The 127347-nt window shown below is 44.7% G+C and overlaps 1 protein-coding gene and 1 long non-coding RNA gene across 2 annotated transcripts; both read right to left on the reverse strand.

Moving 5' to 3' along the window:
• Nucleotides 1-860: 860 nt before the first annotated feature.
• LOC141167301 (uncharacterized) lies at nucleotides 861-75025 on the reverse strand. The gene is made up of 4 exons (XR_012251413.1): nucleotides 74653-75025; nucleotides 69514-69634; nucleotides 55006-55352; nucleotides 861-1685 (listed from the first exon to the last, which is right to left on the reverse strand). It is a non-coding gene; the product is annotated as an uncharacterized lncRNA (long non-coding RNA).
• Nucleotides 75026-79088: 4063 nt separating this feature from the next.
• LOC141262742 (aldehyde dehydrogenase, mitochondrial-like) lies at nucleotides 79089-120868 on the reverse strand. The gene is made up of 13 exons (XM_073676317.1): nucleotides 120625-120868; nucleotides 109447-109551; nucleotides 100539-100679; nucleotides 98750-98829; nucleotides 97045-97156; nucleotides 96737-96865; nucleotides 91034-91147; nucleotides 88825-88927; nucleotides 87804-87988; nucleotides 86214-86378; nucleotides 85524-85681; nucleotides 79663-79777; nucleotides 79089-79496 (listed from the first exon to the last, which is right to left on the reverse strand). The coding sequence occupies exons 1-13, from the start codon at nucleotides 120751-120753 to the stop codon at nucleotides 79464-79466; spliced, it is 1569 nt and encodes a 522-aa protein (XP_073532418.1). The 5' UTR covers nucleotides 120754-120868; the 3' UTR covers nucleotides 79089-79463.
• Between the last annotated feature and the right edge of the window lie 6479 nt (nucleotides 120869-127347).

Below are 127347 nucleotides of genomic sequence, written 5' to 3' on the forward strand. Positions count from 1 at the left end.
GACGTCAGCGTCGCTCTCTCTCCCTTCCAGGACCTTGCGCAGAGTCGGTGCATGGGGCGGAGCTTCGGGTCTCGCGCGGTTTGGACGTCCACGCCCCTCTTCTTCCCGCGCGGCGTCCTGAAGATGGCGTCCAATGGCGGGAAAACGGCTGAATATGGCGGGAACCGACAGAAGATGGCGGGAGATGGCTGAAAATGGCGGGAAACGGCTCCGGATGGCGGGAAACCTCTTTTCAGGTAGGTGCACAGTCTCTTTCAGGCACGCAATACCCGTTTGTGGCGGGTTGGTTACTATCCTGCCGACTACGCCAAAGCTGACTCGCCCCCTGGGCCGTGGGGCACTCGGATCCGGGCAATAGGGGAATGATGGGGGTAGTAGTGGCGATCCGGTCCGTGGCTCAGGGTGGTCAGACCAGTGGTAGTCCCTTTATAAGTTCTAAGTGATGTCCGACTACGCCACCCGTGGATTGCGGTTATTAGGAACCGCCGCTGCAAGGCAGACCGCTGGGGCTGATGATGTATGCAGCTGGGATAGTGTGACTCCCCACGGGAAGAGTGCGGCCCCAGGGCAGTATAATGGAAGATGGGGGTGATGGTGTAGGGCGTCCCAGTACCGTTAGTGCTGGAGGAGCAAGGAGCACGCAGACAACAGGTTGCAGTCCAGGGTCTTTACTAGAACAGGTGAACTGACCCACAAACAGTCCCGGCTAGGAGGGGACCTGGATGTCTGAGAGCAATTGGGAAATTGGCCCTGGTCAGGGTGAGGGTGTAGGCCTACCGTGCTCTCTGCGCTCCTTCTGGCTATCTCCTCCTGATAGGGTAGCAGCCCACGGTCCGAGCTCACCGTGTATTCTCGCCTGTATGGCCTGCAACGTGGGTCCCTTTCTACTCCCGGCCTGGTACGGCTTTGCTGGTCCCTTCTGTTGTGGCAGAGCCTCCGGGCTTCTCAGGCCAAGGAACATACAGTCCCCTGCGGACTGGCTATCTGCTGCAGGACGTGGAATGCTCACAGCCTCAGACACCAAAGTCTGGTAAATTGAGTTCTTTGTCTGCCAAGACAGGCTCACTTCGCCTCTTGTCTCTGGCTTGTGGCTCTTCTACTGCCACACTTCCTCTTAGGGTGCAATACAACTGTCCCTCACTGCTCTGGGACACTTCTCTATCCAGAGACAGGTCGTCCAGTTCTCTCTAACCCTGCCCCCAGTTCCAGCTTTTATAGGGGCAGCCTGCTCCCCCTACTGGCCTGAGACAGGAGGTATTGCATGCTAATGTTCCCCTGACCAGAGAACCTCCCCCTTGCTCTCAGACACAGCTTTATTATATTTGTGGCATCCAGGCCAGAGTGACACAATCACTTTATTTTTATTTTAACATTTTTTAACATTCCTTCTTCTTGTACTGCGACACCAATCGCCATTTTGTAATCCATCTCAGGCGCCATCTTTCTATACAATTCAGACACCATTTTTCCTGCTTCACGAGTCTTTCTTACATTCCTCTTCTTCTGCGAAACTCGATCCTGGCAAGTACGCCAAATGTAACAGGCGGGGCTGCGGTGGCTGAGGTTCACATCCACGCCCCGCTACGCTACAGGAAAATGGCGATCCTGGATGGGTATGAGTGCTGTTACCTTGTCAATACTTCATTGCAGACCGCATATTGCCGCTTGACATGGCAGGTCAGGACCTGATGAGGTAGATGCGAATGAGAGAGACCAGAGTCCAAAAATACATTTTTAACTTTTCTTCACTGAACAACTTGAAAAGAAGTACCGTATTTTTCGGATTATAAGACACACTTTTTTCCTTCAAAATTTTGGAGGAAAGTGGGGGTGCGTCTTATAGTCCGATGTACATAAATTTTGTGGCTGTTGGTGGTGGGGGATGTGGGGGAAGCGACAGCGGCTGAGTAGCAGTGCACATGTGGCGCCCCTGCGGGTTCAGTCGCCACAGAGGTACTGCATCTCACCCAGAGGTGTGGTACCCCTCTCTCAGGTAAGGATGGAGTACTACCCAGGACCCACACACCCGCATCCAACACACTCCACCACAGTGGGGAAGGGCGAGATTGCTCCTAAGGGAGAGCACAGTCCCTGGTCCCTAGCTGGAGGGTGGAACCATGTAGTGGGTGTGGGTGTGGGTGGAGAAAGCAGATCAGGGGAGCACCGTCAGGGAGAGTATAAAAGAGGGAACCATCTAGAAGCAGTCAGACAGTTAAGGAGTCCAGTACAGAGGAGAGAGAGTTAGGAGCAGGAGCTAAGGAGGAGCTCTGCTCAGGAGGAGTGGCGATATGAGCAGGGCCCAGTCTGAGAGGCCCAGGAAGAAAGACTGAGAGAGAGGACGGAAGCAGAGGGAAGGCTCCAGAATCAGAGGGGATCCCAGGGGCATGGTGAGTGCAGGCAGCCACCCGTGTGCCCGAATCTACACAGATGTGGAGGGATCAGGCCGCAGAGGGGACCGGCCCCTAAACTAGTGGAGAATAATTAGGCTCAGCTAGATAACGGGAGGCTGCTGTATTTGCAAGGTGCGGTAGCCAACCACCACGATTATATCGCCGAAAAGGTGGCCGCATAGGGTCCAGGGGACTGCACGTCGCCCGACAAGACCCGAGCCTACCGGATTGGGACACTGATCGTGAGGCTCAGGGCAGAGGGCGAGAGTCAGCGCAGGGAAGACGACCGTGAAAGGAACATAAAGCGGGGTCCCGTTTAAGTACTCCTGAAAGACTTGAGAGTTGCTGAACCCCTTCCCTGGTGAACACAGGATGATGTGGGAGGTTACACACTGGCCCTGGTAACCTGGAATCTTGAACAAACTGTGAGTAAACTTTAAAGACTGCACCCCACTGTGTCCTGGAATTATTTCTGCGCCATCACTAGCCCTGCACTACACAGCACCAGCAACATCTACCTCACAAAATCATCATACGCTGCCCTGGAGCTAAGCTCTGCCTGTGGAGAGCTGAACTAACTCTGCTGCATCACCATCAGCTCCAGAGGATCTGCACCGCAGCGGCGGCTCCATATAGCCGCATACCACAGGTGGCGTCACGAACATTATCTCTATAAAAACTTTATTCCCCTTTACTTTTCCCCTTTAATTGACCTCCCTGGGTCACAGACCGGGTCACCGCCACAGTGACATCCCCCAGCATCGACCGGCCCGGCTACCGAGTACCACATGGCCCAGGGGGCGCGTCACGCAGGAGGCAGCAGCTGCCTGCTGCAGCCTACACTGTGCCCGTTACTAAAGAAACGCCCATGGGTGAATATTAATTTTCCTTAATAACCAGCACAGTGTGCCCGGGCTCCTGGTATGTACGGCACCCTTCATCCCTGTATGTGTGGCCTTCCTCATCCCTCATCCCGCTATGTATGGCACCCTTCATCCCTGTAAGTATGGAGCCCCTCATCCTTGTATGCATGGCCCTCTTCATCCCTGTACGTATTGGCCCCTCATCCAGGTATGCTTGGCACCCCCTGATCCCCTTCACACTGCACAGAAAAAAAATGAACTTTCATACTCACCTCCTCTCTCCTCCAGTGCTGTGTCCAGCTCTGTGCCGGAATAGTCACTGCTCCCCCCACCGGCACTGCGTGCGTGGGGAGCAGTGACCATTCATTCTCCCTAATAGCGCGCACACTTTAGCTGCAGCGCAGCTCCTGCTGCGCTCGGCTGTCAGTGTTCCCGCTATTAAAGGCCATGAATATTCACCATTCCCATTGGTGTAGTGAATATTCATGGCCTTTAATAGCGGGCACGCTGACCGCGAGCGCAGCAGGAGCTGCGCTGCGGCTACAGTGTGCACGCTGTTAGGGAGAATGAATGGTCACTGCTCCTCACGCACGCAGTCTCGGCGTGGGGAGAAGTGACTATTCCGGCACACAGCGGAAGATAGCGCTGGAGGAGAGAGGAGGCGAGTATGATTGTTTATTTTTTTTCTGACGGGGATCAGTGGGTGCCAAGCATACCAAGATGAGGGGGCCATACATACAGAGATGAAGGGGGCCATACATACAGGAATGAAGGGGGCCATACATAGAGGGATGAAGGGGGCCATACATACCAGGATGAGGGGGGCCATGCATACAGGGATGAAGGATGAGGAGGCTATACATACACGGATGAAGGGGGCCATACATACCAGGATTAAGGGGCCATACATACAGGGATGAAGAGTGCCATACTTACCAGGAAGAGGAATGAAGGTGCCATACATACCAGGATGGGTGTGAGGGGGGCCATACATAACAGGATAAAGGGTGCCATACATACCAGGAAGAGAGATGAGGGTGCCATGCATACCAGGATGGGGGATTTGGGTGCCATGCATACCAGGATGGTGGATTGGGGTGCCATGCATATCAGGATGGGGATGAAGGCCACGTATAACAGGAAGGAGGGGGCATATTTACCAGGATGGGGGATATTAACAGAATTGGGGAACATTACCCCTATAACAGTGTCAGCAGCAGACCCCCTCCCCCTTAACAGGGCATCATGACCACATTTTTTGCTTACAATTTTTTCTATTTACCTCCTCTAAAACTTAGGTGCGTCTTATGGTCCGGTGCTTCTTATAGTCCGAAAAATAAGGTACATACATCAAATAGCTGGTAAAACACTTTAAGAATACGTCTTCTGCATAATCCAGAGGCAGGAAATTCACAGTTTCACGTGACGCTACATTACTTCCATTACATGTTACATTAGTCCAGCAAACCATTATGGGAAGCTCCATCTTCTCCTGTGAGGACCGCACGGGTCAAGGTGCATGTATATGGAACTGAGCCTGCAAAATACACAGTGAGTGCTGGCTGTGTTGTACAGTGTGCACCTGCCTTTAAAAGCATAGCTCAGAGCTAGCTTTGATTGTTGCAGCTTAAAGACAGCACGTCAGGTCCCCTAACTGCAGTATGAATATGGATTTAATCTAATAAGGTGTTTGATATGTATTACTTTGAAGACTGTTCTTGTATCCTGCAGCTTCACATGTGTTAATGAGGTGACTTGTCACCCAGACTAGTGTTGCCTCAAATCTTCTGAGCGTGATTGACAGCCTTCATACAAAACATTTGATAGGACCGTTATGCAGGCTTTAATTCACCATTATACGGCTATGTCAGCAAAAAATGTAAAAATAATTATGGCTCTTGGAAGGAGGGGTTAAACACAAAAGTGTAAAAACAAAAATTATATGCAGTGAGGAGTTAAAAACATTTAAATTCTTCCAGAATTTATGCTGCAGTTGTTCCCATTGAGTTAATTAGCAGGAAGAGAGCGGCCAGCCTCAGCTCTAGCTTCCTCTTGATTACTTATTATACGTCTGAAGGCGGGGACAGTGATTGGGTGCAGGGCTCGCGTGCAGGGCCAAACATGGTGAATGAGAAGAGGTTGACCAAGTAGTGGACAACCCTTTTAATGAAGCTTAGTGTATCACCCAGGGGGATATAGGGGACTCGGTACCCGGGCCTTTTACCTTGCTTAGGATGTCACAGCAGTTGGCTCCCGGGCCCGTACTCTGGGGTCTCTCTTGAAAAAGGGGTTTTTAGTGTATAGTTTGTTTCGTGATGCCACCTGTGGTTTCCGGTAATGGTTACCGGCGCTGCTGCAGACCTCCGGGGGTGATGAAATGGCAGCTGGGATGTTTCTGCTCCCCACAAGTGGAGCGGAACCCCGGGGCAGAGTTGATGGAAGGGGTGCAGGTGAGAGATGGCCAAGTCAGGGGGAATGACGGACACTCACTCAGGGGATTCGCTTCAGTACCTTTACTGGTGTAACGGCAGGTATGGTCCAGGGTACTTGCCAAGAAGGGTTCACTTCAGGACTTCTCCCCAGTGAGTGGGTATAAGGCCTCCTGATCCGTGTCTCCCTCCCTCTAAGCTTCTAGCCAGCCTGAAACTTGGCCTAGCTTCTGTGTTGTGTTGCTCTCTCACCTGACCGCATGGTAGTAGGACCTTTCTTTGGCAACCACTATCCCTGGACGCTGGGGCCTTCTTGGTTCCTAGTCCGGTTATTGCTGGTAGCTTCAGGATGATCAGGGGTCTGGAAGCCTCCTGGTAAGCCGGTAGTCCCTACTGGGTATAGAGGACCCTGTAGGCGCGGACCCGGTGTCCGGTTTGTGTCTTGGGGTGAGCCTATGATGCTCCTCTGCCCCCTCAACTCCTCTCTCCTCTCCTTACTGCCTCCAGCCACACTGGGGGGCCCTCAGAACACAGAAACAGACGAGCTGCTCCTTCACTGGTCTCAGCGCCAGCACGCTCTCTGACTTACTGACTGACTCCACCCTCCATATATATATATATCCCTAACAGGGCTCCCTCTGGTGGTATGAGGTGGAAGGGTGGAGGTGTCTGCATGTAATGAGGGCCTCCTGTGGAGAAGTCCATCCATGCACCCTTTTGGGTCCTGTGGTACCTGTGAACAGCAGGGTGCCACATTAGCAGCAAAAAAATTCAATAATGGACAAAAAAATACATATCAAATGCAGTTTTCTTTCCATTGTGCTATGATTGAACATACAGTCATAGCCAAAAGTTTCAAGACTAACACAAATTTTCTTTTTCACAAATTTTGGGGCATTTTGCATTAACTCTAGATTGTTATGAAGAGTGATCAGATGAACTGCAAAAAAAAATGCCAGTGTGTTTTAATGATAAATACAACCTTCTTTCTAATCACCTTGCGCTGCTGATACTGCCTGTGAGTGGCGCTATTGCTGGCCGCTCACAGGCAGCACGTGGGGTCCCTCTTCCCCGTTCCACCGGTGGCTGCTGGGTTGTGGGCGGGGTTATTCCCTTGCGTCACACCCGGCATCCACCGCGTGCTCTCCCTGTCCTCATTCACTGGGAAAGCGCGCGAATGCTGGGTGTGACACAGGAGAATAACCTCGCCCACAACCCAGCAGCCTCACTTGTCGTGACGTCAGCGTGGGGTCACGTGCTGCCTGTGAGTGGCCACCGATAGCGCCGCTCACAGGCAGTATCAGCAGTGCAAGGTAATTAAGGTAATTAGAAAGAAGCTTGTATGTTTCATTAAAACACACTGGCATTTTTTTAAAAGTACCGGACAACCCCTTTAATCACAAAAAGCCTATTTCCTCTCAGTTGCACCGCAGCCATAAAATGACCTGCTTATATCATGTCAGTGATCTTCGCTTTAGCCCAGGAGAATGTTCATGAGGACAAGGCATCTGATATCACTCTGTCATGCTGATTGAAATATGAGAACAGACTGGTTGCTTTAAAATTGGGCTGGTGCTTGAAATCATTGTTTTCTTCTGTTAATCATGGTTGCATCCAAGTAAACACGTTCAGTCATCATTGTTTTGCACCAAAAAGGGCTTTACAGACATTCACATTACTGCATATAAGACTGCCCCCAAATCAACCTTATATTGGTTCATCTAGAACTACAAAGAGAAAGGTTCAGTTTCTGGGAAATGGGCTCAGGGCACCCAAGAAAGGTCAGCAGGTGCCAGGACCATTTTCTAACGAGGATTCAGCTTCTGGATCAGTTCAATACCAGTGCAGAGCTTGCTCATGAATAGCAGCAGACAGATGTCAGTACATCTGCATGCACAGTGAGGCAAAGGTTTTTAGCCTGGTGTTAAGAAGAACAACAAAGAAGTCACTTCTCTCCACCAAAAACATCATGGATAGACTGACATTTAGCAGGAAGACAGGAATTGGACTGCAGAGAGCTAGGTTCAAGTTATTTTCTCTGATGAAGCTCCCTTCAGACTGTTTGGGACATATGGAAGAATGATTGTCTAGAGACGAAAAGGTGAGCGTTACGATAAGCCCTGTGTCATGCCAACAGTAAAGCATCTTGAAACTATTCATGTGTGGGATTGCTTTTCATCTAAAGTAGTGGGATCACTCACAATTTTGCCTAAGAACACTGCCTTGAATTAAATATATCTAAACTTCCTCCACGAGCATCTTCTCCGAACAATCAAGGAGCAATTTGGTGCTGAACAATCCTTCTTCCAGTATAACGGATCACCATGTCACAAGGCAAAAGTGATAACTAACAGGCTTGGTGAACACAACATTGAAATTTTGGTTCCATGTCAGGAAACTTCCCAGATCTCTATCTCATTTAAAACCTGTGGTCAATCCTCAAAAAAGCGGCTGGACAAACAAAAGCACAGAGATTGGGATAAACTCCAAGCACTGATAAGGCAAGAATGGGTTGTCATCAGTCAGGATTTCGTCCAGTAACTGATACCCAGCATGTCAGGGCAAATTTCAGAAGTCTAGTTATGTAGTTATTACTACATAAAAATGTATATGGAAAGCGAGTTGATGAATGTGTCCATTCTTAGTAGTGAATGGTATTGGCAATTAAATTGATCTGCACCACATGCACCTGACTTTGTAAAGGATGATGAGTTATGAACACTGGAAGCCTGCATATATTTGCTATATAGACTTGTAGTGCACACAGACTTTGAATTTGAGGGTGGTACTGTAATATGATGCCACCATTGTAACAAGTTTGTGAAATTTCTTCCCCTCCCTCTTAATTATTCCTCAATCATCTGTGTGTGGTATTATTATAAAAGTGGAAGTGTTTAGGAACCAGAGAAGCTCAGCCACAACGAGTCAGATCATATAAAGTTACAGAATGAGGTCGCCGAATGCTTAGGAGCATAAAAGACACTCTGTTGACTCAATAACTGCACAACTGCAATCCTCCTCTGCCACTAACAGCACAAACACTGTGCATCAGAAGCTTCATGACATGAGTGTCCACTGCTGAGCCGCTGCATACTAGCCTTACATCACTAAGCACAATGCCAAGGGTACTAAGCACAATGCCAAGGGTCAGATTTGGATTTCCACTGGCCTCTAGATCAGTGGAAACGTGTTAACACCTTTATATCTGGGAGTCTGATGGACGAGTCTGGATTTGGTGAATACAAGTAGAAAGTTTATTGCCTGACTGCATTGTGCCTGTCCCCCGTAGTAGTGTCAGTGATGGGAAATCTTACGAAAACATTATGGACAATTATATGCCATAAAGTGTTTGGGAACAATTTAGGAAAGGTCCTTTTCTGTTTCAGCATGACTGTCCTAAGTGCATAAAGCTAAATCCATATAGACTTGGTTTGGTGAGTGTGGTGTAGGAGAATTTGACAGTTCCTCATTGAGCCCTGACCTCAACCCTTTCGAACACTGTTGGGATGAATGAGAACGAAGCCTATTGTCCAACATCAGTGTCTGACTTCACAAATGCTCTTCTGGATATATGAGCAAAAATTCCCAAACACACACAAAATCTTATAGAAAGCCTTTTTAGACTCTTAAACAATAAATGTATTAAAATACTTTTTTACATGTGTGCTGAAAGGCAGGTACAGGCGGCAGCAGGTTGTTATTGTGAGATTGAAGTGTACACATAATTACTGTGTTATTTAAACAGCAAGAACATTTACAGTACACACTGAGGTTGATGCTGATCATTACAACATAGTTTTGCAGGCGTGGTATCCTACAGATAGAAATCATGTGATTTATTTTTTAATAAGTTAAATTATTTACAAATAATAGCAGTCACCACCATAAGTAACTGTCAGTGGTTAGTGACAATATTTAGGAAAAATAGTGTCAGAAGTCAAAGTTTAAAAGGCATCACCATGCATATTACAGGGTATTAATTGGATGTAGTTTACAGTTTATGGAATCAGATACAAATCTATAAGAGATTAGCCAGATAACCTTTATTAAGATAATTATCCTGGACTATACAAAAGCATACAAAATAATCTTAAAAAATGTGATCTTCCATATTTATTTTGCATTGGCAGCATAAATACAAACAAAATGGTGATCCTCCATTTACTATACCTTAAAAAAACAACAACCTCCAAGTCAAATAGTATAGAATTTGCAGAATTTAACAACTTATGTTAGTTAATTCCACGACTATCTACCCTCCTTACTCCATATCACTATACATGTGGTGTCACGCAGGGTGTGGGAAAGACTTAGTGCAACACAGAGGGAAAGGGACCCCAGACACTAGGGAAAGGGAGAAGTGGAGACCTCCTAGTCTGGTCTGGTGTCACCCTGTCTCAACTACGGTCCCTATATTGGCTCTTCACCAATCGCTGCACGCCTGCCTCGCCCTGACTTTCCCTGGTGTATGGCTAAGGCTGGGGAAGGGAGGAGATGAGCACTAGTCGATCTCCACTAAACTCTATAGACAACAAGGGTAGACAAACAGGGGGGGTTGCTTTGCTTTAGTCGACTCCAGACAAATGCACACACGGCCTCAAGCTCCAGAGAGGATGAAGTACTGCTCTTGCTAAAGCCTCACAAGTAGTAATGAATATCACCGGCACCTCCCTCTCAGACACACCAGGAATTTATACACTCAGGCCAGGGAGCTAATTAGCCAGACGGAGGTAGCCGCTGGGCCCTAGAGACAGCCAGCCTCTAAGAAGATGTCTGTAATGCCAAACATAGAGATCTCCTGCAACCAACTGCAGGACGACTGTCTGTCACCTCTGACACACCCGTGACATGTGTTCTAAAGTAGTAATTCTGAAATTACTCCTGCCCTTCTGCACAGGTCACCCTGACCTCTCTAAAGCTCTGGAAGGTAGCTGTATTCAAGTATAACTTAGTCACCAGTTTGCCCCTCCACCCCAATATTTTCAAATTTATTATCCCCCCACAGGTCTTCCCTTGCAGGACTTCTCATGATGGCGAACTGCAGGTTTCTCAAGTCTTCTTCATTTTTATTTCATGGAAATCCCAGGTTCATGTGGGAAAACAATCATAGCACGCGGTAGTTTGGTCTGGTTACTGACGAGACTAGTGCATGTAAATAGCAGGCAGCTTTTGTACCACCCGCTATGGGGATGAGCACACATGGCTGCACATGGAGCCATATTGAAGACATTCTTACTCTGCAAAGTTCAGCGCTCGTTTAAATTTTATCTAATGCCGCATACATACATCTATGTGTCATGGTCTCAGTAGGGACCATGATGTACAGGTCTCCTGATCCCAACTTGACAGGCTCATTGTGACACCAAGTCACTTCTCATGGACAACCCGTGAGGTGGGGAAGTCAAGGAGTTTGAGGTCTAAGGACAGGAGGGTACTTCAAAGTCAAATGGATAAGACAAACGGATAGTGAGAGGCAAAGACCGGGGTCAGGTAACTAAAGTCAGAGTGTGTCAAGCGCAAAATGGGTAATATAAAACGAGCAGTCAAAAGGCAAATCCTAAGTCTGGCAATGAAGATCAAAGTATCAGAACACAGAGCACAGAGCTAACATACCACTGGCAGTGGTCTAACTATTGGCAGCCAGCTAAATAGCAAGGTAATCACCCTGAACAGGTGACACCCGGAGGAAACCCCACAGGCCTGGCCAGATTGGACAGCCGAGCTGTCATTCACAGGACTGAGAGCCCAGCATGCCGCTGCCTCAGATGGGATGACTGGGCTATCACTCACAATATTTAACAACCCAGCATGCCTTTGATCCCATAGGTCGGCTCAGCTGTCACTAATAGCTTCCTTAGGACACCCGTGAGGGGTGGAATCGTGACCCTCATATATGACTATGAGGCTGTCAAGCTCGAATCAGGAAACCTGCAGCCAGTTGATGCATTACAGTTCGTACTCAGACTGTGACACCTGGATGTGTGTGTTCACCACACTGGCGTATAACACAGCCGAGTGCTATGTCATGTTTTATCGGATAGCACTCACCCTTATATTTTACTATGGGGCAGTGCTGATCTGCGATTATTTTCTCATGCTGCAAGTGCATGAGAATTGGTTCACACGCACCCATACAAGTCTGTGGGTGCATGTGAAACATCGGACTGCACTCAGATGTCATCCAAGCGCAGTGCGATTACCACGGATACTGGCAATGGAGGAGATGAAAAAAATCTTTCTCCGTCTCCTCCGCACCTGTGCTGTGATATTCTCATGCGAGTGGATCGGAGCACAGAGCACTAACACTCGGCTCAAACTCTGGCAGAATTTGAGTCGACTGTCATTTGCATAATTGGCCCCAATTCTTTCACATCAGAGAGTCTACAGTCTTGTGACCCAGCCTAAGGATTGTTCTATTCCCATCAGTTCTCATGAACTTGTGTAATCAGATCAGTAATGGAGTGCCGAATGACTTAAATAGATGGACGGCGCTCATTAATGGGCTGAGTTTGTCCTGTCTGGCACTTTGAGAGTAGAGATATTTATATACCCTTAAGAATAAGTTTGTTATCTATGTTACATAGAACCATAAATCAACCACATCCAGATAAGAAGTTACCATTCATGCTACAATGGGAAGACAATATCCACTGTACACTGACTCCACAAAAGTGGCATATATGGTGTAAAACTTTAATGAAAGGGGTTTTCAACTTACAGAAAAGTGGACCCCAAATGCTGTAAAATAACAAAAAGACATTTGCTCCCTGTAGCTGTGCTTTCAGTGCAGTGGCCGGCAGATTTAGAGCTCTATTAATCTGCAGATTAACCCCATATCTACATGTTTGGGGACACAGCAGGTTTTCTTTATAGTACTTCATAGAGAAGTTTTAGAGGCTGTTGGGTAAAAGGTTCTATACACCAACGTTGAGTGCCCGGCTCACAGGTGTCAAATTTTTGGTCACAGATTGTTAACATGATTGAAAATGTTCAAGGCCACTCACGTCCAAAACAGCAAGCTGTGTGTCCACTCGGAGAAAAACTTATAAATATGGCAATTCAATTTTTCGATTGTCCCAATTGTTTACCTTGTTAATGACTAAGATCCATGTTGTGACTAAATATAAGATTCTATTTTGCAGTAGTTAATGGTGATTTCATGAATAAATGAGATTGTGCTTTGTGAAAATGTTTGTTTGGCCTTGGTGGTTTTCCTCTTGCTATGCTTACAGTATTATGACACTTTAATCTCTTAGTAGAGGAGCAAATTTAGGTTGATATGTTTTACGTTTTTATTGAAAATATCTTAAATTTGACGTGAATTGAGAAAAATTATCAGTTTTCATACTTTGAATGCTAAAACCAGAGAGTCATACTATACAAAATAGTTAATTAACATTTCCCATATCCTTTTATTTTGTCAGGATGGTAGAAGGTCTAAAATTTTGCTGCAATTTTTCATTTTTTCAAAGAAATTTACAAATCCTATTTTTTACGTAACAATTCGGTTTATGAAGTGACTTTGAGTGGCCTATATATTGAAAAACACCCAAAAGTAATACAATTTTCAACACGGCTGTCAAGAAATTGGTTAACCCTTCAGAGAAATTAACATAAAATAGAATGAAAAACAAAATGGAAAAATTCATTTTTTTTCTTCTAAAAGATTGCTTTAATGACAAATTTTCATTTTTACAAGCGATAATAGGAGTAAATGGATGCCACAATTCATTAGACAATCTCTCCCAAACACGGTAATATACCATATGTGGTGCAAACTACTGTTTGGGCTCATGGCAGAGCGCAGAAGGGAAGAAGCCTTATTTGATATTTGGACTGCAAATTTGGCTGGAGTAGATTTGTACACAATATTACATTTGCAGAGTCCCTTAGGTGCCAAAACAGTAAAAATTCCCCAGAAGTGACCCTTTTTTGGACACTAGAAACCTCAAGGAATTCACCTAGGGGTGTATAATGCATTTTGAACCCACAGTTGGTTCACAGAACTTTATAACATCAGAACGTAAAAATGAAAAATTTAATTTTTCTCAAGTAAATTGTTGTTTTATTCCCATATTTGTCATTTTCACAATGAGTCATAGGAGGAAAAGGACCCCACAGATTCTTTTGGAATTTCTTCAGAATGTAGTTATATCCCATTTGTGATAGAAAACTGCTGTTTGGGCTTTTGGCAGGGCTAGGAAAGGAAAGAGCCCTATTTGATTTTTGGAGCGCAGATTTGACTGCAATATACTGCGTACGTCATGTTGTACAACCCCTGGCAAAAATTATGGAGTCACCGGGCTTGGAGGATGTTCATTCAGTTGTTTAATGTTGTTGAAAAAAAAGTGGATCACAGACATGGCACAAAACTAAAGTCATTTCAAATGGCAACTTTAGGGCTTTAAGAAACACTAAAAGAAATCAAGATAAAAAAATGTGGTACTCAGTAAGGGTAATTTATTTCAGACCAAGCAGAGGGAAATAATAATGGAATCACTCAATTCTGAGGAAAAAATTATGGAATCATGAAAAACAAACACACAAAAGAACACTCCAATACATCACTAGTATTTTGTTGCACCACCTCTGGCTTTAATAACAGCTTGCAGTCTCTGATGCATGGACTTAATGAGTGACAAACAGCACTCTTCATCAATCTGGCTCCAACTTTCTCTGATTGCTGTTGCCAGATCAGCTTTGCAGGTTGGAGCCTTGCCATGGACCATTTTCTTCAACTTCCACCAAAGATTTTCAATTGGATTGAGATCCGGACTATTTGCAGGCCATGACATTGACCTTATGTGTCTTCTTTCAAGGAATGTTTTCACAGTTTTTGCTCTATGGCAGGATGCATTATCATCTTGAAAATGATGTCATCATCCCCAAACATCCTTTCAATTGATGGGATAAGAAAACTGTCCAAAATATCAATGTAAACTTGGGTATTTATTGAAGATGTAATGACAGCCATCTCCCCAGTGCCTTTACCTGACATGCAGCCCCATATCATCAATGACTGTGGAAATTTGCATGTTCTCTTCATGCAGTCATCTTTATAAATCTCATTGGAACGGCACCAAACAAAAGTTCCAGCATCATCACCTTGCCCAGTGCAGATTTGCGATTCATCACTGAATATGACTTTCATCCAATCATCCACAGTCCATGATTGCTTTTCCTTAGCCCATTGTAACCTTGTTTTTTTCTGTTTAGGTGTTAATGATGGCTTATGTTTAGCTTTTCTGTATGTAAATTCCATTTCCTTTAGGCGGTTTCTAACAGTTCGGTCACAGACATTGACTCCAGTTTCCTTCCATTCGTTCCTCATTTGTTTTGTTGTGCATTTCCGGTTTTAGAGACATATTGCTTTAAGTTTCCGGTCTTGACGCTTTGATGTCTTCCTTGGTCTACCAGTATGTTTGCCTTTAACAACCTTCCCATGTTGTTTGTATTTGGTGCAGATTTTAGACACAGCTGACTGTGAACAACCAACATCTTTTGCAACATTGCGTAATGATTTACCTTCTTTTAAGAGTTTGATAATCCTCTCTTTTGTTTCAACTGACATCTCTCGTGTTGGAGCCATGATTCATGTCAGTCCACTTGGTGCAACAGCTCTCCAAGGTGTGATCACTCCTTTTTAGATGCAGACTAACGAGCAGATCTAATTTGATGCAGGTGTTAGTTTTGGAAATGAAAATTTACAGGGTGATTCCATAATTTTTTCCTCAGAATTGAGTGATTCCATAATTTTTTCCCTCCGCTTGGTCTGAAAAAAAAATACCCTCACTAAGTACCACATTTTTTATCTTGACTTCTTTTAGTGTTTCTTAAAGCCCTAAAGTTGCCATTTAAAATGACTTTAGTTTTGTGCCATGTCTGTGATCTGATTTTTTTCAACAACATTAAACAACTGAATGAACATCCTCCGAGCCCGGTGATTCCATAATTTTTTGCCAGGGGTTGTAATTGCAGATCCTTTGAGATATCAAAACAGCAGAAATCCCCCACAAATGATGAGCATTTTTATTTTATTTTATAAGATTGGGCTGTGAAAATGAAAAATTAGGAATCCACTCCAAAATATAATTTTATCGTCAAATTTTTCATTATCAGAAGGGGTAATAGGTTAATAGGAGTAATTGGACCTCACAGTTTGTTATGCAATTTTGGCTGAACACAGCAATATCCCAAATGTGGTTGGATCTCCCGGATCCGCACATTCCCCAACCACGAATCTGCAAAAACACTAGTGCACGCCCTCATCATCTCCCGCTTCGAATACTGCAACCTCTTGCTCTGTGGCCTCCCCTCTAACACTCTCGCACCCCTCCAATCTATCCTAAACTCTGCTGCCCGATTAATCCACCTGTCCCCCTGCTATTCTCCGGCCTCTCTTCACTGTCAATCCCTTCACTGGCTCCCCATTACCCAGAGACTCCAGTTCAAAACCCTAACCATGGCATACAAAGCCATCCACAACCTGTCTCCTCCATACATCAGTAACCTAGTCTCCCAGTACGTACCTGCAGGCAACCTCTGATCCTCACAAGATCTCCTCCTCTGCTCCCCTCTTATCTCCTCTTCCAACAATCGCATACAAGATTTGTCCCGTGCATCCCCCCTACTCTGGAGCTCTCTACCCCAACACATCAGACTCTTGCCTACCGTGGAAACCTTCAAAAGGAACCTGAAGACCCCCCTCTTCCGACAAGCCTACAACCTGCAGTAACCCTCGCTCCACCATACCACTGCACGACCAGCTCTACCCTCTCCTACTGTATCCTCACCCATCCCTTGTAGACTGTGAGCCCTCGCGGGCAGGGTCCTCTCTCCTCCAGTACCAGTTGCCGACTTGTATTGTTCAAAATTATTGTAATTGTTTGTGCAATGTAAACCCCTTTCACATGTAAAGCACCATGGAATAAATGGCACTATAATAATAAATGATAATAATAATACTGTTTGAACACACAGAATGGCTCGGAAGGGAAGGGGCACCATTTCGCTTTTGAAACGTAGATTTTGTCTGAATAGATTTTGTGGGTGCCATTAGCAAAGCCCTTGAGATTACAGAACAGCAACCCTCCCTTCTCCCTACAAGTGACGTCATTTTGGAAACAGCACTTCTCACGAATTCTATCTAGGGGTGTAGTGAGTATTTTTAACCCATAAATGCCTCACAGAATTTTATAGCAATGGGCTGTGGAAATAAGAAAAAAATTGTCACTAAAATGTTATATTGAATGCAAATTTTTCATTTTTAGGAGGGGTAACAAGTGAAAATGGACCCCTCAATTTGTTAAGTATCTACTGTTTGGCCACATGGCATGGCTTAGAAGGAAGCGCTATTCGACTTTTCTAACAGAGATTTTGTTGAAATAGTTTGCAGGGTTTGTAAACAGAGCACCTAATGTGCTAGAACAGCGGAAAACCTCAAAAGTGACCCCATTTTGGAAATTACACCATTGTGCTAATTCATCTTTGGGGGCACTGACTTTTTCGGTGCCAAAAGTATTTTCCAGAAAAATATAATGAGGCAGATGAAGTCACTTTGGACTCCATCTGGCCTCTGTGTCCCATCTTTTAGGCCAGCACACAACTGTGGTCGAACACACTTTTGTGTGCTAAAAAGACGCCTACATTTTATTTACTTATTTTTTACAACATTCACCAGGCAGCATAAGTTGATGTTTTTCCATTCAGTACGATTACAGTGATACTAAATATATAAAGCTTTTTTATATTTTGGTACTTTTGCACACTGAAAATATTTTTTTTTATAAAAAATAGGGACTTGTTTGTCTTTTTTAGTTTTTGAGAGCTATAACTTTTTTTAATTCAACCTGATGTAGCTGTGTGGGGGCTTGTGTTTTACAGGAGAATTGAAGATTTTATTTATTTTGGTTGCACAACTTTTTTTTCAACTTACTACTGCAGAATGAACAAAATCCAGCAATTTAGGAATTACTTTTTTAATTTTTTTACACCATTCACTGTGCAGTAAAAGGAATAAGACAGTGATGTTCTTCGGAGCAGTATAATTACAGTGATTCCAGCTTTATACAGGTGTTTCATGCTTTGGTAAATTCTCACACTAAAATTAAAAAATAATTAATTTTTCCATCACCATATTCTGAGTGCTGTAACTTTTTTATTTTTCTCCCATCAAAGCCATGTAAGCACTTGTATGTTTCTACAACTTCTTGATTGCTTTTTATTCCATTTATTTGTTTGTCAGCATGATAAAAAAGCAAAATTGTTGTCGAGAATTGTAATTTTTTTTTCACCATACAGGATAAATAAAGTGTCAGTTTTATATTTTGTCTTGTTCTAGTCTCTGGGAAACCAATTATATATACAATTTCTGTTTTTAGGGAAAAGCTGTGTTTTTACTGGCAAAATATATTTTTTTATCTTCTTACTTTTATCATGCTTTCTAGTGTTTTTCTTCTTACAGATTTTATTTAACATTTTTTTTACATTTTTACTTAGTTCCACTATGGGACTTTAACTTTAACAATTTTCACTTTGGTTATCGTTGGTCTTCAATTTTACATTGACACAGCCTGTTAGGCCCTAATATAAGCTGGGTCTAACAGGCCACGGTACCGCCAGTCCATTACGTGGCCTTGGATTGCCATGGCAACTATCAGGAACTCTGATAACAGGTTGCCAATCGGATTAATGAGAGAGAGATCTCTTCCTCTAAACTACATGTGGCATCTGGGGGTTTAAACAGCCATGATTGGTGCTAAAACCAATTATGACCAATGCAGTTTCACTGGTCAGGGGGTGCTATTTACTTATGCCATCTTTTACAGTGTTGATGAATAGGGTTCTTTATTGACCATAGGTATATGGGCTGTTGTTAAGGGGTTAAGGAGTCAGACAATTCAGAATATGTTTTCAAACCAAGTACGGGTGCTAAGTACACCCTTGGAGTCGCTAATAGTTTGCACTATTCCCACTTAATTGTTTTGCTTCTGTCTCTGCCCCACTCTTCCTTTATTGACCCAATAACTTTCAAGAGCCATAGGAGGGCAGAAATAGATGTAAAACAAGTATGGGAAGGTGTACCAAATTGTTTGCCCACACCAAGGGTGCACCGAGCGCCTGTCTAAGGCTAAGTACCCACGATACAGAAATGCTGCATATTTTTTCCGCTTCTCCCTGGCAGGAAAAACGCATGCGGATTTTACATGCGTTTTTCCCACCAGGCGTTTTTGCATGCATTTCTGCATGCGGGTTATCAAGCGCTTTTCCAAGCGATTTTAGCATCACTTGGAAAAGTGCTTGGCAACTTGGTCACACTATATAAATCCACGCAACCGGCATGGATTTATATAGTGTGACCAAGTAATAGTTAAAAAAAAAAGAATAAAAATGGTAAAAAATAAAAAATAAAGATTATACTCACCTTCCGATGGCTTCCGGTGTTTTCTCCGCTCCGTCTGGTCTGTTGTATGGGTCGCGGTGGTGTGAAAGGATCTGCGACGACGTCATGAGTCATGTGACAGGTCACGCGACCGCCGACGTCAGCGGTCGCATGACCTGTCACATGACTAAATCACGCCATGGCAGGTCCTCACACCACCGCGACCCATACAACAGACCGAACGCATCGCTAACGAGACCGGGGGCCATTGGAAGGTAAGTATAATCTTTATTTTTTATTTTAAATTCTTTTTTTTAACAGGTTCTATGGTACCTGGGTCTGGAGGAGAGTCTCCTCTTCTCCAAACCCGGGTACCATCCGCACATAGAAACGCATATTATCCTTGTGTGCAAATGTGCTGACACGGATAATATGCGTCAATTATGCTGCGTGTCCGCAAAATTAATGGATATGCTGCAGATTTTTCCGCAATGATAATCCGCAGCGGAAATTTCCGCAGCATGTGCACAGCTCATGCGGATTATCATTGGGGACCATGGGGCACGTATTACCAAGTGTTTTTTAAGCGTTTTGGCTGCGGAAGTTCCGAGGCAAAAACGCTTGAAAAACGCATAGTGGGCACGCAGCCTGAGGTTTGAACAGTCATTTTGTGTTGATAGACTCCTATTAAATTGGTTGCTTTTTTTATTCAATGCGACTACTACATTCTAGAAAGCTTTATGAATGTTACTACTCTATTTTTCACATTTTTGTACACTACACCCTTGTTATGTCTGAACAGTTAAGTGAAAATTACACCTGTGAGCTCTTATTTTTATGCTGTGTAGACAAATATTTGCTACATGCTTTGTACTATATCTTTATATGTAAATATATTTTATAAGCTTGACACTAAGTTAATACCTGTTTTATTTGTTAATTGTCTTTGCAAATACATTAAAGTTCAATTACTGTAATGCTGACAACTCCCTGCAAACGGGAAGACAATCAAGGAAGTGGTTACAGATCTGAAACAATTAGGAAGTGACACCACCACAAATTAGTGCTGGGTACAATGATAGTTTGCATACTTCATGCCTTCTTTTCTGTTTGCCTTCTTTTATATAAGTTCTTAATACTTTTTCATTTATCTCAAAGTGTGGGATAACTTATTTACCTTAAACCCTTGGTATAGACAAGTTTATCTATTTATCAGACTTTAGCCATGGGTGCAGTGAAACCTACTCATTTGCAAACAAAATAAATAGTTTTTTTAATCTAGACCACTGATTTTTTTTAATAGGAGCCAAGTCCCCTGCTTACTTGCATAAGTGGTTTAAACAGTATTTTGGGGATGAGAGTCTCCATTTAAAACACCACTCCAGCATTTTTTTTTAATTCTACCACTGGAACAACATCACTAATGTAAGTTCTCTGCCCCTAGTGTTATACTTACCAGCCACTGTCTTCTGTTATTGGAGCCGCTCCGGTCGTCTTCTGCAGTTTGTGACTTGCCGGATCACTCCACTGTTTGCTGGGCGAGCTGGAGGTCACTACAAAAGTCACTCAAAGTCACTTTCTCAAGGCATATAATACAAAATACATGGGTTGACTTTGTCCTTGGCGTTTCACACAACTATACATATTGATGCAAAATTACAGTCACACAAAGAACTGAACTAGCTTACATTGGTTTGACTAAAATCAAATACTTAAAGAAAATATTGGGACAGAACTCTCCATATTAGAGCATATATTTTCTAAATAAAACAAGCCACTGGGCCCTATTATATCCTTTGATCTACCATTTAACCCCCTACTATAATATTTATTTATAATACAAAACAGTAGCAGTTTAATGGGAAATCCTATGTGTTAACTATACAAAATGACAAAGCGTCAGGATAAAAAAAATTTTAAATCACTAACTGGGATTTTTTTTGTTGGTGATTCTAGAATTTTGTTACTTTTACTTTATTTGGAAAAATATATGAATTTAATTAAAATAATATCATATATGTTTGAGGAATCTTTTTCAAAGCCAGAATGTCCAGGTGAACAATCCCCTACTAAGCACATGGCTTCTATAATTTTTTTCCAATTGTTGTAAGGAATCACTGATGTTTAAATGGAGATGCATTGGCTATTTATATAATTCCCTAAGAGTTAAAATCCTTCTCACATCGACCATTTGGAAGAGGAGGAACACATGGACTTGTGAATCTCATTCTAGTGATTATCGGGGTCCCAGGGGTTGTGCCACTAGTGATCAACCATTTATTACATATTCTGTGGAAAGGTGATATTTTTGTGGTGGAAGGACGATGCCATCACTCATTTAAAATGTCTTCTTGCCCATCCATTTCTAAAAAATAAAATCTTACTTTTGCCTCAATTCTTTTCCCACAGAATACAATTCAATCTGTGCAAACTTAGAATAGAATTATCCCTTCTTCATATTCATAGCAACAGCCTGTAAAAGAGATGTTCCAAGATGCAAAATCATTCTGTAATTGATTGATATAAGCTGTTTTTCCATAATTACTGATGACCGAGATCCACAACAACAGCAGAGCAGAGAAACCATTGATGCCCCTGAGAATACCATGGATGGTAGAGTATACGAAAGAGTACATCTTTGACAAAATCAGGTATAAACTTCAACCTGAAGAACAGACAACCAGACAAAAGTTATGGGATGTTGGCCACATTATGACAGAATTCAATAGGAATGACTATTATGTTTGAAAAGCTTAGCGGAAAATGGTTATTGCCAAACTGGACAGCCATATGCCATAAGAAGGTTGAAGACCCTGACAGAACAGGTCATTTTGGGCATGCATCCACGACACTAGTCATCACTTAATTTACTACACATAATAATAATAATAATAATAATAATAATTACTTTAATCTAATTATTAATCTAGTTTTTATTCAAATATTAAAGTGAAAATTTGGGTTCCGGAATGTTACGACATTTCAGTGAGGTGTCACTAAACCACTCTGCCTTGGCCAGGGAATCTAGAATCAGTGCTAGAGCATGTAGCCGAATTTTGTTCCCAGATGAAAGAAAGTCTTTGGTTGATGATACTAAAATTAAGAAACATTTTAATTCGACAGTGTAGGCGCTGACTAAAATTATAGTGTGCATGACAGCTCTTTGCAGGATCCTTTGGCAGGGAAGGTGTTAATGAAATGCTGGCTTGTCCTTTTCATGCTGTCAGAGGGGTGGGTAGGAGGGAAGGGCAGCTATAGCTTGTGGGTGACTGTGTGCTGCTTTCTAGAGACATCGCTGCACAGAAAGATGCGCCCACTCAATTTAACTGTGAGCCAATAACATGACTCACATCGAATGTGAGAACTATTTTGGGGACCTGTTTTAAAGAGAGAATTACCCACACTTGAGGAGCTAAACATTTGCTAATTTTCTGAGCTGATCTGTTTAAATTTACATTTATTTATCTGGAACCAACTGATGGATTAGATTTATTAAATTGCAATGGCAATCATTAAAGAAACAAAGAGGAGAGGAGGCATGCTAGCTCACACATTTTACATATCTGATACATTGTCTGTGAATGTAATAGGAGACTTTTGGTGACTATTTCAATGTTTTCTTATATGCTAATTAACTTTCACATTGGAACATGATTTTTTCTGTCCACTTTTTTCAGGTGTCCCCATAATTGTGATTACAGTCACAAGTAAATATTTAATGCACTTACTTCCACAGCCATGTCTTCTTCTTACAGGATCATGCTACACCTTCCTCTTGTATTGCTCTTTCCGGCAGTGATATCATACACAATCATCTAATATATATGATTGTCTTATCCCGTCTGTCTGTCTGTCTGTCCAGGAAATCCCACGTCGCTCATTGGTCCGGCCGCGGCCAATCAGCGACACGCGATTTCAGAAAAAAAATGGCGGCCGTTAGCGGCTCATCTGCCGGACGGAGGTCAGCGGCGATGTAGCCAGGACATGAGCGGCGCTAGCAGCAGAACTACCCCGACCGGCAGCGCCGCTGACCTCCATGTGGCTAACGTCGGGAGATCAGCGGCTAGGACCGCTGATCTCCCGACGGCAAGTGTGAATGGAGGACCGGGGAGCGGCGGCGCCGGTCGGGATGCTTCTGCTGCGAGCAGCTGCTCATCTCCCAGCTGCTCGCAGCGGAAGTACCCGCACTGGCAGCGCCGCTCCCCGGTCCTCACTAATACGACGCTGATTGGTCGCAGCCGCCGACCGCAACCAATCAGCGATATGGGCGGCAAATTTAAACGCCGCTCTGCTGATTGGTCGCGGCCGCCGCCCGCGACCTATCAGCTATTTGGGCACCAAATTTAAACTCGCTCTCCAGTACTCAGTAACACGGTTCGCTGATTGGTCGTGGCCGCCGACCGCAACCAATCAGCGATATGGGCGGCAAATTTAAACGCCGCTCTGCTGATTGGTCGCGGCCGCCGCCCGCGACCTATCAGCTATTTGGGCACCAAATTTAAACTCGCTCTCCAGTACTCAGTAACACGGTTCGCTGATTGGTCGTGGCCGCCGGCCACGACCATCACCGATGTTGCTGCGAAATTTAAAACCCGCTTCTGTGATTGGTCGCGCCTAGCCGGCCGCGATCAATCAGCAACTGCCGCAGCACGTCCACTAATTGGCGGCGGATTTTAAACACGCAGGCCACCGTCGGGAGATCAGCGGCGACGTAGCCGAGAGATGAGCGGTGCCAACTGCTCATCTCCCGGCTGCTCGCAGCACAAGTACCCCGTCCGGCGGCCTCGCTCCCCGGTCCTCCCTTCACACTTGCCGTCGGGAGATCAGCGGCACTAGCCGCTGATCTCCCGACGGTAGCCGCATGGAAGTCAGCGGCGATGCAGCCGGAAGTACCCGCACATCAACGCCACTCCCCATTCTCAGTAACACCGGTCGCTGATTGGTCGCGATTTTGGTGCCAAATTTAAACACCACTCTGCTGATTGGTGGCGGTCGCCGGCCGCGACCAATCAGCATTATTGGCGCCAAATTTAAGCCCCGCTCTGCTGATTGGTCGCGGTTGTCGGGCGCAACTAATCAGCATTATTGGCGCCAAATTTAAACACTGCTCTGCTGATTGGTCGCGGTTGCCAGTCGCGACTAATCAGCATTATTGGTGCCAAATTTTAACACCGCTCTGCTGATTGGTCGTGGCCGTGACCAATCACCATTATTGGCGCCAAATTTAAACACCGCTCTGCTGATTGGTCGCGACCGCCGGCCGCAACCAACAGCATTATTGGCGCCAAATTTAAACCCCGCTCTGCTGATTAGTCGCTACCGCCGGCCGTGACCAATCAGCGATATAGGCGCCAAATTTAAACACCGCTTTGCTGATTGGTTGCGGTTGCCGGCCGCAACCAATCAGCGATTTTGGCGCCAAATTTAAACACGCTCTCCAGTCCTCACTAACACGGTTTGCTGATTGGTCGCGGCCGCCGCCTGCGACCAATCACCGATATTGCCGACAAATTTAAACACCGCTTTGCTGATTGGTCGCGGTTGCCCAGTAAATGGAAGGGGGACTTTGGTAGAGCCCTTCCCAGACCCGTTATCGCCGGACAGTTGGCGTCTGGTGATGCGTCTGGTGCCTAGTCGAGGACCAGGTGAGTACTTCTGCAAGAACCCCAGGAAGTGAAACCAGAAGAGTAAATGAGAAAACCTCTAAAAAGATAGCAAAACCTAATGCTACCACCACTCACCACCAAGCACAGAGTGAACTGCAAACTGCAATAAACAGCAAAGGACTGAGCAGGGAGCAGGTTTAAATAGCCCGCCTAATTGATTACCTCACCCCCAGACAGCCAACTCCTGCTAGCTTCAGCAGTAGACTGAACATAATCCCACCACTGTGCAATATCAGACACAACAACGCCCTCACATATCCCTCAACACCAGAACGCAACACTCCACAAGATTGGGACTGTATCCCTGCTCCGCTTCCACGGTCAGGACAATGGCGGCGCTTACGACCGGAGTAGTGTAGCACCAGACCTGCTCCATTCCCAGGTGGGAGCACAGAACCACAATTTGTAACAGGCGGGTCTTTAACCTGTTCTGCATTATTACCGTGTGACCAACGCCTCCTTGATAAATTACCATAATAATTAGTACTAATAAAAAGGCCCATATCATTGGATGGATTTAAAAAAGAAAAAAAAAACACGAATATTTAAGGGAGCAGCAGGAATAAAACAAAAATGAAAACTGGGCACTTTTGACCTTTAACTAGAGACTCTTGAGAACACTTTTGGCGAACCTGTTCTGTTTTTTTACTTCTATTGTTTGGCTCAGCATTTGTTTTGCATCTGATGTATTTTTCTTTCTCTTATGTTTCAAACATACAATGAAAAAAGGCCTGTAAAAATCATGGCTAGAGTTTTCATAGAAGTGTCATGCAAAAGCAGTCTTTTATTAACATATCGTATGATTGTGCAGTTTTTCTAAAATGTACACATAGTATTACTGTTTGAGTCATAATTAACACACTCTCATATATTTTGCATTTATTAAATGTAATTAAATATTATAATCTTTTAAAATAATTACATAATATACTTTATTAAAGAACATACGTAACAAGCTGGTTTTGAGCCTCGTGATGAGCTTGCCCATTGTGCTGCTTACTGTTTGCCTAAGAAGGAATTTCATTTTATTTAATTTGCAATCTAATAACAAAAGAAAACACATTTGGGCTCGGGATATAAAATGAATTTGGCCCAATCTTCGCTCAAAGCCATTGCTGCATCGCTGAAATGGATTGGATTTCACATGAGGCCAACCTAGGCCATGGCCTAGGGCGCAGCAGTCAGGGGGGCATATATATAGAAGAAATAAAAAACAAATATTTACACATTTTTCAGTATTATTTTGAAAAGGCCATATAAAATGCTGTTTTTTAAATTTACATCCATATATATTAAACAAATTGAGTGGTACATTTACGTTTACGTTGCCCAGCTTACGCTATCTTGCTCAATCACAGGCAAAAAGCATTTGCCATTTCTCTCTCACAAACTCAGCATAAACCACGTGTTAAAGGAATATTCCAGATTTGGTGTTAAAATAGTGATCCAAGTGATTCGTTACACTCATACCGCTTGACTTCTACATATGCGTGACGCTAGTCACTATTCATGAACAAGCCGTGAGGCAGGGTAGTCAAGAGGTCTGAGGTCAGAAGCCAAGAGGGTATGTTATAGACAGAGGGGTGAGACAAAGACATAGTCAGGAAACAGTCAGAATTCAAAGAAGGTAGCAGATCACGACAAACGGGCTAGGCAAACAGATGGTCAGGACAAATCCAAGGTCGAGCAGCAAATATCAGAATTCCAGACTAGAAACACAGAGCAAACACACCCCTGCTATCTATAGGGAGGCTGAGCTGTCACTCACAACTCTGATAGCCCAACACGCCTGTGTTACCCACAGGGTAACGGAGTTGTCACTCACAGCATCCCTAGGACAAAGCGAGTGGTGGGATCGAGACAATATGTACTGCCATCATAGATGTTCTATAATACCTCGAAAGTGCCAAAACCCAAAAATCAGGAAGTCGAGCAGAAGCTAGAGAAACTCATCAAGCTGTGAAGACTTGAAACAGTGTTCATGGCACAGTTTGGGGAAACGTTGCTGCTCAGATTACACCAAGTGAACAAGCATGTGCAAAACATGGAAATTGATACTTTAGAAGTTGTCGAAGATCTCCAATCACTAGTAGAGTTCTTGATAGAACAGTTTGATTTATATGAGGAAAAAGCTCTCAACATTTCTGTAAAGAAAGTATATGAGCGTGATGAAAGGCATTCGATTCTCAGGAGACTTCAATCTGATGAGACACGTGATGGTGAAGTTCGTTTAAGTGGGTGTGACAACTTTTGAATCAATACATTTCTTATCAATTGTGCAGAATTATGTGGTTTGTCCTAGGGAGTAGAAATGTGTAAATCCGGTCCTGATCGCAGCACTGTTCAAGTGAATGGTGTTGCAGTGCAACACTTACACTACTATGACTGAATGGAATTTTTGTGACTTGCCCGACGCAGTAGTATAGGTGTCACAATGAGACCCCATTCACTTGTATAGCGTTGTGATGTAGCAGCAGCACCAAGAGTACTTTGGTTGCACAATGGCTCTCTGGGTCAAATTGTCAAATTAGCCTGTAGCCCTAGCCTTACTCTTATAACCAAGTGTAGGAAGAAGTGAAAGATTGTCCATTACAGTGAACCTGACAGCTGACAGTAACTGACAGGTACACACACACATGTAGACAGAGACCTGTTAATCCAGGGCAGCGGGTGAGGAGAAGCCGCCTGGTACCCGCCAGTCCAACAAATCTACAGCGTGGCTCAGTCCCCAGCAGCTTTCAAACTATATGTTTTTCTGAAACGCCACAGTGTTTCAGAGTCAAACATACCTGGCTGAGATCATACAGATGGTGCCTGATACATGCTGCCCGTGGATCAGGCAGAAGGTATTAGCTGTCAGCACTGTGTGCTGCGGGGATTCACTGGTTTCAGACCTGGGACCAGAGGGTATGAATGAGTATATATACCCCCCGGCCAGTATAGAGTGAGGCCAAGCCCCGTCTAGTGATGCGGACGAGCAGTGGGTGTGTCTGACTAGAAGGTGCGGCCTATCTCAATACAAGTATATGGAGAGTGAGGCCTCGTCCACTGGCCGGGGGTATGTATAACACATAAATACCCTCCATTACTGGGTCTGAAACCGGTGAATCCCCTCAGCGCACAGTGCGTGCGCTGGGGGGATACATAAGTCTGCAGTCACTCAGAGTGACTGCAGACTTATCACTTTTGACCGGACAACCCCTTTGTATTTGTATTATCTAGCATCATCCATTATGATGACAGATGTTTGCTATGGCATAAAAAAGGTCTTTCACTTACTGTATATTAAACTTCATGATATCGCTGCATCTGATTTTTTCAAGTTGTTGGTCCAAAAAGTACATGATGAAAGATAGCAGCAACTCATGACAGTGGATATATTTTTTTTACAATGGAAACAAATGCATTGATAAACCAAAGCAGGACACCATCTTTGGGGACTAGAACAGGGGAAGGTGGATGTAAGCAAGCTGCGATACCACTTTAATTGACTAGCACAGAAGAAGGAATAGAGAGCCATCTGTGATTATTTTGCCTCACCCACCCTTTTGGCTGAGTTCATCCTGCGTGTTGCCATGATATACGCATTTGCATGTTACCATCCATGGTCCTGCACATGGGCTGCAAAAGCATCCAGGCAGCTTATTAATAGGCTGTAGGATGAGAAAGAACAGAAGAATTAAATCATTATTTTGTCCTGTAGACTTCAGTTATTTAAATTCTGCTTCCTTGTTCCTAGGTTTAAATAGGTTGCGACTATACTGAATGACGAAGACACAATATATTACTGTATCCATGATTCTGTAGCTACCACTGATGTCTAGCAGAGCCTTCTGACTACAGGGACCCTTCGTGTTCCTATTATTTTGACTAGAAGGATAGCGCTCAAGTTCCACAAAGGTTATTACTGGAACCTCCTGTGCAAAAGTGAACACAAGCAAAACCTCTTAGGATAAGTGCAATATGTAGGTATACATATAGTGCCTTAAAGTTGTATGTGTATGCCCCTTTAAGATGTAGCAGAGCCAGCAGTTATCTCATTATGTCTGCACAATGTTCATATTCCCTTTACAGATAATGTACATGAGGATCCAGTATACTTTATATATACAGAGAGTGATGTACTTAGCAGAACACAATAACAGATTACCAAGAGTTAATGATTTAGCCCTGCTTTCCATATATGGCAATAAGGTCACATGGTTAGACATGCCAAACTCCTGAGCTTAGTGCAGTGTGTGCTCAGAGAGGAGAGAGGAGGAGACATCTTGTGATGTCTGGTTTTGCCTAGAAGCTGAAGGAGCAGGTAGGAAGTTCAGACAGAGCTCCTGTACATGAGAGACCACAGCTTCAGCTGCAATCAGCTGTGTGATAGACTGTGCACATAAGCAGAAGATAGGACTCAGGAATTGCTGCACTATTTATGTACCTGCATTGCTGTACTGAAAATAACTGAGCTTGGAATTGAAACTCTGCTGGATCATCTGTCTGGATTTATCTGTAGTTGTTTGCAAAAAGTAAAGTTTACCAATAGCCTATCCGTCTGTTTTTCTGTATTATCGGGTGCACAACATGCCATCACACCAGGAAACAGAAGTTAACACAGTGCACCCTGGCGTCACAAACTACGTTCTCTTTTACTTTTCTTCCTCCTTAGTGAAGTGATAATACTAGCACACCACCTGTGTGTGATCTATGGCAGAGTAGAGCATCACTGGCATTACATACATACACACTGTGGCCATTAACAGACAAATCACCCACCACGACAAGGACAAGGTGTACCCAATGAGGATGGTCTCCACTCTGGTAACTCCCCTTGCTATGTGCCTGCAGACCTCAAAATAGATGCCGGCAGAGTCAGGCCTGTGTTTTATTCCTGCATTTGGAAAGCTGAATATATAATGGTGCACAGACCAAGGAGTCAGCCACCCCCAAAATACACTCAGTAGAAGAAACTGAAGCAAAACCAAAAATATGGGCCAGCACTCCTGCTAGTATAAAAACAATGCATGGAAACCCTAGCGTAAAAAAAAAATTTCTAAAAAAAAAAGCATAAAGGCCATATCTCCCTGACAAGGTACATACATATTGCACTTATACTGTCAGGTGTGCTGGCCCATGTGTTTGGTGTGGCTTCAGTTTATTGTACTGAGTACATTTGGTGGTGTGGTCGTCCCCTTTGTCTGTCCACCATATATATTCAGTATTCCATAGGCAGGTGTAAAACACAGTCAGGCCCAGGTTCGGCTCTGCCATCGTGTAATTTGAAGCCTGCTGGCACATAGCAAGACTATAGAATAGGGATCATTCTGATCGGGTGCACCTTGTCGCAGTTTAATTAATTAATTATTTAATCATATAAGAGTTTATAAAAGCATCACCTAGCAGAATAAAAAGAGAATATAACACAGTTATTCTTGCCTAATTGACTATAATAGCTGGTAGTACAAGTGGCCACAGATGAGTATTTAGTCCTAATATGAATAGTAGGTTAAAAATTTGTTTGGGCAGGGCTGTATTACCCCATGGCTGGGCTACTAGACTTCACCGCATCAGCTGACAGCCTGACTCTGGTCCGGTAGACAGTAGACTACAGTACAGGAAATGTCTAAATTTTACCTGTTTTCGCCGGTTCCAACAGCCCATGTAAGTATTTAAGCACACTCGATCAAGGTCACATCTAGAATATATTGCTTTGCTCCTGGAGGTCTAATGAAGGAGGAGGCTCATGTCGTCACAACCCCCTTACATTATTGGTCTTCCATAATAAATATATATCTACATGTATTGCTATAGCACATAATGCAGTGCTTTTAACTGTTGGAGCCCCAGAGCGCAGCTAACAGTGTCTCAGCAAAAAAAAAAAAAAATGACAGTGCCCCAGACCCTGTTGGGCCTTTAGGCTTTAGGCTAATCAGCCTTATCAATAATTCAACCCCGAGTATGTGGTCTAATAGACTTCTGATGTTTTCAGTTTTAATTACTAAGGAAAATACCCAGGGGCTTAACTACAATGGGTGCAGAGGTTGCAATCGCACTCCGGCCCTGGAGCCTAGGGGGCCCAAAAGGTTCCTTTGGCCCATATGAAAAAGACCATTACCTTGCAATAATTGGGGGCTCTGTTGGAGCTTTTGTATTGGAGCCCACGAGCTTCAAGTTACGCCACTGAAAAGAACTGATTAGTAGAACAAGACTTCCACCTTGTGGTATACTCTGGTAATGCGTGTGCAGATTTTCTAATTTTTGCAAATACTGATCAAACTTAGTATGTAAATTTTTCTGTTTTTATTTTTTTATGATTGAAGATAGTTGTTTTGCTTGCATGATAAAAGGTGAGGAACTAGGAGATTAATCCTGTTGTTTTTACTTTATGCCTGTGGGGTGAAGTATGCATCCAGAAGCCTTGGTACAAAGCAGAAATTCCAAGTGTAATATTTTTTTAAAGGGAATCTATCAGAGGAATCAACCATTCTAAACCTTCTACCAGTGGCATGCAGGTAATAGAAAGTTGAATAAAATGATACCTTCATATCTGCGATCCGATGTCTTATTCCAGAGAAATTCAGATATTTGTTAATATGTAAATGAGCTGCTAAGATCTATGGGCCAGACACTGATCTCACTGAGTATCTGAATCTAAAGCTTATTTAAAATGAAAGGGGGTATTATCAGTGGGAGACATGTAATGACTGACAGTCTGCTCTCCTGATCTCATTACAGAACTGTGTGTGATTATAAAGTGCTGGCTGGTCTGAGCAGAATACAGATAAGTACGATTACATACTCTTTTTTAGATTCCAGCTCACACAACCCATGTGACAAGAGGGCAAAACAGAAGCACTGTGTGGAGAGCTGCCAGATTTGCTTGTAATGAGACAAAACTCAGTAAGGAGAGCATTATATGTCTCACATAGGAGAGTCTGTTCTCCTGATTTCACTGCAGAGCCGTGTGTAATTACAAATAACATTTTTTCAGTTTTCATCTCACAGGCATCCAGTGTGGAGAGAGGAACAGTACAGCAGAGCTGAGCTTTGTCTCATTACAAATACATCGGCAGTTGTAGCTCTCCTCTCATAGCAATGTCAGATCTGCTTTAGAGCTGTACCTGATTGCAACTAACACTTCTTCAGCTTTCTTTTGATAGTCACTGTGGGAGGTATGGTAATGCACCTGAGCTGACAGCACTATAAGAAGAGAAGTACAACTTCAAATGTGTTGGTAATGAAACAAAGTTCAGCCCTGCTGTAATGTTAGTTATAATCCCGAACAGCTCAGCAATGAGATCAGTGGAGCAGACTTTCAGTCATTAGATGTCTCACACAGGCTAGTGTCATATGATCATATATTCTCTTATCCAAGAGAATAGGGTTAATTATGCAAATCGCACTCTGATCAAACTCTGATCAGAGTGTGATCATAGTGTGATGCAAATCTCTTGGATGAAAAGAAAATGGAGAAAAACATTCTCCAATTTCTACACTCTGTCAGTCCATGGAAATCGGATTGCACTCAGATGTTGTCACATCTCCACCAGGACCTGCTCGTGCGACATCTGCTTCTGTCACTAAGTGCTACCATATTTATTCTGCTGTCCAGCCACTTAAATTGTGTGGCTTGGAGCAATAGTGCCATCCAATCTGGCAGTATGGGTGTGCTGTAGCTCAAGTTGTCAGCTCTGTGCTCCAGCCAATTGGAAACTACCACATCCTACTTTAGCTTCCAGCTTCTTGTTGGAAGCTGCCAGATATATTCTTGTGCTTCTCTGGTTTAGTCCTGTCTGTTTAGCGCTTTGTTGTTTCATTGCCCCTTATTTTGACCTCAGCTTATCTTTTCCAACTATTCTTACAGATCTTGATTTTGTCTTTTATGTGGCTTCTCGGCTTTGACCGTGTTGGCAACAATTCCTGCTTCTGGTTCGCACCTTCAGATGGCAGCCCTTCCATAGGTAGTAATACACTGGGTGCCGTTGTAAGTCCAGATCCCTGTATAGGAATTAAAGGGTGTCAGGATTTCTCTGGAATCTGCCAGTCGGAGTTGCTTGTGCCATGTCTGTCCATGGTACCCTTATTGAGCCTATGGCCTTAGACAAACGTTAAAAATGTTGACGCGCCCAGGGGATGGGGACGACTGTCTGGTGAGGATCACCAGCGCTGCGACAGTCCTCTGAGGCCGGTGTTCAGGCAGCTTAGTTGGTGCGGCTCCCCACAGGTGGAGTGGGGCCTCAGGGCAGCGTAGGAGAAGGGATGCAGAATAGAGCGTTGGCGGGTGCAGAGCCGCGGAGGAAAGAACAGACAGAGGCAGTGTTTGAAGTCATCCAAGCCTTTACTCATGGTAGTGCCTTCTCAGCTCAGAGCTTCTCTCTGCTGTCACACGGCGAGCTGCGGCCGCCAGGGTGGGGTTCGGCACACTCCAGGTAGTTCAGGAGCGCTTGACAGGACCTCCGCTCTAAAGTGTTCCTCTCCTGGTGAACTTCTCTCGCCTTGTGTCCCCCACTGTGTCCCGTACAGGTACTGCGATGTCCTTGATGGGTAGCGTGTAGCTCCTGGACCGACTGGATGCCCTTCTTGGTGACTAGTGGTGAGAACGTGGCGTAAGGACGGGTCCCTCTGGATAAACTCAGATTAGGGCATACAGGTGGCGACTCCGCTCCGTCCGTATCCCCCTGGGATCCACATAAGCCTCCGGACTTTTCCGACAGAGACGTGAAGTGCAAAGTCAGATAATCGGGGACCGGTACCCCCTCTTGCGGCAGGGTCTCTCTGGCAGGGCAAGAATAAGGTATGCAGGTGGCGACTCTGCTCCGTCCGCACCCCCTGAGATCCTTTCGCCTGTGGAGCCTAACTCCTCTGCTCCCCTCCTGGGCCTTCTTGGTTGGACTCTGACTGGGGACAGAGCCAGTTATAACTCTGCCCCAATCCCCCGTCTCGAGGCCAGAGATCGGGAACCGTGGACCCTCCAGCCAGCAGCAGCTTTGTACTGACTTGCCGTCCCAAAGACCCACGACTAAAGACACGGTTATTAAAATGGCCTCCAGTTATATATGATTCTATTAAGTGCTAAAGTAAAGTTTGGTTCCCCCCAACTCCTCCATTCAGGCCCGGGGCAGCACTATGGTGCTTTAGGCCCCCTTCAGAACTGGAGTGGTGTAGTGTTGAGTGTGTGGTTGGGGTCCTGTGTGGTGCTCCATCCTTACCTTGGAGAGGAGATACCACACCTCATTCTGAGGTGCAGTACCCCTGTGGCGACTGAACCCTCAGGGGCGCCACAATGTCATCCAAGTGCAGTCTAATGTTTTCCATGAACTCATTGCCTTGTATGACTGACTGCGATCTGAATATTGGATCAAACTCGGGCATGCTGTGATTTTTACCATGACCGGCTCTGTCCAAGGAAAAAATTGGCATGTGCATGGCCCCATAGAATGAAATTAGTCCGAATGGAATCTGATGTTTTGCTGGATCCCACTCGAACCAAAAATACGGTCATGTGCCCAAGCTCTTATAATGCCCTCTTTCATTTAAAATAACAAAATAAGCTTTATATGTAGATTCTCTGGGAGATCTATGTCTTGGTCATTGTAGAGGAAACATAACCCTTTTTGCACAGCTGCCGAGTGTCCAGTCTGGCCGAGACCGCCGCTGCTCCCAGGAAAGGACTGGTTAGTTTGCCCACTCATGCTCGGCGCTGTTACCCTCAGCCATAAGGCAATATCCTTGTGATACTAGATCGTACCGTTTTCCTCTGACGAAATTGTTCATCATAATGTAACCACCCCTGTCCCCCATACATCCTATATGCCTCCCCAATTGCATCCATGTAACAAAAAAGCCCGGAACAATTTTCTGGAGCTTTCTCGCCTATCACACTGGCTAGTATTGCAAAGGCCTGTAACCAGTTCGTAAAGGTCCGTGGTATCAGCCGGTACCTTCTTTTCTCTTCATCCTCTTTTTTGGAATCATCCTTTCTAGCCCTGTCTAGGTTAAAAACTTCCAATGGAAGTAACGAGAATATTTCTACATATTCTCTTTTCCATATTTTTTCCCTCACCTCGGTCTTTAAATGAGACCCCAAGGCCCTTCAAAACAAACATATACTTCCCCTCTTGCCATATCGTCTAGCCTTACATTGTCATCTTTGTACTTCTCGCCTTCGCCCCCCCAGCCTGTGTTGTTCCTGATAACCCATGCTAGATTCACTCATTGACGGATTTCCCCCCCCTGCGCCCGCTGTATTAGAACCCCTCAAGAACTCAGCGTTATTACAACCCATCCCGCTATGTCCCGACTGGGCCGACTGAAAATTACCCAGCCACGCAGGGGTAGGCGACACTATGCCCTGTGACGTATTCGTCCCCATCCCCAATAGTGAAGCTAAATCCCTTAAACCCTGCATCAGCATACCAATACCCCCTCTAACACCCCCAGAAATGTCCTGACGGTTAAACGCCAAAGAAGGTAACAGGGGCCTAAAAGGAAAAATTAGCGACGACTCACCTGGCTGCCTAGGTGCTGTGAACCCATCAGCCGCTGATCCTGAATCCTGTTGCTGACAACCTCCATCCGATCCTTGCTGACCACCATATCTTGTAAAAGGGAGACCTGAAGGGCCAGCTGCCTGCTGCCCCGTTAAGCGCTCTGATCCCGACCCCACATCTTGTGGGGAGTGAGCTGACCAATGGCTGCAGCCAGCCTGGCTAATGCCATGTGTGGCGCCCCTGAGGGTTCGACCGCCACAGGAATGCTGCACTTCTTCAATGGAGTGTGGTGTTCCTCCTCTGAGGTAAGGCCAGTGTGATGGTAGTGATCTAGCCTTTTGCATCCAACACCACATTTCCACCAGAGGGAGCTAGTATGCACTAGATGCTGCTCCCCTGGTTACAGGGAGACTGGGGAACACAAAGTGGTAGGAACCAGTTAGTGGGTGTGGGTGGAGGAACAGTTAGTAGGTTACACTTCAAATCTAGTACTTGAATACAATAGAATGCCATCTTTGATCTTGGTTCTTTTTGATCCTTCAGTCTTCTGTTGGGTCTTCTGTGGTCCATAAGTCTAGCCTTTGCTAGTCTGTCGGCTGTCACTGTGCTGTCAAAATACTGTGTGTAATGTGACTTCCCTCTGGGAGCGCAGATCCTGTGTGGGCATGCACCGGCATGGGACACAGCCCTCGTACCCTGTCCTCGCCTACCTGATCTATTCAGAGGGATTCCGGCTGCAAGAGGGGTACCGGCCCCCGACACCCGACCTTGTACTCTACGTCCAGGACGGGAAGGCCTGGTTAGGCCCTGAGGATCCCACCGGGCGTCGGATGGAGAGGAATTGCCACCCGACCCCTACACCTGAGAGGAGCTCAGAGGGAGACCCGGCCTATCTACACACGCACAGACGGGAAAGGGTGAAGTCTGTAGTGCAGGAACACTCTGGTGTAGGGTCGCTACCGAACACTGGACTTCCTCGGAGGTAGTCGGACCCCCTTCCCTGGTGGCCGCAGGACTCCGCGAGGAGCAGGGAGTCGCCTTCCCGCTAACATCTCTGAGTGAGTAAAGCCTTGGAAGTTCACCCCTATGGCCTCCGGACTGTTCATTACGCGCCATACCACGCGACACGGTGCCCGTACTCCCCGCACTGCTACCCCCCCTTCATCCTGTCTTGCCTGCCCTGAGGCCTTGCTCCGCCTGTGGGGAGCAGTGAGAACTTTAGCCGCCATGACACCAGGCCTCAGCGGACTGTAGCGGCGCTGGTGGCCCTTCACCAGACACCACAGGTGGCGTAGTCGTTAATCAGTCACTCAACCCGGAATAGCCCACACCATCTCTTTCTAATGTGACGGCCCTGAGCACGAGTCGGGCCCGGGCCACGGCTGCATCCCATCTCTTAATCGCAGGGCCCGACACCGAGTCCCCCATCACCCAGGGTAAAACACGGGCTTTCTGAGTAGAGGCGTCACACATGCACTGCTGATATATCTGATAAGGGGGCTGGGCCAGCACTGTGCTGCCCGTGTGTCGATCCCACATCTGCATGTGTGCAGCTGCCTACCCCCCCATCCGCAGAGCCAGCCGCCTGCTGACCGCAACCAAGAGCCAGATTGACAGCTGCCGCGGCCGCGCTGTGGGCGGAGCCTACATTGTGGGCGGAGCCGGCCAGATCCTGACCGCCCGCTGCTGATTCCACTCTCCCTGCAGCCCGGACCGCCGGACGATGGGCTGAGCCAGCCGCGAGATCTATGCTGCTCCCACACTGAGGGGCCCCCAGGTTAGGCCCCCCGTCCTCGCGTCCTCCTCACCTCACTGCGCCAGGCAGGTCCCCGCCGCGGCCTGGGGTCTGCCGCACCAGGTCCAGATTTCATGCCGCTCCGCACTGTAGAGGAGGAGGCCGACACCTCCTCCTGATGCAGGTCCCAGCGTGAAGGTGGATTCCTCCTGGAGCGGGAAGTACGGGCCACAGCAGTGGGGGGCCCTACACCCTACCGGAAAGTCCCTAGAGGGGCTCCTAACTCGCTGCCGGACCCTGGGGGTTTCCTCGGGACTAAGGTGCGCCGGAGGCCTAGTCCTCCGCGGCCGACGTGGCTCAGGAGCTGGTGAAGCATTACCAGCTCCAATACCCCCAAGCAGGCTTTGGACCGATGCCTGCAACCAATCCGCCCCATTCAGACCAGCAGCGTCCCACAGCTGCTTCAGCATCACATCAATGGCCTCCATCCTAGCACAGATGATATGCATGGGATGATGGCAACCTAAAATGGCTGCCAAATCCCAAATGGCCGTCCCTTATATACCCCACTCCTCCCCTACAAGTGCCCCTGCCCCTTAAATACCCTCCCCTACAATCCTCACCAACCAAATCCAACATAAGTACCTTGCTCGAACCCTATTCACACCCCACTTCACTAAGCCCTCCCCCCCTTTATCCTGCATTAACCCTGTCATGCCGGCCTCCCTCTGAAGCCAGGGGCTGAGTACGGCCTTTCTGTAGTTTGACAATAAATGGCTTCACCCAACCAATAACCATGAGTGTAGAAAAAGTTTTTTTTATTATCATTCATATTCTCTGAAACAAGGCCCAGAAAGGAAAAATTCTGCTGGGTATGTAAACTTTTGAGCACAATTGTATATATGTACACTCATGAGAACAAATTAAGTACATCCTCAATAAATTCTAGTTTTACATATCAGGACATAATAAAATGTGGTCCTTAAAACATCTTAAAATTAGGTACCTGCAACTTGATGACAAATTACACCATGTCTCATTTATTTAACAAAAAATAGGCCAAAATGTAGACCCAGGGTGTGAAAAATTAAATACACCCTTACTGGTTATATTGGAATTATGATGGTAAGTAGCAGCCAGGTGCTGTTTATCAAATGATTAATTGTGCATCTGCAAGTGTGACCACCTGTATAAAAGCAAATGTTTTGGCAGTTTGCTGGTCTGAAGAATTTATGCCTATGCTAATACAATGCCAAGGAGGAAATACATCATCAATGATCTTAGAGAAGCCATTTCCAAACAATTTGGAGTCTTTCATTCTAAGGTAAGAAAGATTAACAAGTGGAAAAGATTCATGTCAGATGACAATCTTCAAAGGAGCGGATGTCCCAGAAAATGCACCCCAAAGTTAGATTGTGCAATGTTTAAAGAAAAACCCAAGAGCTACAGCTCAGACTCTAAAGGCCTCACATAGTAGGTTTAATGTTCAAGTTCATGACAGTACAATTAGAAAAAGACTGAACAAGTATGGCTTGTTTGGAAGGAGCACCAGGAGAAAGCCTCTTTCTAAAATGAACATGAAAATACGGATAAATTTTGCAAAGTTGCATCTGTACAGGCTTCAAGACTTCTGGAACAATGTCCTTTACACAGATGAGACCAAAGGAAGATGTTTGGCCTTAATGACCTGAGTTATGTTTGGCAAAAACTTAACAGAAGAAAAGACACGCACATTGAGCTAGGGCTTGAGTTGGTATACATGCAGCATATAAACTCATGTTCACATTGGCCAGGAAACAGACAAAACCTACAAGAAACAAAATGAGTATAAACCCTGCTGTAACTAACTAAGTAAAAAAGCAAAAGTGCAGTTAAATAACATAAGGTTCTTAGTAACACTATTTTTGATCAAAATAGCATAAAAGCCATCCCAACAACGGCAAGGTGATCCTATTCGGGTTGGTCCTACACTGTCTAATATTCAAAACGTTACCATGTGTCAGACATGACCTGTGTGAATAAGGGCAGACAAAGGACTGGTCTCGAACCGTGGATACCTAAGCCTTGGGAAGCCTTTTAAATGTAAACCTAACCTAAGTTACATTTGGCAAAAACTTAACACATCATATCAGCCAAAATACCTCATATCAATTATCAAACAAAGTGGTAAAGGGGTGATGATTTGGGAATGTTTTGCAGTCACAGGACCTAAGCACCTTGCAGTCAATGAATCAACCACACAGAACTCCTCTGCATACCTTAAATTCTAGTGTAAAATATGAGGCCATCTATCAAAAACCTAAAACTTGACCAAAATGGGTCATGCAACATGACAATAATCCAAAGCACACCAGCAAATCTGCATCAGAATATCTGAAAAAGTAAAGAATCAAGGTGTTACAATGACCCAAAGTCCAGACCTCAACCCAATTGAAATGCTGTGGCAGGACCTTAAGGTTATGTGTGATCGTTCAGGATTTGCTTGCAGAAATTTCTGCAGCTTTTCTGCAAGGTTCTGCATTGCTTGGCAGCAAAAGCGCCGTGGAAATTCCGCTCGGTTTTGATGCATTTCTTTGCATTCTCATGCGTTTTTTGTGCGTTATTGTCTGCGGATTTACCGTACCATGTGTTTTTTCCAATGCATTGTATAGGAAAAATGCAGGCAAAAACGCACAAAGAATGGACATGCTGTTTCTTTTTCCGCACATGAAATTTTGTAAGGAACAATCCTGATCATGTGCACTGATCTTGCAAAATCTCATAGGAAATGCTGGGATAAGGTTTGCAATGTGTTTTTGTGACCAATTCCGCGCGGATTTACCGCATCAAAAACGCACAAAAAAACACTCCATGTGCACATACTCTTAGTGATCTGAACTTAATCAACGATGTAAAGAAAAGTAGGACAAATTATTTTCAGAAAAATTTGAGAGACTGGTAAAGCCATACAAAAAATGATTACTTCAAATTATTGCTGCTAAAGATGATTCTGCATGCTATTGATTTATGGAGTGCCCTTTAATTTTTTTCACACAATGCTTCTGCATTTTATCTTATTGTTAAATAAATGACATGGTCTAAATTTGTCAAGTGCTTTTGTTTAACTGAGATTTACCAAACTTTAACACCTAAGGACAAGATTTTTTAAATTATGTACGGATATGTGAAACCAAACGATTCAAAGAGGGTGTACTTAGTTTTTCTCATGACTATATACTGTATGTATACATACACCTGCATGGTTATGAATACATGTAAAGCCCCTATGAGGCTAATGTAAAAAGCAATGTTATCAGACCAAAAAGACAAGAAGTTACAGCATAGAAATACTCAGCAAAACCAAACAGCTGCTAAATAGGGGCCCGATCTCCTTGTTATTAGGCTATTTAACAGGAAAAAAAACATACTTAAAATAAATAAAGGGCTTGTTTTTTTGCAAGTTGTTGTACTTTCGAATGATATTTACTTTATATATTGTATAATGTACTGAAAAACATGAGCAAAAATCTAAGTGGTGTAATGCAGCGGCTTGCTGCATTGCTAGAATGTCCAGGGGGTGTGCTCTAGCTGACCATTTACCTCCCCCTCAGGTGACTGATCACGTGACCGTGACATTATCACAGGTCTGTGTGCACAAAAGGATATATAAACCCTGGTAGTTTTGAAACAGGTAGAGAAAGAGTGGCCTGGTGAGGCCTAGAGAGAGAGGCCTGGTGAAGCCTGGAAGGCAGAGGCTTGATCCCCGGTGTTGGAGATACCAGTAGCCTTGGAGGGCAAGAGGCCCCATCTGAGAAGCCTTTGAAGGTACGTGGCCTGGAGGCCCCATCTGAGAAGCCTTAAACTGTGGCAGAACCGAGCTGACTGAAGCAGCTACGACCCGGCAAAGGTAAAAACGCTGCTTGATGTGGACATTGGTATTGTTACCTTGCTGAAGGCTGTATCTGGAGCCAGGTGGGCATGTGTGTCACTAGAAAGGCTCTGGGATATTATGTGTAACATGTCGGCGAGCCACTGAGATGGACTATGTTATGAGCGGTTTATGAGAGGGAATAAACTGCTGTACTGTGAATTACCGGAAAAATGTTGCATGTGTGCTTTGACTGACCCGGTGAAGCGAGTACCCCCAGCGTGATGAATAGCGCTACCTTAAATGTGGTTGGAGAATGCAGGCAACTGCAGCCTGGTTGCTAGGGGTAACGGCACAGGACGACGATTGTGGATGCAAGCATCTTGCTGTGACTCGGCGGGGTCACGAAGATTAAAGCATCTGGCTGTAACTCGGCAGGGTTACGAAAATTGTCGTCGCACTCAAACCTGGTTTTCTGTGGCACGGCGGGGTCACGAAGATTAAAGTATCTTGCTGTAACTTGGTGGGGTTACGAAACTTGTCGTCGCACTCAAACCTGGTTTGCTGTGGCTTGGTGGGGCCACGAAAATTTTCCGGGGAGAGCGGTGTGAAGTGTCTAGTGTGAACAGTGTACCGCGATGGCTATGAATGGAGCAGTATCCCCAGACGGAATGGAGAAGTGGTTAGATGACCGGCTGCAAACGCTATTCAGCAAAATGGAGTTTTCTTAAGAAATGCAGGAGCAGATAAAGATGGCTGTGAAGGGAGCAGCAGATGAGACTGAAGCTGCTGAGCGGTTAAGGTACCTGTTAAAATTGCAGCAACAGGACATGGTGCAGGAACAGCAGGAGCTGTTGGCACCATATAGAATGGCGGCAGAGGACCATTCTGTGAGTTCTCCGGGGGCGCCAGTATTGTCCCAGAGTGCCCGGGGAGGTGGTAAGAGATGTTGTGAACTGGGTCCTTAGACTATAGAGTGTTTTTTTTTTAAAAAAAAAACCTCTACAGGTGTGGATGTCCAAAAGGGGGAGGATCTTCAAAAGAGCGTGGAGTATAGGAAACCAAAATTGGTTACTGGTTGTGGGTTGGTACCGCCTAAAAATGACAATTTGACCGTTGATAACGGGGTAGCTCCAGTAGAAGGGGTTGACGTCAAAGTGGGAGGTGACTTGTTGGTCCACAACACCATGGGGAGTGACACAGACCCCACAACTGACGGTGACACTACGAAAGTAGAAAGAGAGTTCAGTCAGGAGGAGCTAGACGAGGTGAGAAAGTCCCCCTCTCGTCGTCGACAGCGCAAGGGCCACAAAAAAGTTGCTCATGTAGCCTTTGCTGAAAGCGCAAATAAAGAAAATGTAATGCTGTGTGCTTTTATTCTGAGTGTGGATCCTCCTTTAGAAGCAGAAGAGGAGGTGACGTTGCCAGTAGCAACCTCCGGTACAGTACTGGGACAGAAGGATCAGGATCCGACAGCCCTGAAAGAGGAGGCGGCGAGTCATGACCAAGAGCTGGAGCCTTTCAGGCAGCAGTATAAGAGTGACGTGCAATGTGACACCCCAGGGGTCTGGTTGCCACAGTGATAGAGATGTTATGTCTGAGAGCAGGTGGGAGGTCCTTTGGTCAGGGATCCTGTGCATGCCACACCTCCTGCCCAGTCTTGGGAGGGGAAGAACTTCCCCTATATAAACCCGGGGCTGAAGCAGGGTTAGGAGTCTAGGAGAGTAGAGACAAGAAACAGTCATAGGAAGAAACCGCAGGAGCTCAGTGGGAGCAATACTACTACGAGTCAGGGGCTGGCAGCTGCAGAGCTCGCCCTGACTGAGAAGCTTTCTTACCGGACCCGGCGTCCGAGGCTGTGGGGACTAACTCTTATCCAGCAGCAGAAGCCGACCGGCAGGGGATTTCAGGTCCTCAGGCCCAGAAACCCGAAGGCACGGTCACACGCGTGGGACCAGCACCGCCATCGTGGAGCGGAAGCCATTAGAAGGCCCCGAGTCACCGGCCATACGGGTGAGCACCACACGGTACACTCAGGGACGTGGGCTACTTATATCCGCTTCTACCAAGGTAGCCAGAAGAGTACAGTCAGTTTGGGAGGCCTACAACTCCGCCTGGCCAGGGGAGATCCCATCTGCTCAAGGACTGACCAGGCCCCGTTCGCCAGCAAGTACTCCGGGAGGGTCTATCGTTGTTACCAGTAAAGACCCTGAATTACACCGCACCGTCTCTGAGTGGTTCCTGCTACCCCCATCTTCCACGTCGGCTGCCCTGAGGCCATACCCCTCCCGTTGGGGGTTATACTATCACGCTGCACAATTCTACACCGGCCTCAGCGGTCTGCCCTGCAGCGGCAGCTCCATAGCTGCAAATCAACGGGTGGCGTAGTCGACACTCAAATAACATCTATCAAGACTGCCACACGCTGGGTTTGACTCCCTGGGCACGGACCGGGTCCCCGCCACTCAGAGACTACGACCCTCATCTGATCCGGTTCCGGGTAAGCCCCCGTGCGCGAGACGCTGCGCGACACAGCAGGCCCAGGGGCGCGTCAACTTTGGCGTAGTCGGCAGGATTTCGTGCCCGCAACCACCGGGTACTGCGTGCCTGAAAAGCAAAGACTGTTCAAACTTACCAGTGGTGAGGTTTCCCGCCATCCGGCGCCATCTTCTGCCTTCTTCCCGCCATCCGCGAAGTTTTCCCGCCATCCGGCGCCATTTTCGGCCTTCTTCCCGCCATCCGTGGAGTTTTCCCGCCATTGGACGCCATCTTGAGGACGCCGCGCGGGAAGAAGAGGGGCGTGGACTTCGAAAGCGCGCGAGAACTGAAGCCCCGCCTCACGTCCGGACGTTGCGTAAGGTCCCGGAAGGAGCCCAGCAGACGCCGACGTCACCGGAGCGCGACGGAAGGTCCTCAACCCTGACGATCTACTGCAGAGCCGCGGCCTACGGAACAGGATCATCGCAAGGTAGGCCACGGTCCACTAGGGGGGAGGAAGATGTCGGATACGGAGGAGAGCTTCACTGCCTCAACCCCCGCCAGCGCCACCGCTGCTGCAGTTATGCCCTTCACCATGCCCTATATCCCGGGAGCCGCTTGGCTACCCCAGTACTCAGGGGAGTCACATACCCTGCATGACTTTAGAGAAAAGCTGGATAGCCTCTTCCAGGTGTACCCCCTCACAGAAGAGCAAAAAGTGAGCATCCTGGTGGCCCAACTAACCGGGGCAACCAAAAGGGAAGTAAAATCCTGGCCACCTGGGAGGAAGACTGTCGCAGGGATACTAACCCGGCTGAAGGATACCTTTGATACCCGCACCTCAGCCGAGATTAAGCTTAGATTCTACGGGTGCAAGCAGCGAGCGCATGAGAGTATAAGGGACTATGCACTAAACCTACAAGAGGCCCTGAGGGCCATTAAGCAGACCGACCCTGATGGAGTGGGAAACGAGGACAGGCTGTTGACCGAACAATTTATAGAGGGACTGTATTGTAATGCCCACCGAACTCAGTTGCGGGCGATGGCCTTACAGGATCCCCATCTGGGCTTTGCACAGTTCAAGGACAGAGCCATCCGGGTGCTCCGAGAACCGGCACCGAGTGGCGTTATGACCCACAGGCGCCCAGCTATTACTTACCACCAGGAGGCGGCGCCCTTGTCGGCAGGGCCTGTGGGAGCTGATGCGCAGGCTTTGGACAATGACCCGGCTCCAGACCTACACCATCAGGTCCAAGAGCTAGCTAAGAGCGTTGCTGCGCTAACCCGAACTGTGCAGTCTTTACAGGTTTCCACCCCAGGGAAGATCCAGCTGGCATCCGGACCGGAGGACATCCCGTGGCGTCGACCAAGGAGGACCCCACCGGCCAGAGGAAGACCCAGTGACCGATACAGCGAGGACGGACGACCCATCTGCCGCCGCTGCAATCAACCCGGACATATGGCAAGGTACTGTTCTTTAAACGGGCACAACCTGGGGTAGAGGGCCAACCCCCAGGAAAAAGATCACCAGGCCCATCGAACTGGCGCGACAGATATGTGGGAGGACGTCCAGTCTTGCCTGTGGTACTGGATGGCATTCCCATGAGTGCCCTACTGGACACCGGGTCACAGGTCACCACCATCCCGTACGTGCTCTTTAAGCAGTACTGGAATGACTCGGATATTACCCGCTACCCTGACGACGACTTGAGTATCATCGCCAGCAATGGCCAGCCCGTGCCACAGATCGGATTTAAAGAGGTGACCATCAAAATCGGTAGAGTCGAACTGGCAGCACAGGGACTGATCATTGTAGATATTGACAAACATGAGAGTCACCCAAAAATAACTCTAGGAACTAATGTAATTGAAAATTGTCTTGCAGAGGTGATTTTCCTTTTACAGCAGGTTGCCAAGAACGCCAGCTCCGGCGAGCAGCGGGTGCTCCAGAAAGAGATCCGGGCACTGATGCGACGGCAACAGGTGGAACTCTCCGGCGGTGAGATTGGTAGCGTAAGAATGTGTGACCCTTTTCCTATTGCCATGCCCCCAAAAAGTGAAATGATGATTTGGTGCCGGGCAGCTATTGGTCTGAGAGGTAGGGATTACCAGGCAATGGTAGAACCAGTTTACTCGGACAGTAGGCCCACCATTTTGACAGCACGGGGGGTGGTTGATGTACGCCATGGGAGGGTGCCCGTTCGCATAATAAATATCGGGGAGAGGGAAGTGTATCTGCACCGGTATGCCACGCTAGCTAAATTATATACCATTAACCAAAATTCTATACAATCTGTGGAACCCTTGCCTCCATCTCACCCGGAGGAAGGTAACGGCTCTAAGAAAAACATGGAGGACTGGTGTCAGCAACTACATCTGGGTACTGACTCCACTCCCGCACACCAGAAACAAGGAGTCTATCGGGTGGTTCAAGAGTACGAGAGAGTGTTCAGTAAACACCCGTTAGACTTCGGGCGAGTCAAGGGGGTAGAACACCACATCCCCACGGGAGACCATCCTCCTATAAAAGAGAGGTATCGACCCGTACCCCCTGCCCACTACCAACACGCCAAGGGGATGCTTAGAGACATGAAGGAGGCTGGGGTGATCAGGGATAGCTGTAGCCCCTGGGCAGCTCCACTAGTCTTAGTCAGAAAAAAAGACAACACCATGAGGATGTGTGTAGATTACCGGAAAATCAACCGTATCACACACAAGGATGCGTACCCCTTACCAAGGATAGAGGAGTCATTGGCTGCTTTAAGATCTGCTAACTTCTTCTCTACCTTGGATCTCACTAGCGGGTACTGGCAGGTTCCTGTAGCAGAGGCGGACCGGGAGAAGACCGCATTCACCACCCCGATGGGACTTAGCGAGTTCACCTGCATGCCGTTCGGACTCTGCAACGCACCAGGAACCTTCCAACGACTAATGGAGTGTTGTCTGGGCCACAGAAACTTCGAGACGGTCCTGTTGTACCTGGACGATGTCATCGTATATTCCAAGACGTATGAGGACCACCTGAAACACCTGGCGGAAGTGTTCGAAGCTCTGGCGAGTTACGGCTTAAAGGTGAAACCCTCCAAGTGTCACCTCCTGAAACCAAAGGTGCAGTACCTGGGACACGTGGTGAGCGCTGACGGAGTGGCTCCCGACCCTGATAAGATCACCGCAATTAAGGAATGGCCAAGCCCCTCCAGCGTAAAAGAAGTGCGGCAGTTCCTCGGGTTGGTACGCTACTACCGAAGGTTTATTCCCGGTTTCACCAAAAAGGCAGCACCTATGCAGGACCTCCTGATAGGCCAGTCCCGGAAGGCCAAGAACCAGAAGCCGCCCTTCAAATGGGAGGAGCTGGAAGAAGAGTCCTTCCGCCAGCTGAAGATGGCCGTCACGGGGGACGAAATCCTGGCGTACCCGGATTATAGCCAGCCCTTTATCCTCTACACCGACGCCAGTAACATCGGGCTAGGAGCCGTACTGTCCCAGATCCAGCAGGGGAAGGAACGAGTAATCGCCTACGCCAGCCGAAAACTGCGACCCACCGAAAGGAACCCCGAGAATTACAGCTCATTTAAGCTGGAGTTCCTGGCCGTAGTATGGGCAGTCACCGAGCGCTTTAAGCATTATCTCGCTTCTTCCCGGTTCACCGTGTACACGGATAACAACCCGTTGACACACCTGGACACGGCAAGACTCGGTGCCCTGGAGCAGAGGTGGATGGCCCGTCTGTCCAACTACGAGTTCACAATCAAATACCGGGCCGGACGCTCCAATACCAACGCGGATGCCCTGTCCAGGATGCCCAACCTGCCGGACGAAGGAGAAGATCCGGAGGGACTGGAAGAAGTTGAACTCCCTGCGTTCCACCGTCATGGGACTATCCAGTATTCCCACCGGGTAAGGAGTAAGCAGGCTGCTACATTGAACCCCTTACCTCACTACAACTGGGCGGAAACGCAAGACAGCGACCCTGCCGTCCGACTGGTGAAGGAGATGCTGACTCGCCCGGAGGCTTGCCTTGAACCAGACGCTCCGGAGGAAGCCAAACAACTATGGGCAGAGAAGAGTCGACTGTTCCTTTACAAGGGGAAGTTATGCCGCAGAATGGTTAACTCCCGGACGCATGAACTACTCTGGCAAGTAGTGGTGCCACGAAGAGACGCAGCCATGGTGATGGAGGCATACCACGACGGAGCTGGACACTTCGGGTGGAAGAAGCTGGAGTTCCTGCTGCGCGAGCGATTCCACTGGGTAGGCATGAGGGGAACCATTGAGAAGTGGTGCAGAGACTGTGGCCCGTGCAACCTGAGAAGGAAGGACCGTGCCAGTCAGAAGACTCCCCTGCAGTCCATCGTCACCCGGCAACCGTTGGAACTGGTAGCCTTGGATCATGTAAAACTGACCCCAAGCAGAAGTGGCTACGTCTACGCGTTAACCATCGTGGATCATTACTCCCGGTTCTTGGTTGTCGTCCCCGTCAAGGACTTAACGGCTCAAACAGCAGCTAGAGCCTTCCAGCAGCACTTTTGCCGTCCACACGGGTACCCGGACCAAGTGCTGACGGACCAGGGACCTGCCTTTGAAGCGGAGGTCTTCCAGGAATTCTGCAATCTGTATGGCTGCCGGAAGATAAGGACGACACCCTACCATCCGCAAACTAATGGACTTTGTGAGAAAATGAACCAGGTGGTAATGGATCTTTTAAAAACGTTGCCCCTGGAAGAACGCAGTCTGTGGCCTGAGAAGTTGCCCGATCTGGTGGACCTATACAACCACATCCCGGTAGGTTCCACCAACTGTACCCCGGCTTACCTAATGAGGGCAAGACCTGGTAAGTTACCTGTTGACCTGGAAATGGGAGTCCTGACACCCGAGGACACTTCACCAGAAACAGACTGGGACACGGAGAGGCAGCAGCAGTACCGGAAAGTACAGGAGAGCGTGGAGCGAAGTCTCTGTCAGGCTAGGGAAAGACAAGAGAAAACTTACAACCAGTATGCTCCCGCTGTTCCCCTGGTACCCGGAGAGCAGGTCTTGAAGAGGAAGAGACGGCTCCACAAGTTGGACGACCAGTGGGAAAAGGACCCGTACACCGTACTGCCCTCAAGCCACGAGAACCCGAAGGTTTGTACCATCAGTAAAGACGGAGGGGAAACCACAGCTATTGTATCCCGGGACCACCTGAAGAAGTGTCCCGAACAACTGAGGAACCCTGAAGAGGAACAAAAAGACCATCGACCCGTAGAGGAAAGGGAAGATATGGTTAGTACTGTGCTCGGGGACTTCCCTCGGTCTTGGACTCAAGTCAATGGTGCAGTTGTGGTACCCGTACTCACCTTCCTCCAACCAGCATCCCAAGCACCTACGGAGCAACAGGTAGAGCTGGAAGAACAGCCGGTCCAGGAGGCAGAAGACCCCACACCCGCAGACCAGGAGGATCAACCCTCTGCTTGCAGTGAGCCTGCCATATCCCTAGTGAGCCAAAGAGCCGGTAGACAGCTGCCCAGTTTACCCTTGACAGCTCCTATACCCTGTAGTTCAGGGCTAGGCAGTCAGCTCCGAAGGTCCACTAGGGCCACTAGAGGCCAGTTACCCGCACGGTGGAGGATTTGAAGTGTATAAATTGTTTTATTTATGTTTACCTGTGTATTGTTGCTTGTGTATAATTTTGTGTTTCTAGTTATTTGTAGGAGTCCTTGGTGGATTTACCGGGAATCCTTGTACATAGTTGGAGCGTAACCCAGGACGGACTAAAGACTGTTAAGGACTCGGGGTAGGACAAACCCCTACCTGGTTATGTCTCCCTGTTTTGGTGAAATGGACACCTTGCTTTTCTTCAAAGACTGCACCCGGTTACGGACATGCCGTAACCATCTTTATATGTTTTTCTTATTGTATTATTATTGTTTTTATCTTATTATGTTTTTCTAAAATATGTTTAGTCCCGGAGTACTAAATTTCACTAGGGGGGAATGTGACACCCCAGGGGTCTGGTTGCCACAGTGATAGAGATGTTATGTCTGAGAGCAGGTGGGAGGTCCTTTGGTCAGGGATCCTGTGCATGCCACACCTCCTGCCCAGTCTTGGGAGGGGAAGAACTTCCCCTATATAAACCCGGGGCTGAAGCAGGGTTAGGAGTCTAGGAGAGTAGAGACAAGAAACAGTCATAGGAAGAAACAGCAGGAGCTCAGTGGGAGCAATACTACTACGAGTCAGGGGCTGGCAGCTGCAGAGCTCGCCCTGACTGAGAAGCTTTCTTACCGGACCCGGCGTCCGAGGCTGTGGGGACTAACTCTTATCCAGCAGCAGAAGCCGACCGGCAGGGGATTTCAGGTCCTCAGGCCCAGAAACCCGAAGGCACGATCACACGCGTGGGACCAGCACCGCCATCGTGGAGCGGAAGCCATTAGAAGGCCCCGAGTCACCGGCCATACGGGTGAGCACCACACGGTACACTCAGGGACGTGGGCTACTTATATCCGCTTCTAGCAAGGTAGCCAGAAGAGTACAGTCAGTTTGGGAGGCCTACAACTCCGCCTGGCCAGGGGAGATCCCATCTGCTCAAGGACTGACCAGGCCCCGTTCGCTAGCAAGTACTCCGGGAGGGTCTATCGTTGTTACCAGTAAAGACCCTGAATTACACCGCACCGTCTCTGAGTGGTTCCTGCTACCCCCATCTTCCACGTCGGCTGCCCTGAGGCCATACCCCTCCCGTTGGGGGTTATACTATCACGCTGCACAATTCTACACCGGCCTCAGCGGTCTGCCCTGCAGCGGCAGCTCCATAGCTGCAAATCAACGGGTGGCGTAGTCGACACTCAAATAACATCTATCAAGACTGCCACACGCTGGGTTTGACTCCCTGGGCACGGACCGGGTCCCCGCCACTCAGAGACTACGAGCCTCATCTGATCCGGTTCCGGGTAAGCCCCCGTGCGCGAGACGCTGCGCGACACAGCAGGCCCAGGGGCGCGTCATGCAACAACTAAGGAAAAACTTGGAGAACGTGTCCTCAAACCAGCTGGGCCTGGAGTCTGAACGGCAGAAAATAAACCAGGTTGTGAGGAACTTACAACGAGAACTGGAGGAAAGCAACAATTGGAAGGAAAAGTTTCAGAAAAGTAAAGAGGAGGTTTTTCAGTTGGAGCTTGACAAAGCGGAGTTTGAAGATGAGCTGTGCGAGTTGAAAGATCGGTTCTCCCTGGCACACTTAGAGCTGATGCAGGTGAAGCAAAAGCTGGATGAGGGACTACACCAGAGGGATAGGGAGCTGTCTGCCTTAAAAGAGGCGCTGCAGGATGAAGTTTCTGGACGTGACCAAAACCTAGACCGACTGCGCAAACAGTTCTACCGGGAGCTGTGTGACTCCAAGAAGAAGTATGGTGAACTCATGAGGGAGCTGCAGCAATTCCAGGACCAAGTAAAGCCTCTAATGCAGGAGAAGGAGCGGCTGGTGGACTCTCTGTACCAGCGAGACCGGGAGCTATCCGCCCTGAAAGAGGCAATAAAAGATGAAGTGTCTGGTCACGACCGTGAGGCAGAAAAGAGGCATGAAAAGTTCAATAGGGAACTACAACAAATCAAGAGAGACTATGAGGATCTCCTCAAGGTTAAGGAAAAACTAGAGGATGATAAAACTGATGCAGTGCACATGCGCCAAGTGATTGAGACTACTCTACAGGACACCCGTGCTGAGAATGATGATCTCCGCAGAAAGATCCCAGGTCTGGAAGCTCAGGTGAAGGAGCTGCAGACATTCTATGGTGATCTCCAGAGGGCAGAGACGTGCCTTAAGGATAGACTCTGCAGGATGGAGGAGTCCATCGAAGAAGGGAGGTATGAAGCAAATGCCTCTTCGGATAATGCGAGCTTGGGTGATTCGGTGGATGTGAGAGCCGAGATCAAGGAACTCAAGGAGTCGCTACAAGCCCATTTGAAGCAAGAGAAGCTTGAGAGACTGGCTGTCGAGAGCTGAGTGGGCGCATTGGAGACAGAGAGCTCTGAGAAAATTCTGCTGATAAAGGAGCAGTTGAAGCCGGAAGAACTTCAGAGATGGGCTGCTGAGAGGCGAATAGCTGAGCTAGAGAAAGAAGTTGTCGAGCTCAAAGGTCGCCTGGCAAAGTACCAATCAGTGAACGAGGCCTCCTTGGAGAAGGGCAAACAAGTTGCGCTCAGTCCTTTGGGCCATGAGAGGGTGGACCTGAGGAGAGCTGAGAGAGTGTTGAAAGAAAATAAGTATGAAATGAGAGTGGTCAAGACGAGAATTCTTGAGTTCATAGCTGTGAGTCAGCTCAGGGGAAGCGTACAGGGTGAAGAAGCTGAAAGTCAGTTGTCCCTAAAACCTGAGCCAGATGATCAATTGGAGACCCCTGGTGAGACAGAAACGTCTCGGTACAAGTGCCTCATAGATGTACCCAAAGATTTGAGAGAAGAATGTACCAGAGAGTCAGTGCACGAAGAGTTTAAGAAGGCCGTGGGAGCCTGTAAGGTGTACTTGATCTCAGAAGTTAAACAGCTGGTGATCCTGTCCACAACCGAAGTCACAGTGAAGAGGGTGGCTATCCTAAGTGACATGCACTGGCGATGTATTCGCACGAAGCGGTTTGTCCGGTTGAAGACGGAACAAGCCATTAGACAACTGGAGCTTATGAGAAAAGCTCAAAGTCTGCGGGAAGAAGTCATCCGGGTGTCTCATGCTCTGGTAAGAAAGCTCATTGGGAGAAATGGCCAAGCCATGCAACGGATGGTAAAGAAGTCTGGTGTGATGAAAGTAAGCTCCGGCTGTCAGTGCCGGAGCATGGTTACAGCCGCCGCTCACTATGTACTGAGCTATGAATGAAGCTGCTGCTGCCACAACGCTATGACTAAAAGCCGGAGGCCGCCACGAGGAATACAGTTCATTTCCTCCAGGTAGCTGGACTGTCAGTGTGGCGGCCGGGGAGCTTTAGAATGCTATTATGCTGCAGATTAACACCATATCTGAAGGTTATTAACATATTTGACATGACAGATTCCCTTTACTGGGACTGTCCACTACTCGGACAACCCTTCTCCATTCCTATGTTTCTCCCATACTGAAATAATAGCACTTCTACTCCCCTCCGGTGCCAGCGTCGTTACAGCAATGTCGGCACTGGCTCTCCCGGGGTTCATGTGACATTGTTATGTCACGAGATCCCTGCTCAGTCAGTACTGGCTTCACTTTTCCCTTCTGGAGACAAATCAGACACCTAGAGGAAGCGAGAGCTGCAACTGTTATTATTTTACTGGGGGGAATATGTAGGCATTCAGAAGGGGCTTTCTGAATAGTGGGCACCCATTCAGGGCCAGACAGCAGCTACTATAGCCTTGATTCATCAAGACCATGGTTGTTCATGCAGTGCTTGATGAGGGGGTGTGTTGGAGTCAGATGTGCTGGATTCATTAAAAGGCACATGCCTCTTATTGAATCCTGGTGGTCTGACAAGTGCTGTGTGTGGACTGGAGTAAAATTTCTGGCATTACATACGCTGCAGCTCATCATGAATTAGGCGAGCTGCAGCTTCTTATCCCTGCTCCAACTCAGCTCTGCCCAATTTGGCAGAGCTGGATAAAACTGCGTATGACATTTACGTAGGTGCGTATTTTGGATCATTTTTGTGTTGGAAAATTGCACATCTACCAAGGGCAAAGTGTGATGGTAGCACCTTCTCTTTCAGTATAGAGTAGTACATCTGTGAATTCATGATACCATCAATGAAATGTAGCTCCCCGACACCAGCAGCACTTATGCAGCACCACATAAAGACACTGTCACCATCATGTCTCACTGTAGGCAGAATGCATTTTTCTTTGTACTGCTCACTTCAGTGATGCCATACAGTTACAAGAACATTTACTTTGATCTCATCACTCCAGAGTATAGCGTTCTCATAGTCTTCATACTTTTTAGCATGGGCCCTGGCAACTTGGAAGCGGGCTTTTAGGAGTGGCTTCCTTTGTGGATGACACCCATCCATGCCATTCCTCTGCAGTGTACGCTGTATTGTGTCATGGGAAACACCCACCCCAGTTTGGCTTTCTACTTCTCTATCTAACTACATTGACCTCAGTATCATTCATTCTCTATGGGACTGCTCTTTACTCATATTGTGCAGTTATGCATTTACTAGGGCTTAAGGCAGACCTGGGCAAAGTGCGGCCCACAGGCCACATCCAGTCATCTGGCTGTTCCAGTCAGGCCCATGGACCGAGATAGTCGAAGGGCTGAAACAGTGGCCGCACCATGCACTCTACCGCCCGCCGTCCATCCGCCGCCCACTGTCACCGCTCTCCGCATCCTCAGGATGCAGACGGTGGTGAATACATTTATGGAAGAGGGGCCGTTGGCCCCTTCTTCCACCGATCAGCATGTACTTCAGCAGACGCGATGACATCATTTCATCACATCAGTTGTGCTCTGCGGAGAGTCAGTGCACAGGAGACAGGAGCAGAGCGCCAGGGGAACGGAAGCGAGGTGAGCATGTGGTGTGTTTTTTTTATTTTTTTTTATGTGTATGGGATGTTTGTATGTACATTGGAGGCTATGTAGGGCTCACGCTGTATATAAGGAGGCTGTGTGGGGCTCACACTCTGTATATATGGAGTCTATATAGGGCTCAAGCTGTACATAGGAAGGCCAAATGGGGGGCTGACGCTGTATATAGGGAGGCTGTGTGGGGGCTGACGCTGTATATAGGGAGGCTGTCTATAGGGAGGCTGTGTGGGGGCTCATACGGCATATACGGGATGTCAGCATACTTAATTCTGCTCAATATTAAGAGGTACAATTAATATAAAATAATTATAATTAATATGTTTATATTAATATTGAGCAGAATGAATTTCGGCCTATTGGTTTGGCCCTCCACAACAGTCACTGTCTCTCATGTGGCCCCTCTGAAAAATTAATTGACCACCCCTGGCTTAAGGAAATTATTGTGCTTCTTACACATCAAATCTGTAGATGCGCTCACTAATTAGACTTAGGGCAACATTAAAATATGTGACAAGTTTATTTTACAGGTTGCTGGAGAAAGGCACAATGCCAGTCATTCAAGGGTTAATTCTTTGGAACACTGAGTGGGACTTTCTAACCAATGAAGCATCAGTAATAAACACCTGTGGTAACTACGGCAACTGTGCTGATGTCATAAACACATATAGCATAGATGTAAAAGAAGATTCCGGAACCACAGGCCATTCAGCCGTATGAGGCGCCGTACTTGATGTGTCTGGAGACCTGGAGCTTAATCACTCCACAATCTATAAGGGAGGAAGGGGATACCGCCTAGCCAGCCAGATCAGCCATACCGCCTAGCCAGCCAGATCAGCCATATTGCCTAGCCAGCCAGATCAGCCATATTGCCTAGCCAGCCAGATCAGCCATACCGCCTAGCCAGCCAGATCAAACTAACTCTAGCGATCAATCGAGTGACAGATGTTGCAGCCAGATCTCCCTCACGTCCGGTACTAGCCACCTTCACCTTTATGTATACAGCCTGGAGAGGTCGCATTAGGCTTCTCCATACGGCGCTCACACAAGGCACCTGCTTTGACTTTCTCCATTACTGTCTGTTTCTGAAGATGTAATGTGTTATCTGTGTGACTATGTGATGTCACTGCTATCATATCTATAGTTTATGTATATTATGTCTCACTGTAAATATGATACAATGTACAAATTCTGGTACAATTTGCTGTTACGTATTGGTATTTACCTTCTAAGCCCAAGGGAAGGGCAGTCTTTTAGCCATGGTTCTCTAGAGGTTTCCTCCACAGGGGGTTTTCCTCTCCTGAGTGCTGAAGGATGATTCTTCGTGAGTCGGAGGTTTGCCATTTTCAGTGTCTTTTTCATAGCAATTGGCTGATTCTAAATTTCAGACACTGAATGAAATAATAATAATCTGATTTGTAATAAAATTCTGTCGATTTAACATCCAATAAAAGTGTTTTGTGCATTTCTTTCACAATCTTGGGTTGGTGGGATTTTCTTGGGAGTCAGGATTCAGCATCTATGATCAAGCCATGAAGCCAAATATGGAGTCAGAGCATTTCTAACCCTGTGCTGGAAGATGGAGCAGAGATGACAAAGTGTTACTGCACAATTAGCACAAGTTCACACTTTTTCTTGCATTCACATAATGGGACCAGAACAGAACTGGCCATTAAACAGACTAAACCTAAGATAAAAACAAAATTAACACATATCCTGATGTAAGTAAATAAGTAAAATCAATAGTGCATATAAATAACATAGGGTGCTTAGTAAACACAGTGTTTGATTAAAAAAAAAAGTGTAAAAGCCATCCCACCATCGTCAAGGTGTACCCCTCCAACCCCCAATTCATTATCACACTGTTTAGTCTCTCTCCCACCCCCAATTCATTATTACACTGTTTAGTCTCTCTCCCACCCCCAATTTATTATCATACTGTTTAGTCTCTCTGTCACCCACCCTCAATTCATTATCACATTCTTTGCTCTTTCCCACCCCTCTTTCACTTGAAAAAACAAAAATGCAAAAAAGTACCCCTCCTGGTGATCCTGTTGCTCTGCATCCTTCCTCTCCTTGCCAGGCAATGTCAGCGTATACACGCAGAACTCCGCAGCCAGCGCGATCGGCTGCATCATAGCTGGCATTTAGTAAGTTCGCGTCTCTGTACTGCCAGCAGTGGAGCAACAGGAGAGTGCTCCCTGCTGGCAATAAGAGCTGTCATTGAAGGAGAATAAAAGCAGATAGAAAAAGTGAGTTAATTGCAAACTTACTTATTTTCATGTTGTCTAACTATACCAATTTAATAACATAAGAATACCCTTTTAATGCAAAAACAGCCTTTGAAATATCTAAGTGAGCTCTAAGTGACAAATTGGACTAGTAAAACAGGTAAGGAAACCATAAACCTTTTGTATCTTTTTATCTATTTTTTCAATTTAAATTCCCTACTCCATGACAAAAATTATGTAACCCTAAAAAGCTATGTTGCTGGGAAGGTACACACACAGAAAGGAAGAAACGGCAATAGCCAGCAGCATTGTTGCTGCCCGTACAGTTGTTAAATTGGACTAGTAAAACAATTTTGCAAAACGTTAATTTTATTTTATATACACTGCTCAAAAAAATAAAGGGAACACTTAAATAACAGAATATAACTCCAAGTAAATCAAACTTCTGTGAAATCAAACTGTCCACTTAGGAAGCAACACTGATTGACAATCAATTTCACATGCTGTTGTGCAAATGGAATAGACAATAGATGGAAATTATTGGCAATTATCAAGACACAATCAATAAAAGAGTGGTTCTGCAGGTGGGGACCACAGACCACATCTCAGTACCAATGCTTTCTGGCTGATATTTTGGTCACTTTTGAATGTTGGTTGTGCTTTCACACTCGTGGTAGCATAAGACGGACTCTACAACCCACAGAAGTTGCTCGGTAGTGCAGCTCATTCAGGATGGCACATCAATGCGAGCTGTGGCACGAAGGTTTGCTGTGTCTGTCAGCGTAGTGTCCAGAGGCTGGAGGCGCTACCAGGAGACAAGCCAGTACACCAGGAGACGTGGAGGGGGCCGTAGGAGAGCAACAACCCAGCAGCAGGACCGCTACTTCCGCCTGTGTGCAAGGAGGAACAAGAGGAGCACTGCCAGAGCCCTGCAAAATGACCTCCAGCAAGCCACAAATGTGCATGTGTCTGCATAAACGGTTAGAAACCGACTCCATGAGGGTGGTATGAGGGCCCGACGTCCACAGATGGGGATTGTGCTCACAGCTCAATACCGTGCAGGACGCTTGGCATTTGCCACAGAACACAAGTATTGGCAAAGTCGCCACTGGCGCCCTGTGCTCTTCACAGATGAAAGTAGGTTCACACTGAGCACATGTGACAGACGTGACAGAGTGTGGAGACGCCGTGGAGAGCGATCTTCTGCCTGCAACATCCTTCAGCATGACCGGTTTGGCAGTGGGTCAGTAATGGTGTGGGGTGGCATTTCTTTGGAGGGCCGCACAGCCCTCCATGTGCTCGCCAGAGGTAGCCTGACTGCCATTAGGTACCGAAATGAGATCCTCAGACCCCTTGTGAGACCATATGCTGGTGCGGTTGGCCCTGGGTTCCTCCTAATGCAGGACAATGCCAGACCTCATGTGGCCATCCTCAGGAGACCATCCGCAACCTCATCAGGAGCATGCCCAGGCATTGTAGGGAGGTCATACAGGCACATGGAGGCCACACACAATACTGAGCCTCATTTTGACTTGTTTTAAGGACATTACATCAAAGTTGGATCAGCCTGTAGTGTGTTTTTCCACTTTAATTTTGGGAGTGACTCCAAATCCAGTCCTCCATTGGTTAATAAATTTGATTTCCATTGATGATTTTTGCGTGATTTTGTTGTCAGCACATTCAACTTTGTACAGAACAAAGTATTCAATGAGAATATTTCATTCATTCAGATCTAGGATGTGTTATTTGAGTGTTCCCTTTATTTTTTTGAGCAGTGTATATGACACGCCCCCTGGGCCTGTGCTGTGCAGGGGGATACCCGGAGCCGGATCGCTGGGGGTTGTAGTCTCAATGTGGCGGTGACCCGGTCCGTGCCCAGGGCGGTCAAACCAGTGGCCGTCTTGATGTATAGCAAATGTCCGACTACGCCACCCGTGGATTGCGGTCAGTGGGGACCGCCGCCGCGCTGCAGACCGCTGAGGCTGATGTTGTTTGCGCAGCTGAGTATGGGATAACTCCCCACGGGAGAAGTATTGCCTCAGGGCAGCTAATGTGGATGATGATGGGAGTGATGGTGTGAGCGTCCCAGTGCTAATGGTGCTGGTGCGGCGAGGAACCACAGAGACGTGCGGTTGCAGTTTTCAATGCTTTACTCACAGTTGTTGTTCATGTCAATGCTGCAGGCGATGACTGCCCGAGCCGTGCTGCGTCCACCAGGTGAGGGACTCGGTCAACTCCCAGGTAATTCCAGAGTGTGGTTCAGAGCTCCCTTCTCTACCTTTCTCTGGCCGTCCCCACCAGTGACCCACCTTTGTCCAGCTTCCTCGGGCCTTCTGTTGGCGAAACCTCTCTCGGTTTCCCTGACCCTATCCGGTATGCCTTTCTGGTGGATGTAGTGAGGGGTCGCACCAAGATGTGGTAACAACCTCCAGTCTTTGGCTGAGGAATCTGTTGCCTCCACCAATTTGGGTTCCGGTACCCTGTTCTGTCAACCCTTCACCCTGTATCTCCTCTGGGCATATGGGGTTCCTTCGGTCCTCGTGTCTCTGGGCCTTTCTCTGTGTTCCTTGCTTCCTTTCTCCTCTGTTCCAGTTCCTTTCTTACTTTCCTTTCCGCTCCTTCTCCTCTCTCTTTCTGCTGTTTCTGGCCTCACTCCAGGCCTGCCTCTGGAGCTGGGCCCAGACTGAGCCACAGCTCCCTGTCAGCCCTCTCTGGCTGAACTCCTGTCTTCTTCTCCTCCTCTCTGAACTGAACACTGTTCTAAGATGGTGCCCACCTTATATACCTCCTTCTGACACCCGAGCCCAGGTGACTAGCAACCAATGGGCTCCTAACTATGCCCAGAGACCCACCCCTATCTGCTCCTACATCACTGGGTGTACTTTCCCCTCCCCACTCCAGTCAGGGACAGATGCTGTCGTGCCTGCACTTCTATCTTGTGGGAGCACCGTTGAGCTGTCCCTCGGAAATGGGGTGTGTGTGGTGCATGCAGCTACTGAGTCCTGGTCCACACTCCATCCTTACCCGGGAGTGGAATATCACACCTCTGGTTTGAGGTGCAATACCCCTGTAGCAACCGAGCCCTCGGGGTGCTACATTCCCCCCTGGTAAATCACAGCACGTCCTCGGGCTGGAAAAGAGCAAAACAATTTAAACATACAAATTTTTAGAATGCATTCGTATATAAGACAATAACTATAAACCCATCCCTTTATGGGAGGCACTTTTCTCTTTTAACGTTGCTGGTACTCTTTTTCTTTTCTTTAACATTCTTCTGTCACTAGCTATGGTCAAAACTACCGGAACTCTTTTAGCATATAAAACATCACACGAAACATTTGCATTATTATTCTAGCAGCATATAAAACTTTTCAATATAAAACTTTTTCAAGTAGAACATTCTTGAGCTCTGGCCGCTGTGCAACTTGCGACCAGGAAAAGGTGCAACAGTCCATTTAATCTGCCTTGAGGTAGACGTTGCGGTTTTTGTATAAAACCAGTAGGGGGCGCTTTAGGAAGCACAACTATTTACAGGGGTGGCCGCTCTCAGTCCTCGGCCAGTGGGGATAGGGGAATGGCTGTTCACAGTCCTCAGCCTGGTTAGGGATTGAGGGGGGTTAACTTGCACACGGGTAACAGTCCTTTAACTATTCCACACTAGTCCCAACGGGGACCACACTTCAATCAGCAACAGTTCTTATACCCGTACGGGTAACTATGTACAGTTCCACTTTACCGTTTACTGGTAACGGTGTCCTCCTGATGCTCCTTGCTCTTCCGGGTAATCTTCTGGTCCGTCCGGATCCTCAGTGTACTCCGTGTCTGGGCGGTACTGCAGTTCCTCCTCCGTGAGCCGGTGAACGTGGAGGGCGTACAGTCCCTTTGCGCCCTTGTGCCGGGTGTAGGTGACCACGTCACCGGGGTACAGGTCACGGCCGTGATGTCCCTCTGGAAATGGCTTTCAACGTCCCTTCTAGTGACGAAGACGTCAGTGTCAGCCTCCAGGTCTCTGATGAAGCCCCAGCCATGCTCTAGCTGGAACTTGACTACGGTCCCGGTGGCTCTGGGACCGCGGATGGCGTGAGTGTCTTGTCGGGCCCTCCTCTTCTGTTCCGCGCTCCTGGCCTGGAGTCACTCCTCCCTGATGCGCCTCTGCCGCCGCTCTCTTTCATAGGTGGCCAGCTGCTGACGGCAGCAATCCAGGCGCTGGGCTGCTTCCGCCCGGGTCTCCTGGGTGAACCCCATGAGACTCTCGCTAGTGGGGTCCCATGCAAACTGGGCATCATCCAGCGGGGGTGGAGCGATGTTGGCGGGCTCCGGGGCCGGGATCAGAGGCTCGCTCAGGGGTTGTTCTCCCCGGAGATGGGGGTTGTCAAACTCTGGTGGCCACTCAAAGGGCAGCCCGTCCGGGCTGCTATGTTGGGCGTACAGGTCCGCACCCAGGGGCGGCACCGCGGGCTTCGGACGTGTGGCAGCGCCCGGGGGCACTCGGCCTTGCGACCAGGCCGGTGGTCGCTTGTTGGTCGCGCCTGGGGGTGGCACCGCCAAGTTAGGGGGCGCTGGTGAGGCAGCAGCGCCCGGGTGTGCTGGGCCTTGCGTCCTGGCCTGTGACGTCTCCCGCGTTACGGCGCCCGAGTTCAGAGGGCACAGCGCGGGGCGGGGCGTGATGACGGTTCTCGCTGCCTGAGGCCTAGCTGGCGGCGGTGGAGGAGTGGTGTCAGGTACGGTCCCCGGGGCTTTGGGTCCCGCAACGGAGGGTGAGGGCAGGCTGGTGTTCCCAGGGCTTGGGGTGGTGGCGTCCCCATTACCTGCCTCGGTCTCCATGGCCTCCTCCACGGCGTCGTCTGCAGCTGCCGGTCCCGGCGGGGTCCTCCGCTGGCTGCCTTCATGCTGCCGGGTCATCTCCTCCTTCCACCCGGCAAACACATCTCGCTGCGCCCGGACCATTCTTCTGTTTAGGTCTTCCAGCGCTGCGCGCGCACTGCCCGGGTCTCTAGGCAGCTGGGCCAGCAACTCTGTCAGGCTGCAGGGTGGCTCAGCTTGCAGCAGGCTGCGGGCCAGGGTGCTGGTGGAGTTCTCTGCTCCTTCCATCTCCGGGTGCAGCAGGTCCAGACTGATCAAGGCCGCACCCAGCCCCTCAGTTTTCTTTCCTATCCGCCCCCATGGGGGTTGGTCTTGGGGGCATCTGCTGACAATCACCCTCAGGGGCAGCCCCCCCACGTTGATGGACATCTCCACTGCTGCACTCATGGCTGGTGGGAGCGGGCTCCTTCTTTGGCGCCATTCTGGGACCTGGCCCACGATGGGAGGTGGCTTCCTGCTGTCCTTTGGTGCGCACTTAATGGCGTCCGCTCTGCCAGGGCGGGAAAAACGGATGAAGACGGCGGGAAACGGTCCAAGATGGCGTCCGATGGCGGGAATCGGCTCCGGATGGCGGGAAACGACTCCGGACGGCGGGAAACTTCTGGAAATGGCGGGAGACTTCTTTTTAAGGTACATGTGCAATTTTCTCCGCTTGTGGCAGGTTGGTAATGATCCTGCCGACTACGCCAAAGTTGACGCGCCCCCTGGGCCTGTGCTGTGCAGGGGGATACCCGGAGCCGGATCGCTGGGGGTTGTAGTCTCAATGTGGCGGTGACCCGGTCCGTGCCCAGGGCGGTCAAACCAGTGGCCGTCTTGATGTATAGCAAATGTCCGACTACGCCACCCGTGGATTGCGGTCAGTGGGGACCGCCGCCGCGCTGCAGACCGCTGAGGCTGATGTTTGCGCAGCTGAGTATGGGATAACTCCCCACGGGAGAAGTATTGCCTCAGGGCAGCTAATGTGGATGATGATGGGAGTGATGGTGTGAGCGTCCCAGTGCTAATGGTGCTGGTGCGGCGAGGAACCACAGAGACGTGCGGTTGCAGTTTTCAATGCTTTACTCACAGTTGTTGTTCATGTCAATGCTGCAGGCGATGACTGCCCGAGCCGTGCTGCGTCCACCAGGTGAGGGACTCGGTCAACTCCCAGGTAATTCCAGAGTGTGGTTCAGAGCTCCCTTCTCTACCTTTCTCTGGCCGTCCCCACCAGTGACCCACCTTTGTCCAGCTTCCTCGGGCCTTCTGTTGGCGAAACCTCTCCCGGTTTCCCTGACCCTATCCGGTATGCCTTTCTGGTGGATGTAGTGAGGGGTCGCACCAAGATGTGGTAACAACCTCCGGTCTTTGGCTGAGGAATCTGTTGCCTCCACCAATTTGGGTTCCGGTACCCTGTTCTGTCAACCCTTCACCCTGTATCTCCTCTGGGCATATGGGGTTCCTTCGGTCCTCGTGTCTCTGGGCCTTTCTCTGTGTTCCTTGCTTCCTTTCTCCTCTGTTCCAGTTCCTTTCTTACTTTCCTTTCCGCTCCTTCTCCTCTCTCTTTCTGCTGTTTCTGGCCTCACTCCAGGCCTGCCTCTGGAGCTGGGCCCAGACTGAGCCACAGCTCCCTGTCAGCCCTCTCTGGCTGAACTCCTGTCTTCTTCTCCTCCTCTCTGAACTGAACACTGTTCTAAGATGGTGCCCACCTTATATACCTCCTTCTGACACCCGAGACCAGGTGACTAGCAACCAATGGGCTCCTAACTATGCCCAGAGACCCACCCCTATCTGCTCCTACATCACTGGGTGTACTTTCCCCTCCCCACTCCAGTCAGGGACAGATGCTGTCGTGCCTGCACTTCTATCTTGTGGGAGCACCGTTGAGCTGTCCCTCGGAAATGGGGTGTGTGTGGTGCATGCAGCCTAACGAGTCCTGGTCCACGCTCCATCCTTACCCGGGAGTGGAATATCACATCTCTGGTTTGAGGTGCAATACCCCTGTAGCAGCCGAGCCCTCGGGGTGCTACATATATATTATTGTTTTAAATTATGCCCTACTTGACAAAACGATCTGCTGTTATTCAAAAATGCATCTGTTGATAGGCAAGTACACATAGGTCCACTCGCAAAAAGAAACATGTGGCAACAGCACACAGTATTGTCGTGGGTTGTACGGTTGCTAAATTTTACTAGTAAAACAGGTATACAAGAATTAAAATGTGTATTTTTAAAAAATATTTTTAAAATAAAGGAAATGACACTCCATGGATCTTTACAAAACAGGAAGTGATAATAAAAGTTAGGTAGGTTCATGTCTCAAAAGCAAGCCCATGCAACAGGTCAAGCACTGTATACAGGTGGTGTGTATGGTGTTAAATTAGGCTATTAAAACAAAGTGTGCAAAAATCTTTTAAAAAATGTTTTAAACACACACACTTTGAGGTAGACAGTTGCATTTAAATTTCTGGACTGTTGAAATTTTTCAATTGTCTTTTTTAAAAAAAAGCCTTTACCAAAAGAAAATATGCAAAAACTGATATAACCTATATATTGCCCTTCTCTTTCTTTGACAGACAAGCCTTGGTTTCAGTACTTTTCTTCAATAGGAAAATTAGGACTGATGGAACTTAAACTGCCCTCCTTGTTTGTAAAGTTTCAAGAAAGAAAAAAAAGATAGTGCTATAAAGGTGTTGTACTGCAGTATATCTTGGATCAATCAATTCACAGTCATGCATGCAGACTCTGCAGGTTCAGGACTTCCCTATCACTTGAATCTTTGTACTATTATTCACAGACTTAGACTATCATATTTCTCGTGCGAGGATCGCATCATAAACCTCGCACTTGCCGGCACTTCTTCTGACCTGAGCTTGACAGCTGCATAGAAATACATTCTGCTGTCATGCTCAGGTCACAAGAGGTGCCGGCCAGTCCGTTCAGTGCTGATGCAAACATTGCACTAGTTATACGGCAGTCTGTCTCTGCTGTAGACTATCACTCCCATTTTCTATGTTCTTCAGTGCTGCAGTAGTACATTTCACTCTGATTTAGGCCTTTCTATTAACCATCTGTAATTAGGCTGTAAAACTCTAAAATGGCCACTTCTTTCCCTGCCCTAATCTTTTATAGTGTCTATGATATTCCCCCTAATTTGCTGCCGCTGACCATGTGATGATAGCTGAAAAGCATTATGGAGTAGCCTGTATGGCTGTTCCTGATGTCATGTGAGCCCGATCTTTGACTGATGCAATCTTCAGCAAAGTGTGAAATGGCACCAGGCTTTTTTTTGTTGATCCTTGTGAATCCAATTGAAAATAGTTTGAAATCTCCGTATCACAGTTGAATTGCAGCGGATCAATTAGATCATCTCTAGAACTTTGGTATTGCCATAATCGTACTGACCTGTAGAATCAATTTACCCAGTCATTTTTATGAATGCCATAAAAACAAAAAACATTAAATACAATTGTAGAATTGCAGATTTTTTGCCACTTTACTGCACATGCAAATATATATAATTTCCCATGATAAAAAATATAGAACTTTCGGTAAAAAAATTGGTTTGTGTCAACACTTTTTGAGACCAATAACTTTTTACATTTTAAATTCATGGATCTTTGTGAGGGCTTGCTTTAATTGGTGCAGTTTTAATAGGAACCATTTTAGGGTACATATGGATTTTATCATTTGGGTTAAATAACTTTACATTTTTATATATTTGACTTCTAGACACGCTTATTACAAACATGCTTTTTTATTTTCAATATGGGAAAAGTGGGTGATTTAAACTTTTAGATTTCAATTTTTTTTTATATACACGTGGTCAAAATTGTTGGTACCCCCCGTTTAATGAAAAAGAAAACACAATGGTCACAGAAATAACTTGAATATGACAGAAGTAATAATAAATTAAAAATCTATGAAAATGAACAAATGAAGGTCAGACATTGCTTTTCAACCCTGCTTCCACAGAATTAAAAAAAAAATTAAACTCATGAAATAGGCCTGGACAGAAATGATGGTACCCCTGAAAATAATGTGACAAAAGGGGCATGTTAAATCAAGTTGTGTCCACTAATTAGCATCACAGTTGTCTACAATCTTGTAATCAGTCAGTGGGCCTGTATATAGGGTTACAGATACTCCCTGTGCTGTTTGGTGACATGGTGTGTACCACACTCAACATGGACCAGAGGAAGCAAAGGAAAGAGTTGTCTCAGGAGATTAGAAAGAAAATTATAGACAAGCATGTTAAAGGTATAGGTTATAAGACCATCTCCAAGCAGCTTGATGTTCCTGTGACTACAGTTGCACATACAGTATTATTCAGAAATTTAAGATCCATGGGACTGTAGCCAACCTCCCTGGACGTGGCTGCAGGAGGAAAATTGATGACAAATCAAAGAGACTGATAATACGAAGGGTAACAAAAGAGCCCAGGATAACTTCTAAAGAGATTAAAGGTGAACTTCAAGCTCAAGGAACATCCGTGTCAGATCGCACCATCCATCGTTGTTTGATCCAAAGTGGACTTCATGGGAGACGACCAAGGAGAACACCATTGTTGAAAAAAAATCATAAAAAAGCCAGACTGGAATTTGCCAAACTACATGTTGACAAGCCACAAAGCTTCTGGGAGAATGTTCTATGGACAGATGAGACAAAAATGGAAGGCACATCAGCTCTATGTTCACAGATGGAAAAATGAAGCATATCAAGAAAAGAACACTGTCCCTATTGTGAAACATGGTGGAGACTCTGTTATGTTCTGGGGCTGCTTTGCTGCATTTGGCACAGGGTGTCTTGAATCTGTGCAGGGTACAATGAAATCTCAAAACTATCAAGGGATTCTAGAAAGAAATGTGCTGCCCAGTCTCAGAAAGCTTGGTCTCAGTCGCAGGTCATGGGTCTTGCAACAGGATAATGACCCAAAACACACAGCTAAAAACACCCAAGAATGGCTAAGAGGAAAACATTGGACTATTCTGAAGTGGCCTTCTATGAGCCCTGACCTAAATCCTATTGAGCATCTTTGGAAATAGCTGAAACATACCGTCTGGAAAAGGCAACCTTCAAACACGAGACAACTGGAGCAGTTTGCTCATGAGGAGTGGGCCAAAATACCTGTCGAGAGGTGCAGAAGTCTCATTGACAGTTACAGGAATCGTTTGATTGCAGTGATTGCCTCAAAAGTTTGTTCCACAAAATATTAAGTTAAGAGTACCATCATTTCTATCCAGGCCTATTTCATGAGTTTAATTTTTTTTTAAATTCTGTGGAAGCAGGGTTGAAAAGCAATGTCTGACTTTCATTTGTTCATTTTCCTAGATTTTTAATTTATTATTACTTTTGTCAGATTCAAGTTATTTCTGTGACCATTGTGGGTTTTTCTTTGATTAAACGAGGGGTACCAACAATTTTGACCACGTGTGTATATTGACAACATTTTGTAAACCTATTTCTACATATTGTACATATTTTTTTGCAAATCAATAACTGTTAATGCCTGGTTAACTCCTAAGGGAAAATTAAGGTGCATTTACACAATTATCAGGAAACGAGCATTCTGAGAAATGCTTGTTTCCCAATAATCGTGCAGTCTGAACAGGCTACCGATCAACATTTGTTCATGAGGTGAAATGATTTTACCTGCACATTGTCCTGTGTAAACAGAATCTGGGATGCCAAGAACAATGGCAGCCTATATGCAAAGAACTATCTTTTACTGATCTTCTGTGCACATCTGAAGCATGGTCTACTAGTCTAAATAGGCTATTAAACAATTGCTAACTGGCAAGCATGTTGCCGATTGGCGGTTATTTAGTGCCCTCGGTCAAGTGGTGTAATTGCACCATTAAGACGCTTTCACATTGCTCTTTTTTTCACGTTCGTTGGTACCGTCTGGGCTTGCACCCGAACCCCCTGCAAAACGAGATTCTGATGTACGCGCCGGCTGGGCCATAGACTATAATGGTGCTGGCAGAGCGAACGTGCGCTCTGATGTACATCATTTTCGGGTGTATACGCCTACTGGAGGCGGACACTCAGATGTAGTAGACTTCATCTGGGAATCCAGTAGGAGTACACGGCCGAAAATGACGCACGTCAGAGCGCACGTTTGCTCTGCCGCCATAATTGTTGTCTATGACCCCGTCGACTCATACGTCCGGGTCCAGTTTTGCAGGAGGATTTGGACTCAAGTCCCAACGGGGCCCATGAACGTGAAGATAAGTGCAATGTGAAAGCACCGTAACATATTGCATGTCACTCACTGAAACCTCCAGAGGGAGAACCTGCTGTTTGTCCTATCTGCACACAAATGATGGATGGGGGTCCCAATCAGGGGATTATTCTTACGCTATTACACAAAATTGCTATTACATTCATAAAGGGCTGTCTAAAGTAGAGAATCCTTTTTATGTGTATGCCAAGATATTTCAGACTTGTTGGCCTTCGTGCGTAAATGAATAAATAATGGTGCTATGAAATGGAACATGAGGAGCATCATATTACTGGGTACCTTAGTCTGCAGGGTTTACTCCACAGGAAAAGAAAATCCACTGACAGCTTATTGCTAGCTTTTGTTTTCATGTACAAATAGAAGCAGATAAGATTCATAAGTGGAGCGGTCCGAATGTGTTACCAGATAATTATAACAATGGAAGCTTCAACGTAACCAAATTATGTTCTTTCCCATGGATAAGGTACAAGTCTTCCTCCTAACATCACAACCTACACAATCTTTTGTATTCTTTCTCTGCCTTTTTCTGTCCAACTGCTCAGCTTAAATGTAATCTAATCATGTTCCTGTTATGCACATGCAATAATTCATTAATTGCGCAACAAGATTCAGCACTAGAATACATATAACGAGACTCATTTTACATTTTCCTTTTTTTCCCCCAGCACATTCAGTATTTCAAACATATCATAGGCCAAATCTTCCCTTCAGGCCTTTATGTGTTGGCAAGGGCGGGCTTGGCAGGGAAGGAGAGAAATGCCTATTGGGCCGGTCTGCTAGTAACAGTTCAGGGTTGCCCGACCATCGGGAGCCTCAGCAGCGCTGTATTGTGCATTAAATCACCTGCGGTTGCATCACTATCTGTATAAGATCCTACATAGATGCGACTGCAAGTGATTTAATGCAAGGTACACCACTGCTCAGGCACTAGGTGGCTCGAACAGGTAAGAGAAGGTGCAACCGAGACTGTGCAGGAGTGGGGTCTGCCGATGCCAGCGCCTATTTCAGCTGGATGTTTGTCGGGTATGTGGAACAGTATACCAGGAAGGGACCCATGATGTGAGATATTATTGCTTGAAGGGGCCCAGGATCGGAGACATTATTAAATAAAGAGGGCAGGATGGGGAATGGAGGTAAAGCTGTATACATACCCAAGTGAGTTGACCAATATGAGCTAACTTTGGGAACGTGTAAAAGAGACCTGGGATCAGATGTCGGTCGAGAAATGGTTGAATCTGATCGAGAACATGCCCAGAAGGATTCAGGCAGTGTTGAAAGCCAAAGGTGGATTTACAAAATACCAACAAAATAATAAAAATTCAAATTTACATTTTTAGGAGCAAAACAGTAACAATGCAGTGACATGACAAGAATCTGCATAACTAATCATATGCTAAATAGATGCAAGTCAAATTTATGTATGAGATAGCCAAGATGACTGTCTATAAAATGATGGTAGTCTCACGTTCAAAGCTGTAGTGGATGGTGAGACATGGAGTCAAAAGTTCAAAAGATTGTTACCCTTCATCTCATCAGTGTATTTTATTCTGTGCTGGGGAGGGTAATTAAAGGGTTATTCCCAAAAAACTAAGCTATCCACTATTCATTAAATAGGAGATAACTTGCTGATTGCTGAGAGTCTGACCATTTGCTGACCCTCAGCAATCCCGAAAGTGACACGCTGAACCCCCGTCCTGAAAGAAGTGAAGATGTACATGTTCGGCCTCTGCTTCATTCAACATCATTGGGACTATTGTAAATAGCCGACTGCTATACTTGGCAATCGCATAGACAAGAGAAGGGAAATTAAGTTTCAAGAGGGGCCTCATGAAAGACTGTGATTTCAGTTGAAGACTGAACTAACAGGCTGAAATTAATTCTGCTCAACATTAGTATTAAAATATTAATTATAATTATTTTGTATTAATATTAATTGTATCACTTAATATTGAAAATAATTAAGTATGCAGACATCCAACCTATATACCATAAGAGCCCACATACAGACCCCCTATATACAGCATGAGCCCCCACATAGCCCCTCTATATACAGTATGATCCCTCACATAGCCCCTGTATAGTGTCAGCCCCCACATATCCCCTCTATATATAGTATGAACCACCACATATCCTCCTATATACAGTATAAGCACCCATATAGCCTTATATATAGTATTAGCTCCCTATATACAGTATAAGCCCCCACACAGCCCCCCTGTATACAGTGTGAGTACCCACATAGCCTCTCTATATACAGTATGAGACCGCAACTAAATCCCCTATATATAGTATGAGCCCCTTATAGTACAGTATGTTCTTAACAATGGTAAGGAGATACTGAGAGACTGCGGACCACATAGGAACCACAGGACTAATGATAACCAGGTAAGATCACACAAACACATTTACATCCAGGTACCTTATAGATGACATCTTCTCTGATTGAGTCGTTTCCTTTCTTTTCATCTCCATCTTGTCCTGACGTCATGATGACTTTTCACATCCACAGCTCTTCTTTGCATACTTCCATCTTCTCCAGTCTAAAAATAAGAGTATTATTATAATGCCCTCTTCACAAAAATATCTGCCCATACTATGCCCTAAATAAGCCTCTTATGCTATGTGGTAGTTATGGCAAACTTTTTAGATACGGAGTGCCCAAACTGCAACCCAAAATCACTTATTTATCGCAGGTTTTAGTTTAGAAAAAAACAACTCATACAGAAAGCAGGCAGGGGCAAGAGAAAGCAGGAAGGGATAAGAGAGAGCAGGCAGGGGCAAGAGAAAGCAGGCAGGGATAAGAGAGAGCAGGCAGGGCAAGAGAAAGCAGGCAGGGACAAGAGAGAGTAGGCAGGGGCAAGAGAGAGCAGGCAGGGGCAAGAGAGAGCAGGCAGGGGTAAGAGAAAGCAGGAAGGGATAAGAGAGAGCAGGCAGGGGCAAGAGAAAGCAGGAAGGGATAAGAGAGAGCAGGCAGGGGCAAGAGAAAGCAGGAAGAGATAAGATAGAGCAGGCAGGGGCAAGAGAAAGCAGGCAGGGATAAGAGAGAGCAGGCAGGGCAAGAGAAAGCAGGCAGGGATAAGAGAGAGCAGGCAGGGGCAAGAGAGAGCAGGCAGGGGCAAGAGAGAGCAGGCAGGGGTAAGAGAAAGCAGGAAGGGATAAGAGAGAGCAGGCAGGGGCAAGAGAAAGCAGGCAGGGATAAGAGAGAGCAGGCAGGGCAAGAGAAAGCAGGCAGGGATAAGAGAGAGCAGGCAGGGGCAAGAGAGAGCAGGCAGGGGCAAGAGAGAGCAGGCAGGGGCAAGAGAGAGCAGGCAGGGGTAAGAGAGAGCAGGCAGGGAAAACAGCAGGCAGTGGCAAGAGAGAGCAGGCAGGGGCAAGAGAGAGCAGGCAGGGGCAAGAGAGAGCAGGCAGGGGCAAGAGAAAGCAGGCAGGGATAAGAGAGAGCAGGCAGGGACAAGAGAAAGCAGGCAGGGGCAAGAGAGCAGGCAGGGGCAAGAGAAAGCAGGCAGGGATAAGAGAGAGCAGGCAGGGGCAAGAGAGCAGGCAGGGGTAAGAGAGAGCAGGCAGGGAAAACAGCAGGCAGTGGCAAGAGAGAGCAGGCAGGGGCAAGAAAGAGCAGGCAGGGGCAAGAAAGAGTAGGCAGGGGTAAGAGCAGGCAGGGAAAACAGCAGGCAGTGGCAAGAGAGAGCAGACAGTGGCAAGAGAGAGCAGGCAAGGGCAAGAGAGAGCAGGCAGGGGCAAGAGAGAGCAGGCAGGGGCAAGAAAGAGCAGGCAGGGGTAAGAGAGCAGGCAGGGAAAACAGCAGGCAGTGGCAAGAGAGAGCAGGCAGGAGCAACAGAGAGCAGGTAGGGGCAAGAGAGAGCAGGCAGTGGAAACAGCAGGCAGGGGCAACAGAGAGCAGGCAGGGGCAACAGGGAGCCTAATATTATACTCCCCACCGGCCGTCTTCAGCTTTTCCCAGCACCGCTCCGGTCCCGCGCCGCCTTCTTGTTTCCGCAACTTCTGACTAACTGAAACTACCGTAAGTCTATGAGAGCCTCGCTCTGGCTTACTAGACTTACATTGAAAAGTGACCTCTGACTCGCTCTAGAAAACACAGGTCACAAACTGCTAGAGGCCCACCGGAGCGGCGCGGATAGATGAAGACAGCGGCGGATAAGTATAAGACTAGGTGCAGGGACTTACATTAGTAGCACCACTCCAGCGCTGCAATAAAATAAAAAAAAACTGCTGGAGTGGTGCTTTAAGATGTTGTACCATTTGCCTTCTATTCCCTCTGTGTTGCACTATTGCTGCAGAATGAATTATCTCACAATCTGTCGCTGAGCTCGTTCTGAGTTCCTCTCAGTTGATTTATGACCACGTCAAAGTTGAGTGTGCAGGGAAAAGAACTTGGCCCCAAACACATGTATTTAAGTAAAAAAAGTACCCAAAATGTGGACAACTCTTATCTATTTATCTTTTTTTAATAGACTTAGGAATTGAACCTGCAATCACTTGATCGCTAGTACAATATTTATTTATTTTACTCACTTATGTAGCACCATTAATTCCACAGTGCTTTACACACATTATGGGCACTGTCCCTGTTGGGGCTCACAATCTAGATACCCTATCAGTATGTCTTTAGAGTGTGGGAGGAAACCAAAGAACCTGGATAAAACCCACACAAACATGGGGAGAATATACAAACTCCGTGCAGATGTTGTCCTTGGTGGGATTTGAACCCATGACCCCAGCACTGCAAGGCTGCAGTGCTAACCACTGAGCCACCGTACTGCCCTTACAATACTTCTGTAGTGCAGTGTATTGTCATCTTACCAATCTGCAGTGAAGCCGAGACTGTGAGGGTATACATGGCAGACACAGGAGTATCAGAAAGTCTCCAACTGCCATGATAAACTATCGACATCCTGCAATTAGGGGGGTAATGGGTTGACAGCTGGAACCCCCATCGTCTGGCCACTTAGATGCGGTGGTCCCTATTAACCGCAGCATCTATGGGTATACTCAACAGTGGACACAGACAGAATAGGACCCCTGTAAAAGAACAGTATTTGGGCCCTTTACAGTTCAATAGTTCTGCTATGACAGAAGCTTCTGCTTTGGAGGTGGATGTGGGGACCCTATACCTCTTGGGCCCCTGTGCGGCTGCATCAATGATATGTCCGCCTCTGGGTATACTGGCTGTAGTGCACAGAGGATTATAGCGCCTTAGTGCAGGCTGTGCTATAGCGACTGTTGCTTTCCATTAGCAGTTTGGCTTTTACTAGCCACATGGAGCATCCATAGTCCGGGCCTACTCCTAGGTTTCCATCTCTGGTATAATCACATTCCACTGTACAGCTCTGGAACACTAGGAGACCCCATGATTATCTGATACATTCTGGGGCTGATGGAGTCGCCATTGACAATTAACTGTATTATTTACTTCCCCTCCCTCATCACAGTCCAGGTGAGGCACCACACAGAGTGTCCTGGATTAGTCAGAAGTCCAAAAAAAACACTTCACAGCAAACAAAGTGGCCACCATAAACTGGAGACAGCACAATAAGCATTAGCAGCTCCAAAAACATGTGTCTTAGTGTAAACAGTGCTGGGATTTGTAGTTCTAACGACAGTTACACCTTATGCACCTGCTAAAAATAAATATACCCATGATTAGCCCAGTGTTGGGGCATCAGTGTGATAAGTACAACTGCCATTACTTGTGCTCCTCTCCAGTCACTCACCTATCCTGCCCCAGCGAGTGCACCTCCAGAGTAATGGAAAACAACTGTCCTGGAGGTGCCGCGCCCCTGTGTGGCCTGCCGAACTGCGCTGCTACCCCAACACAAAACTCACCCTGCAGGCGTTAGTGGTGGGGCGATGGTGCATGTGCAGAGGAGAGTGATGGCGGCGCTAGTACAGAGATGGCGCACGTGCCCTCAAGGAGGACTCTGCGTGCCCCCTCCGGCACACATACCATAGGTTCGCCACCACTGGTATATGGCCTCCACAATGTTCACATTAATGGCACCCACAACCCCTTATGTACAGTATAATGTCTTCCACAATACCCCACAGTATATCTGTGACGCCTCTTCTCGGAAGCCCTTTCATTTACCCTGGGAGATGGGGGACTCGGAGTCGGGTCCCGTGGTGGAGAGATGGGGTGCAGCCGTGGCCCGGACCCGCTCCGTGCCCAGGGCCGTCACATTAAAAAGGATGGTATGGGCTTATCCGGGTTGAGTGGCTGATTTACGACTACGCCACCTGTGGCACCTGGTGAAGGCCACCAGCGCTGCCGCAGTCCGCTGAGGCCAGGTGTTAGTGCAGCCGGCGTTGTTACTACTCCCCACAGGCGGAGCAGGGCCTCAGGGCAGAGGGACAGGACGGAGGGGGTAGTAGTCTAGGAGGTCTGGTGCTGCGTAATGCGGTGTAGTGCAGAATAAAGAGTCCGGAGGCCATAGGGGTGAACTTCCAAGGCTTTACTCAAATAAGAGATGGCAGTAGGAAGGCGACTCCCTGCTCCTCGCGGAGTTCTGCAGTCACCAGGGACGAAGGGGGTCCGACAACCTCCGAGTAAGTCCAGTGTTAATCAGGACCCCACACCAGAGTGTTCCTAGACTTCAGACCGGGTCCTTTCCTGTCTGTCTGTGTGTAGATAGGCCGGGTCTCCCTCCGAACTCCTCTCAGAAAAAGGGCATGGGTGGCAGCTCCGCTCCTTCCGATACCCGATGGGATCCTCAGGGCCTAACCGGGCTTTCCCGACCAGGACATAGAGTAGCAAGGTCGGGTGTCGGGGGCCGGTACCCCTCTTGCAGCCGGACTCCCTCTGAATATATCAGGTGGCGAGGACAGGTGGCGTATACCGCTCCGTCTGCATCCTCCCTGGGATCCATTTGCTATGGAGCTACACTCTTAAGCTCCGGGCCTCGTTGATCATGGTCCTTGACCGGGCTGAGACATTCATTATCTGCAACCTGCCTCTCGACCCAAGGCCAGGGTACGAGGGCCGTGTCTCCCTCCGCTGCAGGTCCACACAGGATCCGCATTCAGCGTGGGGGATCACAATACCAGAGACTTCTAACAAGGACCACTAACCAAGATGGCTGTGCATTAAATATGAATTATTAAGTGTCACTAAAATATGAGTCCTCCACCCTCACCCACTAAATGGTTCCCCTAGCTCTTGGTTCCCCAGTCTCCCTGTAACCAGGAGGGCAGCACCTGGTGCATTCTAGCCCCCTCTGGTGGGAGAAGTGTGGTGTTGGATGTGAAGGAATGGTCCTGACCATCACACTGTTCTTACCTCAGAGGAGGAACACCACACTCCATTAGAGAAGTGCAGCATCCCTGTGGCGGTCGAACCCTCAGGGGTGCCACATATCCACCACAGCCTCCTATACAATATGATGTCCGCACAGCCCAGGTATAATGTCTGCCACAGTTCTTCATATAATGTCCCTCATGTCATGCCACGCAAAGCTCTCGTATCAGGTCCCCTACTGCGGCTTTTATAATGTTCCCCACTTAATGGCCAAATAATATAATAAAAAAAAAACAATCTTACACTCACCTAATCCCTGTACACTGTGGCCGCTGTCTCCTTTTCTATGAAGCACACAGTGTGCGCTGGACGGCGTGATTACGTCATTGCATGCCGCCATCTGCCATCCCCTGCATGCACAGTCTCCAACAGGGCACAGACCGGAAGTGGCCTGCGTACTGCTGGTGTTCCCAGCGGAGGAGGGGGCTGTATTTGTATTTGCATCTGACTAATGTGAATACAATTCATTGGGGGAAGGACCGACAGCCGGGGAGCAGGCAGAGAGAGGGGTGAACTGTGTCAGTGACTCACTGACACTGCCCACTGTGCCTGCACCCAGGCCATCACTGTGCTGAATGCCTACGGCCGGAGGAAAGTACCAGTCTGCTACAGGCATTGAAATGTCAGTTTTTTGTTTTTCTTTAAACAGCGCCCCCCTCGGGGAGGCAGGATTAGCACCTAAGTTGGCCCTGCATGTGACTTTTATCGCTTTTATAGTGCTGTTTGTGAGATAGGATGTACAAAAAGACCACAATTCTGTTAATGTTTTCTTTACCTTGACTGTTCGTATTGTTAGTGGAATATTTTAGGATTGGGATCCCACTTAGAATTTTGCCCAAGGCCACTATTTGTCTAAAACCGGCCTTGGGTCTATGTGATTGTGATGGGGGCTCCTCAAACTGCAGCATCTTTCTATGTAAAACTACAAATCAAGTGCAAATTGATTATGGTTAGTGGCTTCATAATGATGTTGAAATTATGCAGCTATTAACAATAAGTAACTAATTTTTGATTAATCTCTAACAGAGTTCTACATGAGACCCAAGCCTAAAGATGGGCCGCACCGCTCATGGGCCAGTACTTTGGACTTCCCTCCAGACCAAAAATTGCCAGCCAGCCCCTGTGTGTTGGCATACTTTTTTCCATTTTACAGAATGGAAAATTGTAGTCTATTGTTCTCTTCTATATTGAGGGCCATCTTACAGGAACATCTGGGAACGGAGGGGACTGCGCCTTACCACCAAGCCGAAGGTCTACAGCACGGTGATCCTTACCACAATTCTCTATGCCAGTGAGACCTGGACTGTCTACAGTTGGCATGCCAAACAACTCAGTCATATCAGGTGGCAACACAATGTCCCAAACATCTTGGAACAAGCTGGGCTCTGCCGAGTTTACACTCTCCTGCTGAAAGCCCTATCCAGGTGGTCTGGACATGTGGTCAGAATGCCCGACAGCTTATTGCCTAAACTGCTGTACGGAGAACTGTGTAAGGGAAAGTGGCCAGTCAGAGGGCAGAAGAAATGTAGCGAAGACTGCCTTAACCCTGCTGTGCTGTTCGGGTCTACTATACACTGAAGGTCCGTGCCCACGATGCGTTTTTCAAGCGTTTATGCTGCGGAATTTTTGCTGCTTAAATGCTTGGTAATCCTTCCACCAAGGTTCAGAATGAAATTCCGCAATTTCAATGCCCATGCTGTGGAATTTTCCGCAGCGTTTTTGATGTGCGGAAAATTCCACAGCATGTCCATTATTTGTGCGTTTACGCATGCGGAATTGCCATCTCAATGCATTAGAAAACGCAAGGCAATTCCGCATGTCCAAAACGCTTCAAAAACGTGCGAAAAACGCATGTCAAATTCCACACGCGTTTTTCCGGGAAAGGACATGCAGAAATGAAGCGGAAATTTTCCGCTTCATTTCTTCATCGTGGGCACATAGCCTTATAATGTTCTGGTCATTTTTGACCGGACCTATTAAAGTCTTGATTTTTAGCTAATTTAAGTGTTTTATTTGAATACCTGATGCATTATTATATTGTATGTGAACATGTTTTTTTGTATAAAAAATTGTTACATGGCCTTATTGCAATATTCATGCATATTGCACATTTGCACCTAAAAAAATATTCTACATAACTGTAAACTATAATAACATCAAACTGTATGTATGTAAATATATATTTCTAAAAAAAAAATAAAAAATTCATTTTTTTCTATATAAAATGGCAAATAAGGTTCACAGTGCTAAATTTACTGTTTGCATTCGTCACAAGTATAATTTACATGTCTTTGGCATAAGTACTTTGCACAACTGCAACATATCACATTTGTTTTGTGATTACTTGATGTTGGACAGAAGGCGCATCGTTTCCGTTTTAGGCTGGTTGCGTTGCTGGTGGAGGCCGTGGATATCGTAGCAGTGCCGGTGGAAGCCGTTGGTTCACTTTCTTACACAGCCTGGAGGTGTGTTTGGGGTCATTGTCCTGGTGAGAAATAAATGATGGTCCAACTAAACGCAAACCGGATGGAATAGCATGCCGCTGCAAGATGCTGTGGTAGGCATGCTGGTTCAGTATGCCTTCAATTTTGAATAAATCCCCAACAGTGTCACCAGCAAAGCACCCCCACACCATCACACTTCCTCCTCCTCCATGCTTCACGCTGGAAACCAGGCATGTAGAGTCCATCCGTTCACCTTTTCTGCGTCGCACAAAGACACGGTGGTTGGAACCAAAGATCTCAAATTTGGACTCATCAGACCAAAGCACAGATTTCCACTGGTCTAATGTCCATTCCTTGTGTTCTTTAGCCCAAACAAGTCTCTTCTGCTTGTTGCCTGTCCTTAGCAGTGGTTTCCTAGCAGCTATTTTACCATGAAGGCCTGCTGCACAAAGTCTCCTCTTTGCAGTTGTTGTAGAGAGGTGTCTGCTGCTAGAACTTTGTGCGGCATTGACCTGGTCTCTAATCTGAGCTGCTGTTAACCTGCGATTTCTGAGGCTGGTGACTCGGATAAACTTATCCTCAGAAGCAGAGGTGACTCTTGGTCTTCCTTTCCTGGGGCGGTCCCCATGTGAGCCAGTTTCTTTGTAGCGCTTGATGGTTTTTGCAACTGCACTTGGGGACATTTTCAAAGTTTGCCCAATTTTTAGGACTGACTGACCTTCATTTCTTAAAGTAATGATGGACACTGGTTTTTCTTTACTTAGAATTTGTATTATGGCAAGAAAAAAAGCAGCTAACAGTCTATTCAGTAGGACTATCAGCTGTGTATCCACCACCTGACTTCTGCACAACACAACTGATGGTCCCAACCCCATTTATAAGGCAAGAAATCCCACTTATTAAACCTGACAGGGCACACCTGTGAAGTGAAAACCATTTCCGGTGACTACCTCTTGAAGCTCATCAAGAGAATGCCAAGAGTGTGCAAAGCAATCATCAAAGCAAAAGGTGGCTACATTGAAGAACCAAGAATATAAGACATATTTTCATTTGTTTCACACTTTTTTGTTAAGTATATAATTCCACATGTGTTAATTCATAGTTTTGATGCCTTCAGTGTGAATGTACAATTTTCAAAGTCATGAAAATACAGAAAAATCTTTAAATGAGAAGGTGTGTCCAAACTTTTGGTCTGTACTGTATACCTGAGCGTTTACAGCGTATGAACTTTTGCTGTCGCACAGAGTCCATATTTTGATGCCGTACTTTGCAGGCTTAATTGGAATATACTGTCTGAATGGCACCTACCGCTGAATGACACCAGTTGTTCAGCTACAGTCACATTTTCACCAGTATTCTAAAATGTTGGTAGAATCAGATAACACAAGGAAAATAAAATCTTTTCATTTACAATGTGAAATGTTGACAACTGAATTGAACTATTTCTATATGAACAGCAGGGTAAATAAGATATGTGCAAATTTTTTTCGCTGTGACTATACTGGAAGCGAATCCATCTGCGGTATCGGAATTTGAAAATGTATGCATGTGTAAATCTTCACAGACCAAAAGGACCTAGATAAATTGATAAATAGTAGTAGATGCAATATATAGTCCAAAATGAGATTATAACTCCTTTATTTTACTCAAAAAATGGCTGGAGATTAGTATAAAAGGCTATCGGTCATTTTAGACCCAACATTACAAGTGTAAAAAAAAACGTGGAGCAAAAAGTAAACAAAAAAAATACCCATAGTAAAAACCCCTCAAATGAGGAAAAGTATATTAACCACAAGTTTCAGAACCGCATAATGAATATTTTAAAAAATATCAAATTTGGTCATTTTTGACTGAACAGAACAGCAGGATTAAAGTGTCCCTCAAAAACCTAGGAGTCGACATCAGCAAATGGGAGAAGCTTGGCCTGGACTATCCGGTTTGGCGATGCAGGATCACCTCAGGCCACCGTGCAGCTGAAGACAGGAGAATCTTTGAGCCAAAAAGAAAGCGATCTGTGAGCAAGGCACAAGTGGTATCTACTGTCCTGACTACATCTACTTAGGTCACATATGTGTGCAAGCCTTCAGGGTCCGAATTGGCCTCATTAGTCACCTCTTTACCCACAGCGAGTGATCCTCCCCTAAATTCTGAAGTCATGGTCATCTTGACCATCTGAAAAGGGTTTCTGTAAAAGTATGTAAAAAGGATTACTAGTTCAAAGAAAAACAGGATAATTACATATCTGGTAAATATGAACTGTACTTTATTGTAACAAAGTTTGTGCTCAGAAGGAAGAGAATCACAAGTCATTTATAAACTTGTACAAAGCTTTAGATACACAAGCACTGAATGTCCTACTTTACAATCATACGATGAATATAAGGAGCACAGAGACACCCCCACCAATGGAATAACGTATAGCATTCTAACTCTTGGATTCTTTATACAAACACACATACATCACAGACAAGTTGAGGGACTTTGTTCTATTTATTAGAGCAAAGTGATTATGATGGAGAAAAGATGGAAAATTTTAATGAAAGAAATGCTTCAGCATCTTATAAAAAAAAAAGCTCCTGAACTTCACATATCTTGTTGATACAAAGTTTCAAGATTTTACGAGTTCTTCTGAGGAATTTTAATGGTCACCTGTAAAAATAAAGTTGGACATTGCATCAGACAATTTGAAAAACATAACAGGAGAGTTGATGTGACAGAGGTGATAAGACAATAGAAGTTGTATTCAAAAAGACATCAGAAAAAAAAAGTAGTATTACTGCCACAGTAGCCACACACCGGCACTTGTAGAACTTACATTTTTCACTTCTGTGTAGGCCTCCAAGCCATACTCCCCAAGCTCTCTTCCGGTGCCTGAAGCTTTATAACCTCCAAATGGAGCTTGAGCTCCAAAGACATCATAGCAGTTGACCCTGAAAAACATAATGAAGAACCCCCATAAAACAAGTAGGAACCAAAGTGCTGACGCTGTAAATTACCATAGCTATAACAGATCTATAACCAACTTCGCAGTGATAAATTTTTGTTAGGAAAAATGGGAAGACAAAAATGCAAAAGTTTTAATTGATTATTTATTGTTCATAGTTAGATTTTTTTTTTAAATGGATGTAGGTTCACTTAAAAAAAACAAACTAGAAACTAAAAGAACATGGTCATTAACCGGTTCCCGACCACCCACTGTAGATAAACGTCGGCGCTTGCCGGGCTCTGTGCAGCGCCGACGTTTAAAAACGGTGGGTGGTCTCGCAGTGCTCAGGACCCCCAGGGTCCTGCAAGCACTGCGATTCCGATGCAGAGCGTTAGCTCTGACAGGGTACATCATCGGGACCTGATTAGATCAGGTCCCAGTGATGTTAACCCTTTGCTGTCTTCTATATGCTGTGATCTATAGCGATCGCGCCGTTTCGTTTGAGGACCTGGGGTTGCTATGGCAGCTGGAGGTCACATGACCGCCTCCAGCTCTGCCATATATGGTGTCCTTCCTGTCTGGCTTCAGCCTGTATGTAGCTGATACCAGACAGGAGACTCTAACTGAAACAGTCAGTGAAGATCTCATATAATGTAATATATGTCTATTACATTACATGAGATCAGTGATCAGAAAAATAAAAATTAATGTCCCATACAGGGACTAAGTAAAAATGTAAAAAAAAAGTAAAAAAAAAAGTTTTTAAACTATTAAAAAAAAAAATAAATAAAAAAAAAAAAAAAAAAAAAATCACAAAATAAATAAAAATAAATAAAATATTAAACCAATAAATCCGTAAATTATTACAAAACCAAAAAAAGTACACATATTTGGTATCGCCGCATCCGAAACAACCCGAGCTACAAAACTGTCACACTAATTAACTCCTTCTGTGCACACCGTAATAAAAATAAATAAAAAACGGAGCAAAAAAATATGCTTTTTCATCATATCGCCAAACAAAAAGTGGAAAAAAATGCGATCAAAGCAGAATAGAAATAAAAATGGTACCACTGAAAACGTCATCTTGTTCCGCAAAAAAAAGCCGCCATACAGCTCCATCAGCCGAAAAATAAAAAAGTTATAGCGCTCAGAATAAAGCAATGCAAAAAAAATATTTTTTTTTCTATAAAATTGTTTTATTGTGTAAAAGCGCCAAAACATAAAAAAAAATACAGTAAGTGTAGTATCGCTGTAAACGTACTGACCCGAAGAATAACGCTGCCTGATCACTTTTACCACACGCAGAACGGCATAAAAAAAAACCTCAAAAAACAATTCCTGAAGTGTTTGTTTTTGTTAACTTTACCTCCCAAAAAACGGAATAGAAAGCGATCAAAAAAGGTCACGTGCCCAAAAATGGTTCCAATAAAAATGTCAACTCGTCCCGCAAAAAACAAGCCGTCACATGACTCTATCGGCCGAAATATGGAAAAATTATAGCTCTCAAAATATGGTGATGCAAAAACTAGATTTTGCAAAAAAAACGTATTTTAGTGTGTGACAGCTGTCAGTCATAAAAACCCGATATAAATCTGGTATCTCTGTAATCGCACCGACCCGAAGAATAAAGTAATCTAATCAGTTATATCACACTAGGAACGGCATAAAAAATAAATAAAACAAATATTATTCACCTGCTACTGATTTGTTTATTATGTCTCCCAAAGATCCCAGTAAGGCTCTGCTCACATTTATCCTGTGCTCTGCGCTGAGCACTTACACCAGAGTTTCCGTGTAAATCTCTGAAATACGTGATTCAGCCAGAACCCATGATGGAAGATTCCCTGTAATGAGGCAGATATAGGCCACTGTGGATGCGGTCTAGCCTGGGATCCCACGGTGTCATTTGTTTTAGGCGTGCATAAAAGTGCGGTTGGCCAGTTTTGTGCACTTCTGAAAAAAAGGACACCACTAAACAGAGGCCAGACGGAGTCCAGAGTAACTCTGCTGCCTCATTACAGTGAATGGATCCTGCAGGGGTTTCATCTGAATTACATCACTTGGAAAATTAGATGGAAACCCCGATGTAAGTGCTCAGCCTAGAGCGCCGGATAAATGTTACGTAAAATGTTCCCAATAAAAGCTTCAACTCAGTCCTCAAAAAAAGCTAGTCCCCACTCAGGTCCATCATCTGTTAAAAATATAAGGGACTTCCAAGTTACTGGTAGCAGAAAGGCTCTGGAAAAGCAAAATGGTCCTTGCCCCCCAAAAGAAATTCAGAAAATTTTGTGCTCCCAAATCCAAATGCCTATTCTACAATAATTTGTTCTCCAATTGTCAAATAGCGCTCCTTCTCCCTCAAATCTCACCGTATGGCTAAGTGGTACGATACAGCCACATATGGGGTATTGACACTTTTAGAAGAAATTGTGTGACACATTTCGGCACCATTTTTACCCATTGCCCTGTGTGAAAATGTAAAATCTGAGGGTAAAACATTTTTTTGTGGTAAAAATATAATTATGCTTTTTTCACTGCCCAATGGTATAAATTTAAAAATTAAAAAATGCTCACTACTTCCCTAGATGAATTCCTTGAGAGGTGTAGTTTACAAAATGGGGTCACTTGTGGGGGTTTCTGCTGTTTTGGCATGTCAGCGACTCTTCAAATGTGACATGGTGTCTGCTGCCTATCCCAGCCAACATAGCGCTTCTTTCTCTTCCGAACCCTGCCGTACACCAAAGCAGTGGTTTTCCCCCACATATGGGGTATCGGCGTACTCAGGAGAAATTGTACAACAAAGTTCATGGTGCAATTTATCCTGTTACCCTTATGATAATGCAAAATTAGGGAATGAAAAACATTTTTTATGGGAAAAATGTGAAAATTTTATTTTTACGGCTCAATATTATAAACTTCTGTGAAGCAGCTGGGGGTGCAAGGTGCTCACCACACATCTAGATAAGTTCCCTAAGGGGTCTAGTTTCCAAAATGGTGGCACTTGTGGGGGGTTTCCGCTGTTTAGGCACATTAGGGGCTCCCCAAATGTGACATGGCGTCCGCTAATTATTCAAAAAAATTTTACATTCAAAAAGTCTAATGGCGCTCCTTCCCTTCCGAACCCTGCCGTGCGCCCAAACAGTGGTTTTCCCTCACATATGGGGTATCAGCACGCTCAAGAGAAATTGCACAAAAAAATTTGGGGTCCATTTTTTCATGTTACCCCTGTGAAAATAAAAAAATTGGGTCTAAAGTAACATTTTTGTGAAAAAAGTTAAATGTTAATTTTTTTCTTCCACATTCCAAAAATTCCTGTGAAGCACCTGAAGGGTTAATAAAGTTCTTGAATGTGGTTTTGAGCACCTTGAGGGGTGCAGTTTTTAGAATGGTGTCACTTTTGGGTATTTTCTGTCATAAAGACCCCTCAAAGTGACTTCAAATATGATGTGGTCCCTAAAAAAATGTTTTTGTAAATTTTGTTGGAAAAATGAGAAATCGCTGGTCAACTTTTAACCCTTATAGCTCCCTAACAAAAAAAAATTTGGGTTCCAAAATTGTGCTGATGTAAAGTAGACATGTGGGAAATGTTATTTATTAACTATTTTGTGTGATATATCTCTCTGATTTAAGGGCATGAAAATTCAAAGTTTGAAAATTGCAAAATTTTCTAAATTTTCGCCAAATTTCCGATTTTTTCACAAATAAACGCAAGTAATATCGAAGAAATTTTACCACTATCATGAAGTACAATATGTCACGAAAAAACAATCTCAGAATCAGGGGAATACGTTGAAGCGTTCCAGGGTAATTACTTCATAAACTGGCAGTGGTCAGAATTGAAAAAATTGGCCCGGTCACGAAGGCAAAAACAGGCTCTGGCGCGAAGTGGTTAAATAGCTCCAGAATTTTGGACGAAATCTAGTTACAGCTGTCCTGTTATGTAGAAGACCATTTTGGGAAAAAAAAAAAAAATGAAATAAAATCTAATATATATTTTTGGAAATTTTTACTCACTATTCCTTCTTTTCCTTTCTCAAAATACACTATTGTTTTTTTGGCGGGGGGAGGGGGGGATTTTCTGCACAGTGGGTGATGCTTTCTCATATATTAATCAATAGTTCCACACTATTAAAAATCTTTCCAATGTGGCACAGCAGGATGCATCGTTACCATATTTAAATGCTTTTTTTGCTGTGTGTGAACTGTTGACGTACCATCTATGTCATTAAATGTACTAAGGTGATTCTTTCTCACATATTAGGCAATAGTTTCACACTATTAAACAGGTCTGTAATCTGGTAAAGCAGGATGAATTATTATACATAATGTTTTTTTTGTGAACTGTTTACTTACAATCTATGTCAATAAATGAACTTCGGTAATGCTTTCTAATGCTTTAGTCAACAGTTCCACACTCTTTATGGATTTCGTATGTACCCAATCAATTAGGTGTGTCTTATTTTAGCTGGTTTCTCTATTTAAATCATGTCTATCACTATATTCATGCCAGGACTAAGGAAAGTTCGATGTCCAAAACACTTCGGTTTTTGCCTTGATGCAATATTTTTAGTGTACCTGAAACCCTTTAATCTGTACTAATAAATTGGTGAAATTGTATATCCAAATGCCTGGATACCTTACTTTGTCTACAGTCCAGTTATGTTCTACTCTTCAACCTTGTCATCCAAGAGGCTATATTTTGGTAAAGGAAAAGAAAAAGTAGAATGTGAATAAAAGGTTTTCCTTTATTGATTAAATATTAATATCAAAATGTTCGTGAAAACTTTAAAAGTAAGTTTTTGCACTACATACTAGCAATTTTATGCCCAGAGCAGAATGGTAGTTAAAACGACACTATTGAACTATTTTAAGTACACTTATGGTGCTCCATTAAGTCCTGACAAAAAATGACAGAGGTCACACACTGCCACAAGGGACGACAGCCAATGTCCCCTTTAAATCATAATTGACAGTTATGATGTCCAATGACAAGGGAATAGTGTTGAGCGAGTATGTTCTATTAACCCTTTCGCCGAGTATACTCGGGCCGAGCTCCGAGTATTTACAGCTGCTCGGTGATATGGTTGAATCACTCCCGTGTGCATGATTTGCGACTGTTTGACAGTTTTAATACATGGGAGGAATGTCTATTTCTTACACATTCCTCACATGTAATAAAGCTGTCAAACAGTCGCAAATCATGCACACGGGAGCGATTCAACCATATCACCGAGCAGCTGTGAATACTCGGAGCTCACCCGAGCATACTCGGACAGAACATACTCGCTCAACACTACAAGGGAAGCATAAATTATAGTCCGCTGCAGTACACACATATAAAGACTACATTTAATATCACCTTGTATCAAGGGCTGGTGCATAGAATTGGTTGGACATAGTGCAAAAAATGTACTTCATTGTAAAAGTTAATCACATAAATTTTGGTTTTAATATTTAATTAAGGGAAAAAATTACTGACATTCTATTACTTCTTGTCAGTTCCCAAAACATAATATGGGTTTTGGTGGTGCACACTTACGTGCATCAGGCACCAGTAGTGGGGTTTCCCACCCAGAGTGTACATCTAGAAGAGTATAATTGATAGGCTCAGTTGGTAATACGCACAAAACGATCAGATTGCATAGATGGATTGGAATATTCAAGGAAGTTAGGAGGGCCGGATATGTTCTCTGTAAGTAGGGACATAAAACCATTCCTACAAGTCTGTATTTGCAAACTGAACTTACCAAACTGTTCCTGCTCGCAGTCCTTGAGAAACATAATTAGCTTTATCTATATCTTTTGTGAACACAGCGGCAGCCAAACCGTACATTGAGCTGTTTGCCCGCTCAATAACATCCTCAATGGACTTAAATTTTAAAATTTGCATTACTGGTCCAAAAATCTAATAAAAACAAAAAGGAAAATTAAGTTACACGGGCACATTTTACCAGTATACTGTATGATCAAACCGTTTTAAATGAAGGGCTTAATTTTCTGGATAATTTTAGTTTTGACTTAGGTGTAAAATTTTAGAAATATAGGATTTATCTTCTGGGCGCAAGGCTATATTACAGCTCTTTATATTTAGTGCCAACAAAAGGATTGGTTTTCAATCCTGTGAGATCAGACAAGCCTTTCTCAAGCTTTCTGATCTGACAGGAGAAAAGCGGATCCAGATTTTAGGCTTTAAATAAATGGCTCCTGCTGTTATACTGCTGTGTGCAAAGAGCCTTAATTATATTTAATGTATTTAAAAAGGTTAACTAGAGGGGAAAAATGGTCACAAGTGCAGAAGAATTACTATTCTATGCAAGGTTATTTAAAAAGAATAAAAATCAACTACAGTCTGCCTAATGGACATCAAGGATGCACACTGTTCTAGAAATCATAAATTTAATTGAAAAAAAAAAAAAAAAAAATTAAAAAGGTTTTACCTCTTCTCTAGCAATGGTCATATTATCAGACACATCTCCAAAAATTGTGGGTTGAATAAAGTAGCCGCGGTCTGCAGCAGGGTTCCCACCACACAGCAACTTGGCACCTTCTTGTTTTCCAGATTTGATGTAGCCCAAGATCTTTTTGAACTGCTCCTCATCCACCTAAAAAGGTCAAATTGTCCATTTGATGTATTATAGTATAAATTCCGACAAAATTCATAGCATGCTCATGAATAGTCTATATATACACAGCAGTATATTTGTCTCCATATACATCATTTCAGACTGAGCCCATGTGGCTCCTTGTTAAAGTAGCCATGCAAGTTCACAGAACAGAGAAGTTGGTTCACATACGGCAGTTTTGCTGCAGATTTCCCATGAAGAAAATCTGCAGGAAAGTGCAACAAAATTGCAAGTGAATAAAAGTTTTACAGATCCCTATTCACATTCTGCAGGAATCTCATGTGAGCATGTTGCAGATTTCAACTCTAAGGGTATGTGCACACGATGCAGAAATGAAGCAGAAAATTTCTGCATCATTTCTGCATCTCCCTGGCAGAAAAAACGCATGCAGATTGTGCATGCGTTTTTCCTGCAGAATACATGCGGATCCACATGCAGATTCACATGCGTTTCCGCATGCAGATTGACAAGCGCTTTCCAGGCGATGTTAGCATCACCTGGAAAGTGCTTGATAACTAGGTCACACTGTATAAATCCATGCAAACAGCATGGATTTATACAGTGTGAACCGAGAGAGTGTATATACTTACCTCCGATGGCCCGCGCTGTCCTGCTCACTCCGTTCTCCCGGCTGCCGGCAACTTTGAATTGAAAGACCTGCCGACGTCAGCGTCACGTGACCCGTCACATGACTCTGACGTCACCGCAGGTCCTACAACTCACTGCAAGTGCCGGGAACCAAGCGGGAGCACTGCGCGGGCCGACAGATGGTAAGAATACATTTATTTTTTATTTTATTCTTCTTTTTACAGCTTTTTCAATGGTACCTGGGTGTGGAGGAGACTCTCCTCTCCTCCACACCCGGGTACCATCCGCACATTAGAACGCACCAATTACGCAAGTACAAATGCTGTCTTGCGGAATTGGCGCGTTCTAATGCAAGTCAATGGCGGCGAAATCGCCGCGTTTCCGCAAAATTAATTGACATGCTGCGGATTTTTGACCGCAGCGTTAACGCTGCGGAAAAATCCGCATCATGGGCACAGCACATGCGGATTTCCATTGGGGAACATTGCTGCCCTTCTACCATGCGTTTTTCATGCGTTTCCGCGGCGTTTACGCAACTGCAAAAACGCCGCGGAAACGCATGAAATACGCATCGTGTGAACACAGCCTAAAACAAATTCTCTATTCTGTCACATATTTGTTCCAGATTACACCCAAGCACTACAAATTGTGATTATCTGCACAGAAAATTACCCATTTCCACTAAATCTTTATGGATAAATCAACATGGAACACTTTTAGTGTAATTACATTTGTTGGGCACGTATACGTTGCGTCACTGGTGATGAAATTGTATTGCAGTTTTTACCTATTTCCCCTCTTCCCCCAGACCCTTACCTGGGGTCCTTGTTCAGTTTTGAAGTCAAATGGGTTCCCGACAATTCGGTTCTTTGCTCGTTGGACACTTCTCTCTACAAAATCATTGTAGATATCCTCCTGAACATACGTGCGAGAGCCGGCACAGCAGCACTGTCCTTGGTTAAAGAACAGGGCAAAATGGGACTGTTCTACCGCCCAGTCCACTGTGCAGAACAGAAAAAGATATTGAAGAGTGTAAATGTGAAAGTTTATATATTGTTCGGACACAAAACAGGCAGGAAGCATCAGATAAATACTATTACATTGGGTGGTTGTCAAAAAAATTTTTTGTACTCAATAGCCAGCCATTCTGGAACGGATTCTTCAAACTACATCAGTCTTCAACATTTCAAAACCTGAAATCTATAGTTACAGAATGTGATCTTTCTCCTTAATGTCACTTGGCATTTCCCCTCCTACCCACCTTTAAAAAGTTTTCCAAAAATGGACAACCCCTTTTTATCAACTTAAGTGTGTAACATAAAATTTAGAAAAATGAGAACCCCCTGCCCCCACCAAAAAAAAACAAAACAAAACAAAAAAAAAAACACACATTGTCCAGTCAATGACAGCACCATGGCTGCTGGCAGAGAAGTGACATTAATATGTCACATGAACGTTGCAGCCGATTGGCGGTATAATAAAGCATGCAGCTAGAGAGGATGTATACACTGACTAAATACTGATTGGTAGGTCATGTGACCACTGTAGCCACTCAGCAGTCATGTTACAATGTCACTTGACTGCCTGAGACATGGTGCTGGTTTGTGAGGAAAGTACATATATATATTTTTTTATTTTTAATTGCACACTGTTAAAAAAAAAAATGATTGTCCAGTAGAGGCCAACCCCTTTAAAAAATGCATACTCAAAACTGGTTATAAGGCACAATATTTTAATCTGTAATTCTGATTTATCACATTAATATTGGACAAAGAATTTTGATTAATAAAATAAGAACAAATTAGCATATGACAAGATATGCAAAGTGGTCACTTACAATCAGCATCTGAGAGTATGATGTTGGGGCTCTTGCCACCAAGCTCAAGAGTTACCTTCTTCAGGTTGGATTTTCCAGCTGCCTGCTGGATCAGTCGACCCACCTACAGCAAAAAAAAAAAAAAATATAATATATTATATATATAATAAGTATATAATTCCACATGTGTTAATTCATAGTTTTGATGCCTTCAGTGTGAATGTACAATTTTCATAGTCATGAAAATACAGAAAAATCTTTAAATGAGAAGGTGTGTCCAAACTTTTGGTCTGTACTGTATACACACACCGTATTTTTCGGACTATAATACGCACCTGGGTTTTAGAGGAGGAAAATAGAAAAAAAATGTAAGCAAAAAATGTGGTCATGATGCCCTGTTAAGGGGGAGGGGGTCTGCTGCTGACACTGTTATAGGGGTAATGTCCCCTAATTCTATTAATATCCCCCATCCTGGTATATATGGCCCCCTCCTTCCTGTTATATGTGGCCCTCATCCCCATCCTGGTATGTATGGCCCCCCTCATGCCTCATCCCTTTATGCATGGCCCCCCTCATGCCTCATCCCTTTATGTATGGCCCCCCTCATGCCTCATCCCTTTATGTATGGCCCCCTTCATCCTTGTATGCATGGCCCCTGTATGTATGGCCTCCCTCATCCCGGTATGCATGGCCCCCGTAATCCCGGTATGTATGGCCCCCCCTGATCCCAGTCACGTTGCCCAGAAAAAAAATAAACACTCATACTCACCTCCTCTCTCCTCCAGTGCTGTGTCACGCTCTTTGCCGGAATAGTCACTGCTCCCTGCGCCGGGACTGCGTGTGTGGGGAACAGTGACCATTCATTCTCCCTAATAGCGTGCACACTTTAGCCGCAGTGAGGCTACTGCTGCGCTCGGCTGTCAGTGTGCCCGCTATTAAAGGCCATGAATATTCACCACACCCATGGGAGTGGTGAAAGTTCATGGCCTTTAATAGCGGGCACACTGACAGCCGAGCACAGCAGCAGCCGTGCTACGGCTACAGCGTGCGCGCTATTGGGGAGAATGAATGGTCACTGCTCCCCAGAGTGGGGAGCAGTGACTATTCCGGCACAGAGCGTGACAAAGCGCTGGAGGAGAGAGGAGGCGAGTAGGAGTGTTTATTTTTTTTCTGTGCAATGTGAGGGGGATCAAGGATGCCAAGCATACCTGGATGAGGGGGCCATACATACAGGGATGAAGGGGGCCATGAATACAGGGAGTCATACTTACCAGGAGCCACGCTGCAGGCACAGTGTGCCGGTTATTAAGGAAAATTAATATTCACTGCTCCCCATGCCCATGGGCGAGGGGAGCAGTGAATATTAATTTTCTTTAGTAGCGGGCACAGTGTAGGCTGCAGAAGGTGGCTGCTGCCGCCCCCTGTGCACTGCTACTCTGTCACTGTCGCTTCCCCCACCACCCACAGTATTTTATGTATATCGGACTATAAGACGCACCCCCCCACTTTCCTCCAAAATGGATTCTTATAGTCCGAAAAATACGGTAGCTATTGGATCATTTGCAATCCATGGGTGCAGGCTGCGTTAAGCTAGTATGACACTCGCATTGGAGGCTCAGTTGCAAGGTCTTTTATATTTGCCAAAAGAAAAAAAAACAAAGACAGCCTGTACTGTATATCTGTTATAAGAAGTAGGCTTTTTTTTTCTGTTCTTATAATTCTGCATGAATCAAAAAACAAGTAAATATCATGCGAGGACTGATCTCGAAATAGACTTGACAAACTTGTTCCGGTTGATAAATATTCATCGCAATCATTCCAGCAAAACCTTTTCCAAACTAAAAACACTTTAACCATTATGGCCGAGGCCTAACCTTTCCATTTGACAGGTATTCGGTGCAGGGACAAGTCCATTTCCCTTTTTCTGTTGACTTACACACTGCATTACAGTTCTTAATGTCAGCCTGTAAAAGGCTCAAAGGATAACAGGATTGTCCTTAATTATAAAGAAAGCCTAGTACAAATCGCATTTTAGAGCTGCTCCTAAAACCTTTACCAACTTAAGGAGCTTCCATACTACAGGTAAATACAATATGGAAAAGCAAATCACCTGTTCTTCCTTATAACATGCTTAAGCTTGGAAGAATACTAGAGACACAAGTTGCTGATATCATAAAAGATTTAGTATGACCTCGTTCAGGCAAGCCTAAACAGAGACCAGAGATTTTACCTCTGTAGAGCCAGTGAAAGCAACTTTATCCACATCCATGTGAGAAGAAAGGGCAGCACCAGCTGTGGGACCCATGCCAGGTAGGATATTAACCACGCCTGGTGGGAATCCAGCCTGAGAAAAGACAAGATGTGTTTCTGAGATTATTGGTTCAGTACAACATACATACGTACGTACGTACGTGCGTGCGTGTCTCATGAAAAAGAAAATGGGCTCATGAAAGGCTCCAAGGTTGTTGAGCTAAAACGGCCCTCTAGTTCTATACGTGGGAAATCATGAGATTTATTAGCAGGTTACAGACAGAAGACAGACAACAGCCACCATCTAGGTCTATTTATGTGCCAATACTCGGACCATACAAACAAGCTGCTGCTTCAGAACCTGATAATTGGTTCAACCAAATAAAGCTCATCCAATTTAATGCCTATAATGTAAACCTATATTAGGCAATAACTCCATTACTAGGTCTACTAAACAAAGTGGGACTTTAGACTGCATTTAGCAGCTATAGCCGGATTTTCTCCAAGCCTAGAAAAAAGTATTTTACAGCCCAGTGAGAGGTTTTACAAGCAGCATTCAGTTAGTGTTTAAGAAAAAAGTCAGGTCCCAAGTACATATTCTTTATTGTGCCCATCGTCTGACTAAAGCAAAGAGGAAATAATCTATAATGACACCAATAATCCCTAGTTAAATGAACCTATATATTTGGATGTAAGGCTATGCATTAGCATACTCTAAAGCTGGAATCTCAAACTCAAACACACAGAGGGCCAAAATTAAAAACTTGGACAAAGTTGCAGCCAAACTTTATATTTATTGAAAAAATGTCTACAACTGAGGAAGTTTTTCCCTTATCAAATATACCGATGAGCCTTTTCATATGGAAACAAACTTAAAAGGTTTGTCCCACGAACAAAGTACATTTTAATTAATGAATCTTAGATTACAAATAAGTTGCACAATTGGATTGTTTTAAAAAAAAAAAAAAGTTCCTGTCACAAGATCTAATCTTTTAAATGTTCCCCTGTGAATGGATGTGTCTGACCGTGTAGGAACATGGTGGCGATAACACAGGGGGAGGGGAAAAAAAAAAAGGAATGGGATAGTAGCGAGGTATAGGATCAATTGGTGAGGGGTAGGAAAGTATGGTGGTAATAGATATGGGTGTTTGTAAACTGCTAAGACAGGGGAACAGGAAAGGAGAAGTTTGTTATGTAGCCAAAGCAACTATCTCCTGATGATATGAGTGACGTAAGGGTCAAGAGGTTTGAATGGTGGGACTAGAGACCCAGTGAAGAGTAGATGGAAGTCAGAAAAAGGCAAGTAAAAAAATATAAAAATTGTGAAATTAGTGGGAACCTGTGCAGTGCATAGGTAAAGATATGGGGGTGTATTAAGAGGGTGAGGGGATATGGATCGGTAATAGGACATGAGACCAGTAAAGAGGAACAATGCTGATACGTAGTATAAGTGAAAGGTTGAGCAGAACATTGTGTTGGATAAAATCACTATTTGGAGAATTAGTGTGGGGTAAGAAGAGTCCCAGACTTAAACAGGAAACACTGCAGAGACCGAAAGAGGAGGGAGGCCTAGTGCTCCCTAATCCCTGGTTATACTTTCTTTTTGCACAAAGCCAACACCTCAAGTGCTGGGGGGAGACTATGGGAAAGGAACAGGTACCTGTCAGTTTGGAGCACTTAATTAAGATTTCACCGTTAAGTATGGGACTGGAGGCAGGAACCTTCAAGAAATACGGATCGCATTACCATACCATAAATCTAATACACAAGATGTGGCAGAAAATCAAGTAGATTAGGGGGGTAACTCACTTCACTAAGTTTTCACCTATCTGGGATAACATTTATTTTCAGGAGTTCAGTAATATGAAGGGGTTTGGTGAGTGGAAAGAAATGGGTATTGGCCTGATCTACCAGTTGATTTACAGAGGGAAGCTTAAATCATATGAAATGTTGCAGGAAGAATTTCAATTCCCAAGGCTAAACCTCTTTCAATATAGACAGGTTCAGCGTGCATTTCAGACCCAAAGCAGAAGAGGGCCTATTGGAATACAAATAGATCTGATGTTAGATATTATACTTAAAAACAAGGAACGAAAGAGGCAATATCTGAAGTGTATAGGAGACCTGCTGCACGCCTTTCTTGGAGGACACCCTATCAAAGCTAGAAGGAAGTGGGAGACAGACTTGGGAGAGATAAAGGACGATAGGTGGGAGTCTATTCTAGATTATATACCCAAGTTATCCATGAGTGAGCCTGGGAGAATGTCACAGCTGTATGTGATCCACAGGGTGTATAGAACCCCTGATATGTTATTTAAAGCAGGGTTTAAAGTCTAAAGGCCCCATCACACTAAGCGACGCTACAGCAATCCCGACAACGATACGACCTGTCAGGGATCGTTGCTGCGCCGCTATGTGGTTGCTGGTGAGATGTCAAACAGTCAGATCTTCCCAACGATGCGGCGACCCGTAGCGACCTGTATAACGATGCACGCCTATGTGTTTCTGTGTCTGAGTCGTTAACAAGGTCATTGGTAAGGTGTCAAACACACTGATGCATGCTACCTAGCGGGGCTTCAACGATCAAAGAAATGTCCAGACCATTCCGACACGACCAGTGATCTCACAGCAGGGGCCTGGTCGCTGCTAGTGTCAAACGTAGCGAGATCGCTACTGAGGTCGCTGTTGCGTCACAAAACTTGTGACTCAGCAGCTATCTCCCTAGCGATCTCGATTAGTGTGATGGGGGCTTAACTCCGACTGCCCAAGATGCTCGTAATCTCAGGCAGACATACTGCATATGCTTTGGCATTGTCCTAAATTGTCCTCCTTTTGGATAGTAGTGTTGAACCGTATTGGAATGGTGTATAGGTGTATTGTCCCTAAGGACCCACTGAGATGTACAGTGCCTACAAGTAGTATTCAACCCCCTGCAGATTTAGCTGGTTGACACATGCGGAATTAACTTGGCATTGTGACATTTGTACTGTAGATCAGCCTGGAAGTGGGAAATGCACTGCAGCAAATTTTTTTTTTTTTTTTTAAAAACGTTAAAAGTTAATTCAGAGTGTCATTTATTATTCAACCCCTCAAACCACAAGAATTCTGTTTGGTCCCCCTAAAGTATTAAGAAGTAGTTCAGGCACCAAGAATAATGAGCTTCACATGTGTGGATTAAAGACCTCTTTTGCCAGCCTTTTCTGACTATTTAAGACCCTCCCCAAACTTGTGAACAGCACTCAGACATGGTCAACATGGGAAAGACAAAGGAGCATTCCAAGGCCATCAGAGACAAGATCGTGGAGGGTCACAAGGCTGGCAAGGGGTACAAAACCCTTTCCAAGGAGTTGGGCCTACCTGTCTCCACTGTTGGGAGCATCATCCGTAAGTGGAAGGCTTATGGAACTACTGTTAGCCTTCCACGGCCAGGACAGCCTTTGAAGGTGTCCTCCCGTGCCGAGGCCAGGCTTGTCCGAAGAGTCAAGGCTAACCCAAGGACAACAAGGAAGGATCTCCGGGAAGATCTCATAGCAGTGGGGACATTGGTTTAAGTCAATACCATAAGTAACGTACTCCACCGCAATGGTTTCCGTTCCAGACGAGCCTGTATGGTACCTTTACTTTCAAAGCGTCATGTCAAGGCTCGTCTACAGTTTGCTCATGATCACTTGGAGGACTCTGAGACAGACTGGTTCAAGGTTCTATGGTCTGATGAGACCAAGATCGAGATCTTTGGTGCCAACCACACACGTGACGTTTGGAGACTGGATGGCACTGCATACGACCCCAAGAATACCATCCCTACAGTCAAGCATGGTGGTGGCAGCATCATGCTATGGGGCTGTTTCTCAGCCAAGGGGCCTGGCCATCTGGTCCGCATCCATGGGAAGATGGATAGCACAGCCTACCTGGAGATTTTGGCCAAGAACCTCCGCTCCTCCATCAAGGATCTTAAGATGGGTCGTAATTTCATCTTCCAACAAGACAACGACCCAAAGCACACAGCCAAGAAAACCAAGGCCTGGTTCAAGAGGGAAAAAAGTCAAGGTGTTGGAGTGGCCTAGTCAGTCTCCTGACCTTAACCCAATTGAAAACTTGTGGAAGGAGCTCAAGAATAAAGTCCACATGAGACACCCAAAGAACCTAGATAACTTGGAGAAGATCTGCATGGAGGAGTGGGCCAAGATAACTCCACAGACCTGTGCCGGCCTGATCAGGTCTTATAAAAGACGATTATTAGCTGTAATTGCAAACAAGGGTTATTCCACAAAATATTAAAAACATAGGGGTTGTATAATAATTGACCCACACTTTTATGTTTAAAATTTAATAAAATTCAACTGAGCAACATAACTTTTTGGTTTGTAAGATTTATGCTTCTGTTCATAAAACCTACTCTCGTTTGCAGTTTAAAGGCTCTAACTTATTTGCATCTTATCAAACCAGCTAAATCTGCAGGGGGTTGAATACTACTTGTAGGCACTGTATATTAGGGTAAATTGAGGAAATAAAAACAGACAACATGACCAAAATAGCAATTGCGAGATTATGGTTTATTGCCAGAAAATGGATTGGAAAATATTGGATTAGAGAGGAGCCCCCGTCCAGACGCAAATTCATTGCCCAAGTGAACTATATAATTCAACTTTAAAAAAGTATTTACACCAAGAGGAATGAGCAGGAATACTTCCATAAATTATGGCAGCCATGGTTGGATAGGATTAATTAGAGTAACACCTATATATACTACTGTAGAGTAAAACTCTTGGTAAACTGTATGGCGAAGTGGAGAGGGAAGAAGGAAAGAAGAAAAGGGGAAGGAAGGGGAAGAGAAAGAAAGGGAGTAGGGGAAGGAAAGAAAAAAAAAAAAAAAAAAAAAAGAGTAAAGTAGGGAAGAAAAGGAAAGAAGGAAAAAAAAAGAAAGAAATAGATAAAAGAAAGAAAGGTCTCCATGGTGGCGGGGGCTTACTGTGATATTGTAAAACGAGTATTGTCATGTAATATCTGTTGTAAGTTTTGTTATGTTTAATAAAAATTTATCAGATTTAAAAAAAAAAAAAAAAAAAAAAAAAAGAACATAGTGTTGGCAGAATGGTGAAAATGGTATGTAGTTAGGGAGCAGGCTTAGCTTATAGGGAAAGCCAGGATAAGACCAGTGGTGAGGCATACTGATGGTGGAATAGTATGAAAGAGGAGAGAGGTATAAAATTGCAACGCAGCGCAGAATGGGTATAAACAGCACGTAGTCGAAATGGAGGCTTACCTATAGGGAGGGCTGGAAGGGTGGAGGGGGTCAGTGTATGAGGCACTGAGCATGCTGTGGGAAGGAATGGGGGGACCAGTGTGTATGTGTGGGATGCATGCACTGGAACCCGCAAGTGCTTGCGGTGCCGCGTCATCAAGAGTGACATGAGGTGTTGGAGATGTGTACGGTGGAGCGGACGAATGTTCTGCGTCAATGGTGTGGGCGTGGTGGATGGCAGATTGTGATAGAGTAGGAGGGGGTGAGGTATGCATTTGGATTTGTAGTATTAGCATGCACTATCTACTGGCAGGCCAGCTCTAGTAGACATTGGGCATTTTCTCACAGGCCAAACATAATTATACTTAGGGCCACATTTGGCCCTAGGGCCGGAGCTTGTCATGTATACTCTAAAGGAAACAGCAACCAAGGAAAAGTTACCTCCTTCACCAAACTGGCAACGTGTAGAGCGGTGAGCGGTGTCTGTTCTGCAACCTTCATGACGATCACATTCCCAGTAGCCAGTGCCGGGCCAAACTTCCAGGCCAACATCAGAAGAGGGAAATTCCACTGGAAGAAAGCACATGAATTAGATCTGCTAAGTAAGTTGTTACACAGAGGAGAATTTACACAACTGCTTGCATTAGGAATTATACTAAATGATCTAGTAAGCTTGTTTTCTAGTTTAATCATCAAGCTGGCTATAAGCCGTATTTTTGAAGGCAAGTCAGGGGCCGAGCAAATCTTACCGGTATGATCTGTGCACATACACCAACTGGTTCATGTCTGGTGTAGGTGAAATAGTCTCCATCAATTGGAATGGTTTTTCCGTGCCATTTGTCAGCCCATCCAGCGTAATATCTTAGAAACAAGAAGACATTATTTAAAGGGATTCTGATAACTCCAAAGTGGTGACAGATGGGCATACAGGGTATAGAAAAGTAAATCTATACATACCTGTATGGCCCATAGTAGAGGTCTGAATGCAGAGAAAAGTAGTTTTATCTCCTTGGTTTTTCACAGGCCTGGCGTCCCCCCCGGACGCCAAGCTGTCCCAGCCAGTCTGCTTATTATTCCACCAATTCCCCGCCTATGTCCACGTTTACCATATTTCCACCCCTCCCCGCATGTTCAAGAAGATAAAACTACATTTCTCTGCATTCAGACCTCTACTATGGGCCATACAGGTATGTATAGATTTACTTTTCTATACCCTGTATGGCCATAGTAGAGGTCTGATAACTCCAAAGTGGTGACAGATTCCCTTTAATACTACAGTGGAGCAAACAGGTTACCTTATAGGACCTTCACCCATCACATCCATATTTAATTATGTATACCAGCAATTGAACAGAATAGGAGCAAGATGGTTTCAGTTAAAACTTCTAATCTTCCAAGTCAATAAAGAATGCATGCACATTCCTATATTGTATAGGCAAGACCATCATACACTTCAGATTAAAAGGGAATATGTCAGCAGGTTTTTGCTATTTAATCCGAGGGAAACAGGTAGGGGGCTGAGACACTGATTTCAGCGATGTGTCACTTATTAGGCTGTGTACGGTTCCAATATAATGAGTCTTTTACCAGCAGGAGATGATCACTGCCAATCTAGGTGTCTCCGTGCATCCTGGTCCACACCGCATGCACCACTGATTAGCAGCTTATTGTCAGTAGACAAGGTACACAGAAAGCTGTGGTAAGGGAAGGGTTAGCTTTCTGAGCTTTGCTGCATCTAAAAACTCAGATTTTAATCAGAATTGTTGCACCCAGTAAACTAAGTGATACATTGCTGGAATCAGGATCTCTTTTTGCTCCTCTCAAATGAGGTAGCAAAAACCTGAACTAAATAATGAATAGAGCAGGTAAAATGGAGTCAATACAGAATGAAAGTGACCCTTCACAATCTTACTGAAAAGAGACTATATACATTTCACATGTATGGTCCGCCCATCCCACTACCTCCTCTGCTCAGAACGGCAACATGGGTAGTGCATTGGTCAGTCTAAACTATGCTCCCTCTGCCTTTCATATCCTACAGCACAGGAAAGGCAAGGAAGGTTTAGACTTGAAACTATCAATGGCACTTTGGTTGCCATCTTGGAAGCAGAAAGAACTGAACGCCAATCTGACCAGAGGAGGCAAACCGAGGGCACCAGGAATATGCAAAACATATAGTTATTTTTCAGTCACTTTAAAGAGTTGTTATATAGTTTGCATGCAGTTCACACTATTCTGCACCACTGTAAAAGTTATTTAATTAAGAGCAAACTTAAACAAGAAACTTATACAGTTATTCAATATTATGCAAGTAATTTGTTGAAACATGCATGCCAACTATAGAAGAGCATCAAACATTAGACAAATGTGTCCAAGAAGACTTGGTTTGTCAATCCATACAATCCATTACTTAGATCAGTAAGCATCAACTAAAAGTTTCCAAAACGGACTTACCTAATACATTTTATTACAAGTTCCAGATCTACTGCATAGGATATGGCATAGGGCTTTCCATTATCCAGGGTTTCCAAATTCTTAAAAACAAAAAAACACAACCCATCCACTTAATTTTTTAGCAGCAACAAACCAAAATTCTTGTTTATATGCATTTTAGGAATAGTGTATGGCTGCAGCATGCATTCACAGAGTGTCTACAGCAGCAGCCAGGACTTTATTTGTGGTCTTCTATGCAAGAAATGTAATTTCTCCAATCTTCTAACCTGTATCCATCTTATTTGATAAAAAAAATCAATATAGTAATGGCTGTTAGGCCAAGTTCTCTATTGGCTCAGCAAAGATTCAGCAGTGTTCCTTTAGGGCACAAACAGGAACACGAAGCTAAGCTGAGCATATTTACGTAGAGGGTGAGGAAAGATGGTTAACAGCAACCTATAATACAGCTAGCTTTAGGCTAAGGCTAAGTGCCCACGATGCAGAAATGCTGCATATTTTTTCCGCATCTCCCCGGCAGGAAAAACGCATGCGTTTTTCCTGCCAGGTAGAAGCGTGTCAAGCATTTTTGCATGCATTTCCGCATGCGGGTTATCAAGAGCTTTTCCAAGCGATTTTAGCATCACTTGGAAAAGTGCTTGACAACTTGGTCGCACTATATAAATCCATGCAACCGGCATGGATTTATATAGTGTGACAAAGTTAATAGTTAAAAAAAAAGAATAAAAATGGTAAACAAAACAACATTATATTCACCTTCTGATGTCCCCCGGTCTCCTGTACGATGCGTCCTGGCTCCCCAGCGGCGGTGTAAAAGGTGACGTTGGCGGTCACGTGACAGGTCACATGACTAAATAACGTCATGGAAGGTCCTTTTCTACCATCGCGAGTCACTAGTGTGACCAAGTAATAGTTAAAAAAAAAACAAAACAAAAAAAAACCACACATTATACTCACCTTCCAATGTCCCCCCGGTCTTTTCTCCACTGCATCCGGTCTCCTGTACGGCTCGTGGTGGTGTAAAAGGTGACCTGTCACATGACTAAATGACGCCATGGCAGGTCCTTTCACACCACCGCGAGTCGTACAAGAGACCGGACGCAGCGGAGAAAAGACCGGGGGACATCGGAAGGGGAGTATAACCTTTATTTTTTATTTTAAATTCTTTTTCTAACAGGTACTATGGTACCCGGGTCTGGAGGAGAGTCTCCTCTTCTCCAGACCCAGGTACCATCCGCACATTGAATCACTTAATATCCGCATGTGCACATGTAGTCATGTGGATATTAAGTGATTCAATGCAAGTCAATGTGGGCAATTACGCTGCGTGTCCACAAAATTAATGGACCTGCTGCGGATTTTTCCGCAATGATAATCCGCAGCGGAAATTTCCGCAACATGTGCACAGCGCATGCGGATAATCATTGGGGACCATGGGGCACGTATTACCAAGTGTTTAAGCATTTTTGCTGAGGATTTTCCGCAGCGAAAACGCTTGAAAACGCATAGTGGGCACGCAGCCTAAGGAAAACTCATGTCTGACCTTCTATGAAGATGTAAACAGCGAAGGGACCGCAGAGCTTACTGTGGAGTGCTGTGGCCTCTTTATTTTGAGGATTAGTGAAATCCTCAGGGTTGGACCCCCAAAGATAAAAAACTGGTGTCTTATCCTAATGGTAAGCCATTAAATACTTAACTCCAATAAAAACCAAAGACCTTTCCACCATTTCAGACGATACAGCAATAACAGATTATGTAACACTTAACTTAGTGTATATAATAAGATACTTACAGCAAGTACAGCTCTGTCCCTTTCAATGAGATCGGCCAGTCTATTCATCAAGACTCCCCTTTGTGAGGCATCCATTCTCCTCCATGGTGAACCAAGTTTAAATGCCTCTCGTGCAGCTTTCACCGCCTTGTCAACATCCGCCTAGATGGACAATAATTAGACAACCACCATATAAAGCCTGTACTGAGCACAGCATTTACACTTAAAGTTAGGGTATTATTAAAACGAGAATAATATAAATAAAGTAAAATATCTCTTGTCCTATATTCTGAGGAGCTGCTACCAAGTGCAGCTTTAGGAGCACTGCCTTGCAATTGCATATTATAGGCTTGACAAGATAATCAAAATCCCAATTTACAGTGTTATATAATGGCTAGACACCTAACATGAGAATTATGTTGTATAAATTACTACAAAACAACCCAAACTCAAAGAATATGTGAGATATGGGAATACCTGGATATGCTTTATTGTCCCGTAGAAGAGTGCAAAGGGTTATAATTTGTTGGCACCAAGACCTGCATTAGGTGAAGGCAGACATGATTTATCACTGATGTATATACACATTATAAAACACTGACCATGCTTCCTCCTCCAGACCCAGAGATCATGTGATCGCTGGGTATAGGGAGATAACATGATTTTCTGGATGTTAGGATGCCAAGTCAGCTGTGCTTCGCAGAGAAGAGACTGGTTTTCCCCTGTAACTGGAGCCAATATACCAGCCCCAGTTACAGGAGAAATCAGCAATAAAACAAAATTGTATCTACTGTATATGTTCAAATACCCCCCCAAAAGTTTTGTAAGATCTAATGGGTAGCACAGTGTGAAAAATGAAAGGGGGAAAAAAAAAAAAAGAAATTTAGTTTTTCCCCCTTTTTTTTTTTTAAATTAGGAGGAAAATATAAAGTATATAAATGATGTAACAATTAAGCTGTATCTATCAATCACAAAAAAAGCCCCAGAAATTATTTTTTTATTTTTCAGAACCAAACAACAACATTTTTGAAGGCGTTAAAAGGAGCATGTTAAAACCAAACGTGTGCTTGATCAGGAAAAATGGTCCGGTCATAAATTGATTAATATACTCTCAATACTGTCCTATTTTCCATCCTCAGAACACAATGTAAACCTTAAAAGACTTGCCTTGGGGAACGCAGATATGTGAACAAAGAGAATAAATTACTTTGGAACGTTTAGACAACCAGAAGAAAACCAAAGAGGGTAAGGCAGCAAACACTGCCTGACATGTAAATACACTTGCACAAAAAGATATATGCATTTCTGGGTTAATGCCATTTGCATAATAGCCAAGTGTGACAACACCCTATGATTAGGAACAGAGCTTTAGTCTACCAAGAATGAGTTGTTTATACCAAGTGCCTCCACCAATGTGTCCAAGTGAGGTCTGATGTCTCCAATTCACTTTAAAACTAAGTGGCTATACTTAAAGGGAAACGGTCAGCAGTTTTTGCTATTTAATCAGATACCAGCACAATATACGGTAACAGAGCCTGATTATAGGGATGTGTCCATTACTAGGCTTTGTGTTGTAGCTTCAATATAATCAGTGTTTTATCAAAACGAGATCATCACTGCTTGATTACATCTCACATGCACGGCAGTCAGGCTACACAGTGCAACTCTGTCCCCATCACTGATTGGCAGCTTACTGACAATTTACACAGAAGCTGCCAATCAGTGGTGTGGGCGGGGTTATAAACAGCTCAGCATTCTGACCACTGCTACATCTACAACATATTAAACAATGTTTTTATCAAAACTGCACCAAGTAGTCCATTAAGTGATACAACACTAAAATCAGGTTCACTTGCACTAGAATTTGCCGCTCTCGGATTACACAGCAAATCCTGCTGACCGATTCCCTTTAAAAAAAAAGTCAAGATGTTGCAGCCGCATTTTACCTTTTATACTTGCAAGGTTGTGGTCAGATGTTACAAAGCACACCACTTTGGTGAAATAAGAGGGTTATGAATGTAATGCTTACAGGATGATAAGCTCTTCTGAGGGGAGAAGATTATGTGCAACAGGAGACAACATAAGAATGATGAATTTAAGAATATCCATAAAACCCACCAAGATTTCAGAATTAAGTGTCTGACAGATGCCACTGGCTTACAGGAGCATCTGCCACCCATACCGTCCCATAAGATCAAAGGCACATCGGGTAAATGGTGGCTGATGGATACTTTGGATGAATGCACCTGCATAGTCAGTGACACATATGGCAGACAAACACTGCAAGATGTGAATGTAGGTTTATACATACTTCATACAGTACAGGAGGGGACAGGGTTACATTAAAGGGAATATGTCACCAGGTTTTTGTCACCCAACTTGAGAGCATCATAATGTAGAGTCAGAGACCCTGATTCTAGCGATGTGTTACTTCCTGGACTGCTTGTTGTAGTCTTGACATATACACATACATACTATTTTACACACACATACAGTACAGACCAAAAGTTTGGACACACCTTCTCATTTAAAGAAATTTCTGTATTTTCATGACTATGAAAATTGTACATTCACACTGAAGGCATCAAAACTATGAATTAACACATGTGGAATTATATACTTAACAAAAAAGTGTGAAACAACTGAAAATATGTGTCTTATATTCTAGGTTCTTCAAAGTAGCCACCTTTTTTGATGACTGCTTTGCACACTCTTCGCATTCTCTTGATGCACTTCAAGAGGTAGTCACCGGAAATGGTCTTCCAACAATCTTGAAGGAGTTCCCAGAGATGCTTAGCAATTGTTGGCCCTTTTGCCTTCACTCTGCGGTCCAGCTCACCCCAAACCATCTCGATTGGGTTCAGGTCTGGTGACTGTGGAGGCCAGGTCATCTGGCGTAGCACCCCATCACTCTCCCTCTTGGTCAAATAGCCCTTGCACAGCCTGGAGGTGTGTTTGGGGTCACTGTACTGTTGAAAAATAAATGATGGTTCAGCTAAACGCAAACCGGATGGAATAGCATGCCACTGCAAGATGCTGTGGTAGCCATGCTGGCTCAGTATGCCTTCAATTTTGATTAAATCCCCAACAGTGTCACCAGCAAAGCACCCCCACACCATCACACCTCCTCCTCCATGCTTCACGGTGGGAACCAGGCATGTAGAGTCCATCCGTTCACCTTTTCGGCGTCGCACAAAGACACGGTGGTTGGAACCAAAGATCTCAAATTTGGACTCCTCAGACCAAAGCACAGATTTCCACTGGACTAATGTCCATTCCTTGTGTTCTTTAGCCCAAACAAGTCTCTTCTGCTTGTTGCCTGTCCTTAGCAGTGGTTTCCTAGCAGCTATTTTACCATGAAGGCCTGCTGCACAAAGTCTCCTCTTAACAGTTATTGAAGAGATGTGTCTGCTGCTAGAACTCTGTGTGGCATTGACCTGGTCTCTAATCTGAGCTGCTGTTAACCTGCGATTTCTGAGGCTGGTGACTCGGATAAACTTATCCTCAGAAGCAGAGGTGACTCTTGGTCTTCCTTTCCTGGGGTGGTCCTCATGTGAGCCAGTTTCTTTGTAGCACTTGATGGTTTTTTGCAACTGCCCTTGGGGACACTTTCAAAGTTTGCCCAATTTTTCGGACTGACTGACCTTCATTTCTTAAAGTAATGATGGGCACTCGTTTTTCTTTACTTAGAATTTGTATTATGGCAAGAAAAAAGCAGCTAACAGTCTATTCAGTAGGACTATCAGCTGTGTATCCACCTGACTTCTGCACAACACAACTGATGGTCCCAACCCCATTTATAAGGCAAGAAATCCCACTTATTAAACCTGACAGGGCACAACTGTGAAGTGAAAACCATTTCTGGTGACTACCTCTTGAAGCTCATCAAGAGAATGCCAAGAGTGTGCAAAGCAGTCAAAGCAAAAAGGTGGCTACTTTGAAAAACCTAGAATATAAGACATATTTTCAGTTGTTTCATACTTTTTTGTCAAGTATATAATTCCACATGTGTTAATTCATAGTTTTGATGCCTTCAGTGTGAATGTACAATTTTCAAAGTCATGAAAATACAGAAAAATCTTTAAATGAGAAGGAGTGTCCAAACGTTTGGTCTGTACTGTATATATCACTTTTATCAGAAGAAGAAGATAATCACTACAGGACTAGTAGACCTTTCACCATGTAGTCCTCCATATTCATGAGCTCTGTACATCCCTGCCCAGACCACTGAATGATTTCTGTATATACTGTGCATAGGCTGAAGACTGCCCATCAGAGGTGTGGGCTAGGGCACCAGTTCATTTTCAGGGACACAAGTCGGTGATGTATTGTAGGGCATCAGAGCATGCGATCACTTCAGTGGTCATAATGGACAAAGTTCAACAGGGCCCCATTAGGATCTCGAAAGGGTGTTGACATCAAAAATTGGGTTTTAGATATTGAGCACTGGGACCTGCAGGTGCCTGTTCTGCAACTGCACCCAGGAGCAACAGCAGCTCATGCCAAGGCTTGTGTTCTCAGTCAAATCTGAGAATAAAATTTAGTAACAGAGCTGCAATACATGTCCAACAGCAAACGTGGGTGGGAGATGTGCAGCAGAAAATAAGCGACCAGTCAGGCCTAACACTGAAATCCATGAACTGGTGGGACATTTGGTGCAGGCTTCCACGCCAACTTGTAGAGAGAAGAATCCATTATCGCTTGGAAAATAAAGGCAAGAAGCAAATAGTTCAGATTTTTAATCTTTCACTGCATGTAGATAAAGCTCTATGTGGGATAAAGTCTGATGAAGACACTAGTCCATTAGGATTAGGAAAATAAAAACTACAAAAGCAAAGTAAAAGTTATTTACCAATAATGGAGGTTGCAGTATCTCTACCTACTATGGAGAACTTTTATAACACAACTTACTTGTCACCAAAATAATTATGAAAATTTGAAGTTTAAGAATATGCCATTTTCTAAAGGATTCATAATCCGTTGTAATGCTTCATAGTCTGGCTAATCCCGGATTAGAAGATCTTTAAATAGTAGCAGAAAACAAAATTAGCACAAAAGATGAAGCTGTGATCTTTGCACCTAGACCAGATGGAAGGCACCAACACAAAGCAGATTACCGGTAATCGGACACATCGGCATGTAAATCACTCCACAAAAGATAGAGTAATTAAAAGATATCATGCGGTAAAAAGGACAGGGTGATAATTAAATACAGCCATTTACATTGACGGCACAGGATGTCAGCCTGTTACAGTGGAACATAGACTGACACCTGAGGCAATATTTTAGGTCATATGGGCTGTTGGCTAGAAGGCCTCTAGTGAGGTGCAGCAGGCGTCTCTCACGGACATTACATTGAGGTTTTGCGCTGTGGCGTTTCATCATACTGTCCTAATCTGCAAACATTATGGGAGATTTCCGAAAGCTGATATCTCACTCAGAGCACTGTGCACACTTTGCTGGTAGAGATACACATTACACTTGTGCAAGAAGCTTTCTGCTAGAGCTAAACCACTAATAAAGACTTGCAATCCTCGTAAAACAATGCTGGAACATGTTCTCTTAGAGCTGTTCTGATGCCGTGTTGTCTTTCCTCTTAAAAACGTATAAACGAAATTGACAACTGAGTCAGTGTCGGTGCTGCAGTAGAATGGTATTTTCAATCTATGCATATATTTTCTGGAGGAATAAAAGAAAAAAATCCACAATACATAGTATAATTTAAGAGACAAATATAAAGCGCACCTGTAGGCTCTACTGTTTTGATAAATTTACAGTTTTGTCTTTTTTTTTTTTTTTTTTTTTTTTTTTTAATATTCAGTCTGTCACTAGTCTGCCAAAATCTTCATTTCTGACAGTATTACCTTATTTAGTTTTTCCTTTCTATCTGAAAATTCATGGCATACTCCTTATCAGTTAAATCGTGTGATCGCACTGTAACGCACCCTGGGAATCACATGGTTTTAGGTTCTCTGAAAAAGCATAGGAGAGGAGGCACCATATCAATCACCAGAAATTCTTGTATCATGAAACTGCAGTGGGCTGCACCACTGAAGTTCTCCACAAGGAAGGCGGGAAAGAAACTCCTATCACAGTTATGGATGATGACTAGACAGCACCTGTCATACAATTATAATGGGAGATTACAGTTGAGCCTCATTGATTGCATACATATGATATCTTAGCTTATTATTTAGGAGACTGTAGGCAGAAGGAATGGAATGGGGGTGGAAAGGCATGGGGAAATCATATGATGACAACAGAGACGGTCTTGACTCTACCTGATCATGTGATGCTGTACTGATGCATTATGGAATTGATGAAAGAAGCAGATTGAAATATGGGAATCAAGATGGAACCAGTAAAGATGAAAACAGGAGGCTGAACTGCATGGATATCAGTAAAATATACACATCAAAGAAGTGCAGTATGTGATAGGCAATCAGGGACTGGGAGGGAAATTGAAGTGCCACTCCATGCTAGGCCCTTGACTGCTGCAGTAAATTACTGACAGTGGTATTAATTAATTATCGCAATCCAGCACAAGCATTCATGTACCCATTGCTCCTTACCACCTTGTGTCGTGATCATGGGCTGCTGATGAGTTGCAATGGCAGCTGGGAACCTGCGATGTTGATCCACTTGCGACGTCCTGCCAGAGGCAGGGCATCATTGGACGCCATGATTTTGACTATATTGTAATACTGAATCGCAGGTTCATGGTTAAAAAAAAAAAAAAAAAAATTATATGTTTTATGTAGTTTTTCTTTTTAATATATGGTAAAAAAAAAAAAAAAAAATGGATGTTTGTAAAAGGGAAGGACAAAATAAAAAGAACACAGCTAATTATAGTTTATGTGTTAAAGGGTTAAATAGCCAATTTGAATTCTGATTTGCTATGTTATTGTCCAACCAACCGTATTTGAGGGGATGAAAATTTGCAAGTTTGTGCCTATCCTATAAATAAGTTATCATCTACAGAGCTGCTTATTGTCCAGGAATTTGCAGGCCACTGAACATTTAGCTTCTTGCAAAACAGAGAAATGGCAACAAAACATGTGGAAAGTGAATACAGTTCCATCCACTATAAAGTAACACTTCCAAAACTGGCTTCAAAGTTAGGGAATTACAGAAAAAAAAATATTGCAAAGAATTAGCATTACTGGCAGCCAGCAAAGTGACAACTGGTGGGGGACCATAGGAGCTTCCATGCTGGTTCGATGAGGAAAGAAAGTCGCGAGGACAGTAATTTTTGTTATGATACTAGTTGGACCTGTTGAACAAAAAACCCTGCTTGTGTCAGTCAATTCAGAATGGAAACTTTTATTACCTTGTTAAATACTTTTGCTTGAATCAGGAATTGTGTACTTATCAGCCCAGCACTGTTCTGTGAACAACCGATTATTTTTAAGCTCTAAGCTCTACACTAGATAACATCCATATAGAGAAGTTTAACAGGGTCTTTAAAGAAAGGCATCTCCTAAGAAATCAAGATCCAAACAAACCCCAAATCTAATAACATTTTCTGCATTGTTGTACAAGGATAAAATAAAGCCAAGTACATGATGAAGCATATATTTGTGCTATTTTATCTTGGATCGCACCCAATCTGCATCATAGTTATGCAACTCATCTGTCAATCTCCCTACCCTATGAACTGCTGCCATTGCCAAAACCTTGCTTCAAACTGGTCTAACATTACCTATTGCTTACAAAGATTGCTACATGGGCGTTATCACATAATCACAAGATCTGCAGTTTACACCACTGTTACTTAAAGGGAACCTATCAGCAAGTTTTCAGACCCCAGAGTAATGTCCTCACAATAAAGTACCTATAATGATAATTACTTCCATACCTTTGTGTTACAACTCTGTCTCTGTTGTCTTTTAATCTATTGGCGAATTGTAATGCAATTCTGTTTGCAAGTGCAGGGAATTGGTCAGAACTTACAGCTCTCTGGCCTCTCGACCTCTTTCTCCTCCCTCTGCCGGCTTCCTGCAAGTGATTGACAGTTCACTCTTCTCTGTGACCTGCTTCCCCAGCCAACATTTTGCAGAGGTGCCTCATTCCAGGGGCGGCACATGCACAGTAACATCCTGACGACGTTGCGAGGCCCGGAATACCCATCTGTACATGCTGCGACTCCCGAAATGACGGCGCCTGCGCCTTTCTTTGACCTGTTCCCCCATCTGACATCTTGCGCACGCACTCATTGGAACAATTTACACAGTCCAGAAAAAAAAAAAAAAAAGGACATCTGGACGCGTCCTTGCAATAAGACAGCAACGCAGAAGTGGGCAAGAAATGCCTGAACACAAGACTGTAGACCTGGAATGGTAAAACCTCATATAAATTGAAGGGTTACCCATGAAGTTGTGCTGATGATATAATAGTAGTGGTGGAGTCTTTGTAACATCTACCATTGATAGAGAGTTGGGGCATCAACATACTCAAAAGTCGGTTGGTGAAGTGAACATTTGTCCAATGTATACGGCCACACATTAACAGCAAGACATTAATCCAACAGTAGTGCAGACCGCTCAGCCACTACTGCACAATGCAAACGCTGGTATACAGTGAAGTGATGATTGCAGGGACCGATTCCTGTATTTTTCTGCACCAAACATCTGTGTTGCCTTCTAGCAGTAAAAGTATTCGCACCAAATTCATCACTAAATTTAAGAAAACTGATAACATACAGTCAGATGCTAAAGAACGCTGGCATGCCTGATGATGTGCCCAGATTACTGGCAACACTCCAGGGTATTAAAATTTATTACAGAATAAAAGTTACTAAATGCATCACTTCTATACCGTGGATATTTATTTACTGCTTTTGCAATACTGTCAATTAGCTTTTCCTCTGTAGAAAGGAGAAGAAATTTATAATTATCTGCCATTTTAACAATGCACATTAACAAGTTACCTTATCTGCCTCTGCAACATGACAGATGACCTCTCCAGTGGAAGGGTTGATTGTGGGGAAAGTCTTCTTGCTGGCTGCATGTTGAAACTCATTGTTTATGAAGAGCTGAAAAGAGAAATCATAATAATATTTTACAAGTCCTCCAACTCAGATATTTCATATTAAATGGCATTCATGTGTTTAATGAGGAGTAATTCTATATAGACATTGGAGAAACAGGGTTAGGCTATGTGCACACGATGCGGATTAGGTGCGTTTGTGCATTTTTTCCATGCGAAAAATGCAGCAGAAACGCATTGCACATCTTATCCCATGACATTTTGCAAGTTCTGTGCACATGGTCTGGATTTTTTCTGCACGGATTTTAGGTGTGGAAAAAAAAAAAAAAATGAAGAATGACCATTTCTTGTGCGTTTCTGAATGCGGATTTGCCTATACAATGCATTGGAAAAACACATGGCAAATCTGCAAGTAAAAACGCGTGTTAAATCAGCATGCGTTTTTTTCTGCCAAGGACATGCAGAAATGCTCCGGAAAATTTCTGCATCGTGGGCACATAGCCTTATACAGTGTCAGATAAATTGTCAACCCATTGACCATTTATATACTTATTCACACTTTTTCAGGAGGTAGATTATATATCAGTAATATACTACTTTTTAATCAAGTCAAATTTTTCAAAATCGGACATGTGTCACTTTATGTGGCAATAACTCTGGAATGTTCAAACATATCCCAGTGATTTTGAGAACATTTCTTCGTGATACATTGTACTTTATGTTAGTGGTAAATTTAGGTAAATAGGTTTTGCGTTTATTTATATAAATATCAGACATTTGACAAATTAAAAATTGCAATTTTCAAACATTGAATGTTTATACCATTAATCCAGATAGTAATAGCACACAAAATACATCAGAACCATTTATAAAATGCAGTTTTATTTTGCAAGGATGTTAGAATGCTTAAACATTTAGCAGCATTTGTCAAAATTGTTGGTACCCCTCGTTTAATGAAAGAAAAGCCCACAATGGTCACAGAAGTAACTTGAATCTGACAAAAGTAATACATTAAAAATCTATGAAAATGAACAGATGAAAGTCAGACATTGCTTTTCTGCTTCCACAGAGTTTTTTTTTTATTTAAGTTAAACTCATGAAATAGACCTGGACAGAAATTATGGTGCCCCTGAAAATAATGTGACAAAAGGGACATGTTAAATCAAGTTGTGTCCACTAATTAGCATCACAGGTGTCTACAATCTTGTAATAAGTCAGTGGGCCTGTATATAGGGCTACAGATACTCACTGTGCTGTTTGGTGACATGGTGTGTACCACACTCAACAAGGACCAGAGGAAGCAAAGGAAAGTGTTGTCTCAGGAGGTTAGAAAGAAAATTATAGACAAGCATGTTAAAAAGGTAAATGTTATAAGACCATCTCCAAGCAGCTTGTGATGTTCCTGTAACTACAGTTGCACATATTATTCAGAAATTTAAGATCCATGGGATTGTAGCCAACCTCCCTGGACGTGGCCGCAGGAGGAAAATTGATGACAAATCAAAGAGACGGATAATACGAAGGGTAACAAAAGAGCCAAGGATAACTTCTAAAGAGATTAAAGGTGAACTTCAAGCTCAAAGAACATCCGTGTCAGATCGCACCATCCGTCGTTGTTTGATCCAAAGTGGACTTCATGGGAGACGACCAAGGAGAACACCATTGTTGAAAAAAAAAAAAAAAAATCATAAAAAAGCCAGACTGGAATTTGCCAAACTACATGTTGACAAGCAACAAAGCTTCTGGGAGAATGTCCTATGGACAGATGAGACAAAATTGGAAGTTTCTGGCAAGGCACATCAGCTCTATGTTCACAGATGGAAAAATGAAGCATTTCAAGAAAAGAACACTGTCCCTACTGTGAAACATGGTGGAGGCTCTGTTATGTTCTGGGGTTGTTTTGCTGCATCTGGCACAGGGAGTCTTGAATCTGTGCAGGGCACAAGGATAATGACCCAAAACACACAGCTAAAAACACCCAAGAATAGCTAAGAGGAAAACATTGGACTATTCTGAAATGGCCTATGAGCCCTGACCTAAATCCTATTGAGCATCTTTGGAAAGAGTTGAAACATGTCATCTGGAAAAGGCAACCTTCAAACACAAGACAACTGGAGCAGTTTGCTCATGAGGAGTGGGACAAAATACCTGTCGAGAGGTGCAGAAGTCTCATTGACAGTTACAGGAATCGTTTGATTGCAGTGATTGCCTCAAAAGTTTGTTCAACAAAATATTAAGTTAAGAGTGCCATCATTTCTGTCCAGATCTATTTCAGGAGTTTAATTTTTTTAAAAAAATTCTGTGGAAGCAGGGTTGAAAAGCAATGTCTGACTTTCATTTGTTCATTTTCATAGATTTTTAATTTATTATTACTTTTGTCAGATTCAAGTTATTTCAGAAAGCATGATGAAAACCCTGCAGACTGCCAATTATTTTTTACAAGTTTTTAAATTTTCTATTGATTTCACGTGTATGATGCAGCTCGACATTTCCCCAAAGTTTTGTTTTCAACAGGCCCAAAGCTTTGTTCCTCTAGCTCGAAGCCTCATTCCCTACTAAAATAAATGCATGTTTTACAGATAAATAATACTTTCATGGCTTCAACAGTCCCACCCTGCTTACCCAGCAGCCCTAACTCAAAGTGGTCCACACTCTCAAACTCCAAACTCTTAGGAAGGAAGACAATGTCATTTACGCACAGCCACTTACCTGCGCTGAGGTCCCCACCGTTAGGGTACGTGCCCACGATCAGGAAATTCTGCGGGTTTGATGCTTCGTATTTATGCAGCATCAAATCCGCAGTGTCCAGATGTTACAGCATAGTGGATGGGATTTCTAGAAATCCCATGTCCACTATGCGCATCTGGGCACCTGCGGATCACCCGCGGAAACTGACATGCAGCGTGTCTTTCAGGACCGCAGCATGTCAATTTCCCTTGCGGATTCGCTAGTCTCCGCAACAGAAATTTGACCACTAGAATGTATTGAATGTGGTAGATTCGCATGGTTCAGTGAACACAAGTGGATTTACATGCATTCAATAGAACGCAGCGTTTTGGACGCAGCAAAAATATGCTGTGTCCAAATAAGCGCTACTACATCCGGGTCCGGCCAATGAGCGCCGATGACCCATAAATTAAGCCTACGCATGTGCACTACAGTGCTTGCGTTGTTCTGCTTGGTAACAGGTTCCCTTTAAATAAGAGCATTTTCTGTGGAGTGCATAAACCAGATCATAGGTAAGAGTAGATCAACCATTCCTAAAGTTTGGCGATGAAGAGCAGATTAGACACAAGTATTTCTGCTATTGGTTCAAAAGCTGTTTTACAACAAGCTTGGTTATACAAACTGAGTGTAACAAAGGTGTCACAGATATGCTGATTTTTGTGGTCAGTCATTTATCTGCTATAGTTAACAGGGAACAGTGAGGAGAGTGCTGCAAGGGATCCACCCTGCAGTCATGATTGGTGACCTTCTTCCCATTACTGTGCATAAATAAATATATTCTCTGAATTGTAGAGTGCAGAATATTAACATGGAGTGTCTGAACTCAGCCCAGAGCTTCTGCTAGTGTCAGGTCAGAAAATAAAGAGGGTTCCCAACACAACAGCAGTCTACAGGTCCTCATAGCAGGACCAAGAACCTGTGTTATCAGTACTGGGTCCTCCGGGAGAACCAGAGTTAGCTGGTAAGGTTGTAAAATATGAGCAATGGTTTGCTAGCTTTTACTCACGTCTGTCGCTACACAGATTTTTTCAAAATTCCCAGAAATCCTTTTTTCTCTCCAATGTTGTTGCAGCACCGTATGCTTCCAGTCATCGTGGCGGTGCAGGGAGCTATTACAGTCACTGCTGGTTACATAGTGAGCATGCTGAAATCAAGCCCACCACTCTTTGATCAATATCCTGTCCTGCACACCCACTACAGAGCAGGATGTCAATCAAGGAGTGGTGGGAGGGACTGCGGCATGCTCACTGTATAGTGAATAGTGACTGTTACAGCCTCCTGCATTGCCATGATGACTGGAAGTGAACAGCTGCATAGAGAATAGACCTGTGTTTTCTTCCTGTAATTGTATTTACAATTAGAATCCTGCACCTTTAAAACAGTATTCCCTTGCAGATTTCCACTGTGGCTGTAGGTAAATACCATTTTAATTTTATTTTTTTTTTTGTTGACAGGTTTCCTTGATCAGCAAGGCTGGGTGTACAGCCTTAGGAATTTTTTTCCCCAATGTGGAGCTTAGTGTTTGCCACATGTTTTTTTTTTGCCTTCCTCTGGATCAACAAGTTAGGCTATGGGTTGGACTAGATGGACTTAGTCTTCCTTCAACCTTAAAAACTATGTTACATGTTTAACATGCATCAGAGCTAAAAATATACAAAAAGCCGTATACATGACAAAACAACACCTAGTCAAAACTAGAATCAAAAAGACAAATGTCAAAAAATAAAAAAATTACAAAGTCCTAGAGGCAGCCATCAGGTTCATCCAAAAGGTCACGCTTTTCAACCAGAGCATGGCGTCTGCAAACTCAAACGTTACCACATAATGCTCAAGAGGATGTAGGATAAAATGCTTCAAACGATCACAACTCTTAGGGTATGTGCAGACGTATTTCCCAGCCTGCGGCCCCGAAGCTGCGGAGGAGCTGCGCGCGGATATGCAAATGAGCTCCGCCTTTTCCCCCTTTTTTTATTTTAACCTACGGTGCACAGTGATGCATAGTGGACATGGGATTTGTACAAATCCCATCCATTATGCTGTAACAGCTGGCCGGTGCGGGTTTGACGCGGCACAAGTCCACAGCGTCAAACCCGCAGTGGCTCCGGCTCGTCTGCACACACCCTTAGGCAGCATTCACACCTTTTTGCAGCAATCGCCTTGGTAGAATTTTTTTTTTGCCTGCGATTTTAATAAAACAATGTGATTTTGCTGCTACTGCGGCAGTAGTGTGTTTAGACTAGGTGTTTAGGCCAATTCAAGATCTTATCACTCAATTTTCATAAATAAAGATAAAATATTACTGCAGTTCCATAACTTAGAGGAGCGTTTCGATTGGAACACACTTACAGTCTAATTTGCATCCGGCTTCAAATCTTGATTCAGCAGTGGATTACTACAAGGTAGGTATCATTTGTATTGCTGTTACACAACCTATAAATTGACTTGTAAAATCATCCTGACAGATCCCTATTAAGGCATTTAAAAAAATAAAATAAAATAAAAAGTTGGATTGACATGAATGGAGAGGCTACACACCCCTGTTAAAATGCTAAGAATAATCATTTCAGAACTTTTCCACCTTTAATGTCACCCATAATCTGTACAAACCCATTGAGAAACAAAAATTATTTTGAGAAAGGAAATAAAATAGTGTGGTTGCATAAGTGTGCTCTCATAATTAGGAATGTGGTTGTATTCAGAATTAGTCAATCACATTTAAACTCATGTTAAATAGTAGTCAGTACACAGCTGCCATCATTTATTATGATTCTGATAAACTTTATATGGGGTTAAGCTGTTCTCATAGTATTTTCCTGACATTTTCTTAGTTGCATATTATAGCAAAAGCCATGGTTCGAAAACAACTTACAACACAACAAAGACATCTCATTGTTGAAAGTTATCAATCAGGAGAAGGGTAGAACATTTTTTTTCCATGGCATTAGATATACCATGGAACATTGAAGATGGTCATCAAAAAATGGCTTAAAATTCGCACAACAGTGCTGAATGTCTCTCAAAAATTGATGAAAAAATAAAAATAAAATTGGTCCAGGAGCCTGCTAAGAGGCCTATAGCAACATTAAAGGAGCTGCAGGAATTTCTGGCAAGTACTGGTTGTGTTTAGCATGTGTCAATCTCCTGTATTCTTTATATGTCTGGCCAGTGGAGTAGGTTGAGCAAGAGAGAAGCCTTTTCTAACAAAGAAAAACATCCAAGCCCAGCTATGTTTTTCCAAAATCTACATCAAGTCTGCCAAAAGCATGTGGGAAAACGTGTTTTAACAAGATTGAACTTTTCATCCATAATTTCAAAAGGTATATTTACTGCAGAGCCAACACTGTGAATCACCAAAAGAACTCCACACCCACAGTGAAGCATGGTGGAGGCAACATTATGCTTTGGGACTGTTTTTCAGCAGCTGGATCTGGGGCTGTAGTCAAGGTGGAGGAAATTATGAACAGTTCAAAATAAAGATCAGTCAATTTTGCAACAAAACCTTCAGGTCTCTGTTAAAAAGCTGAAGAGGAATTTCACCTTTCAACACAACAATGACCCAAAGCAAACCTCCAAATCAAGTGATTCCATAATTTTTTCCCTCTGCTTGGTCTGAAAAAAAAAAAAAAAAAAATTACCCTTACTGAGTACCACATTTTCAATCTTGATTTCTTTTAGTGTTTATTAAAGCCCTAAAGTTGCCATTTGAAATGACTTTAGTTTTGTGCCATGTCTGTGATCTGCTTTTTTTCAACAACATTAAACAACTGAATGAACATCCTCTGAGCCCGGTGATTCCATAATTTTTTTTGCCAGGGGTTGTAGTCTCCTACCCAAAAAGACTGAATGCTGCCATAAATTCAAAGGAACTTCATTCAACAAATTATTAGATTAAGGCCACGGCCCCACTATCAGTATTTGATTAGTATTTTTTCTCAGGAGTGGGAGCCAAAACCAGGTGAGGAACAGAGAAAAGGTATAATAGAAACAAGTCACCAATTCTGCATTTATCAGCCACTCCTGGTTTTGGTACCCACTCCTGAGAAAAAAATACTGACCAAATACTGATAGTGGGGCCGTGGGCTAAAGGTGTGCATATTTGTGCAACCACATTATTTTGGTTCTTTAGTTTTCCTCTTTTTCCGTCTGAAAAGATTTCAGTTTATTTTTATATTGAATTGTACAGATTATGGTGGGACATTAAAGGTTAAACAAGTTCTGAACTGACTCTTCTTAGCACGATTTTGTTTTTATAGGACAAAAAAACCCAGGTATTTTAACAGGGGTATGCAGGCTGTTTATATCTACTGTACCCTTCAGCTGAAATATAAGACAACATCAGTTAATCATAGCATTTGTACCATACCTTTATTGAGCCACCCTCATTTTGCCTCAAGTATTAAATCAATTTCATAAAAGGAGCCTGGCGCACTATAACAAGAAATTGGAGGTCAGCATTGCGTAAGGTTACACCGACACCTAAGGGAGGGGTGGGGATAACGGTGAAAAATAAATTATTGTGCCATATACTGCAGTAATGCTATGTGTACCTCCCTCGAAGGCATTGCAGAAACAACTGTAACACAAAGTATAGTCTACAGGTTACACTTCTGGCGAATGACCCACTATTCTGGATCTATGGAGGAGGTGGAAGCAGTGACTATGAATTTGGGTGAACCTCCATGGGAGTACTCAATTATCAAGCAGAACTCAGCTCTTTTAAAAGTAAATGTTAAACCTGAAAGACCCCTTTAAATTTCCATTTAATGTCAATACAGGGAGATAAACGATAGTTGAAAGTCTCTGGCGTTGTTCATCTGCTTAGGAAACAAAAAGTAAATTGCCTGCCAAAACCAATACACATGTGATAGTCAGTGGATGCTGATGAAACCACCAAGAACTGCTGACTAAATCAAAGGTCTTTGGAGAATTCTGCCTACTGCCAGTCCAGAGCTCCAGTAAGAGCTGTAGTATTCATAAGTTATTCACCCAATGGTCAGTGGAAAACGGTGAGCAAGATTTCACCTCTCAATCTATTTATATACACATGTAGATCTTTCAAAGACAAGTCCATCAATTCCTTTACATGGCCAGTTCGTTCCTCTGTTACTGAGAAATCAGTGTTTGAATTGATATGCAAATGAAAATGAAGAGCTATTGCAGATCTGAAGCCTCTGTCACTCCAGCTCTACTCCCAACCAAGCACCACATCCTCCTACTTGACTGACGACGCCTTTGTCTAAAGTCATATAGTAAAAAGGGGAATGGGAGCCCAGTGCCGGCACGCACCAGGTCCCCATAGCGGCAGTGCAGGGTGATCGTGTCTCACTGCTCTGCCGCAGAGTTTAACTGTATCAGCGCACGCTGATACAGTTCAAAGTAGCGTAGTTCCGGGTGGGCCCCTCAGAGCGCGGGGACCGGGGCGGCTGCACCCTCTGCCTCCCTGGTAGCTACAGTACTGCATCAAAGTAAGGAGGGTACTTTGAGGAATCTAAGGTTTAACACATTCTGGTTTGTTTCACAAGTTTCTTTACCCTTTGATTCCATGTGTATTCCTTCTCAATTTTGCTGCCTTCAGTCTGAATCTACAATGTGCATATTACAATAAAATCAAGAAAAACCATTGCATTAACAGTTGCTTTTGACCAATACTATACATCTCCCAACTCTCTCATAAAAACAAAAAAAAGTGATGAAAATTTGTGTGCGTTTGCTTTTTGCATCGTCTGTCGAAGATGTATATTGGAAAGGTACGTCCCTTGGAAAGAGCACTGGCGAAATGGCGTCGTCGGGGTTCTCTCTACATTTGGACATGGACTGACGACTGATTGTAAGTTTATTTGACTTTATGCTATATTGTAAGCTGCAACGATGCAAATGCTAATGTGTATAGGAATGCCTCTACAGAGGCACTAAGCACTTTACATTCTACTTAATCTTGTTTGAACTCTGCACTTACATTTGATTACAGATTCAGGTTCAGCTGTAATATTTGATACTCAGAAAACGGGAAGGTTTCCATAATTTCATTATGCACTTTATTTGATTTACACTGCACCTTATCTATTAGTATTTAGACATTCAGATGGCAACAAGATCCTTACAACTGCATTTTTGCACCTTAACTTATATCTATCTATACTCGCATTTGACTGGCTCCTTGTATCGGATTATCATTACCAATACTTATATAGCATAAGGTCCTTTACACTGTGCCACATGTTTATTTATATAAGTTCTCCCTGCTGTTTTATGTATTATTTTTTATATATTGCTGGAATAAAATGAACAATTTTAATGTATTTTTAGCATATATCTCTTTTTGAACCCGGGAACACCAGGCTCTCGGGTTGTGAGGTTATATTCAGTTGGAAGTGGTATGCAATAATTAAGATATCAGGACATGTGTTAATTAGTAAACCACAATGGTCACATCCCGACTATCTTTTGTATTGAAGCATCAAATGAGCCTGAACTAGAGTCATTGTAACACAAAAACCTGATTTAAAGGGAACCTGTCACCAGAAAAAAACGCTATTAACCTGCAGATTTGGGTTTAATACGCAGGATAATAGCCAGGGCTGTGGAGTCAGTAAGCCAAACCTCCGAATCCTCAATTTCCATGACACCGACTCCCTCATACATGGCTCATGTTTAAGTGATAAATTTACTGTAGCACAGATTCATCTCAGCTAAAAGTCTAGACCCTTATTATCAGGAATAGGACATTTCATAAATTTCCCAAATTCTTATGAAAAAAAATATATTCCCCACAAACGGCACTGAACTACTGTACCCAATTTATTATATATTTTAGGCGTTGGAGTCAGTCCATATTATACCGACTCCGATTTTGACTCCACAGCCCTGGTAATAGCGTTATTATGGTGGCCGGCACCTGTACTTGTTCAGTCACTGCTCTAAGAATACATAGCGGTGGCTGTAACCGCGCCCATGGGCCTGACAGCCGGCCCTAATGCCAGGAGCACGGTTACAGCCGCCGGTGAGTGAACCAGCGCCGCCCCGTAACTGAAACCACGCCTGACACTGGCTCTGCATTGGGACCGGCTGTCAGACTGGGCCGGGGGCGCAGTAACAGGCACTGCCATGTATTCTCAGAGCAGTGATTGAACCAGCACCGGCTACACCGCAGTGACAGAAACAGAACGCTGCCGGGGGGAATAAAGGTCATTTTCTCCCTGCAGGGTTTGGCTATGTGCAGGCACCGGCCAGCATAACACTATTAGCCCCATATCTGTAGGTTAATAGCATTTTTTCTGATGATAGCTTCCCTTTAAAATATATGTTTTTGTTTCCACATGGGAAAGGTCACCCCCCACTCCAGAACACCCGTTTGGTTGAAACTCTAATTGCGGTTATAAAATGTACAGATGTATAGTTTTTGTTCAGCCTTTTTAATTTACAAGAATCAAAATCTTGGTTCATCAAATAGAAAAGTTGAATCCGCCAAGCACAAAGTACATGGTTGGACGTAGAGGACAGAGTGTCATGGCAGAAAAACCTCACAATTGTTGGACTCGGTAATTACTCATATATATAGTAGATATTCCTACAAATGCTTATGTGGATTCTCATGAAATGTGTAGGAGTGTGATGAAGAGGGGAGATTAAAAATAAATAAGTAAAAAAAAAAAAAAAAAAAAAAAAAAAAGGTGGCATATGGGAGGAAACCCACACAAACAAGCGGAGAACATACAAACTCCTTGCAGATATTGTCCTTGGTGGGATTTAAAACCAGGACCCCAGAGCTGCAAGGCTACAGTGCTAACCACTGAGCCACCATGCTGCCCATACATAGCACTGGTTGGACAGAGTCTGTGTAGTGACATTCCCAGTTGTCAACTTATAAATAAATGTCCAGGAATAAGAACAGAAATGTTCTCCAAAATGGTTTATAGTGGAAATGTGAATAATTACTAAATAGACCTAACAGGAGAATGTCCATCAGACATCTCCGCAGTGTAGACAGATGCTTAGATGTGGCTGTCCGTCACTCCGGCTCTGTAATACTTCTGATCACTACAATGGCTGATTTTTCCCATCATTACAACATTCTTATGAAAAATTATTTCAAAGCTGCAAAATGTGTGCAATGTCTGACACTGCTTGCACCCGATCACTCTGGTGCCATTAGATAATACCAGAGGTACAGAGCTGGATGTATAAACTGCAGCCTATAGATCTGACATGCCAACTACCAGATCCAGGAAATCGGAGGGGAATTGTAGGACTGAGGGCCGAGATCTGAACCCAGTCTGCAGCTGATCACACTGCAGAGCGAAATAAAGGACAGATAGGTAGAACGATCAACTCCATACTCCGACATCGTCGCCAATATACTATATATAATATACTATAATCATGGGGTCATTACCTGGTTATAGTGGACGTCGGGCTTAGGGTTGGGGGCAGGAATGGCAGCAGCAGAAAACCTGCCGACCTGGACCCCCAGAGGCACCTGCGATGCCCTGGAGCAGACTTTCCCCAGCACAGCTCGGAACATGGTGCGGCCGATGTCTCGTACACAGTGTCCGCACACAGCAGCTGCAGTCCGGCCACTCAGCACAGGGAGGAAACTGAACTTCTACAAACTCGTGCAGACCACGCCCTCATGTCACAGAGAGCAGAAGCTCAGGATTCTGACCAATCATCGCGAAAAGTAGAGATGAGCTCGACCAATGGCAAGGATGAAAAGGCCCCTCCTCCCAGCGATCAACTTCCCCGCAGCTAACTGGAGGACGGGACCGGCAGTGAGTGCAGCGGAGGAATGCTGGGTGTGTGTTTATGTCTGCGATCTGTCACCCAGTCACTGAGCAAAGGAGCCACAGCCTGGAGAGCTGGTAATCCTCATCCTGCAGGGATCCGTGCTCATCTCCATTGTTAGCAGCATGCAGGATCACTGCCCTGCACTATACTGACGTTGGATTTTTAGTCTGCAATTCATTTTGTTCTGTTTTTTTTTACAGGTTTAAAGGACAAAAATCACAATAATAAAAAAAACGATGCAGCAAGATGCCCCGATGTGAATACTCTTAAAAGTAGCTGCAAAAATTAAAAAAAAAACTGACACAAAATGGGCATCAAAGTGGGCATCGAAGGGCGTTATTGAAAGGGTTAAATGACTTTGGGCCTCTGATCCCACACTGCAGACACACAGATAGTGAGGCCCCACATCTAATTCAAGTCACTCCAGCCTGGCCCAAATGGGTTCTGAGCATCAGAACTGGCATCAAAGTGAGCAGAAAGTCGACTTTAACAATTTGCATAACTAACGTGCTTTTAAGGGGTTAAATGAACTTGGACCACTGTTTTCACGCCACCATTACACAGAGATTGATTACCAGCATCAAAGTAAGGTTACTCCAGCCTGGGCCAAATGGGTTCTCGCTCTGAGGGGCCCACCCAGAGCTACGCTACTTTTAGCTGTATCAGCGGGTGCCTATACAGTTGAAAGCGATGGAGGAGGGAGCGTCAGCTGCCGCTTCCTCCCCATCATTCTTCCTCGGCGTCTGACGTCTCAGCGCGATGACATCACTACTTTGCGTCCTCTACGCTGGGATGTGCGACGCTTAGAACTCAAGCTGCGGTGACCGGATAAGCGGGGAACGAGAAGAGGTGAGTATTGTATTTTATTATTTTTTTTAGAATATTGTGATGGCCATTAAACTGAATTGAGGACTATGGGGTGCATTATACTGAAAGGGCTATGGGGGTACATTATACTATATAGGGTTGCATTACACTGAATGGGCTATGGGGGTGCATTATACTCTGAGGGTGCATTATACTGAATGGGCTATGGGGGTACATTCTACTATATGGGGGTGCATTATACTGAATGGGCTATGGGGGTGCATTATACTATATGGGGGTGCATTATACTGAATGGGCTATGGGGAGCATTATACTATATAGGGATGAATTATACTGAATGGGATATGGGAGTGCATTATACTATATGGGGGTACATTATACTGAATGGGCTATGGGTCCATTATACTATATGGGGGGTGCATTATACTGAATGGACTATGGGGGTACATTGTACTATATAGGGATGCATTATACTGAATGGGCTATGGGGGTGCATTATACGATATGGGGATGCATTATACTGGATGGGGGTGCATTATACTGTATGGGCTATGGGGGGTGCATTATATTGTATGGTATATGGGGTTCATTATACTGTATGGACTATGGGGGTGCATTATACTGTATGGACTGTGGGGTGCATTATGCTGGATGGAGGACTATGTGGGGGCCTTTAAACTATGTGTAAGCAATTATACAGTATGAAGGTTTGTATGGGGTCCATCATGTTGTGTGGGAGCCATTATACAGTGTGGAGAGATGTGTGGCCAGTATATTGTATACAGTGGGTACAGAAAGTATTCAGACCCCTTTAAATTTTTCACTCTTTGTTTCATTGCAGCCATTTGGTTAAATTCTAAAAAGTTAATTTTTTTCTCATTAATGTACACTCTGCACCCCATCTTGACTAAAAAAAAACAAATGTAGAAATTTTTGCAAATTTATTAAAAAAGAAAAACTGAAATATCACATGGTCATAAGTATTCAGACCCTTTTCTCATACACTCATATTTAAGTCACATGCTGTCCACTTCATTGTGATCCTCCTTGAGATGGTTCTACTCCTTCATTGGAGTCCAGCTGTGTTTAATTAAACTGATAGGACTTGATTTGGAAAGGCACACACCTGTCTATATAAGACCTCACAGCTCACAGTGCATGTCAGACCAAATAAGAATCATGAGCTCAAAGGAAATGCCCAAGGAGCTCAGAGACAGAATTGTGGCAAGGCACAGATCTGGCCAAGAATTTCTGTATTACTCAAGGTTCCTAAGAGCACAGTGGCCTCCATAATCCTTAAATGGAAGAAGTTTGGGACCACCAAAAGTTTTCCTAGTAGGGCCACCATACCTTACGAATGCAATGAAAGGGGAATCTAGGGCTCCAATCAGGGCCAGCGTCAGCACCCGGCGCGCCGGGGCCCTGAGCAGGCGGGGGCCCACTCACGGTTGGGCACCCCGCCGGGCTATGGGCGGAGGAGAGCGGTGCCAGTGCCCGCCCTTCTCCCCCGCTTGCTTAGGGCCCCGCAGCCGGATACTTACCTCTCCCCGTGCTTCCGCAGATCCGGTCTTCCTGCTGTGCGCTCCCTGTGACGTCTCAGGTCAGAGGGTGCGGTGACATCTTTCCACCGCGCCCTCCCATGAGCCATCACAGGCAGCGCAGAGCGGGAAGACGCAGGAGTCCGGACCTGAGCAGCGGCAGCAGGTGAGTAGGAGTGAGGCGAGTATTTGATTTTTATTTCTTTTTAATGTATGGAGGCATGGGGCATTATATGGGGGGGTGATATCCTGCATGGGGCATTATATGGGGGGGGGTGACATCCTGCATGGGGCATTATATGGGGGGAGAAGTGATATCCTGCAAGGAGCATTATTTGGGGGGGGAGTGACATCCTGCATGGAGCATTATATGAGGAGTGACATCCTGCATGGGGCATTATATGGGGGGGGGAGGGACATCCTGCATGGGGCATTATATGGGGGGGAAGGGACATCCTGCAAGGGCATTATATGGGGGGGGAAGGGACATCCTGCATGGGGCATTATATGGGGGGGGAAGGGACATCCTGCATTATATTGGGGGGAGAAGTGATATCCTGCATGGGGCATTATAAAGAGGGGGGTGGTGACATCCTGCATGGGGCATTATATGGGGGGGGGAAGGGACATCCTGCATAGGGCATTATATGGGGGGAGAAGTGATATCCTGCAAGGAGCATTATATGGGGGGGGGAGTGACATCCTGCATGGAGCATTATATGAGGGGTGACATCCTGCATGGGGCATTATATGGGGGGAAGGGACATCCTGCAAGGGCATTATATGGGGGGAGGGGACATCCTGCAAGGGCATTATATGGGGGGAGGGGACATCCTGCAAGGGCATTATATGGGGGGAAAAGGACATCCTGCATGGGGCATTATATGGGGGGAAAGGGACATCCTGCATACGCCATTATATTGGGGGGAGAAGTGACATCCTGCATGGGGCATTATATGGGGAGGAGTGACATCCTGCATGGGGCATTATATGAGGGGTGACATCCAGCATGGGGCATTATATGAGGGGTGACATCCTGCATGGGGCATTATATGGGGGGGGGGTGACATCCTGCATGGGGCATTATATGAGGGGTGACATCCTGCATGGGGCATTATATGGGGGGGGTGACATCCTGCATGGGGCATTATATGAGGGGTGACATCCTGCATGGGGCATTATATGGGGGGGGGGGAGTGACATCCTGCATGGGGCATTATATGAGGGGTGACATCCTGCATGGGGCATTATATGGGGGGGGGGAGTGACATCCTGCATGGGGCATTATATGGGGGGGGCATCCTGCATGGGGCATTATATGGGGGGGGCATCCTGCATGGGGCATTATATGGGGGGGAGTGACATCCTGCATGGGGCATTATATGAGGGGTGACATCCTGCATGGGGCATTATATGGGGGGGGGACATCCTGCCGCCATAGCTTTAATCAAGGTTACATGGTTAGGGGCCCACTCAGAAGTTCCACTGATTTCACACCACCATTACACAGATAGTGGTGCCCTGCATCAAATTCAGGTTACTTAAGTTTGGGCATCAAAGTGGACAAATAGGCAATTTTCACATATTTGATTAAGTAACTGGTGTTTTTAAGGGGTAAAAAACTTTGGGCCACTGATCTCACATCCCCATTACATAGATAGTGATGCCCTGCATCAAAGTAATGTCACTCCACTCAGAGCCCCATTGATGGAAGGAAATTAACTTTACTCCCCCTGGTAGCGTTCAGGTTTCAGTCATCGCTCTGTGTATAGAGCGTAGCAGCTGTAACCAAACCACTGACAGACAGCCGGCACTAAAGCTGATCCTGCTGTCAGTCAGAGCCGGAGACACGGTTACAGCCACTGCTCACTATATACAAAGCAGTGACTGAAACTCAAATGCTGACAGGGAAAATAAAGTTCATTTCATCCTAACACCGTGGCTCTAAGTGCTGGCACCGCACGGTGTCAGAACACTATAAACTTGCAAATTAACCCCATATCTGCAGGTTAATAGCGTTTTTCACTTGACAGGTTCCCTCTAATGATACATTATATGGAAATGTTTGGGTATAGAGATGCATAGACCCAGATTCATCAAAATGTTTTCAGCCAGAAATCTGGAGTAAAACATTTATGTAAGTGGCAAAATTTTTGTAGAACTCGACGTTGTGCAAAAATATTGCAACTTTTGGTATTTTCAGCGCAGTTTCACCCAGCTCTGCCAAAAAGGTATGGAGGTACAGCAACAGCAGCTTCATTCATCGCTCAGTACATAGTGAGTGGCGGCCGTAACCATGCTCCGGCACTGCCAGCCGGCTCTGTACTGACGCACTGCTGAGCCGGCTGTCCGTCAGTGCCGGAGCATGGTTACAGCAGCCCCTCACTATGTACTGAGTGGTGACTGAAGCCACAGATCTATGGTTGAAAATCGGAGGCGGCCAGAAGGAATAAAGTTAATTTCCACCTGGTAGCCGGACTGTCAGCTGTGCAGCTTTAGATTGATATTAACCTGCAGATTAACACCATATCTGCAGGTTAATAGCATGAAAAACTTCAACTGCCACTCAATGGTTAAAATCAGTATGTAGCACTTCAAAAAGTGTAGCCTAGACCTAATGGACAACTTGCCGTCGCTATTCCCCTTCCCAAAGGGATGTGTTCTTACACAGTCTGATATTGTGAGGGATAATGGTACTGCCAGACTGTTGATGGAAGAATAGTGATAATTTACTCAAGGCCACATTCACACGTCTGTGTCTCACAGTACGAGTACAGACCGTCATTCACGAACTGGCCAGAGCTCTTTTGACCCAAAATTGACAATCTTATAAGGATACACAGTATATCACGAAAGTGAGAACACCCCTCACATTTTTTGTAAATATTTTACTATATCTTTTCACTTAGGGGTGTTCTCACTTTTGTTTCCAGTGGATTAGACATTAATGACTGTGTGTTGATTTATTTAAAGGGCATACCAAATTTACACTGTTATTTAATCTGTACACTGACTACTTTACATTGTATCAAAGTGTCATATCTTCAGTGTTGTCCCATGAAAAGATCTATAATAAAATATTTACAAAAATAGGAGGGGTGTACTCAGTTTTGTGATATACTGTATGAGGCTGTAAGGTTCAGGACAGGAGACCTGCGGCCGGTTGGAGAATACCTGGCTGTACTCAGCCTGTGACACATAGATGAGCTGCTGCTCTCTCTCCTCCTCCGGATGTATGTGATACGTCTGAAGATGGGTCGAGTGAAGCCAGCACTGACTGGCTCCCGGGATTGCATGACGTAACACTGGTATGCGATCCGAGTGCTGACACCGCTGGAACAGCGCCGGGACCGGAGGAGAATATAAGTTTTATTATTTTAAAAGGGGAAAACATTCGAATTGAGAAGGGGTTGTCAGAGTAGTGGAGAACCCCTTTAAAGTAGTTATCCAATACGTTTAAGCAAGTGGTAAAGCAAAATTTGACACAACCTTTCAGTGTTCCACGATTAGGGTTGAGGACACGTATTGTATGTGGGCTGGTGAAGTTTGTGTGCCAGGGCTGCTTTTTAGTCCCAGTCTGACCCTGAATCACCCCCATTACCTGAATGCAAGGAAGAGTGTGAACTTGTGCTAATTGTGCAGTAACACTCATCTCTGCTCCATCTTGTTTTCCAGCACATGGTTAGAAATCATCCAACTCCATATCTGAATTCATGGCTTGATCATAGATGCTGGATCTGGATTCCCAAGAAAATCCCACCAACCCAAGATTGTGAAAGAAACGCACAAAACACTTTTATTGGATGTTAAATCAACAGAATTTTATTACAAATCAGATTATTATTATTTCATTCAGTGTCTGAAATTTAGAATCAGCCAATTGCTATGAAAAAGACACTGAAAATGGCAAACCTCCAACTCACGAAGAATCATCCTTCAGCACTCAGGAGAGGAAAAACCCCTGG

This window comes from Phyllobates terribilis, unplaced genomic scaffold (genome assembly GCF_046119375.1).
Source record: "Phyllobates terribilis strain yellow unplaced genomic scaffold, ASM4611937v1 Scaffold_1__5_contigs__length_1240528914, whole genome shotgun sequence".
Classification (NCBI taxonomy): Eukaryota; Metazoa; Chordata; class Amphibia; order Anura; family Dendrobatidae; genus Phyllobates; species Phyllobates terribilis.

Excerpts from the sequence above, each read along its gene's own strand:
- LOC141262742 (XM_073676317.1), bottom strand. The coding sequence starts at position 120,753 with ATGTTCCGAGCTGTGCTGGGGAAAGTCTGCTCCAGGGCATCGCAGGTG. Across the intron at positions 100,680-109,446 it reads ATGTTGCAGAGGCAGATAAG|GCGGATGTTGACAAGGCGGT; the intron begins GTAACTTGTTAA and ends TTGTCCATCTAG. Across the intron at positions 88,928-91,033 it reads CTTTCACTGGCTCTACAGAG|GTGGGTCGACTGATCCAGCA; the intron begins GTAAAATCTCTG and ends TTTTTGCTGTAG.